Raw genomic sequence first — 144,179 nt, 5'->3', positions numbered from 1 at the left:
AGATTATTGATATGTTGATGGCACCCTCTCCTTAATTGACATGCAACCAGCAATGATGGCTATTGTTCATCTCTCTCGAGTTGGGCTCTTTGTCATTCTGCCTCTACTGTGGACAGATTTCTACTGCAGCAAGTTAATAGAGAATTACCCAAACTGATTGCCCTGACTGGATTAGGCAGCTCAGCCACCATTAAATAGGTTTTTCCCAGTATTAAGGTGAACAATAGATGGGGAATTACCTGCAAATGGTTGAATCTAAACAGTGGATCCTTCCCACAGTTGTAGAAGATTTTAATTCTATCTCCATTGTACAGCAGTTGGGTGAATGCAGTCTGTTCTATGACTAATCCAAACACAGTGTGGATGCATTTGTATTATACTGGTAGAGATTATCATGTTCCCACCCGTTAGTGTAAGTTAATGGCTATTTTATTCTGTATATTACAGCTAAATCATTACACTTTATTTAACTTACTGAAAAAATTTGATTTGAGAATAGAGTTTGTTGAAAATTTGTTAACCTGAAACATTTGAAAAAATCTGTTTATCTGTTAAGTTATTTATGATTGAGATTGAGAATACAATTTACATTTTGGAAAATATTTCTGAAGCAAAGAACCAAAATTTAAAGTAGTTCTAAAGGCTGAAGGTTTTTTACCCCAATACATTATCTTTTGCTCAATGTTGAGAGAGATTTGGCGCAATGAGTGTTGTCACCTTAGAGCAGGAAATGTGTAATTAACGGAATAGTTGAAAGTGAAAGATTTTAATTCCTTAATTCATTTCAAAAAGCGTTAAAAATGTTAATTAGTCCAGCCACCATATTCAAGGACAGATATGTTTTAATATATCACATTTTTGTTTTTGGGTTTGGACACAATTTAGCCAATACTTTTTATCTCTATATTCGCTATTGCATTTGTGAGCAATTCTACTTTTTTAGGGGTCTCCAGCTCTTAAAAAGAATCCCACATTCTAATCGGTTAGTTTAGAAAATGGTACATACCTGTATAAAAATCATGTACTTACAAGATGATCATTTGCATACTTTTATAAAAGTATAATATATTTACTTGTAGACTTTTTACATTTTGTGACAAAAGTCAGAGGAGTGTGGTAAGAGCTTTAGCATCTGATGATTGTAAAGCCCTGTACACACGGGCCGAATGTTGGCCAGCATCAGCTGGTTCAATAAAAACTGTCCGAAATTCGGCCCGTGTGTACGCCAGCCGGTCTGACAGAAGCTGGTCGGATGAGCGTGCTGGAAAACCAACAGTCGACCGTCTCCTGATCAGCGCTCTTAGCCAATGGCATCCCCCTGTCAGAACACAACAGCTCAGCAGGGGAAATCACTGTACTAACGTTGTATTATTAGTACAGTGGCTCCGACCGGAGCTGACAGGCTTTTTTTTGTTCAACCCAAGGGTTGAACAGAAAGACAATAATAGTGCTTGTAATCACACACAATATTTTTCCAACTTTTTTAAAAAGCTCAATGGAATGGTGCCAATCTTTACTCAAGCTTTTACCTTTTCCCTTTCCCATTAGAAAAACGGAAAGAAATAGCTCACTAAACTTACATTGTTTAATCCATTGCCCAGCTTGACAGATATCTGCTGCAGGTTCCTGTGTACTTGAAGCAGATGTCATACCGCCATTGTTCTTGATGAGACAACTTTCCATCTACAGCTATTCTTACATACATAGCCACTTTAATGAGACTGTTGCTAACATTTGAATCCCAGCAGGCTGCAGGATCAGTCTCTAGGTAAGCCATGTCACCCACATGAGTAATAAGGAGCCAACTGTAAGTTATCAGGAAGTGAAAGTCAGCTCCTGAAACCAAGATGACAGTGCGAAGGAACAGGAGCCTTAAAAAGCATTGGCTATACAGAGGACCAACTGCACGAACTGGTAGGTATCTATTCCTTAAACATCAACAGCTACAGTACTTGGGGCTGCTGAATTTTACTTTTATCAATACCTGGTGAAGCTCCTCTTTAAGCCAGAATAACGTTAAAGTGGAGCTTCACCCTAAAGTGTAAGTTCTGCTTTATGCCCACCCCATCCCTTTTTTTTGCATTTTTGGGGGGAAGTAGCAGGTACCTGGTTTTGACACGTACCTGCTACCACTTCCGAGCAGATTGGAGTGATGGATCCCCTGGAAGTCCCCCCCACCCCAACCTTCTGGGGGGAAAAAGTCACAAAGCACAGCACAGCTCATGCAATGGGCAGCCTGATGTAGGACCTCAACGAATCACAGCCAGCTGTCCACAGTAAACCTGGCACCAGGGACATGAAGTCCAGCGAAGAACCAGTTTGGATGAGGATGGTGATAGACCCCTTGACAGGTGAGTGTCCTTTTTTAAACATCAGCAGCTACAGTATTTGTAGCTGCTGACTCTTACAATGTTTCAAACTGAGCGAGGAGCCACTTTAACAACATTATTTGGCCAACTCATTCTCAGGAAGACCACACATGCAGCTTTGAGGGTTTTTAATTTGTAGCGCTTACAACTACACTCTGCAAGTGACACCGTGCTCTTCGACACACCAGGGTGGATATTTATTGCAACAATATTTCTAATAATACAATAACCAAAGAAATAGAAACAGCAATAATTACTTGAGCAAATATATAAAAACAGCAGCAAAATAGAGTATAGGATTAGTAATAACCAGAGAATGACCCCTAACCCTTCCCTCCTGGCCAGTGCAATGTTACAATAACAGTCTGTCAGTCTGTATCAAAACCTTTCCCTTCTGGCCAGCATGCTGGGGTCCAAATCCAGCGCTGGAGCACTAAACTTTAGTCTCGCCACTTTAGGTATAGGTGCCTGCATTGCATCCTAAATGGGCAATTCTGTTCCTTTGGCTAGGGTGTAGTGGGGTTTGGCTAGTGGTCTCTCATCGACTCCAGGGGTGACAACAGATCTCCTTCTGCTCTCTATCCTCTTCACAATTCAGGTGGTGACACCAGGCTCAGTAGTGGCATTCTCACCTGCCAGAAGATGTCTGCTACTAAACTTCTCTACATCCTCAACTCTATGGTTAAAAAACATCCTGACAGCTGATGGTTTCACTCTGTTAATCCCAACATCCTCACCATGTCTCCCCTGAGCCCAAAAGCAGACCTTTCTTTTACCCCCACCTCCCAGTGATTCTGATATTTGGAGTTCCAATGCAAATGTGAAACACAGGCTCAGTCAGCCTGGGGACTACATCCCCCAAAAGTCTCAGTTCCTTCCAACAAGCTCTTGTGAATCTCAGGATGCAAAGCTGTCCGCATCCACTTCCTCTGTGTTCCCTGGATGGTGGACAGGGCTTCCTTTTTTAGTGTTCTGTCTCTCTCCACATCCACTCTTTTAGCTCTGCACTGGTCCAAGAGAAAGAGAGAGAAAATGTGGGGTGGCAGAAGAGGCAACGTATGATGACAGCCTGGTCCATGCAGCTATTCTTCCGCTGCGGATCAGGGCAACACTTAAGGTATATGTAAGCCTAAGAATGGAAATGTAATATATTGCAGCCTAATAGTTCATAGATGTGGTGGCTACATTGGTTTTCTATTGGTAAAGGCTAAGTACATTTTCTAAGTATAGAAAAATACCTGTTGATTATGCTAGAACATTGGTATGCATGTAACTTCCTCTGTACAGAACTGAAATCTATAACAATGTTATCAGCATTAATTATCATTAATAATCTACTGTTATCTAAATGAAAATTACCCTCTAAGTAAATGATATGGGGGAGAGGGGGAGATGTTTGTAGCCCAAACTAGACTGTGGACTAGAAAAACAATTCTGCTCCTCTGTAGGTACAATACAGTGAATGAGTGCTATCACCCTAGGACAGAAAGTATATAACTGGCAAGATTTCCAGGTGAAAATTAAGGAAAACAAGTAAGAAAAAAAAGAAAGCTAATGCAGCCACCACAACTAAGGACAGGTAAGCAGCAAAATATACAGTTTTTGTTCAAGGGTTTAGATATGCTTTAAATGTTATTGCTTTATTAAGATAAGCTAGACATACGTCCTGCCCTATTATGTGTGCATGTGTATGACAGTCTGATGTTAGAAACTGTTTTTAATTAGAGTGGATATGTATGTAGGAACATACATAAATGGGCAATGTTTACATCAAGAACTATGGGTAGAAAGACATCTGCCCATCTTGGGCTTCAATAGATATTATTGTAGGTGTCTGCCATCTTGGCAAATGGACTAAAGCATAAGGTAGTAAAAGACAAAAGGGAGTAAAGTACTTCTTAATAGGAAAAAAGAAAGCTCCCCCTGCACAAAGGTTTTCCAAAAAGTTGGAAAACCTTTGTGTGTGTGTAGCCCTTCCAATAGTCAGGTGCTCAACTTTATTTTATCATTAAATCAGAAAGGTCAAAAGAAATCTTTTTGCGATTAAAAGTCAGGTGGCAGAACACAGATGAACCTTACTGGCTGTCTTTTGGGAGTACCAAATTGTTGCTAACAATAGTTATCCTTTAAAGTGTCAAACTATCCAGTACTGGTATTTTTTTGGGTAATAGGAACTTAAACTTCCTAATTAAAACAAACTTAAACACACACACTCATCGACACACACATAGGTTGGAGTGGATGGATCTGTGTCTTTTTCCGACCTTATCTACTATGTACAGTGCCTTGCGAAAGTATTCGGCCCCCTTGAACTTTGCGACCTTTTGCCACATTTCAGGCTTCAAACTTAAAGATATAAAACTGTAATTTTTTGTGAAGAATCAATAAGTGGGACACAATCAAGAAGTGGAACGAAATTTATTGGATATTTAAAACTTTGTTAACAAATAAAAAACTGAAAAATTGGGCGCGCAAAATTATTCAGCCCCTTTACTTTCAGTGCAGCAAACTCTCTCCAGAAGTTCAGTGAGGATCTCTGAATGATCCAATGTTGACCTAAATGACTAATGATGATAAATAGAATCCACCTGTGTGTAATCAAGTCTCTGTATAAATGCACCTGCACTGTGATAGTCTCAGAGGTCCGTTTAAAGCGCAGAGAGCATCATGAAGAACAAGGAACACACCAGGCAGGTCCGAGATACTGTTGTGGAGAAGTTTAAAGCTGGATTTGAATACAAAAAGATTTCCCAAGCTTTAAACATCCCAAGGAGCACTGTGCAAGCGATAATATTGAAATGGAAGGAGTATCAGACCACTGCAAATCTACGAAGACCTGGCCGTCCCTCTAAACTTTCAGCTAATACAAGGAGAAGACTGATCAGAGATGCAGCCAAGAGGCCCATGATCACTCTGGATGAACTGCAGAGATCTACAGCTGAGGTGGGAGACTCTGTCCATAGGACAACAATCAGTCGTATACTGCACAAATCTGGCCTTTGTGGAAGAGTGGCAAGAAGAAAGCCATTTCTTAAAGATATCCATAAAAAGTGTCGTTTAAAGTTTGCCACAAGCCACCTGGGAGACACACCAAACATGTGGAAGAAGGTGCTCTGGTCAGATGAAACCAAAATCGAACTTTTTGGCAACAATGCAAAACGTTATGTTTTTGGCGTAAAAGCAACACAGCTCATCACCCTGAACACACCATCCCCACTGTCAAACATGGTGGTGGCAGCATCATGGTTTGGGCCTGCTTTTCTTCAGCAGGGACAGGGAAGATGGTTAAAATTGATGGGAAGATGGATGGAGCCAAATACAGGACCATTCTGGAAGAAAACCTGATAGAGTCTGCAAAAGACCTGAGACTGGGACGGAGATTTGTCTTCCAACAAGACAATGATCCAAAAAATAAAGCAAAATCTACAATGGAATGGTTCACAAATAAACATATCCAGGTGTTAGAATGGCCAAGTCAAAGTCCAGACCTGAATCCAATCGAGAATCTGTGGAAAGAACTGAAAACTGCTGTTCACAAACGCTCTCCATCCAACCTCACTGAGCTCGAGCTGTTTTGCAAGGAGGAATGCGCAAAAATTTCAGTCTCTCGATGTGCAAAACTGATAGAGACATACCCCAAGCGACTTACAGCTGTAATCGCAGCAAAAGGTGGCGCTACAAAGTATTAACTTAAGGGGGCTGAATAATTTTACACGCCCAATTTTTCAGTTTTTTATTTGTTAAAAAAGTTTGAAATATCCAATAAATTTTGTTCCACTTCATAATTGTGTCCCACTTGTTGTTGATTCTTCACAAAAAATTACAGTTTTATATCTTTATGTTTGAAGCCTGAAATGTGGCGAAAGGTCGAAAAGTTTAAGGGGGCCGAATACTTCCGCAAGGCACTGTACCTATATATCTATGTAATTTGTTTAGTTTTCATGGACTCTGCTTGCTCGAATTCTGTGCTCAAGTTCTCATGCCTGCCACAAACATTACAAGGGGTCCTATTGTCTTTGTTGAATTTTTAGGATTTGATAGAAAATGGTGTGGGAGAAGTTTGAACACCTTTATGGTGTACAGGAACATCCAAAACTCTTATGTGTTAAGGATTAGAGGCAGAAATAATGGAAAAACAACTCACCCTCTGGCTATAACTAAAACACATGACTTTTGGGTGCACTGACCCTTTAACAGAGACATTATTGCTGGTCAGTCTAGAAGCAGAGCAGCATGTATGTGTAAGCACTGTAACATTCCCTTGACAAATTAAGCAAATGACAAAAGTACTAATCTGATGATGTCTTCTGAGTGAAGCTTCAGCACAAGTCACCAAACTAATCATTACAGCAAGAGCAGTGACATAACCAGTTCTGTCAACACGAAAACCCATTAACAATTAAACAGGATTTGAGAAAAACAGGGAATACACAACGTAGGAAGAACACAACAAGAGTTTTTATCTCAGCTCCCCAGCTCTGAGTCAGGTGGACCTCTGCTGACAAGGGCCCCTGGCATGTTGCCCTCCGGCTGTTTACAGAACTAATTGGACAATGTTCCAGAGTGTTGTCACTGACGTATCTGAAAACAAATATGTCAAGGCAGAGGGGAGCATATCACTGAGGAGCAAGCCCATTAATGACAAGAATGACAGGCATCGCTAGTGCACAAGCGCAGTTTAAATTTGAGTAGATATATTTAAAAAGGATAACCAAATTCAGTGATTGCATTTTTTAAAAGACTTCTTATGACTGCATGTCAGAATTACACACACAAGTCTTCTCGACCATCAGTACCTAACCCTACAAATACTGTTTTGGCGGAATAGGCACAAATTCCCAAAGACAAACTCTAAAATCTTTTGGCAAGCCTTTCCAGAAGCATGGATTCTGTTTTAGCCACAAAGACAGTGCAAACCCATAATAATGTCCATGGTTTTGCAATGAGATGTCTAACAAGCTCATATAACTGTCATTGTAAGGTATCCACAAAGCTTTTGGTGTAAAATGGAAATGTAAAATGCAGTGATACTGTTAGACGTTTAGTGCCATGCATATCTACAGTTATAAAATACCAGGGAATAGAAGTATGGACCAGAAGCATTGTGCTAACAGAACCTCTGCTTTTTTGTTTTAGAAAAGCTTTGTGTCCGAAAAGACAGCATGCAGGTAAGTATAATTAATAGAGTAATCAACAATAATTAACGCTGTCCTTCCCAGAGGTATCGGCCATAAAAAACAATCAGTTGGCAACCCAAGTGAAGAAAGGTGACTAATGTTAGCCACATACTGTTTGCATAGATTTCTCCATCCATGCTAAGCAGAGTATGGAGAGCCTAATGTGATATTATCCCAGATAGCAAGGATAACTTGCCACAAATTTGTGGCAGTGTTGAATTGTCTGTTAACTTGCTGCACATTTTCACTGGAAAGTTGTACACTTGCAGAGCACCTAAAGCACAAGTTCTAGTTGAGTCTTTTCCAATTTGTAGCAAAATTGCATGGCAAGTCTCTAGCAAGAGCAAAGTTGCAGTGGTGAGTCTACAGCAAGAACTCTGCAAGTCTGTAGCAAGTCTAAAGCATGACAATTCAGCCACAGTGACCCCCGTTGTGGGATGACTATTGCACAACATAACTGAACCAGAACTTGCAGCAGACTTACAGAATGTTTGCAAAGAAAGTTGATCTAGTGTCATGCAATGCGGACTTGCTGCAATTGTGTATAGCGCACCCCACGTAGGAGCCATTGGTGAACTGGAATTCCCACTCTGGCCACAGGCACATTTGAGTCAGGAAACAGTCCAGCACTTTGTTTTTGTATTTTTTTGAGGGGATAAAACTTGGATGGGGAGTAGGGGTATTGTGGGATGCCCACTTGACTTCAGAAAACTTCAGGGACAATTCTCCTACTGTATATACAGTCTATAAACACACCTTTCATTTCCTCCAGCACTTCACTTGTTTGCACAAAAAAATCTTAACTCACTAATGAATCTGACAAAACACTCAGCCAGATCAAGCAAAAGCCCTTTACAGGCCAGGACTGTGGACCCCTTTGGTTGCATAGCAAAGTCCAGTGTCCAGCTTACATCCCTGTGGCCACTGATACCGGCACCACCTCCTCAGGCACTGCAAACCTGCCCGGTCGCAGCTGCCCCCCTCACCAGCCCTCCTGGCTAATTTCTCCACAGTTCTCCCAGACCGCACGCTCACCAGCCCACCTTGATGACTTCTCCTGGAGAACTTCTGGAGATGCTGACCTGCTCCTGTTGTACTCACACTTGCTCCCGTGCCTCCAGGAATGATTTCCTCTGTGTGCTGTAGAGGGTCCCTCCAGCATCAGAGCCCCAGGCCCAGAGGTCACCCCCCCCAGACTGGGGGGGGGGGCGCCCTCAAGGGCCACTGACAGCCTCCTCCGCACTCCTTCTCCATCCTCCACCCGACTGCCCTGACCCATGCATATTTATGATGCCCTGTTAGCTCACTCTGCGGAAGATTGGCTGGGGCTCTTATTAATACTCCAAGCAGCTCCTCCAAGTCTCCAACTTCTGCATCTAGAAGATTATCCAAAGTTCCAGGAAAGTGGGGGAGTCACCAGACGTGCTGCTTGATGACTCATCCAGTCTCCCTGAGTCACTCAGCCCTGACCCAGATTCAACCCATGCTTGGCTGCTAGACAAGCCAAATTTGCCTACTCTAACAACTATATACACTAGCACACTAGGCAAAGGCTGCTACATGTGCAACAAACTTGTGAAGCCTGGCAAATCTAGCAATAGCTTAGCAAGTCATTTTTAAACTTAGTGGTACTCAACCATGAACTTAATAAAGTACATAAATAAATAGATACATAATACAAAACTCACATGAAGTAAAGTGCAATTAATAAAACAATAAATACCTGATCTAACAAGTTCATGAAAGTTCATAAGTAGTGAAAGAGCAACCAACTGTAATGCTATATAGAACAAATGCTCTAATCGTGCACCTAGCAGCAGCAGTTGCAGTAATTCTGTGCCTCCAATCCTCACCACCACGCACACCCCCAAAGAAGGATATTAAAGCCTCTTAGTGGAATCATAGACCTCTGTAACAAAAGGTCTGACAATGCTTTTAAGGAGAAATCCCTCCAGGGATGTATGGATCACCGCTCAACTCCAGTTGTGATCAACCATCTAAGGCAATCAGGGATACCACCACTCCTTATTCCTTATATCGCCACCAAGCACAATTCTGGAACAAATCACTCCATGAACACCTTTTCTCTGCTGAACTCTCTTAAATTAAACTCTAGAACATCCGTAAATCTAAGCAAAATTAAGACATCCATACTGAACTTGCCTTATTCCATAACTACGTAACTCTGATTGACTCTTTTATTAAATGGCAAAGCTATCCTGATAAAATGTCTATGGAACCAATGTAACAAGTGTTTGGCTAATGCACTGTGACAAAGAGCTAAGACATTTATCCCATCTATTGCACCCAACACAGGTTCTAGGTCTTTATTACCAAAAGAGATAGCTTTAAGGAATACTAATCCTTACTAATAATCTAACCACGCACTGGTCAGACATCCAGCAGTGCTTGCATTTTAAAAATATACATACCTATCTCCAACATTTTGAGATGCCATCAGTAGACCCCCAAACCTCAAAACTGTTAGAAGAACCAATTACAATTTTAGAGTGATGCAGGCCAATAAACAAACCAATTCTGGCAAGGCCTTGGCCTGATGTATACATGTTAACCTATTACAAGCAGTTTAAGATCAGTTGGCACCTCACTTTGTCAAAGCACTGAATACACTTCCACAAGCCTTACTGTTGCACGTAACAGCCCTGACAGCCCGCATTTCCATCATACCAAAAGAAGAGAAAGATCCACTTTACTGTGTAAATTACTGGCCAATATCGCTGCTTAATATTAATATAATAATCTTGGCTATCCCCTTGATATCTCCGGTTTAGAAAATAATCAATATTGATATGAAGCCATAAACCTGAGGTTGACATCATATCTGGTCTAAAGACTTCAAACAAATTTTGACATCAAGTGGGCATCCTCGCATATCAAATAACTTGATATCTTATTACCAAAGGCTCCTTCTAGACACTTTACTCTAAATTTACACTATTTCTTAACGCTTTTAAACATGAGCTATCAACTTGGACAGTAGCATTTTTTGGGTGGATGGGGAGATGCAACATAATAAAAAAAAACGTATTTCCCAGCATCCTTTTCTTTCTATGATGATCCATATTGCATCATCGTATTTTAAAAGTGTTTGATCTATCTGTAGGTTTTTGTGGGCCTCCAAACTTGCCCGCATTAAACATAACATATTACGTAGAACAAAATAAACTGGAGGAATGTCCCTTTAAGATGTTAAATGTTACCAGATTATGGTACACTTGACAATTGCCTTGGACTGGCATAGACATAGCAATACAAAACAGTGGGTGAATTTGGAATAGCAGTTTCCTCAACACCCTTTAACATGATACTGGGGTGCACCGTTTCACCGACCTGGAAAATCTTTTTAACATATAACATTGTACCATCTAATTCAACTTTTTTACTCATCCTGGGAAATCCACAGTTTGCACCTGGCCTATAAGGTAATGCCTTTCAATACTAACATCAGGGAAACAAAATACGGGTACCACATTACATTACCAATGTAGCATGGTTAGCAACTGATTTCATGCTACTTCACCCTAACTTCACACCATTGAAACCATAGAGAAACCTGCAACTTTCTCATTATCTCAAACCATCTTTGAATGCGCATTTTTTCCACGGCCACATGACCCAATTTGAGAAAGAATGTCAGACCAAGGGCCTAATATGTCTTGCATTTTCCTTTCCTTTTCATATAAATTACTACTATCAGAAACCTCCCAGTCCCCCCTTCATTTCCTAGATCAATGGGAAAAAGATCCCACAAACTACACTCACACCCACAGCGAGAGCTAAAATCCTTATACTTTCATACTGATTAGCAATTAGTAATAAATATCAGGAATCCAGGTATAGGATAGTGACACGATGGTATGACACCCCTGCCATTTTACTCTCTATCTACCCCCTAGTTCCTAAAGTTTTCTAGAGATGCGGTGCAGAAACAGGAGACATACTCCATATTTTTTGGTCCTGCTCTGTAGTACAGCCCTTTTGGACTCAAGTACATACATTTGTTGAAAACGTTTACAGATCACTGTACCTAAAGATCCTGCATATTTCCTCCTCCACCACGACATGATACCCCTGCAAATCTATAAAAAAAACAATCAGTGATAATACACGTATTTATTGCAACGCGCTCCTTTTTCCCAGCGCTTTGAAAGTCTCATGCTCCTCCGACAGTAGCACAATGGTTACATCATGTTGAGGACATTACACTGATGGCTGACTTGGCCAGTTGGATCAAAGACCTAAACGCCAAATTTGGAAAATTCTATATCCTAGAATTTACGCTGACAGACAAATACAAACAACTACTCTCAGGAGGACAGACTTTTCCCTAATTCCCACACATAGACAGTTTACCTAGATCCATAGACCCATTTCCCTTATTCACACTATTATATCGGTCCTTGGTATTTAACCCCTACCTGTATCAAGGGGGGAGGGGGGCTTACCTAACTGGTAGATTTTTCCCATCCCCCCTTACTTTTCCCCATATAGTTTAGTCTGTCTTGCCCCTGAACTACACATTTATACAGTTTGATAAGGTGATAATTATTTATTTTACCTTTGTCTTGGGTCTTCGTGACCTTTAGTCCCTGTCTATTTATATAAAGTTTGTAATCGGGTTTTGTTTTATGTATCTCTTTTGAAATTTCAGTATTATGGATGTTAACATATACATAACATTGAAACATACAGCATCAGAAAGGCTAAGTGTTGCATTTTTATTCCTTGTAGTAGTTTGTACTATGACAAAAATATGCTCAGATTTACTGTAAATTGCATTACCTGCTGTATTTCACCCAATTTTTGAAAAATAATGAATACATTTAAAAACAAAAAAAACTGTCAGCCTTTGATTTCTGGGTCTCTGGTGCAAATTATTTCTTATTTCCTGCCTTGTGAAACTATTCAGTGTGACAGTAGGTGAGAAAAAAAACTGTCTTATGGAGCCCCCGTTATTAGAAAAACCCTGCAGGGGTTTCTACTCTTTTCTCATGCTGATAAATGGAAAAAAAAAAAAAAGTTTTTGATTTGGCACACATCTACAAATATTCAAAAGAACATTTTAATAATATATATATTAGACACTGGGGTTGATTTACTAAAACTGGAGAGTGCAAAATCTGGTCCAGCTCTGCATAGAAACCAATCAGCTTCCAGGTTTTTTGTCAAAGCTTAACTGAACAAACTGAAGTTAGAAGCTGATTGGCTACCATGCACAGCTGCACCAGATTCTGCACTCTCCAGTTTGAGTAAATCAACCCCATTACTGGAAAACACATATCAAATTCACATATAATTTCAAATATATCATTTTAATTTTTCCCAAAATTGGATAAATAATATACTTACAGATCAATTGATGATTCATGTTTATATTATTACTTCATCTTGCTCTTCTTATAAGTAAAACTTAAAGCGGAGTTCCACCCAAAAGTGGAACTTCCGCTTTAGGTATTCTAACCCCCCTGACATGCCACATTTGGCATGTCATTTTTTTTGGGGGGGGGAGCGGGTACCTAGTTTTGATAGGTACCCGCTCCCAATTCCGCTCGGAGCGCCCTGAACGGAAGTTCTCCTCTCCCCCTCCCTCCCTGCAATCTTCTGGGACATGTCAGAGGTCCCAGAAGATTGCCGGCCAATCAAGAAGCGCAGCACGACTCGCGCATGCGCAGTGGGTACCCGGCTGTGAAGCCGCAAACTGTCACAGCCGGGTGCCCACAGCAGTGATGCCGGCGCCGAGGGAGAGGATCGAGGCTTCGGGCGGCCGCATCGCTGGACCGTTGGACAGGTGAGTGAAATGGCTGGAACTCCGCTTTAACCTCAATAATATGATCAATCAACATGGTTTGTATCCAACTAACATCCTTGCTACTCTCCAGGCTATTCATACAAAACCGACCTATACTTAAAAACTTCTAAGTGCTTAACTAAACATATTGTCACCTTCACTTACCATTTGAAATGTCAAATGTTTTACATCCACTTTGTCACCTAGAACTTATATTTTCTACTTTCTCACAATGTTAATAGGGGACAAAAAGTTGTGTACGCAGACTTTATTGATTGTTATGTACTGCACTTTGTTCTGTACTTTGGAGCATAAATAAAAAATTAAATAAAAAAAAAAATATGTAAAACGTATTTTATTTTGCAGTGAGGTTTTAAACTTGTTACCTTTTCTTGGGTAAAGGTTTACAGTAATGTGTGTAGGATTAGTAAGAGTGCAGCACCTTTCCACTAACTGTTCTACATAAATCAGGAATACAGATTGTGTTTAAAAATATTTATTAAAACATTTAAAAATTTATATTTACAAAAAGTGCCTGGACATATCATAATATTACAAACTATTTACATATTTAAAACTGTGTTAGCTAGCACAGTATACCACAACAATGTATTTAATTATCTCCTAGGCCCAAATCAGAAATCCAAGTTCTATTATTAGTAAAGTCATTAATGACAGTTAGCAAATTTGTCATTCCTTTTTTGTTTTTTGTATTGAAAGATACTGTCATTGCACAGCAAAAAGTGCCTGTTCATTGTCAGCTAAATTCCAGTTTATATAAATTAGCCATAAAAATGCTTACACTATAAAAAGTAAGCTAAAGCAAAGCCTGGCATAGATGGATCAAATCTCAGCTGGTTCAGCAGGGATTGGCTTTTATTCGATCCATCTATAGGCAGGCTGGTTTTACTGAAGTGGATTCATCGACCCACTTCAGTACATCCAGCCTGTCGGATTGTTTTCATGCGATCATTGCCAACAGCTATAGCCGCCAGCAATAATCATTGTGTTCTGTCTGCAGGAATGGCTCCCCACTGGAAGAACACAATAGCTCAGCGGGAGGGATTCCCCCACCATTGCAGTGTGTGTTGATGAGGAAATTTTCTTTCCTTTCACCCGTGGTGGAAGGAAAGAAAATTGCAAAATCTATGGGCTGCTTAAAAGAGGTTTCACTCAATGTGCCCTAGTCTGTGCTTCGGGCTTGTTGCAGCTCTCACATGTGCTTTTGGGTGGGACTATAGACTTTTGTCACTGAATTAGGCACTGTTTAACTTCACTCTCTTTCCTCGAGAGACAACAGGGAGCATAAAAATGGTCTGCACAATCAAAGTTCTGGAACTGGTATTCCTAGAACATCAGCTCACTGGCAACAATGCAGTTTTAAAAGATCAGTCCAAGTGATTATTTAGTTATCAGGGAATCTGATAGTGGAGTCCCACACATCTTTGCTTGTTTAAGCACCTCCCTTAGAATTTTCAATGTTAATAAATATATTAAAATCCAGCAGGAAACATGAGAACTCCTCATACTTGCCACAGCAGGCATGCAGACCTGGGGACAGAGATTTCACCAAAAGTCCAAGAAAACTAACAAATTGCCATGTGGTTTAATTCTTCACCATCTACCAAAAACTAAAATTCCACTATTAGGTGGCCTAACCCTTTGTGCAGTGGTTTGCCATGGTTCCCTACACCAATGCCCAAATGTATGTATTTAAAGTTTAATTTTCAATTCTGCCTGAAACGTTTCCTTAAATCAATTTGTATAAACTGTTGCTACATTATTTTGATTTTTGCACTTTTGGAGAGTTTATAATAAGAAATAAAGGCGCTAAAACTTCAGATCTAAATGGACAAGGAGCATGAAATATGATACCAATAAGGGGGAGGAGGGGATTGACAGAGGAATGGATAAAGTCCATGCACTTCACAGAAGTACTATAAAGTCCATGTGCTCAGGGCTGCCATCAACAGGTGCTGAAACCAGGTGTCCACAGCTACATAGAAGACAGAAGAGAGAGAGAGGCACCTCTGATGTAGATTTAAAATTTAATAATTGGTAAAAACAATAATAACTCACATTAGGTAAGTAAAAGCAGGCATATCAATGTGGTGGCGGATCGTGGGATCCCAGGTGAGTGTCAGTCCCTTTGACTGGAGTCCTGCAGCGTCCTATGGAGGAATGTAGGACCTGATTGGCCTCACAGTGCCCCGTCTGTGTTTCGAATGAATGGAGGGAGGATCTTCAGAATAAGGCTTGGGACATGATGGCTTCAGTGGCGTGGGATTGTGATGTCCCCGAATGCAGCGCTTTCAGAGCCACGCTCTATCTTAAAGCATAAGTGAGTATATTCATACTAGTTCCTTTCCTCCCCCCCCCCTCCCCTTCAACCTCTTTGTCCCCCTGGTTTCCCCCCCCCCCTTTGGTTCCCCCCTCCCCTTCTCCTTTCCCCCTCCCCCTTTATCATTACCTAATTTTTTTCTCCAGCTTTTCCAATTTATATCATGATAGAATAACTGCAGCGGAAGAGACTGACACTCATCTGGGATCCCACGATCCGCCACCACATTGATGTGCCTGCTTATACTTACCTAATATGAGTTACTATTGTGTTTAGAATGTATTACATTTTAAACTCAGAGGCGCCCCTCTCTCTTCTGTCTGGAAAGTTTATAATGCAGCAGATGATCAGACAACCAGATTCTAAGCACTTTGGCAGGTGGTCATCACAAGCAAGACCAGAAGTAATTAATGGCTTAATTTAATGGACAAGTCTCTGGTTGGTAACCACTGGTTCACAGTAACATGAAGTAGAAAGGTCCTTATTCCTGGATTTTCGGTGTTAAGGATTCCTTCACAATAAGGAACTGAGACTCCCGATGACACCTCTTCATTTTGGCTCGTCGGTTCTGAAACCAGATCTGTAATAAAAATAGATGTATATAAATGATATATACAGTGTATTAATCGTGCACTTTCCAATAAAACATTAGAATAAGGACTGGCATTCTCACAATGAGCATAAGGATTGGCACCAGGGCTGTTGTCAACAGGCAAACAAAGCCTTCGTCTAGGGTTGCACAGCTTGGGAGTAGGATAGAGTACAAAAAGATTTATTTATATAAACCCAGAAACTTGGGTTACCAAGATCTATTTATCCTACACTATGATTTAAAGCAGGATACAAAATACAAGAAAGAATCACTTGTTGCTCTACCAGTTTGTAAAAAGAGGTCTATTGTTCCTTTGTGTTACTTTACTAAATATCTGTTCCCGCATTCAAAATACAAGAAAGACTGAGTGCTGTAAAAATGTGTGATGGGCAGTGTAGTGTAGTCAAGGGAAGACTGACTAGATCTAAAGTCCTGATGGATCCTTTCTGACCAACACACAATACGCACATAAGAACCCCCTCACTTGGGCACCATAAGGTTTAAGTATGGGTGTGCAGATAATGAATCTTTCTGGTGCCACCTGTCCGTTAGAGGCAATGTGTTTAGTAAAAAAAAAAAAAAAAAAAACAGCATTCGGTCTGGAGTTTTGTTTTATATAATATTTTGCAGCTTACACATCCTTAGGTGGCTGCATTCATTTTCATTTTTAGGCCATTTTTCCTTATTTCACCTGGAGATCTGACCAGTAACACACTGTCTTAGGGTGTCTGCAAACTTCAAGAAGATGTAAAGCAGACACCTTTGTCAGTCTAGGGAGAGGGTAGTGTTAGATGGACTAGCAGATTTATATGGACTTCACTAACTAATTGAAGCTTAACTACAGTTAACACATCATAAGTAGTAACGTAACAGTTTTTCCCTTTGGGATAAATGTTTTACATAAATTAATAAAAGTTGACAATTTTAAGCACCCTTATCAGGGCCAGTTCACACCACATGCAGTCCAGTGTGTTTTTTTCTGCATCAAAAACGCATGGAAAGTAGGTTGAATGGTTTCCAATGGCATAGTTCACATCTGTGCTTGCAGTTCCAGTGCGTTCCAGTTCCAGAAAAATAAAGTAGAATATGCTCCGTTTTTCCTGCACCGGAACACTGTAAAATGCATTAAAAACGTCCTGGAACACACCGGAATGCACCAAAAACACACTGGAACACACATGACCATATTTAAGGTTAAGAAAAAAGAGGGGGGGGGGAATGCACTGGACTGCATCAAAAATGCATCAAAAGTGCACTGGAACGCATCAAAACCATGCATGCAGAAAAGCATCTGAAACTCATCCGAACTGCGTTTCTATGGTGTGAACTGGCCCCTCGGTCTTAAATGGTTTGTGTCAACCCTTTAACTGATACTTTGTCTGGACAGGTTGGCCGGTTGAAGTAAATCGAAAAATTACAGAGTTACTGGCAGGATCACAGGTGGAAAAAAAAGAAATATAACAAAAGGGAAAACTAATACAGCCACCAAAACCAAAAATTGGTGAGCTGAAATGTATTGCATTTTTATTTTTGGGTTTAATACCACTTGAGGTCAATCCTTCACACAGTGGGCAGCACAGTGGCTAAGTGGTTAGCATTTGGGTCACCAGTTCAAATACCAACCATGACACTACCTGCCTAGAGTTTGCATGTTTTCCCTGTGCCTGTGTGCGTTTTCTCCGGGTACTCTGGTTTCCTCCCAAACTCCAAAGACATGCTTGTAGGTTAATTGGCTCCTGTCTAAATTGGCCCTAGTATCTGTATGTACAAATGTAGATTTAGGGACATTTGATTGTAAGTTTCTGGAGTGCAGGGACTGATGTAAATGTACAATATATATGTAAAGTGCTGTGTAAATTGACGGCGTTATATAAGTACCTAAAATAAAACCCTAGCTTTCTGCTAACTGTGGAATCTTTTTAGAAATGGTTTCCATTTAGTAGAGCAGGTCAGCAATAATATCCTCTATACTTCCCCTCTACAGGCTCTCTTTAGGTTTCAGTGTTGAGAAGGTAAATCTAGGGGATAGGTACAGTTTAAAGGTTGGGGAAGGAGGGGGTAAGTTGCTATGGTCAGCTTTTTGTTTTAACTTGTTTTCAGCACTGAAAGCCAAGATACAACATGTAGATAATACAGAAACCTATATCTTACCTGAATCCTATCTTCATCTAAAGACAACTTGTTGGCAAGTTCTTCTCTCACATCTATACCAGGGTATGAGTTTACTCGAAACACATTCTCCAGAATCTCAATCTGCAAATGAAGAAAAAGATTGAATTAATAAACTAAAGGCATTAGACTGAAAAGACATAATTCACACTGGTGACAACAACCTTCAAAGCTTGGATTCTCCTTATTCTAGAAAGATTTTAACTTATTCTTGCCATGACTCTGGAAGAAGTGAAGAACAATGCCCCTACGGGGAGTACAGAACCTGCAAAACGTTCTACTCCTTCCCTACTCTAGCCATAACTTATTAAATTCAGATGGAGTTATACTAAATTTATCAACAGTGATAAGTAAAGTAAGTGTTAGCACAGTAGCTAACACTTCCACGTAGCAGCACTAGGGTTGTCTGTTTCGAATCCCAGCCACAGTACTACCTGCGTGGAGTTTGCATGTTCCACCTGTGCCTTCTGCACTCCAAAGACATCCTGGTAGGTTAATTGATTCCTATCGAAATCGGCCTTAGTATGTGTATGTATGAATGTGAGTTAGGGACTTTAGTTTGTAAGGTCCTTGAGGACAGGGACCGATGTGAATTTATAATATATATATGTGTGTAAATTAATTGACGGCACTATGTAAGAACCTGAAACAAAAAATAAATATGAAATCTATATACTAATCCATTAGTGAAAATAACTGGTGAACTGCTAAATTATTTTAACAAACTTTTAGTTTATTTACTTACAATGTGGAATTAAATTAGATAGTGAAAGGGAAGAATGGAGACATAGGGCTTTGCTAAAGGCACATAGGCTGTTTTCTTTGCAAGGGAAATTTCACCTAGCTTAGTGAACGCGATGATAGTTCACTTTGCAAAGAATGCCTAATCAAGTTCAAGGAACATTTTAAAAAAACAGTATTTTTACTTGCATATAGTTAGATGATGGGAGTCAGCAGAGCTTCGCCTCATTTACTAAGCAAAGGGACAATTCCCTTGCAAAGTGGACAGCTTATTTGCTCTTTAATCAATCTCTTACTATGAAGGCTTGTTGGACAAAGTATATTAGATCCATATAAACAAAATGATAATAATGAACTTACCTGGCTTCTAGTGAATGCAGTTCTTGGCCTCCTTCCTCTGTACCAGCTCATTTCCCTTTTATATGTCAGGCGTTCTGTTGCTGAACAGCACTTTTCATATTGTCCAACAGTTTCCTTTTCTAGCGTATGTCTGACAGTATGAACCTGAAGAGGTATTTCACAATTGAAGATAGGGAGGCGCCAGCAAGATGTATCAATTTCTGAAAAGAAAAAAACAAATTAAATTTTTATTTAGCATTGCCTGGCCTTTACTGGACTGTAATTTGAAATCGCACTTGTGCTTCCATCACTGTAATCAGACAAACACTCGCTAATGTTTAGAACACAACTGATGACACACTTGATAGCACTAACAGACAACAGATACAATCTGGTCCTAAAGGATGCAAATTGTAAGTGCAAGCCAATCTATTTCCCAAAAAAACTTGTCAACATGTCACCCACCATCCGTTGAAGAACTACAAGTTTTAGCATACCTATAAAATAATGCAATAGTATCATTTAAATTAGTTCATGTGTAAGGTTCAGAAGAAAAAAAAACAACTGCTTTCATAAATCAGTATTAAGAAGAAAAAAGTACTAATAGATCTCTGCAGTAGACGTGAATACTTGTGGTTTGAAGAGAGGGACTCTTAGAAAATGTTTGGCCAAATATGTTTTTACTAAATATTCAATGATAAATAATTTAAACATGACATATAGCAATAGAAATGATAAAGTACTAGATGCCATAGTCAGATACATATAATACTATTATGAAAATAAAATGATTCTTTATGTAGAATTTGTGCTGTTGTATAGGTTTTTTATAGGTTTTTTCCTTTCTTTTTTTTGTGTTGTCACTTTAAAAAAAATGATAAAGTAACATGAAGGTGTGTGTAATTAAATGCAAAGCAAAATAATGAAGAGCAATGGTTACATGAAAGCATTCCGAATTTGTATGTCTTCTGAGAGTCAAAGAGAGAGTATTTTTGGTATAGAGTCTTACATAAAGTTTATAATTCCTTTTGCAATAGAACATCCGTTATTGAAACAACTGCCTAAATGCAGGTAATTTACTAAAGAAATTGATAATCCCAACTCGTTAAATTACGCAAATTTTTACTGCAACTATCCAATCATGCAAAGCAAATTCTTGTTTTCTTATTTCATCTCCATATGACTGGGCATTCAAAGTGAAGAGGAATTTGCTTTAAAATGCTTGGATAATTGAAGTGAATATTCGCTCAATTTATTGAGTAAAGATTAGCAATTCCTTTAAGAAATTAGCCTTAGCATCTCTGTACCATTCAGAATAGCCATAAAGGTTGTTTTAATATTTATATTATACATCATAGATTTCATACAACGTGAACCCTCTTACTAATAATGTGTGAAACCTAAGCTACGTGTGATGACTTACCTCTACTACAGTGTTCATCCATCCAAGGCCTGTAATGCCTGCTGGTGGCAGTGGAAGTGAAGTCCCTTTTCTTATCCAGTCCGAGAATGCTTTCTATGGAAAATGAACTAGTTGTGGTCCTGTTGTTACCAAGAAAAGAACCTTTCTGAAGCTCTGCAGACATCCTTGGGCCGGCCTCACAAACAGACCCGCTTGACATGATCAAGCTTCCTGAAGATCCTTTAAAACCAGAATGCTAGAAGATAGGTCTTGCAGCCTTCCTTATAGCTGTGTTAACAAGGGGGCCGGATTTACAACCTCATTAATTAAAATCTCTCATTAGAAAGTCTTAGCATCTCAATGAAGACTCTCCCACCAAGAGGCAAGAGGAGTTAATTGTTTATTTGTTTGGCAAGTAATTAGCAGCTAATGGGGACACTAGGGGGGGTCACCTAGAGGGACAGTGTTATCTTTCCCTGCCAGAAGATCTCAACTTTCTCCGGCAGATGAGCAGGGCTCTTAACTCCTCTTTTATTGGAAACCATTAATGTATAAAATCACTTCTTTTCTTAATTTTTCAATTTCACGGACACCATCCTTGCTGCATTCAGGAAAACCACTCAAGTAATAAGTAATCTCATTTAAAAAAAAAGTTTTTTTTTTCTTCCAAGGAAATAAAATAAATAAATAAAGCCTTTAATGCTATTAGACTAATCCCGCTGAAAATGCAGCATTTATTTCATATGATTATTTAGTGGGTTAATGTGGTCGGGGAAGAGACAATAGGTTGTGGCACAAGGCACATCGTTCCATGCTGACAAATCAGTGTAATTGTTTTTTAAAGGACCCAGATTAGCAGAGTGGGGCGGTGGTACCTAGTATTTTCAATAATAATGTGCTTGTTTATTTAACAATTACCACATTTAAATCAGGTGGATTGGATGGAGGGATGTTAGCACCTAATTAGTACTCAGTTACTGGCAGTCGATTGTGACAATAGGTCAGAGTAAAGACTTACTTACGGATAAAGGGACAACAAAAATATCATGTTTAAATGTAAGAACAACTTCAAACATACACTATATTGTCAAAAGTATTGGGACGCCTGCCTTTACACGCACATGAACTTTAATGGCATCCCAGTCTTAGTCCATAGGGTTCAATATTGAGTTGGCCCGCTCTTTGGAGCTATACCAGCTTCAACACTTCTGGGAAGGCTGTCCACAAGGTTTAGGGGTGTGTTTATGGGAATGTTTGACCATTCTTCTTCCAGAGGTCAGGACTCTGTGCAGGCCAGTCAAGTTCCTCCACCCCAAATTCAATGTTTCAAGTCTTTATGGAGCTTGCTTTGTGCACAATTGGTCAGCTTGGCATAGCACTGCTCCATGTCTTTAACATTGGCATCTATGAGAAACATTGGTCAGCTTGACATGGCACTGCTCCTGAACTATAATTGACAGGGACACAAAACTTGGGGAGGACCAAGAGGGGACCCAAGACTACAACATATCTATACATTTAAAACGTGGAGTATGCCTTACACTACACTGATTGAACACACTATCCACTAACTAACTGTCTAATCTCTATTATAACACACCATACATGGCTGCCATATAAGCGGCAGCCTTATACAGAGTGGGGCGTGGACTTAGCCCCTGAGCCACGATTGGCTAAAGGCACCCTGCCTTTGGCCAATCATGGCTCTGACAGGACATTGGGCTGAGATTGGCCAAAGCATACAGGTCAGGTGCATGCTTTGGTCAATCATCGGCAATCAATGCACTACAACAGCGCAGTGCATTATGGGGTGCTCATCGGAGGGCAAACTTCCCACCGAGCGTCATATTGGTTTGTGTGTTTTGCGACTTACGTTCGACTCGAACACAGAGCCCATCCATAAATGGAAGACATAGAAAGCACTTGCTGGCTCTGTACATAGCCAGTTCAGGATGTTCAGAATTAGTTACAGCCCAGGAAACTCAGGGTACTGTTGCCTAGTCTGTCTTCATACCTCACTACAAAACCAAAAATTCAATGATGTAAATAAAACGTAAAATGTGTAAATTAAATATTTGCAGATTTATCCAGAACATTATTGGACACCAGTATACACAAAACAGCATAAAAACGTATAATATATTTTCTATAAATTTAAAAAAAGTCATAAAATATATGTCTTAATTAAGGAAACATATTTCCTTTTTTAAGTTGTTAGCTGAGGTCCTGAAATGGATATTATCCTTTACATGATCCAATAACATACATGGATGATTCCCCTATTGATAAAGGGGCTCTGATTGTATCTCCCCTCGCTTATGTATCTGAGATAAGAACATCGTCTGTCTACCCATCATCCTGGCTCTTCATTAAACGCACTCACGGACTGAGGTCCATTAGGGAACAAGGCCTGGATTCTACATGCTGTGGTACAGTGTGGCCTCCCTGAGGGAAATAGCAAAGGGTCTACTGGATCCTCCTAAAGTAGATGTCAACCCTAAAAGGAGGTACAATTAGTTTGACAAAGCCCTGTATATCATAAACCATAATCATATTTGCCTTTTTTTAATCATAGGCTACATGTATAGAGCATTATACAGTAAACTGAGTATTGACCACGTCACCATTTTTCTACGTAAATATATTTCTAAAGGTGCTCAGAAATTAAGTTATGTGTAATAAAATGGAATGACACAGGGGAAATGTATTGAACACATGAAGAAAAGGAGGTGCAAAAGGGCATGGAAAGCCAAGATACCAGCTGAAATCTATCAGTAATTGGAAAGCAATCCTGTGCAACCAGTGCAAATTAATATCAGTTGTTCAGTCTCAACTGATGGCCTATTAAAAGGTGTCTCATTACCAAGGTGTCACTCAAGAAACATCTCATGGTGGGTAAAAGCAAAGAGCTCTTTTAAGAGCCATGCACCCGTATTGTTGCAAAACATACTGATAGCATTGGTTACATAAATATTTTTTAATTTCAGAAATTTGCAGTGAGCACTGTTGGGGCCATAATCCAGAGGTGAATAGATCATCATTTCACCATAAATGACAACGACCAGGTGCTCCTCACAAGATTTCTGACAGAGGAGTAAAAAGAATTATCAGAAGAGATGTCCAAGAACCAAGGATCACTTGTGGAGAGCTTCAGAAAGACCTGGAAATTGCAGGTACAATGTAATGCACTCAACCGCCATGGTCTGTATGCATGCTCACTAAGCAAGACTCCATTGATGAAGAAAAAGCATGTTGAAGCTTGTTTAAAGTTTGCTACGCACTATTTAGACAAGCCTGTGAAATTCTAGGAGAATATACAGTAGTCTGGTGAGAAGACCAAAATTGAACTCTTTGGATGCCCTAATACACACCATGTTTGGAGGTCAAATGACACTGCACATCACCCCAAAAATGCCATACCAATAGTGAAGTTTGGAGATGGGAACATCATGGTGTGGAGCTGTTTTTCAACATAAGATACTGGCAAACTTCATATCATTTAAGGAAGGATAAATGGAAAAATGAAATAGGACATTTTGGATAAAAATAAGCTGCCATCCACCAGGATGATGAAGCTGAAACGAGGGTGGGCATTTCAGCAAGCCAAGGAAATTCTCAAATGGTTTCAAAGAAAGAAAATAAAGCTGCTAGAATGGCCCAGCCAATCAACTGACTTGAATTAAAGTATAATTTCAGTCTTTGCAGATGACACCAAGTTATGCAGTAGAAGAACATTCTTACAGGATGTCTCTAACTTACAAGCCAACCTCAATGAACTGTTTAATTGGGCAACTGTGTGGCAAATGAGGTTTAATGTTGATAAATGTAAAGTTATGCACGTGGGGGCTAAAAATATGCATGCATCATACATACTAGGAAGAGTACAGTGGGGGGAGTCAGTGAGGGAGAAGGATCTGGGTGTTCCGGTCAGGGCCGGTACAAGGGGGGGGCGGGAGGGGCGGGTGCCCTGGGCGGAGTATGGGAGGGGCGCTGGGTTGCCAGTAAGAAGACTCACACAATGGCTTTCACTCCTCTGAATGCTGCAACTGCCAGTCCAAAAACGGGGCTAAAGATGCGCCCTCACCCAGTGGCTGCCTCCTCTGTACAGGGGGACTCACATGCCTTTACAGAAGGGAGAAGGGAGCTTTCTCCCGGGCTTTAGTTCCTCAGTGTGGCCAGATCGGGGCTGTAACAGGCAGAGCTTCTCTGCAGGGGGGCGGAGCAAGAAGAGGACACTACACTGCAGCCCCGATCATTACTCCCGCCCACTCGCCCAGCACTGAAGACATCAGAGCTCAGCATAATGACAGAATGAAGATGTGACAGCCAGGATGGATGGATGTCTTCTGCACCTGTGAGTCCAGATCTATTCTGCCTTCCAAACTGTACCTGGCTGTGCTGTAAACTTGTCATTTACTTTGCCAAATGTGAAAGTGAAAGTAAAATGGATTCATATAGTGGGAATATACTGGGATGTTTCAGTATTCCACAAAGTGTAAAATAACTCCATTCCATTATGTGACTGACACTTGTAGCTGCAGGCAGCAAAGATGGATATAGTGGTGATGGAGCACAGTGAGAATTGGTGGCCATTGTAAGTTTCTTTTCTCTGTGCTCTTCATGCACATGGCAGTGACAGCTCTCCTGATCTCCCTCCTGTGTGTCCTGCTTCATTTATCCCCTGATGTCCCTCCTGTGTGTCCTGCTTCATTTATCCCCTGATGTCCCTCCTGTGTGTGTCCTGTTTAATTTATCCCCTGCCTCTACATTACAGCTCAGTGCAGGCACAGGAAATGTGCAGAATTGCTCTGATAGCCCCAGGATCTCAGCAAAGATAGAGGAGTTGTCCTGAAGCACAGAGCTCTTCATGTACAGACTGGGGCAGTGCTGGGGAGAAATCTTGGGAGTTTCTAGCTGTAGAAAAACATTTCAGCAAGCTGCAAATGCCATAGAGTCCTTGTTGGGAATCAGAGCTCCCTGTGTGACCTCCTCATTCTCTTTCCCAGATTCACTTCAAACAGGTGAGCAGAAAGCAGAGGTGTGCTGAAGTGCGGAGTGGTGGCTCCTGTTTTCCATAGGCTAGTGATGTATGTTGTGAATTGGTCTAGAAACTAGAAGGAATGTAGTAACAGATCAAACTGTCAGGATTACTAAACTCCTAGCAAACCAAATTCAAAGTATATTTTGTCTCAATTGTGATCCTGGTTATCGGTGTCAACTAGCCAGCAACAGGAGAGGACAGGAAAACTACTGACCCGATCCTACAGCATCGATCCCTTATCAGCCAGACTGACAAAGGACATTCCACAGTTTGTCAGCATGGTGGCAATGTCAGGTGATGATGTTCTCTGCTCTCACTAGCAAACCTGTCACCAGCAACAGGGTCACCAGTGTAAAGAAGACATTAAAGTGGCATTAAACCCACAAGTAAACATTATATTGCAGGTTACCAATTCTTAGTTGTGAAGGCTGAATTTGTTTTCCTTTTTTAGGCTTTCTTTCTTCCGTTTGTTTTTATCTGGTGATCCAGCCAGCAAGTCTGTTTTTCAAAAGAACAAGCTCACTTGCAGTTACAGAGATGTGACAAACCATTTACCACTGGCAGGGGTGCTTACAAAGGTCAGCATATATTTAAGTAAAACCTTTATACTAAAAGAAAAACAAATGTTACAGTAAATGATTATAAAGTGGGAGCTGGAGTTTGGCTTCAATTTGTTAGTGTATCTAAATCTGCGAGTTCATCTAACACTCCCCTCCCCCCAGACTGACAGCACTGCTGTCTGCTGTGCTGCCTGTGCTTCTTCATCCAGAGTGGGAGCGCTCTAATAAAGCAGGTGTGCTACTGGCCAGAGCACCAGACGAAAAACAGTGGAAAAAAAGCCTAAGAAAAGAAAACGAATGCAGCCACCACATTTAATGATTGGTAAGCTGCAATATATTACATTTTTGGTTTTCAGGTAATTATTTCTTTAAGTGAACCACTCCCCAGTTCATGCACCCTAAAGTATTGTAGATATTCGGAACAAACAGTAAAAAAACTTTAAAGTGGACCCTCCTCACCCTAAAAACCTTTGGACCTTCTGAATGCCCCCCTTCCACAATCATAAAAGTCTGAACTCTGCGTCATTTGCTACTGAGCCCTTGCACTGTTCCTGCCCTTACATCTCTTGCCACACCCAATAGTCAGCACAGTGAAAGCCGCATCCAATTTTTGCCACACACTGCACTTTCCTCTAGAAGCAGGTCCCAATTTATTATTTTAAAACTAACCCCGTTCCTGACTCCTGCACTCACACTTTTTTTTTTGCTTCCAACCCTTGAACTTTGTAATTTATCCAATCCTGAATTCTGCACTATATGTGTGGCTAACAGGTATAGGTAAGATGATGATTAGTCATGCGTGGCCGGGGGGGGGGGCGCAATTTGAAATGTTCGCCCTGGGCGCTGGATGACCTTGTACCGGCACTGGTTCCGGTAGATCATAAGCTTAATAATAGCATGCAATGCCAAGCTGCAGTTTCCAAAACGAGCAAAACCCTTTTTTGTAAGAAAGATAGATTTCATTTACCCCTGTACAAATCATTAGTAATACTTCATCTGCAATCTGCAGTTCAGTTTTGGGCGGCAGCTCACAAAAAGGATTTTGGGGAACTGGAGAAAGTGCAGAGAAGAGCAACTAAACTGATAGGAGGCATGGTGGAGTTGAGCTATGAGGAAAGATTAGAGGAACTGAGTTTATTCTCTCTTAGGAAAAGGAGATTAAGGGCACACTTTATGTCTGGAGGAAAAGAGATTTAATATCCAAATATGGAAAGCCTTTTTCATAGTGAGAACTTTGAAAATGTGTAATATACTCCCTCATGAGTTGGTTCTGGCCAGCTCAGTAGATTGTTTTGTCCTGGATTTATGATGTACATAATATAACTGGATACTTTTATAGGTATTAAGGATCCCCCCTTCCCACTGGAGCAAATTTAATTCATGCTTTATTGTTTTTGTTTTTTTGCCTTCCTTTGAAACTACTGTGGGTACAGGATAGTGTATTTGGAGGCTTTCTATTTGAGTGCGTTGGTTTTCTTTTTTTTTTTCTCTCTGTTGGTTGAACTTTTTTCAACCAGATGAACTATGTCACCAATATAGGGGGCGTTTTTCCCATTGAATCCTGATTGATTGGTTTTTCTGAGGGATCTCCAAGACCTGAACATTATTTTAGGGGTTTCTCTGGGGTAAAAACAAGGTTGACAAAAGGTTGGATTAACATGCTTTAGCTAGTTCACTATAAAACAGGCAGATTGTGGTTATCCACCCAACAAAGGGAGTCTTGGTAACTACTGTGCCAAACAACCAGAGGTGCAGGTTTGCAGAGAATGGTGGATCAATACAGTATTTACAAAAAAAATTTTTATCAAATAGAGCTTCCTTGGCTGATTAAATAATATGCTCACAAGTGATTTAGGTCTCAGCTAAGCCCTTTATAAAGTGCATTTATATGTATTTTTGTTAAGCATTATTCTATATGTACTTCTGTGTATTAGCCAACAAACAATACTTTTCGACTAGGGATCTACAGTTTATTGTTCAGCCATTCTCATCTCTGGGATCAGCACTGAGTTTTTGTTTTCATTACTGGTCCTGAGGGGAATTAGGTAAAATACCAGACATAAACCCCACAGCATTAGCAATAAGAGGATTGTAAGAAATCAATTAGTATTTCAACGATCCCAATTACAAGCTGGTGATTCTTACCTGAATCTCTCATCAAATCCTCAGTCATTGCCAGGTGTGTGGTCATCATGAACACTTTACTTCTTTTCTGTCGGTTTTACTTATACATTTCAATTTCTTTGTGCATTATACGGTGTAGACGACAACCTATAAAACCACCAGCTGGGCTGCCAATAAAATAAAGAAAGCATTGTCATTTAGCTTAAAGTAGAACTAAAGGCAAAATCTTTTTCCTAATTTTAGATATAACGAGATTTCCCTTGACTTTCAATCACATAGCCAAAACAAGAAGCAAAAGGAAATCCTTCCAACCTGAGGGAATCCCAGGGAGTCACCAGAACCAGTGTTCCCATTGGAATATTTTTCCTCCATTCCTGGACATTTTCACTTAGGGGTGTACTCACTTTTGTTGCCAGCGATTTAAACATTAATGGCTGTGCGTTGAGTTATTTTGAGGGGACATTTACACTGTTATACAAGCTGTCATCTCACTAATTGTAGCAAAGTGTAATTTGTTCAGTGTTATCACATGAAAAGATATAATAAATATTTACGAAAATGTGAGGGGTGTACTCACTTTTGTCAGATACTGTATATAGATGGGTTACATACAGAGCGATATATTTCAAGCATTTTTTTCTTTTATTTTTGATGATTATAGCTTACAGCTAGTGAAAACCTAAAATTCTGTATCTCAGAAAATTAGAATATTACATAAGACCAATAAAAATTTAAAAAAAAATTATGATTTTTTTATACAGAAATGTTGGCTTACTAAATAATGTGTCCATGTACAGTATAGTATGCACTTAATACTTGGTTGGGGGTCCTTTTTGCACTATTTACTGCATCAATGCGGCGTGGCATGGAGGCAATTAGCCTGTGACACTGCAGAGGTATTATGGAAGCCCAGGTTGCTTTGATAGCGGATTTCAGCTCGTCTGCATTGTTGGGTCTGGTGTCTCTCATCTCCCTCTTGACAATACTCCACATATTCTCTATGGGGTTTAGGTCAGGCGAGTTTGCTGGCCAATCAAGCACAGTGAGGCCATGATCATTAAACCAGGTATTGGTACTTTTGGCAGTGTGGGCAGGTGCCAAGTCCTCCTGGAAAATGAAAGCAGCATCTCCATAAAGCTGGTCAGCAGAGGGAAGCATGAAGTGCTCCAGAAATTCCTGGTAGAGGGCTGCGCTGATTTGGACTTGATAAAACACAGTGGACCAACACCAGCAGATGACATGGCTCCCCAAATCATCTCTGACTGTGGAAACTTCACATTGAACCTCATGCAACTTGCATTCTGTGCCTCTCCACTCTTACTCCAGACTCTGGGTCCTTGATTTCCAATTAAAATGCAAAATTTGCTTTCATCAAAAAAGAGGACTTTGGACCACTAAGCAACAGTCCAGTCCTTTTTCTCCTTAGCCCAGGTAAGATGCTTCTGACGTTGTCTCTTGTTCAGGAGTGGCTTGACATAAGGAAGCCCATGTCCTGGATACATCTGTGTGTGGTGGCTCTTGAAGCACTGACAACATCTATAAACCACTCTATGTCAATATCCCCCAAATTCTTATAAATCTCCCCCAAAACGATCCATTAATATGCTTGGATACAGTACTCTGTGAAGAGCCAGCTTCTTTAGCAATGACATTTTGTGACTTACCCTCCTTGTGGAGGGTGTCAATGACTGTCTTCTGGACAACTGTAAATACAGCGGTCTTCCCCGTGATTGTGTAACCTACTGAACCAGACTGAGACCATTTAAAGACTCAGGAAACCTTTACAGGTGTTTTGAATTATTTAGCCAATTAGAGTGTGACAACATGAGTCTACAATATTGAACTTTTTCACAGTATTCTAGATTTCTGAGATACTGAATTTTGGGTTTTCACTAGCTGTAAGCCATGATAATCAAAATTAAAAGAAAAAAATGCTTGAAATATATCACTCTGTGTGTAATGAATCTGTAGAATATACGATTTTCACTTTTTGAAGTGAATTACTGAAATAAATCAACTTTTTGATGACATTCTAATTTGTTAAGATGCACCTGTACACTTTGGGGTATATTTAAAAACAATGTTTTTACACAAGATTTAGTGCCGGTTCACACTGGGGCGACCTGTGAGGCGACCTGGTCGCCTCACAGGTCGCCGCAGGTCGCCTCCCATAGGGAAGCTGCGGACCCGTTCTAATAGGAGCGACACAAGTCGCTCCGACCTAGAAAAAGGGTCCGGAGCTTCTTTGGGGCGACCAGGAGGCGACCGCCATAGACTTCAATGTTATGAAGTCCGTGGCGGCCGCTCCGAGGTCGCGGCGCGCTGCTCGCACCGCGATCTCGGAGGTCGCCCCTGCAAGTAGCATCGCGGTAATGTGAACCGGCGCTCACACAAATTTCAGTTGGAAAAAGGTGTGAGTTTTGGGTAAAATTAGTAAGAATCTGCAGTGAAACTAAGTGAATCTTGTGTGAAATAAATAAATGAATAGACTCCTTTAAGTTTGGTCATGCATGGGGGGGGGGGGGGGCACCTTAAAATATGGAAAAGGAAATGACCTAGTAGGATTTAGAAGTATCACACACCTCAACAACAACAAAAAATCCATCCTTCAATATCCCAAAGCTACTAACCTTGTTGATAACATTACATTTCATTACACATAGTAATTTCAAATGAACACACAATAGGAAGAAAAAAATATGAATAAAAACATTTTATAAAAATGTAGGGTCCTACACCAAACAACTTAGTGTGTAGCTAACTTAGTGTGTAGCTAACTTAGTGTGTAGCTGTGCATATAAAGAGCACCAATGCTCTTGCAGCCATATCTATAATATCCAAATATCTTTCTCAGACTTAATATAAATAAGAGAGGCAGATACATTCATATGCATTATATAACATAGCTCCTTATTCCCATATAGATAGTTCTTGTAATTCACATATGGGATGTTTCCACTGTGCAAGTGAGTATCTGCTCCTTCAAAAATTACCTACTAGGGCAGCCTTTCTCAACACTTTTCAGCAAGAGGAACCATTGAAATAATTTTCAGGTCTTCGGGAACCCCAGGTAAAATAAGTAACTGGGGCCTGAGGGAAGATATTGTATATGCATTGGTGGTCAGAAGGCCACCCTAACACACTGCTAAAAAAAAAAAAAACATTGTTGGGGTCATGCCAATGGTTCCTCTATGTGGCATTGGACCCAGAATCCCGCAGACATTAGCATGAGAGAGGTCAATCAGCCTTAGCCACAGCTGAAGGAACCCCTAGCAACGTTTAGACCCCGTTCACACTGGGGCGACGCTACGTGCCGGGGCGACCTCACAGGTCGCGGTGCGCAGCTCGCACCGCGACCTCGGAGCGGCCGGCACGGACTTCATATCATTGAAGTCAATGCAGGTCGCTCCAGGTCCTTTTTCTAAGTCGGAGCGATTGTGTCGCTCCTATTAGAACGGGTCCACAGCTACTCTATGGCAGGCGACCTACGGCAACCTGTCCAGGTCGCCTGACAGGTCGCCCCAGTGTGAACGGTCTCTTAAAGGAACCTAAAAGTTCCACAGAACTTGCAACTTAGAAGCTTACATTATAGTCATTGTCCAAATGTTCACCAAACCAGATCTGGTCCAGAACAAACATCCACTTGGATCTTGGATAATCAACAAACAAAAATCCAAACCTCCAATAGATGGCAAATAATAAGTACTCAGAAAGAAGGTGTGAAAGCTACTTTGTGACTGGGACCAAGTGAGTGGAAGATGTTCTCTCCAAGATACAAACAAATAATGTTGGATTAACATACAGAGGCCATATCATAAGAAAAAACTGCTACATGTAGAGAGAGCTCAAGTGGATTGAGAGTTTGTTAAGAGAAGAGTGTACTATTATGCTCACATTAAGGACTCATGCACACAGTTAGAGAAAAGCTGAACTTTTGTGTTTATGAAGTACATCATACATGCATGGCGTGTTATAGGCTTTAAAACTGGTCTTACACTGACCATGATAAGTTCTGTGTCCCCTGTCTTTTTCTTATAGGTAGGTCAAAAATGTATTATTCCTTTACTAATACTGGGAGCTTCCCCTTAAAATGGGCTGTGACGTAGAGAAGTGCAGAGCTTGCAAGAGGGCATGCTAGGAGGTACTGTGTATGCTGTATATTTTTGTATATTATGGCAAGAGCTCTGGGGACCACACCTAAAACATTTCTGCCTTAAAGTGGTTCTTAAGGTAAAACATTTTTTTACTTTAAAGCGGTTGTAAATGCTCAAGTTTTTTACCTTCATACATTCTATGCATGAAGTTAAAAAAACCTTCTGTGTGCAGCAGCCCCCTCAGCCCCCCCCCCCCCCGAATACTTTCCTGAGCCCTATCTCAATCTAGCAATGTGCACGAGAGCAATGGCTCTCCTGGTTCTCTGCCTCCTCATTGGTGGAGACAGCAGTGGGTGCACAAGAGCAATGGCTCTCCTGCTTCTCTGCCTCCTCATTTGCTCCTGCTACTGTCAATCACAGCCAGTGAGCCAATAAGGAGAGAGATGGGGTGGAGCAGAGCTGCGGTCTGTGTCTGAATGGACAGACAGAGCAGCGGCTCGGAAGCAAGCCTGCTTGCCTGCCCCCATAGCAAACTGCTTCCTGTGGAGGCACATGGAAGGAGGATGGGTCCATGAGTGCTGGAGGGGACCTGAGAAGAGGAGGATCGGGGCTGTTCTGTGCAAAACCACTGCACAGTGCAGGTAAGTATGACATGTTTGTTATTTTTTTTTTAAATCAGCCTTTAAAGGAGTTGTAAAAGGAGGAAGGTTTTTTATCCGAATGCATTTTATGCATTAAGATAAAATGCCTTCTATGCTTAGCAGCCTCCCTAGCACCCCGTAATACTTACCTGAGCCCCATCTCTGTCAAGCGATGTTCACGAGTCCCTCGGCCGCCCTGGGACTCACCCTCCTGATCGGCTGAGATACAGCCACGGCCCCATTGGCCCCCACGGCTTTCAATTAAAGTCAGTGAGCCAATCAGGAGAGAGATAGGAGGTGGCAGCTCAGTGTCTGAATGGACACATGGAGCTGCAGCTCGGCTCGGGTGCCCTCATAGCAGGGCAGACTGAGAACCCTCAGGGCCTCCGGGCAAAATAAATCAAGGGCCCCCTTCCAGGCCCCACCCATGTTCTGCCTCCAGCCACACCCTCATTCCACCTCCAGATACACCCTACACAATCTTTAGACACAAGGAATAAAAGTGCAATAATTTATAAACAAGTTCAATATAAATAACGAATAAAAATCCAAAATGTGCAAAATAAATCACAAACCAAGACAAGTACATTACCAATGATAAACAGACAAACCAAGACCAGTACATTATAAAATCATAAATAGACAAAACCAGAGCATTACAATGGTAAATTGCCAGGTCTAGCTGGACTAGGGTTGCCACCACATTCCTTTAATCCAGGACACATATGAATTACACAGGTTCTGAGGCTGATATAATGTACATAAGGCACCACGTGAGTTTAATTACCACCTTAATCAGCCACAGAACCTGTGTAATTAATGTGTGTCCTAGTTTACCTGCTTGCCGACTGCCCGCCGCAGATGTACTGTGGCAGGCAGCAACTCCCAGGCAAATCGCCGTACATGTACGGTGCTCGCTCTGGGGAGTCTAGGGGGTGAGCGCGTGCGCTATATGATCACATATTGGTGGGGGTGTCAGCGGTGGTGTAGTGGGGGGGGGGTATGACAGCAGTGGTGACACCTCCGCTGTGTCAAAACCCCCCCTACACAACCACTGACACCCCCACCAATATGTGATCTCCCCCCAAATTCTCCGCTGTGTCACAACCCCCCCCCCTACACCACACTTCACCACTGACACCCCCACCAATATGTGATCTACCCCAAATTCACCACTGCTGTACCATGGTGAATTTGGGGAGATAACAAATTAGTGGGAGTGTCAGTGGATCTGGCATTTAGTTGGGCTTCCCTTGAACAAAACATGTACTGTACCGTTACCTACTTAGAGAAATTACCTACCTGTGGACCAGTGGCGGCTGGTGCTCAAAATTTTTGGGGGGGCGCAAACAGAAAAATGTAATAGGCAATGCTTTGCGGCAAAAAACGCTGTAAAAAATTGCGTGACTTTGAGGTCACAAAAGTGTGAAAGGGGCCTTCAGTAATTAAGGTATAGTGTGCCCCCTTCAATGCAGAGTGACCACAGCGTGCCCCCTTTCAATGCAGAGAGACCAGCGTGCCCACCTTTCAATGCACAGTGACCAGCGTGCCCCCTTTCAATGCACAGTGACCAGCGTACCCCCTTCAATGCACAGTGACCAGCGTGCCCCCTTCAATGCACAGTGACCAGCGTGCCCCCTTTCAATGCAGAGATCAGCGTGCCCCCTTTCAATGCAGAGATCAGCGTGCCCCCTTCAATGCAGACAGACCAGCGTGCCCCCTTTCAATGCAGACAGACCAGCATGCCCCCTTTCAATGCAGAGACCAGCGTGCCCCCTTTCAATGCAGAGACCAGCGTGCCCCCTTTCAATGCAGAGACCAGCGTGCCCCCTTTCAATGCAGAGAGACCAGCGTGCCCCCTTCAATGCAGAGAGACCAGCGTGCCCCCTTTCAATGCAGAGACCAGCATGCCCCCTTTCAATGCAGAAACCAGTGTGCCCCCTTTCAATGCAGAGACCAGCGTGCCCCCTTCAATGCAGAGACCAGCGTACCCCCATCAATGCAGAGTTCAGCGTGTCCCCTTTCAATGCAGAGATCATCGTACCCCCTTCAATGCAGAGACCAGCTTGCCCCCTTTCAATGCAGAGAACAGCGTGCCCCCTTTCAATACAGAGACCAGCGTGCCCCCTTTCGATGCAGAGACCAGCATGCCCCCTTTCGATGCAGAGAGACCAGCGTGCCCCCTTCAATGCAGAGAGACCAGCTTGCCCCCTTCAATGCAGAGAGACCAGCTTGCCCCCTTCAATGCAGAGAGACCAGCTTGCCCCCTTCAATGCAGAGAGACCAGCGTGCCCCCTTCAATGCAGAGAGACCAGCGTGCCCCCTTCAATGCAGAGAGACCAGCGTGCCCCCTTCAATGCAGAGAGACAAGTGTGCCCCCTTTCAATGCAGAGACCAGCATGCCCCCTTCAATGCAGAAACCAGCATGCCTCCTTTCAATGCAGAGACCAGCGTGCCCCCTTCAATGCAGAGACCAGCGTGCCCCCTTCAATGCAGAGATCATCGTGCCCCCTTCAATGCAGAGATCATCGTGCCCCCTTCAATGCAGAGAGACCAGCGTGCCCCCTTTCAATGCAGAGACCAGCATGCCCCCTTCAATGCAGAGATCAGCGTGCCCCCTTTCAATGCATTACCAATAATAATAATTATTGATGCCAGCCGCCGGGCCCCTCCTCCCACTTCCATGACACCGGCCGTCGGGCCCCTCCCCTCCTCTCACCTCCATAGCGATGGCCGCCGGGCCCCTCCTCTCCTCCCACTTCCAGAGCGCTGGCTGCCGGGCCCCGATAGCCCGATGTTGTCTCTAAGACAACATCGGGTGAATTAATGCTGTAGTGGGCGGCCGGTCCCCTTCCCGATCGGGCCCCCCTTCCCGGCCGGGTCCTCGGACCACGTCCAAAGTGCCCGACCGCTCAGTCCGCCCCTGCCTCATAGCAAGCTGCTTGCCGTGGGGGCACTCAATAGGAGGGAGGGGCCAGAAGAGCCAAGGAGGAACCCGAGAAGAGGGGGATGTGCGCTGCTCTGTGGAAAACCAACTGCACAGAGGAGGTAAGTATATTATGTTTTTTATTTTTAAAAAAACCAAGACTTTACAATCACTTTAATATCACGTTAATGCAAAAAAAAAAAAAATTACTTTAAAATCACTTTAAATTGAAAACACTTTAAGATAACCAAGTTCATACAAAATAATGACATGTGTGCTTAGTAGCCATTATACTTTGCTAGCAGAAGGTCCTGACTATTACAGAGCAGAAAGCTCTATTATAACATTCCAGGGCTTAGTAACCCAGACCGCATTCATGTCCGATATAATAGGTACCTTGGCTGCATGATCGTATTGTCTGTAGAGCCTACCATTATCAGATTATCACAGTATGACACATAAACTGAATTATCATAGCACATTAGTGATAGCAGATAACTGTCCAGGTAGCCTTGGGAAAATTACTTTACACAAATCTTTTAATACCATAATAATCCTCCTTAGATTACCCTGTTAATGATAATTGTACAAAGTGGACACCTAAAATATCTGCACAATGTAGACTTGTTTATACAGCACAGGTACCAGCGCTATCTGATAGAGACCTTAGTGCATGTCTTAATGACATAACAAACATAGCTGCCTATGCACATTTAATGGCCGCTGTGTATGCATGTATGATTTGATTGCCAAGGTAAACAGCGCTGTACACATATGCATATTTGCATTGGATGAACTCACATAATGCTAGATCCCCAAAAAGCTTTATTCACTTTTAAATAAGAAGAATTGAAAAAGGTTTAAAGACTAATAACCTGAACATGTGGACAAAACTTCTTAGTAAAGTCATGACTTGAGAAATGACGATTGCAAGCACTTTGAAATTTTGTTTTCTCTTAACAGTTGATTTTGGAATTAATGCAATTTCCCAAACAAAAACCACATTCTCTTTTAGAAAGGTGTTTGAGAAAAAATTTCCATCCCATGTCTACAGTTTTTCTCACCACTGTGGTTGAAAACAAATATCGATTTGATCCCACTAAGCATCAGAAAATCAAATTAATATTCTTAACATAAAAAAACTGTCATACAAAATCTTTATAATAGTTCCCTAATCTGACCCTATACAATTAGATCAAGGGAACATTTTTTGAAATCGGTGCCATTCTCTTGTATGGGGTACATTGTGAGGCGATATCGCCCTACTTTTTTGCCATGATACAACACACAAAGCCTCATGGCTGCAACAATGTGTATTGGGGTGTCTGTTGGTCATTGCCAGGATCTGACAGCCATCTGAGACATGCCTCAAACATGCCCTAACTGCCTAGATTTGCTCATGTGAAAGGGGTCTTAGACAGTTGTCACCTCAATAAATGTCCCCATTGGAAGCAGAGTTGCCAACCCCACATGTAAGCAAGTGCAGGCTGTTTACTCCACTGCAGCTGGTGCTCAACCGCAGCGGCATTGCAGAGGGATAGGTAGTCAGGAGGAACATGGTTCCTCTATGGTTTCCTAAGTCACTGGGGTAATGCAGTTGGATGCTGGCCACCCATGTGACTCTGGCAGCCATCTTAAGTGTGGGAGAGTCTATTTAAGACCCTGGCTCCTGGGTTTGGCGCACATTCACGTGTGGGTAGTGTGGAGACAGGTCACCCATCTGTCAGGGACAGTATTAGCAGTAGGGAAAGGTTCCAGACGAGTAAGAAAGCTTACAGCCCGCACTCTCCTTGGACACCTTCCCATTTGGGCTAGAACCGACCAGGCCCGATTTCATCCCTTCAGATTGACGCTATCAATTTGGTTGGAACCTGCTACATACTGTTGACATCCGTAAGTGTTTCCAGTTGGGCTTCCTTTCACTGGGCTTGTTGTGAACTCACCTTTATTTCAATACAAGTTTTAATAATTGCAACTGAACTGTGTGTGTGTGTGTGTGTTTGTGTATCTATGTGTGTTATTGCCACCACACCACCACCCATAAAGATTACTTTTTTACTGACAAAACAGGAAAAATTTACTGACACAACCTTTAATATGATAGAAACCCCTACCAAAAACTTAACCAAGCAATAATCAAAGTGATTCTAAAGACAATTTTTGTAGTAAAATGAAAAAAAAAAAAAAGGTTAAACTTACCTGCTCTGCACAAGGATTTTGCACAGAACGGTCCCTTACCTCCTCCTTCAGTGTCCCTTCTTGGTGCTCTTCCCTCCCTCTTCCTGGGGGTGCCCCCATAGCAAGCTGTGCTCGGCCATGCCTTTTGGCCCCCGCTGCTGCCTCGTGTCCTGTGAGACCAGGAAGTCAGTGGGGTGGTGCTGCAGATGGGGACAGCACTGAATTGTGAGAGGAGCCAGGTAGGTATCGAAAAAATGTGCATGTGTGCAGAATGGTCCATAGAACAGAATGCAAATGGACTTTGGTCCAGGACCAAATTTTTTTTATTGGATATGTTTTATAACAGAAAGTAAAAATATTGCTTTTTTTCAATATTTTTTGTGTTTTTCCGTTTATATAATAAATAATTGAAAACCCAGTGGTGATCAAATACCACCAAAAGAAAGCTCTATTTGTGTGAATTTTTTGTATAAATTTTGTTTGGGTACAGTGTTGCATGGCCACACAGTTGCCAGTTAAAATAGCGCAGTGCCGAATAGCAAAAAATGGTCTGATAATGGAGAGCTGAAGTGGCTAAAGTTCTCCAAACCCTGTTTAAACCAAACCAAGGGCAGTTTGGCTCATCCCTATACATGATCAATGCACATCTTATACAGGTAAAAAACACAAGGTGGAACATATCTGTACAGTACAACAGGGATGAACTTCTCTCCGCTCAATGAAAAAATGAAGGAGACTAATGTATGGCCGTCTGTGTCCAACAGCCAAGGCACAAGACCAATGCATACCAGTGTATTTGTGGATGGGCAGATCGGTCTCCCCTCCCGTCATTCTCATGGAGATATCTGCCTGTTAACCACTTTACCACCGGAGGATTTTGCGGTCTTACGTCCAGGCCACTTTTTTGTGATTCGGCACTGTGCGACTTTAACTGACAATTGCACGGTCATGCAACGCTGTACCCAAACGAAATTTACGTCATTTTTTCCCACAAACAGAGCTTTCTTTTTGTGGCATTTGATCACCTGTGCGATTTTTACTTTTTGCGCTATAAAAAAAAAAAAAAGAGCGAAAATTTTGAAAAAATAACAATATTTTCACATTTTTTTTATATGAAATTCCCCCCCCCCCCAAAAAAAATGTAAGAATCAAAATTTTTTATCATTTTTGGCCAATTTGTTTTCTGCTACATATTTTTGGTAAAAAAAAAAAAAAAAATCGCAATAAGCATATTTTGATTGGTTTGCGCAAAAGTTATTGCGTTTACTAACTAAGGGAAAGATTTCTGTCATTTTTGGTGTTTTTTTTTTTGTTTTTTAACGAGTAATGGCGGCGATCTGCGATTTATTTTGCGGGACATGCGACATTGCGGCGGACAGATCGGACCCTTGACTGACATTTTTGACACTTTTGGGGGTACCAGTGACATTACTACAGTAATCAGTGCTATACATATGCACTGTTACTGTAAAAATTACACTGGGAGGGAAGGGGTTCATTTTAATGGAGAGGGAGGGGTTAATGTTTGCCTGGTGCTTACTGACTTGTGTGGGGGGAGGTGACTGAGTGACACAGGGACAGATCGCATGTTCAGCTATGCTGAACCCTGCAATCTGACCCTGCCTGTCACTTAGGAGACAAGCGGGCCGATCTCCAGACTCGATTCCCCGACGCTCCTCCCTTGGCCCGACTCCCGATGTGACTGAAAACAGCGGGAGCGAGCCTCCGGCGGTGCGCACGCCGCCCACAAGGGGAGGAGTCCAGCGACGTAGGTCTACGTCGCTGGATGATAACAAGCCACATTGCCGCAGTAGCATCAATGTGAGCGGTCGTTATGTGGTTAATGACCACTGTTTTTGTGGTATTAGGCAATATCCTTTCACTTCCTGTCTTGGAGCAAAATAGAAAGGGGAAGCAATAGGGTGAAGTTACTAAAACTAAGGATAGTCAAATCTGGTGCAGCTGTGCATGGAAGCCAATCAGCTTCTAACTTCAGCTTGCTCAATTAAGCTTTGACAAAAAAAAAAAAAAACTGGAAGCTGATTGGTTTATATGCAGAGCTGCACCAGATTTTGCACTCTCCAGTTTTAGTAAATCAGCCCCAGTGTTCCAAGAGAATAGGTCTTTGCGTTACAAGATGCCCCTTACCTCCTCTTTTGGTGACAACTGTAAAACTCTGAATTTCACTTCACCTTCTGTAAGTGGAAATCCCACCAACTAGGGACATAGAATAAAATATGTTTCAGATTGAATGAATGTGAGATGCTGGATCCATCAAAGGTTTAGTTTTACAGTTAAGAATAGAAACTACACTGTAGAGTGCAAAAGCTCTACTTAGGTGACTGTTAAAGGATAACAATACCTTGGATACAGTTGTCTTTTAATTAACTGCTGGCTGCCCCTCTCAGGATAAATACCTTCAACCCCAGTCCTCTTCTTAGTGTGCATTCATGCTCATTATTTTCTATTGGAGAACTGTCTCCACGATGGCCATGAGTAGCTCTCTCTTACTCAAGAATATGCACCAAGAAAGAAGCCATCAGGATGTTTTTTGGACAAAACACTGTACAGTTCTGTACAGGGCCACACAGTCAGTATCGCTGGATCTGGGCTGAAGGCATTTATCTTAGTGGAGTGCACCTGGGGGGGGGTTGTGGGGAACTAAATGGAAAGGTAACAGTTGTCCTCTAAACATAAAGGGGCCTCATAAGGCATCCTAAGCAAGATCCAAGGGTTTTGAAGAAATAAGGGCATCAAACCAATAGATTTAGAGTCTAGAGCAGCCTTTCTCAAGGTTTTTATCCTACCCTTAAAATAATTTTCAGGTTTTAGGGAGCCCCTACTCAAACCACTTCATCAGGGTTCAATAGCAAAACGCACCTTACATTGGTGGTCAGTTGGAAGAATGCCACCCTTACAGATAGCAAAAAGATCATTGTTGTCTTGCTGCTGATTCTGCCAAGTGGCATTGGCCTGGAAGTATGCAGGCACCATCAGATGGTCAATCAGCCATGGCTTGAGGAACCCCTAGCAACCTCTGGAGGAAACCTTGTTGAGAATTGCTGGACAAGAACAATTTCATTCATTATAAAAATCCAGAGTTAAAAAAAAAAAAAAAAATCAGTATTATTATTATTATACAGGATTTATATAATGCCAACAGTTTACGCAGCGCCTTGCAATATAAAAAAGGAGACAGTACAGTTACAATAGGATTAAATACAAGACGGTTAAAGCCTGATACACACTGACAGCTCAGGTCCAGGCCGCTGTACTAACAACCCGACGTTAGTACAGCGATCTCACCCGCTGAGCTGTTGTGTTCTGACAGGGGGACGACCCCGCAAGAACACTCCGGTTAGCGCTCTCAGCAATTGTTAATAAGCGCTTACAATCTAAGAGGGTTGGGCAAGTAGTACAAAAGGTTATAACTGTGGGGGGATTAGCTGATAGAAGTGATAAACAATTAGTCGGAGGCGCGATACGCCTCCCTGAAGAGATGAGTTTTCAGGGATTGCCTAAAGGCAGCCAAAGTAGGAGATAGCTGGACAGATTGAGGTAGAGTGTTCCAGAGGATGGGAGAGGCTCTGGAGAAATTCTTGAGATGAGCATGGGAGGAGGAGACAAGGTAGCTTGAGAGCAGGAGGTCTTGAGAGGAGCAGAGAGGAAGGTTTGGGTGATATTTGAAGACAAGATTAGCGATGTAGCTGGGGGCAGAGCTATGAATGGCTTTGGATGTTGTTGTTAGTATTTTGAATTTTTTATTGGCTGGGCAATAGGAAGCCAGTGTAGGGATTAGAGATCGACCGATTATCGGCAAAGCAGATATATCGGGGGCCGATATGCACTTTCCCCGATATATCGAATCAGCCCCTGAGGTTACCGATATTGCCGATAATTCGGGAAAGTGCTTGTACCAGAGTGATGCCTGCAGCTAGAGGCATCACCCTGGTACTGGCGTCCATAGCTGATGGTCGGCTGTCTTGTAATGACAACCGATGTGGCTGAGAAGCCGCTCGGCTGTCATTACAAAGAGAGGGAGGGGACGTCCCCCCCTCCCGCGGGAGACCTGGGCAACCAGCCTGCACGGCCGCCGAAGAGAAGACCCGGTCAAAGCCACATTCGGCTCTGATCGGGTCTCCATGTAAAAACGCGGGTACTCGGCACCAAATTGAAAAAAACTACAGCATTCAAAACAGCGTTTTGAATGCTTTTAAGTGCAGAGGAGGGGTTTGGGGTCTTTTAGTCCCCCCCCAGATCCCTCCATAAGAGTACCTGTCAAAAAAAAAAAAAATTTTAATGTACGAAAATACCGGCCAAATACCGATATGCGATGACCAAAATATCGGTATCAGCAATAAAAAAAAAGATACCGGTTGATCACTAGTAGGGATTGGTATTCAGGGCTTCCAAACCCTGATAAAGAGCTTCTATAGAAATCCCTAAAACATGCTGGATTTTTATAAAGAAATAAATAGTTCTGGATTATAAAGTAATTGGTTTGGTGTTCTTATTTCTTCCCAACACCAAAAATAAATACTTGACACCGGTTCTACCCTTTGCACAAAACTAGAAAAAAGTTCCAGCTGGAGTTTCATTTTAAGAAAGGCATTAATTAATATCTATAGAAGTTCTATAGATATAAGGAAGGTTCAGATTTTTGTATTATTTTGTCTGTCTGCATCCCACAACTGGAAGCAGTCTGGCTGTTAATGAGTTCTTTGTTTTGTAACAGGTACTAAAGCTTAAGGGATCATTTAACAATCCTTATACCAACAATGTAACTGTGGGTGGTCCAGACCAGGACTTAAGGATCTGGAATTGCTGCTTTCTATAGCATTACGTATACATTTTATTACTAATAATTACTGAACAATGAGATAGGACTGATGTTTGATAAGAAAAAAAAAAAAAAGAAAATTGTTCCATATAATGATATTTTAGGACTTAATGCCCAGTTAGACGTATGTTGTTTATTTATCCTCATTCCTTAATTAGCTTTAATTTATAAAAGTGTGTAAGGCTTCTTTCACACGGCCGCTCCGTGTGAAAGGTCCGCTGCGGGACTTTTTTTTTTTTTTTTTTCCACGGAGCGGATGACATTTCTGTCATCCGCTCCGTGTGCCCGCATATCATCCCATCCGTTTGCGGATGATATGCGGACATAATGTAAGTATATGGCACTGCGGATGTCAGCGGATGACACCGCTGACATCCGATTTTCCTTCCTTTCCGTTTTTTACACGGAAGAAAAAAATGGGGTTCTGTTCCATTCGAAAAAACGGAACAGAACTGAAAGGAGGAAAATCGGATGTCAGCGGATGGTATTCCGCTGACATCCGCAGTGCCATTCACTTACATTCATACATCATGTGTCCGCAAAAAAATAGGATGATTTGCGGACACACGGAGCGGCCGTGTGAAAGGACCCTAACTGTGGAACCTTAGTTCCTTTTTAAATACTTCTGGACCGGAAGATTTTCCCCCTTAATGACCAGGCCATATTTTGCGATTCGGCACTGCGTTATTTTAACGGACAATTGCGTGGTCGTGCGACGGTGTACCCAAATAAAATTGATGTCCTTTTTTTCCCACAAATAGAGCTTTCTTTTGGTGGTATTTGATCACCTCTGCGATTTTTATTTTTTGCACTATAAACAAAAAAAGAGTGACAATTCTGAAAAATAAAAAAACAATATTTTTTTCACTTTCTGCTATAGAACATTCCCAAAAAAAAAAAAAAACTAAAAATCAAAATTTTTTAAAATTTTAGGCATATTTGTTTTCTGCTACATATTTTTGTTAAAAAAAAAATCGCAATAAGTGTATTTTGATTGGTTTGCACAAACGTCTACGGGAAAGATTTATGTTTTTTCTATTGTTTTTTTTTTTTTTACTAGTAATGGCGGCGATCTGCGATTTTTAGTGGGACTGGGACATTGCGGCGGATAGATCAGACCCCTAACTGACACTTTTGGGAGTACCAGTGACATTACTACAGTAATCAGTGCTAAAAATATGTACTGTTACTGTAATAATGACACTGGCAGGGAAGGGGTTAACACTGTGGGTGATCAAAGGGTTAAATGTGTATCTAGGTGCGTGTTTCTAACTGTATGGGGGCGTGGCTTGTGAAATGATCACAGAGACCTGTGTTCCTATATAGAAGGATCACAGGCACTCAGTGATCATTTCAGAGAGAAGAACAGTCAGCTGTGTTTACAACAGCTGCCCGTCCTTCTCTCTCAGCGGGGAACGATCGCGTGTGTCAGGCGGCAATCAGAGCCACCTGCCCCGTGCATCGGAGTCCCCACTGCCAAGTGGGGGGCAGGAGCGCACCGCCTGCGGTGCGTGCTTGCCCCCTAGCTGCAGGCGCGCAACCGATGTATACCTACGTCGGTTTGCACAGGAGGGCCTCCCAGATGCAGTATAACTGCGGCAGGCGGTTCTTAAGTGGTTAAAGTGGAATTCCATGCTAAACTTTACTAGTCTAAAAAATGTTCCCCCTTCTAACACATATGCTGACTAATCTGTGTACGAAAGATGCATATACCTACTTATTTTCAGGCCAGCCAGCTGCAGCTGCAGGGGAGAAGAGGGAGCGCTGACAATGGATGGACCATAGCAGTCTATGGGTGACGTGACCGCTCCGAGGCTTTTACTAGCATTTGTCGAAGCGCTCTCTCTTCTCTAGCCACTACTGGCTGACACATGGGACAGAACATTGTGGTTTTTATGAATGGCCCATAGAACAGAGGGGGATCCTTGAATGACCAATGACAGGTGTAGCTCATAAATTACACTAGCACTTCTGTTCATGAGACCCGTAATTCTCATATCCAGATTGGAAGTACTAACCAGCATAAAAAAAATAAAATTATTGATTTTAAAAGTACAGAGCTGTGACATAGACATTCATTAAACCTGAGCAGAGGTAACATTTGCTTACACATAAGAACTTACAAAAATCTCTGTACCTGGAGTTGTGATTTAAATAGATGGTTTTATACAGCCCAATTTTCTGAGATGAGAAAGAGAGAACACCAGTCTGTAAACTACAGAAAAGATCTCGGGAACCACAAAAGGCAAATAGGACAACACCTACTGATAAATCTTGGTACTGCAGCCTCCCTCTAATTTCAATCATTTTATTAAATTTAGCAATGATAGGGCTCAAATGCGGCAGTTTATTTTCCATGGGTCTATGCACACAGCTTCATATAAGTAATTACATGTGTGCTGTGTTCACACAAAAATACAAAATACAAAAAAAAAACAAAAAAGAAATAAAAGAAAAAAATCGGTGTCGGATTGTAGGTACTATATTGGAACCATATGTTATGCCAGTGCTGTATCTTGGCCTAGGCCAACAAGGCCCAGGCCTAGGGCAGCACTTTACTGGGGGGCAGCAAAAAAGCTGATGGGGCTGCACTGATATGCTGCCCTGATGGGCACTAATAGACTGCACTGATGGCCACTGATGAGGCAGGACTGATAAGCTGCACTGTTAGGGCTGCACTGATGGGCACTGATATGATGCACTGGTGGCCACTGATGTAGCTGTACTGATGGCCACTGATGAGGCTGCACTGATGAGACTGCACTAATGGGCAGTAATGAGACTGAATTGATGAGCACTGATAAGGCTGCACTGATGGGCACTGATGTAGCTGAATTTATGGGAACTGATGAGGCTTCACTGATGGGCACTGATAGACTGTGGTTGTGGTCTGTGGTTTACAGATGACAGGGTAGGTCATAAACAGGAAAGGGTGTGGCCTTTACAGGACGGGGTGGGTCATATTTAAATTAGGGGTGCCCAAGTTTAGTCAGGCCTAGGGCAGCACAAAACCTAAATACACCACTGTGTTATGCTGCATGCATGTAAACATTTGTGATAATATTTACTTGCATACAGTGAACAGAGCAAATGCACTTTATTGGAGCCGCCTGCGCCTTAACAAAAGAAGGATGCTATGCAGTAGAAGCCACCTGTGCCCCAGCAACATAAAGCAATTTATGCAGTAATTCTGCACACATGGAAACATGCAGAGCACTTTAGAAGTAGAATCTTGCTGCCACCTTCTGCGGGCAAGATCATGCATACTAGTTGCTGTATTTTCATATTGAGATGTGCATTTACCCTTACAGTATATTACCCATTTATATTGTGACATGCCACCCAGGTTTCTCACATGCACACATTGATGTGCTTCAGAGTTTATGGCTGATGAAGAAAAAAAAAAAAAAAACTGTTTCTTAGAACCTTAGGTCCTGTCATAGGCGTGCGCACAGGGTGTGGCTGGGCACACCTTAATCACCCTGTGTGGTGCAGATTCCCCCTGTTTAAACCCCTGATATTTCAGTAAAGCCCCCTAACGTGGCTTATACAATTTTGTAAAAAAACATAATAAAAAAGTAAAATTGTAAAAAGTAAAAAACAAAATTACCGACACCAATCACTGCCCTACTGCCATCGTCCACTGCTTTACTGACACCGTCAGTATATTCACTTCACCTCCAGAAGATTTACCCTACTTCCCGACCAGGCCATTTTTTGCGATACGGCTCTGCATTACTTCAACTGACAATTGCGCGGTCGTGCAACGCTGTACCCAAATAAAATCAATGTCATTTGTTTCCCCCACAAATATTGCTTTCTTTTGGTGGTATTTGATCACCTCTACTTTTTTATTTTTTGCGCTATAACCAAAGAACGACTGACAATTTTGAAAAAAATATTTTTTACTTTTTGCTCTAAAACATATCCAATAAAAAATGTAAAAAAATATATTTAGTCCAATATGTATTCTGTTACATATTTATGTTTAAAAAGATCCCAATATGCGTATATTGATTGGTTTGTGCAAAAGTTATAGCATCTAAAAACTATGGGACATTTTTATTTTTTTTAATTTTTTTACTAGTAATGGCGGCACTCAGCGACTTCTGTGGGACTGTGGTATTGCAGTGGAAAAATCGGACACCTAACTGACACTTTTTACACTTTTTTGGGGACCAGTGACATTATTACAGTGATCAGTGCTAAAAAATTTACTGTCACTGTACTAATGACACTGTGAGGGAAGGGGGTCAACATCAGGGGCAATCAAAGGGTTAACTGTGTGCCTAGCTAATGTTTCAGTGTAGTGGGGAAGGTGCTTTTACTAGTGGAAGGCATAGATTGGCGTTTCTGCTTTACAGGAACACAGGATCCATGCCTTCCGTACTGACAGGATGGCAATCTGCCTTGTTTAGATAGGCAGACTGCCATTCTGTCAGCATCTCGGAGGATCAGTGGGTGCCAGTGGACATCAGATCCGGGGGACCCACTGATTAGCTCCCGCTAAAAACACAGTAGGAGCTAGCCGCCATCGGTGCACACTCGTGCCCGATACCCGGAAGTGCAGGATCAGGTAAATCTGCTATGGGCGGTGGGGAAGTGGATATTCACACATGCATGTGTTTGAGCTTTAAGGTGCACACCCTAATGCAATAGGCTGTTCACACCTATGGGTACTGCCTTGAGTCCTGTAGCCTGGAGACTTTGTAGAGCTTTGGGTTGGATAAAGCCTTTATTCCTAGGTCCTCATCCTAAATGGAAAGGGAGAATGTGGCACTAGAGTGAGGTATTCTTTTTTGGAACAAAATAGTTTCTGGCTCTGCAAGACTTTATATTTTATGTATAACATGGGCCAGAGGCCCAGCATGGGCTTGACTTGTCCACTGTACGTTGGCACAATGTGCGCAGCCTCTTTCCCACTGAGGGAGAGGGTATGTAAGGGACTGGCTGGCAGGATTACGGATGTGCAGTTGTGACATCATCCTGCTTTAGCTAATGAAGATGGTTGAAAACCGACACAGGAGAAGATGCCATCGCTAGCGAGGGACTGTTGGAAAGGTGAGTATTGATCCTTAAAGTTCCGCTTTAATGCTCTACTGACCACTCCACCTGCTCCACTAACCCTATGAACTTGTTTATATATGTGCCCGCTAAATATTATATTAAAACAGCTTTGCTTTTACTGTCCCTTGCATCGTTGGTTACCATTCTTGTATTATACAAGTCTGTCAGCCAAGTTCTACTGAAAATGCCATGATTTCTGCTGTAATTATCCTTGCTGATTCCTGACTTACACTTCCCATCCATTAAATTGCTCATGCTATCTACCCTGTCTCCTGGGTTGGGACCAGGTCATCCAGAGCCCAGGGCGAAGATGGCAAATAGCGCTCCCCACCTCCGAGAGGAAGGAACTAACAGTGGGGTGTGCAATGAAATGTATGTAATATTTGTAGCATGCACCATACCCCGTAGATCACTTTTCACTGAAAGACTCATTTACATGGTTTTAAAACAATAACCCAGACTAAAAGTGTGGTCACACTGAATCAGACTGGTGCCCCCAGGGCTGGGCATAATTGTAGTTTCCGTACTTTGTTAGAACTTTATAGAAGAATCAGGAGTGCAGAGATACTCCTCATTCTGGGCTCCCAACTGCTGCACCTGGGCACCTGCCCATCCACCCACTTTCTACACATGCGTGGGATCCTCTGGATGATCCATGGGCTGAAATCTCCAAACATCACCTCCGTTTCTGCCATAGGAGAGCCCGCCTGTATCTGGGAAGGTGTATATCTGGAATGTCGGACATGTACTGCGGCTCCTGACTATGTACAACTGTGGAGTCACATGTCTTGGTGAACTAGGGGAGATACTAGGGGAGTTGGTAGAGCCTTGTCTTAGATGTCAGCCTACCATGCTTCTAGGTCCTTGTCATTCCAGGGTTGGTCCTGCTCAGGGCTCCAAGATGACTCAGGCTTCATGCTGCCCTATGACAGGTGCATGAAGGCAAACACTGCGAACACAAAAGGTTGCTCCAATCACTCCTTTGGTCTGTCTCTGTATTGCCATCTACTGGCAGGATATTGTTATGCACATCAGGGTTCCAGTGCAAGGAGTTCTTAAAGTGGTATTAAAGTTAAAATTGCTGACAGACCCTAGTGGTCTCTTGGGTCATAAATGCCTCTCCAGGCATGCTAACAACAGGTGCACACACCGCATGTCAGCAGTAATCTAATCTGAGCCACATATGCACAGTACAGACCACATGATATGATGTAGGCCCAAAAATCATCTTAAAGGGTTGAGTTCAGAGGATGTAATTGAGGCGAGAGATCTCATAGGAAAGTGATCTTAATTGCTTATTTTTGTCTAGTGGAATAATAAAATAAAATTTACTTACCTGATCTTTTGCTCTTCCCTACTAGGGGAGCGCAGGATCTAGTAAGTAAAACTGGTTCTTCCCTCACCTAGTAAAAATTAGCTATTAATCCTATCAGGGAGCCCTTCACATTTTGCCATCCCTGTGCGTTGGGGTAACAAGCGCATTCTGGTATGCATTGATGTGCATTGTGTTAAGGCAGACCATTCAATTTGAATGAACTGTCAAAGCACTGGAATGTATCAAAATGTGTTGTGGTTCTCTGCAATGCCTAAGCTTCAGATCTGCTTTGCCTTAGCAGATAAGGTTGCCATTTATTAGTTTTTGTTTCTGGAGCCTCTAAAGCATTGCACCAGTGATCAGTAGATCACTGGTGCCATGCAGGTCTCCTGCAGATCTGTCAGTGTATCTGTGTGCCCATAAATCCCATGTGGGCAAGCAGATACAAATCTGACAGGAAGAGAGAATGATCTACCCCAGTGCTCCACAGTACACAGCACTGTGGCAGTTGATTGAAAACTACAAGCTGACAGCCGCAAAGGCTACAGGACCTCGTAGTTTTCCATTCATAGAACACTATGAATGAGTGATGGGACCAGGTGGGCGGAGCCCTGCTTGGCCACATTTTTAAAATTGTAACAGTCAGTGAGGGTGGGGAGAAGATCCCTGCTAGCTGTTAGATTGGGGAATGGGTGGGGGAGGGAGATTGCGGGGGGGGGGGGGGGTTGGTATTACGGGGGCCCGTCTGTTTGCAACAGATTACATCCTGAATATCGGTGTAACATAACATGGTATGAAAGGTGAACTTATCCTTTAATATTATGACCACTGACAGGTAAAGTGAATTACATTGATTATCCTGTGACAATGGCACCTGAATGTGGGTGGGATATATTAGGCAGCAATTGAACATGTTGTCCCTGAAGTTGATGTGTTAAAAGCTGAAAAAAATGGGCAAGCAAAAGGATTTGAGCAACTTTGAGCCACAATTTAAGCGAATTTAAGGGACAATGACTGGGTCAGAGCATCTCCAAAACTGCAGTTCTTGTGGGATGTTCCCGATCTGCAGTGTCAGGACCTACCAAAAGTACAAACCCGATTCCAAAAAGGTTGGGACAATGTACAAATTGTGAATAAAAACAGAATGCAATGATGTGGAAGTTTCAAATTTCAATATTTTATTCAGCAGTTTTCAAATTTAAAGTGAGAAAATGTATAATTTTAAGGGAAAGATAAGTTCATTTTAAATTTCACGGCATCAACAGATCTCAAAAAAGTTTGGACAAGGCCATGTTTACCACTGCGTGGCATCCCCTCTTCTTTTTATAACAGTCTGCAAGCATCTGGGGACTGAGGAGACAAGTTGGTCAAGTTTAGGAATAGGAATGTTGTCCCATTCTTGTCTAATACAGGCTTCTAGTTGCTCAACTGTCTTAGGTCTTCTTTGTTGCATCTTCCTCTTTATGATGTGCCAAATGTTTTCTATGGGAGAAAGATCTGGACTGCAGGCATGCCATTTCAGTACCCGGATCCTTCTTCTACGCAGCCATGATGTTGTGATTGATGCATTGTCATGTTGGAAAATGCAAGGTCTTCCCTGAAAGAGACGATGTCTATATAGGAGCATATGTTGTTCTAGAACTTGGATATACCTTTCAGCATTGATAGTGCCTTTCCAGATGTGTAAGCTGCCCATGCCACATGAACTCATGCAACCCCATATCATCAGAGATGCAGGCTTCTGAACTGCGCGCTGATAACAACTTGGGTTGTCCTTGTCCTCTTTAGTCCGGATGACATGGCGTCCCAGTTTTCCTAAAAGAACTTCAAATTTTGATTTGTCTGACCACAAAACAGATTTCCACTTTGCCACAGTCCATTTTAAATGAGCCTTAGCCCTGAGAAAACACTTGCACTTCTGGATCATGTTTAGATATGGCTTCTTTTTTGGCCTATAGAGTTTTAGCCGGCAACGGCGAATGGCTCGGTGGGTTTTGTTCACCAACAATGTTTTCTGGAAGTATTCCTGAGCCCATGTTGTGATTTCCATTATAGAAGCATTCCTGTATGTGATGCAGTGCCGTCTAAGGGCCCGAAGATCACGGGCATCCAGTATGGTTTTCCGGCCTTGACCCTTACACACAGAGATTGTTCCAAATTCTCTGAATCTTTGAATGATATTATGCACTGTAGATGATGATAACTTCAACCTCTTTGCAATTTTTCTCTGAGAAACTCCTTTCTGATATTGCTCCACTATTTTTCGCCGCAGCATTGGGGGAATTAGTGATCCTCTGCCCATCTTGACTTCTGAGAGACGCTGGCACTCAGAGAGGCTCTTTTTATACCCAATCATGTTGCCAATTGACCTAATAAGTTGTAAATTGGTCCTCCAGCTGTTCCTTATTGCTTATCTTATTGCTACCTGTCCCAACTTTTTTGGAATGTGTAACTCTCATGAAATCCAAAATGAGTCAATATTTGGCATGACATTTAAAAACGTCTCACTTTCAACATTTGATATGTTATCTATATTATATTGTGAATAAAATATAAGTTTATGAAATTTGTAAATTAGTCCATTCCTTTTTTACTCACAATTTGTACAGTGTCCCAACTTTTATGGAATTGGGTTTGTAGTCCAAAGAAGGAAAATCCAAGGAATGAAAACCAAGGCTCACTGGTGCATGTGGGGAGAGAATGTTAAAAAGAGCAAATGTGGCTCAAATTGCTGAAAAGGTTCATGCTAGTTCCAAAAGAAATGTGTCAGAACACACAATGCATCGCAGTTTACTGTGTATGGGGCTGCGTAGTTGCAGAGCGGTCAGGGTGTCCATGCTGACACGTGTGCACAGCCAAAAGCACCTACAATGGCACCAGAACTGGACCGTGGAGCAATAGAAGAAGGTGGCCTAGACGGATGAATTCAAGCATGGTTTGGGGAACACAAAAATGAGTTTGAGATGTTGACTTGACCTCCAAATTCTCTTCAGATCTCAAACCGATCAATCATCTGTGGGATGTGCTGGAAAAATAAGTCTGATCCATGGAGGCCCCACCTAGCTACTTACATGGATGCTCAACCTGTGGCCCTCCAGCTGTTGCGGAACTACCATCATGCCTCTGCCTTTTGGAATCATGCTTTGAGAGTAATATTATATTAGAATCCCGCGCAATGGAAGATGTCTTCAATAAATGTAGAGTTGCTGCCTGTGCTGGATACTTCTCACTGATGTGGGAAGTCAGATAAATGAGGTAAGTTTATGTGGGCTATGGCGCTACTCTGGATAGAGGTAGGTGGAATCTATTAAACCCAAAATCCTAGTATATGTAGAAAGATAATGTGGTGTATACCTTCAAATAATACAATTGGTACCAAATAACCCAGTACAATAAATACAATACAATAAAATAAATTAAAATAAATAATAATATCCAGTGCTGGGTGCAAAATTAATAAGTGGGTGGATTAATATCCACAATAAATAAATGGATGATATCAAGTGCTGAGTGATAATTAATGGGTAGGTGGACTAATATCTCAGTCCACTGATGAGGTGTCTCAGTGTCTATGGTGAATTAGCGAACAATATCTATCCCACCAGTGAAGAAACTTTCCAAAATAACAATATAATAACCCTAAAAAGTACTGTATATCACAAATGTGTGAACCAAAGTGCTGCATGCAAGGGAGAAAATTCCCTATAAATAAATAATAAATAAAGTCCAATAAATAGTATGATACAATTGACTGTCAATACCAATGTGATATATTGTAACCAAAGTGCTGCGTGCAAGGGAAAATTTCCCAAAATGAAAGTCCAATAAGCTGTTTGGTGAAGGACTGTGCTTTCTGCTTGAGCCAGATAAGAATTATATTAAGGTGCTGGTGCTGATCTGGGTTCTTGCTGTGCTCGGTGCAGTGCTCCCTTCCCCTTGTGTAATTGCACTCACCGCAATTCTTTCCCCGTATAGGGCAGTGGTTCTCAAATCCGGTCCTCGGGACCCACTAACAGGCCAGATTTTAAGTATTACCTTGGGGGATGCAGACTAGAATACTGCAATCACTGAGAAGCAAATGAGATCACCTGTGATGTAATTTAGTTATCTTGCAAACCTGGCCTGTTGGTGGGTCCCGAGGACCGGATTTGAGAACCACTGGTATAGGGGTAATGATCCTTGCAAAGCAAGTAGGTGTCTGGATGGTCCTATGTTTCCTGAGGCTCTGGATGGTCCTATGTTTCCTGAGGCTCTGAGGAAGAGGCACAGCCTCGAAACGCGTCAGCCCTCCGTCTACATGAGACATTGGACTTTTCTATCGATGCTGCTCTTTGGAATTGATATGCTGGGCTATCACGCATGTCTGTGAATAGTTGATTTTAAACTTATGTTATTAAAAGCCCGCTGAGAATAATGCGCTAGACTGGTGCGCCCTTTCTTTGTGTTTGTATTCCCTCTGGGCGTTAGTAGATGGTTTACCCCTCCTGGTCCCTTGTGGATGTGTGTGTCCAACACACGGAGTCTGGCTGTAGGGGTCCCGTGGGCTTCAATCAAATGTTACCCCATATGTATAAAGTAGACATTCCATAGCATAATACTACGTATACCAGGATTTTGGGTTTAATAGATTCCACCTACCTACAGAGTAGCGCCATAGCCCACATACACTTACCTCTTTGAGAGTAATGCTGGTAACCGTCAATGCCTTATGGGATTTGTAGTTCCGCAACAGCTGGAGTGGCACCGGTTGAGCACCCATGACTTAAAGCAGGGATCTCCAAACTACAGCCCTCCAGCCTTTTCCGGAACTACACTTCTCATGAGGCATTTTAAAACTCTGGCATTCACAGACATGACTAGGCATGATGGGAATTGTAGTTCCTGAGCAACTTGGGGGCCATAGTTTGGAAACCCCTGATGTAAAGGATCTGCTACTGATGGCTTGGTGCAGATACCACAGCATACTTTCAGAGGTCTAGTGGAGTCCATGCCTGGTTTATGGTGGGTGGCCATAATGGTATGTCTGATTGGTGTATACCGGGAGGCACCAGCTGGAGGGTGGACCTGGTGACCAGTCATGGGGGGGGGGGGGTGGCTGTCAGAGCCCAGAAAAGACAGCCGGCTAACGATATTGTAAGGAAAGAAGATGGCGGCACGCAGAGGCGGTGTGATGGATCACCATAAGACAACATTGTATTCACAATATATGTGTATGTTACTGGTGCACAGCTCAGGTGACAACGGATTAAAGCAAAATTAACCTTTAGGCCCCTTTCACACAGGCGGACCGTTCAGATCTGCCTACCCGTTTTTTTTGGCGGATCTGAACAGTCCCCCCATGAATTCCTATGGGGCATTGGAGACATGTCCGCTGACACCCGATCCGATCCGTCAAATATGGACGGATGGAAACCCTATTTTCCATCCGTCCAGCGGATCGGATCGGATGAGAACGGACGGACGGTTCGTTCCCATCCGATTTCCCCCATAGAGATGCATGGGGAACTGACAGCTGTCCTCCTGCGGCGGCTCGATCCCCCGCTGAGAAAAACGGAATCCATACGACGGACGGATAGTGTGAAAGGGGCCTTAGAGGGGGTGGTCAGGGAGTAGAGTTGCCACCTCATCCCTTTAACCGCTTGCCGACCGCCGCAAGTAGATTTACTGCGGCGGTCAGCCCCTGCCAGGCAGAGTGACGTTAATTAACGTCACTAGCCTGGGAGGGTCTGGGGAGCGAGCGCGCGCCCGCGGAGGCGCGTTCCCGCTCCCGCGCGGTCACGGACCCCCCCGCGTGTGTGACCGGCGGACCCGATGTCCGCCGGTAACTCGGCGATCGGCGGGGGAGAGGGAGAAAGTCAGGCGGCTTGTGTAAACAAGCCACCTGTCATTCTCCTCGGTGTAAAGACACTGATCACACGGATCTACTATGTAGATCCGTTGATCAGTGTCCTTACAGCTCAAGCTACAGCCAATCACAGTAGAAAGCACGCCCCTAGGGACACACACAGCCCCTCCCTCCCAAATAAAGTTAACCCCTTCACTACCAGTGTATTTTTACATTAACAGTGCATATGTATAGCACTGATTACTGTAGAAATGTCACTGGTAACCCCAAAAGTGTCAAAAATGTCAGTCAAGGGTCCGATCTGTCCGCCGCAATGTCGCAGTACGCTTTTTGCAATTTTTTTTACCAAACATAGGTAGCATAAAACAAATTGGCCGAAAATGTTAAAAAAAAATTTGATTTTTACATTTTTTTTGGGGGGGAATTTCATATAAAAAAATGTGAAAAATATTGTTATTTTTGCAAAATTTACGCTCTTTTTTTGTTTATAGCGCATGATCAAAAAATTGCACAGGTGATCAAATACCACCAAAAGAAAGCTCTGTTTGTGGGAAAAAAAGGACGCCAAATTCGTTTAGGTACAGCGTCGCACGACCGCGCAATTGTCCGTTAAAGTCACGCAGTGCCGAATCGCAAAATACCCCCTGGTCAGGAAGGGGGTAAAATCTTCCGGGGCTTAAGTAGTTAAGGTGGTAATTAAACTCACTCAGTGCCTTATGTGCATTATATCAGCCTCAGAACCTGTGTAATTATTGTGTGTCCTGGTTTAAAGGGATGAGGCGACAACCATACCAGGAAGTGAAGTTCCTCTCTGAGGATTGTACAATATTGCATTGTGTCTCCTACACATCCATGCAGCTCAGTGTGCCTCTCCCTATGACTGCTCGCAGCCTCCCGTGTTGTTGTGTCGGCTCTGTCACATTGTATCAGCTGTCATTCCTCACCTAAACTCCTCCCACCTCCCTTGGCATTGGCATCCTCTCGTCATCGCGACAACTTCCTAGTATCCCCGCCCCTTAGTTACAGAAAATGATGGACACCTCTAGGAACCAACAGGATCTCACATCTGATGAGAGACAGTGGCGTCCATCCAATGAGCGGCCGGCGAAGCGGGACATCCGCTGTGTGTGCTCCTGGATGCAGATCAGCTGCTGTGACTGTCGCCCCGGTTCAGGTCTCGTCTAACACCGGTTGCCCCCCGCCATGCTCGGCATTGACAAATTACCCATCGAGGAGACGCTGGAGGACAGTCCCCAGGTCAGAGGCGTGGCTGGGCGGGCTGCTAATTGCAGTGGGGCTGTGTGTCAGTCTGTGACTCATGATGTATGGAGGTGTGAAGTCATGTGTTGGCCTGGAAGGCCACTGACTGCTATTGGAGCCTTTATATGGCTTTGTAGAAGTGGACTTCTGTTCTGCTTTCCTTTCCTGAATCAGCCAATCACAGCTGAGCTGTGGGAGTAGACAGCCAGGGGCCCAGCCTGACACCCAGGGGCCCCTCAGCTCTACTGAACACTAAATCCTCTATCCATGAACTTCTTACTGCCCACTTAACGCATATGTGTGCCACCCACATATCGCACATATGTGTCCATGGACGGCCGCGGTTACTTGGCGCGCTCGCAGCATAGCGACTGAGCTGTCATTGACAGCTGGCGGTCTCCAATCAGAATCCGGAGCCAGCGGGATCGGCTTCTGATCATGTGACCACTGTGACAGCCAATCGCAGCAGTGAGAGTCTGTCCTGCACCCGGGGCAAAAAGACCCACCTAGAGGGACTAGAAGGGGTTAAAGTGATACTACCGTCTTGTTTTTTTTTAGTTAATACTTACCTTGTCTGTGTAGTTGGTTTTGCACAGAGCAGCCTGGATCCTCCTCTTCTCAGGTCCCTCTTTGGCTCTCCTGGCCCCTCCCACCTGTTGAGTGCCCCCACAGTAAGCAACTTGCTATGGGGGCACCCGAGGCAAGCTGCAGCTCCGTGTGTCCATTCAGATATGGCGTGGCGGTTCTGCCCCACCCCTTCACTCTCCTCATTGGCTCACTAAATTTGAGAGCAGCGGGAGCCAATGGTGCTACACTGCTGTCTCAGCCAATGAGGAGGGGAGTCCCGGGCAGCCAAGACACTCCTGCTACATTACTGGATGAGAGGGGCTGCTGCACACAGAAGGATTTTTATCTTAAAAAATGATTGTAAAGTCTCTTTTTTTTTTTTTATTATTAAAATAATATATTTAATATACTTACCTCCTCTATGCAGTTGGTTTTTCACAGGGCAGTCCAGGTCCTGCTCTTCTCAGGTCCCTTGCTGGAGCTCCTGTTGAGTACCTCCACAGCAAGCAGCTTGCTATGGGAGCAGCCGAGCTGCAGCTCCATGTATCCATTCAGCCCCACCCCCTCTCTCTCCCAATTGGCTAGCTGAGTTTGATTGACAGCAGTGGGGGCCAATGGCGCTGCTGCTGTGTCTTAGCCAATCAGCAGAGAGAGTCCCGGACAGCTGAGGCACTCGTGGACGTCGCTGGATAGAGAGAGGGCTCAGGTAAGTATTAGGAGGGGTGAGGGGGGCTGCTGCACACAGAAGACTTTTTATCTTAATGCATAGAATGGATTAGGCTAAAAAACAACCTTCTGACTTTACAACCACTTTAAAGTGTATCTGAAGCCAACTTTTTTTAGTTTGGCTGGAATGGGTGATGGCTATGGATGCGTTCACACCATACAGGTACCGCCCAGCCATGCGCATTCATTTGAATGGGCTGCCCTATGCGCAAGGAACATGCAAAAGAAGTCCCTGTCCCCATTTTAAAATCTGAAATGCACGGCGCTGCGGCATCATGTGTTTTAGCGCATGCGGAAATGTGCGTAAGTAAATGCATGAGAGCACCGTAAAAATAACGGCACCGCTGCGCATCTGCTAAAGGGCTGTTTCTGTGCGTGTCGGAAAAGTGCAGATTTTGCAAATTTCTGGCATGCGCTTTTTTTTTTGGTGTCTATGATCCATCAGGGAGATTTTTCTTCACTTCCTGTCCTGTAGACCTATCAAGAAGTGAGAGAAGTCCGCCCATGGTGAGGGAAAGGACCCTGAGCTATTAGGCTAAGTTTACATTTGTGGTAGACCTTGCTGCAGTTAAAGTGTTACTAAACCCACAACAGTAAAATCAGTCTGTATATACAGTAAAGCATGCTGGTTATATTCACTGTGGAACCTAAGGGGTGCATTGTGTAAAAAGGCTGCTTGAGTCTGTCTTCTCTGGTCCTCCCCTTCTACTGTCCCCAATCCATCTGCTGATAGTACAGAGCCTTGGGGGCACTCTGCACATGCTCAGGTTGGTGTGTATTGCTAGAGAGTTTTTTTTTTTTTTTTTTTGGGAGAGTGCATATGATCAGCACAGGGCCAATCAGCACTGTCCAGACAGAGGGCCAGGGGTAATGCAGGCTTATAGGACAGGAGGAAGAGAATGGAGAATGAAAACGCCTCTTACAAGCCTTAACCAGACACTGATAGAAGTCACAGGATTGCTATATACTGCTGATGAGAAAAGGTATTTAGCAGTTTATTATTACTAAAATAATGGCATTTTCATGTTCTGTGTACTGTGGGAGATCAGATATAGTGAATGCAGGTTCTGGGTTTAGTAACACTTTAAAGTAGCACAGTGCTGAATAGAAAAAAAATGCTCAGGTCATGAAGGGGTAAAACCTTCTTGAGGTCAAGTGGTAAATCGGGGCACTTGAATTGTGCTGATCCTACTCCTTAAAGCTGGGATAAAGAGCTATCCCCTGTCTATCAGCCCCCAGTCCCCCGATTCAATCTAAAATTGCTAAAGCTGGATACACACTATCCAACTTTTGTGGTTAGATTTCCTTCAGATTTACCTTTTCTATGTAGTGCAAGGGCCTGCCAGATTGCATACAAATTAAAAGTGTTTAGGTCTGACCTCATATTATATGGTTTTGGTAAGTCTAAAGGAAAAAGCCTTCAGAAAATCTTATAGTGTGTATGGCCCATAAGTGAAGCCTAAAAAAGGAAACGTGAGTGCAGTAGCCCATTCTCTCTCTGGATTAGAGACCCTCCGCTTTCCCAGGAGACATTGGCACCTAATCCAGGAACATGCTAGTTTCCTGGCTGTTTTAACTCTTGCTCCTGACTTGGAACAAATATAGGAGTCTTGTCTGTTCTCTGACTTACCTGATCTGCATACATTCATACTTTAGGTAGGTAACCTAGACAGTACTGCAGCGTGTGGGTCACCAGCGTAGAAAAGCAGCTAGCAGTGTTGAGCAGGGATGGCCACACATTGATGGACATTCAGCTGCTCCTTGCTGAGCCACCTGGATTTTGAACTGTCTATGGCCAGCTTTAGGGCTCATTCTGACACGCAGCAGCCATCACTGTCCCTTTGAAAGACTATCTGTGGTGGATCATTTTTCAGGGGTTGATTGACCAGTCTGAACCCTAAAAATGCCAACCCACTGCTCCTGGATCTGGTTGCAGGGCAGTTGTGGCGTAGCCCTATTTACTTGAATGGGTCGCATTCTGCAGAAGTACTGCCTACCGAAAGCGATAAAGAGGTTAAAGCAAATCATGGGGGATGGCGGCACATGTAGAGAGACCTGAGTGGCTGTATATATTTGTTTGGGTGGGGGTAAAACTGCGGCTCAACTGCCTGTTTATACCATCCTCTGGCCACACATCTAAACGAGCCCTTAGGTTGAAAATCGACAAATCTATTGAGTTCAACCAAAAGAAAAAATTAGAAAACCTCCATAAGGAGAACCCTATAGCCATAGTAGATCCAGAGGAAGGCAAAGTAAACCTTTATAAAGTTTGGTCCAATTTGCTCCAATCAGAGGAAGAAAATCCTTCCTGATCCCCTTAATGGAATAAATTATCGTTGTATATCTTTCTGGAGTTAATCTTTTACTTTTAATTTAACAAATGAAACAAATGTTAATGCCTAAGCACAATTTTTCAATTATGACATGTTAGTAAAACTGTACATATCATCATAACTACTTTGTGTACCCAGGTGGATTATGCCTTGTTTTTTTCAGGACAAATTGGGCTTTCATTTGGTGGTAAATGGTAATGGATATCTCCTGATTTTTTTTTTTTTTTTCATATTTTTTTTTTTTAATTAACAAAGGAAAACTGGCCCAAAAAAAAAAAAAAAAAAATATATATATATATATATATATATATATATATATATATATATATTATTTTTTTTTTTTAATGTAGCTGTTTATTTCTTGCTATTATCATAATTTATCACCAAAGAACAACCCAAAATAAATTCTCCTGCTCATGACGATTGGCAGCGATAGCTTTTTTTTTTTTTCCTGCCTAAAATACAGTGACACTAACTGACACTGATGGTAATTTCAATTTTTTTTTTTTTAACTTCTACCACAAATATGCTGACCTTGACCGTTCACCCTAACACTAACCCTGGCAAACCTTGATTTTGTTATTTTTTTCGTTTTTTTATTATTATTATTATTATTATTATTATTATTTTTTTTTTTTACACACTTTGGTTTGTTTACATTTATCTCTCCTGCAAGATAAAGAAGATACAATGTATCTTTCTCCTCATTCAGAAGAGGAAGTAACCAGGGGAGGGCTCACAGTGACTGACCACCGTGATAGCCAATCAGAGGCTATCACACTGATCAGGTGACCCGGAACCAAGGGTCCCGTTTCTTAGTACGAAACCCGGGGCGCTTGGTGAGAGCCCGGTCTCTGTGCTGGGAACACACTGCGCGGCGAGCTCCCTGCACAAAGAGAGATACGCATATATACGACACCACAGGAATAAAAGGCCACTTCTGTGAGGCTGCATATTTGTGTGCGGTTGGTGGGAAGGGGCTAACCAGAGTAGTGAGTTTGAGGCTCCCGTTTCACACATGCCTCTCCAATATCCTAGGACTTGTGGTCGATCTATAGCTGGCCATACACAGATAGAAAATAGTTTGAAAAATCAGTCAGATTTCTAAAGATCTGTCAAATGTGCATGGGATAATGCCATCATTGTATCAATATATGTTGCCTAATTATCATTTGAAAACAACGTAAATGGTACATTTTTCATCAATCGATCGATTACCCAATCTGGGGTTACATTTTAACACACGCATGCACTGTAGAATTTTTCAAACTTTTTTAGATCGATTCCACTACTAATATTTAGAAAATCGATTGTTTAGGCTTAAAAATCCAACATGATGGTTTTGTTTTTTTTGCCATAAAACTTTGCATTTCGGTAATCGAAATTAGTCCACTAACGTTTCGAAAGTCGAATGACTGAGCGTATCGAATGCTTTTTTGAACAATTTTCTAACTGTGTATGGCCAGCATTAGGCTCCTTTCACACTGCGCACCGCCCGACGATCCTCTATGGGAAGATCGGATGAGATCTCATCCGATCCGATTCTTCAGACAGATGGAAAATAGGGTTTCCATCCGTCCAGATTTCACGGACAGGATCGGAATCGGATAGCAGCGGGTGTCAGCGGAGATGTCTCCGCTGAAATCCGCTGCCCCAAAGGGATGCATGGAGCATCCTATCAGGTCCACCTGAAAAACTGACAGGCGGATCGGATCGAATCGCCTGTGTTAAAGGGGCCTAATGGGCCTTATACACTATAAGATTTTCTGAAGACTTTTTCCTTTAGATTTACCAAAACCATATAATCTGAGGTCAGACCTAAACACTTTCAATTTGTATGCAATCTGGCAGGCCCTTGCACTACATAGAAAAGGTAAATCTGAAGGAAATCTAACCACAAAAGTTGGATAGTGTGTATCCAGCTTTAGGCTGCATTCACATGTGAGCTTATAATCGCGGGCAGAACCGCCGCGGTTCCGCCCGCGATTCGGAGATTTATTGCAAATCGCGGGACGCCTAGCGTTGCCCGTTGATTTGCAATAGCCCCCCAAACGCCGAGCGATGTTGCCACGATTTACGCCCGCCGAATCGCGGCAACATCGCGCAAACAAAATTGCGGGACGCAATACGCTCCAAAGAAGCTCTTGTACTTTTTTGGAGCGTATTGCGTCCCGCGATTTTGTTTGCGCGATGTTGCCGCGATTCGGCGGGCGTAAATCGCGGCAACATCGCTCTGCGTTTGGGGGGCTATTGCAAATCAACGGGCAACGCTAGGCGTCCCGCGATTTGCAATAAATCTCCGAATCGCGGGCGGAACCGCGGCGGTTCTGCCCGCGATTATAAGCTGACATGTGAATGCAGCCTTAGACTTCAGGGTTGATTTACTAAAACTGGAGAGTGCAATATCTGGTTCAGCTGTGCATGGTAGCCAATCAGCTTCTAACGTCAGCTTGTTCAATTAAACTTTGACAACAAAACCTGGAAGCTGATTTCTAGGTTTCTATGCATAGCTGCAGTAGATTTTGCACTCTTCAGTTTTAGTAAATCACCCGTTATAGTATGTAGGATGTATAGTGCAAGAAATGACATAGTGACAAATCAATATCTTTCTTTGGAGAACTTGTGTTGTTTTCATGAAACTCATCGTATTCTTCCATTTATAGACTAGGTCTCTTCTGGGAGTTTTCGAGGAAGATGCAGCTGCGATCTCCAGTTACTGCAGTCAGCTGTATAATGCTATGCGCAGGATTTATGACGCTCAGGTATGGAATCTAAACAGCCCTATCTTCAGGTTATTACTGTAGTTTATATAATCAAAAATGGGACTTGTAAAATTGCTTAATATACCGGTAGTTTATAAGCCAGTGAACCCAAACCTGATATTGTAGACTTGAACAGGCACCACTTGATGAAAAAATGACCAGGTTCTTGTATCTCTCTGACACCCCAGCATCAACATTTCCCAGCAGGGGTTTGTGTCGGCATCCTTCCTACAAAGCAGTAACAAAGGGGTCTCCCTCCAGGGGGTTGCTCTATAATTTGTTGTTTTTATAGGAAGTACAGCAGTGGGGTGTGATCATCATTTGGTGTTCTAATGGCTGTAGCATTTATTTTAGGGGCATCTGGTAATTGTTTTCAAGCATACACTATATTGTCAAAAGTATTGGGACGCCTGCCTTTACACACACATGAACTTTAATGTCATCCCAGTCTTAGTCCGTAGGGTTCAATATTGAGTTGGCCCACCCTTTGTAGCTATAACCGCTTCAACTCTTCTGGGAAGGCTGCCGACAAGGTTTAGGGCTCTTTCACACGGCCGCTCCGTGTGTCCGCAAATCATCCTATTTTTTTGCGGATGATTTGCGGACATAATGTAAGTCTATGGCATTGCGGATGTCAGCGGAATACCATCCTCTGACATCCGATTTTCCTCCTTTCAGTTCTGTTCCGTTTTTTGGAACGGAACAGAACCCTATTTTTTCCTCCGTTCAAAAAACGGAAAGGAAGGAAAATCAGATGTCAGCGGTGTCATCCGCTGACATCCGCAATGCCCATAGACTTACATTATGTCTGCATATCATCCGCAAACGGATGGGATGATATGCGGACTTACGGAGCGGATGACACAAATGTCATCCGCCCCGTGAAAAAAAAAAAAAAATCCCGCAGCGGAGCTTTCACACGGAGCGGCCGTGTGAAAGAGCCCTTAGGAGTGTGTCTATGGGAATGTTTGACCATTCTTCCAGAAGCGCATTTGTGAGGTCAGGCACTGATGTTGGACAACAAGGCCTGGCTTGCATTCTCCACCCTAATTCATCCCAAAGGTTTTCTATCGGGTTGAGGTCAGGACTCTGTGCAGACCAGTCAAGTTCCTTCACCCCAAAATTGCTCATCTATGTCTTTATGGACCTTGCTTTGTGCACTGGTGTGCAGTCATGTTGGAACAGGAAAAGGCCATCCCCAAAGTGCTTCCACAAAGTTGGGAGCATTAAATTGTTCAAAATGTCTTGGTATGCTGATGCCTTAACCACTTGCCGACCGCCGCACGACTATCTACGGCGGCGGTCAGCCCCTCACAGGCAAAGTGACGTAGGTCTACGTCGCTCGCCTGTGAGGGTTTAGGGAGCGAGCGCGCGCCGCCGGAGGCGCGCTCCCGCTCCCGCGTGGTCACGGACCCCCCCGCGCGTGTGACCGGCGGACCCGATCGCCGCCGGCCACTCTGCGATCGGCGGGGGAGAGGGAGAAAGTCAGGCAGCTTGTGTAAACAAGCTGCCTGTCATTCTCCTCTCTGTATGAGAGATGATCACATGGATCTACTATGTAGATCCATTGATCACTCTGCATACAGTTGAAGCCACAGCCAATCACAGTTAGAATCACGCCCCTAGGGACACACACAGCCCCTCCCTCTCAAAGTTAACCCTTTCACTACCAGTGTATTTTTACAGTAACAGTGCATATATATAGCACTGATTACTGTAGAAATGTCACTGGTAACCCCAAAAGTGTCAAAAATGTCAGTCAAGGGTCCGATCTGTCCGCCGCAATGTCGCAGTACCGCAAAAAAAATTGCAGATCGCCGCCATTACGCGTTAAAAAAAAAAACAACAAAAATGACAAAAATCTTTCCCTTTGTTAGTAAACGCAATAACTTTTGCGCAAACCAATCAAAATACGCTTTTTGCGATTTTTTTTTTACCAAACATAGGTAGCATAAAACAAATTGACCGAAAATATTAAAAAATTTTGATTTTTACATTTTTTTTGGGGGGAATTTCATATAAAAAAAAGGGAAAAATATTGCTATTTTTGCAAAATTTACGCTCTTTTTTTGTTTATAACGCGTGATCAAAAAATCGCACAGGTGATCAAATACCGCCAAAAGAAAGCTCTGTTTGTGGGAAAAAAAGGACGCCAAATTCGTTTAGGTACAGCGTCGCACGACCGCGCAATTGTCCGTTAAAGTCACGCAGTGCCGAATCGCAAAATACCCTCTGGTCGTTTAGCAGCCAAATCCTCCGGGGCTTAAGTGGTTAAGAGTTCCATTCACAGGAACTATGGAGCCAAGCCCAAGACTGAAAAACAACCCCACACCATAATCCCCCCTCTGCCAAATGATTTTGACCAGTGCACAAATCAAGGTCCATAAAGACATGGATGAGCAAGTTTGGGGTGGAGGAACTTGACTGGCCTGCACAGAGTCCTGACCTCAGCCCAATAGAACACCTTTGGTATGATTTAGAGTGGAGACTGAGCCAGGCCTTTTCGTCCACATCAGTGCCAGACCTCACAAATGTGCTTCTGAAAGAATGGTCAAACATTCCCATAGACACACTCCTAAACCTTGTGGACAGCCTTCCCAGAAGAGCTGAAGTGGTTATAGCAACAAAGGGTGGGTCAACTTAATATTGAACCCTACGGACTAAGACTGGGATGCCATTAAAGTTCATGTGCGTGTAAAGGCAGGCGTCCCAATACTTTTGACAATATAGTGCATCTCATTTCTTGGGTCCTCAGATGCTTTATGGTGTCAATACAGATTCGGCTTGCTCACAACTGTACAAAACTGGGATATAAAGCTGGCCATAGACTAATTGAAATTCAGTTCTGCAGGGGCCAGACGAATTTCAAACAGCATGTTGCCACCCCTGCTTGATCGGGTATAACTCTTCCCTACACTTTAATCACTGATGTGTGTGCGATAGCACTGAACGGCTAAAAATTAAAGTTGACTACGATGGATCTACTGTAAAGTGATTTTTTTTTTTTCCTTCAAAGAAGCAGATCCATGGATTGAAATGTAGTATAGGAGGAACCTGTTCTGGTCCTAGGCTGCTATCTCTCTGATAGCGACAAAGGAAGGGCTCACCAAGCGATAAATTCTTAGATATCTATGGAGGAGCGCCAGGTACAAAAGTTCATCTAATTTGAAAGCCTTTTTTAAACATTTAAAGATTAAGAGCATCAAATACATCCAACACGTTTTGAGGGAAAGGACCCCCCCCCCCCCTTCTTCAGGGCTTGAGTAGTTGATGAATTTATGACAGAATGCACTAGGCGACCTGCATTATAAGAGAAGTTTGGGATTTAAAAAAACTCACCTAGGTGGATGCAGCTTTGATAAGATGCTGCATCTGTTCCTTGCCATCTCATCAGTGAGAAATGAGCGAATAAACACCACTGATCACTCAGTTCTCCTCCTCCGCTCTGATCAAAGAACCAAGACTGCCAGCCAGCGGCTCTCTGCTGTCCCCTCCAGCGCTCACTGAAGCACTGGTATGTGGAGGGGGCGGCAGGGGCTGGCTCAGGCAGATCATTGAAAGGCTGAGCCAGGTGCCAGGCCAGGCATCTGGGTGGATCCAGACCATATGGTTGGGATTTTTCCAGAGCCTGGACTGAACTTTAGCCCGCTGTTGGCTAAAAATGGGTCACAGGAGTGCAGAACGGACTGAACTCTTGTGATCCATAGGAGAAGTATGGCCAAAAAGGTTTGGCCGTACTTTTCTTTAAAGTAATTGTAAAGGTATATTTTTTGTTTAAAAAAAATAACACATGTCTATACTTACCTGCTCTGTGCAATGGAATCGCACAGAGCATCCGCGAAGCACCTCTTTTCGGGTCCCCCTCCGGCGCTCCTGGCCCCTCCCCTCTGTCCAATGCTCCAATGGGAAGCCATTCTCATGGGGGCACTCGAGCGTGCTCACACCTGAGCCCTGCTGCTGCGTGCATTGACATATACAGCGGGACTCAGCCCACGCTCCCTCGTCACTGATTGACGGCACCGGGAGCCAATGGAGGCCCTGAAGTGAGGTGAGAGAAGAGCTGCAGAGGTGCACAGGACTGGATCTAATGAGGGCTCATGTAAGCAAAGTGGGGGGGGGGGTTGGATGCTGACACCTAAACATTTTTTATCTTAATGCAATGAATGCATTGAGTTAAAAAAATGTTTAGGCTTTACAACCACTTTAAGGCTTGATGAAGGCTAGCAACTCCTGACCGCACTAAAGGCAGATGACTGATGCTCTTTTCCTCCAAAATGCATTAGCTGTATTTGATGCTCTTAACCCTTAAATGTTATAAAAATCTTTCACGTGCATTAATGTAAAAAAAACTTTTATGGTCAGTTCTCACCATAACCCCCCCCAAATACTTACCTGAGTACTATCTCAATCCAGCACTGTGCCCGAGATCAACAGAGCTGCTCTCTCTGTTTCTTCACAGGACTCAGAGGCAGCAGAGGGAGCAAATGGCTCCCGCTGCTGCCAATCAAATCCAGTGAGTTGGGACTGACCCAATCTGTGTATATCTATGGACACACACAGCCCAGCTCAGGAGTGAGCCTGCATATACATTCCATAGAAAGTGGCTGGCTATGGTGGCGCACATAGAAGAGAATAAATCTAGAGTGCCCGGGAGGGGGGGGGGGGACCTCAGAAGAGGTGGTTATACTTCCCTGCACATGGAAAAAATGTGAAGTTCCCCTGAGGTGGGAATTTTTTAGGCACAAAGTAATAGAGAATTTAAATAATCGAATAATATATTTATTGAACAGAAATAATAGACAAAAAATTGGGTTAAAAACAGTTGGAAGCATAAGACATTAATACCATAACAGTAACCGACCACATTATACAAAGTCCAAAACCCGACGCGTTTCGAAGACTATGGAGCTTCTTCCTCAGGGATGGCTTTGAGTGGTGTTGCACAGAGCAGGTAAGTATAACATGTTTATTATTTTAATTAAAACAAATGAATGTCTTTACAATAACTTCTAGATACTCTCAAAACATTTTTAAGAAGCGTTTTCTGACAAGCCATGTTACGATACATTACATATAAGTCTTTCAACAAATTTCACTTATGGCTTTAGTGGTCAGTGGTGCAGTTGTCAAGTCTTTTGGTTTACGGCTCTGATTTAACTTGGATCACATGATTCTTTAGAAAACCAATTTGGTTCTAGCAACCACAAGTAAATGATGTACACAGGAAGGGGAAGTGATGGTATCATATTAGTTGCTGTATGACTGTCTTGTGGTTTATTCGATGATTGTACACTTTGTGCCTTGATCTCACTTCCCTGCTACAAGATAGATTTAGCTGTAAATGTCATTTCGAGAGGTTTTTGGGTCTCCCCCGTCCTCCCAATCAGATAAACAAGACTAGAAACTTCAAAACCGTTAAGTTACATGAACTGTGTCCCCCCCACCACTTGCCAACAGACTTTTGCATGAAAATTGTCAGTACCTTCAATGACTCTAGCTTGAATGTGTGCTTCAAATTATAATTTGCTTTTAACATTTGATTTTGGAATGAACTGACTTTCCTGGAGGAAAACCACACACACTGTTAGAAATTGATTTATTCAAGAAAAAAAAATCCTCCCTGCTCCTTCAGATTTTCCTGTTGCTGCAGTTGAAAAGGAACGCCAAATGCACCTTGCTAATAGTTAGAAAATCAAAATGTGGGTAAATGATATGACTTGGGAGACTTGATCCTATATTTTTTCAGTGTAATTTGTTGCGGTATACTTGACGTATATGTACAACTTTTATATGTTTATTGTATAATTTTTCGCATGTGACAATAAAGCCGTTTTTGATAAAAAAAAAAATCAAACAAACATTCTTAGAATTATTTTGAACAAAATTCTATTAGTGTATGACCAGCTAAAAAGTATAACTAAAAGCAAAACTTTTTTTTTATTTAGTATTGAATAAAGTGGAGAGGGATTAGGACAGCTGTCAGGTTTTATTGCTGTCTGTGCCTCCGTTGTGGAGATTCCCCTCTCCATTTGTCCTGTTTAACATTATCATTGAAATTGAAAGAAAATCCCAAGTTTTGGGCTGTCGCCAGAAAATTAATTGAGAGTAAATCTTCCAATGGATGACCTGAGGATCCCCGAGGAATTCCCCTAATTTTCATGGATTTCTTCTCACTTCCTGTTGGGCTATGGGAGAGGAAGCAAAGGGAAATCTCCGCAATGAGACACAAATGGCGAAAAAATTTGACAAGGTTTATAACTCTCCTTTACTCAATCCAAAATGGAAAAAAAAAAAGGTTTTGCCTATAGTTCTACTTTAAGGGTAAGGACCATACAAGGCCCAAAAAAAAACAGTGATGCAACAGATTGATCAAAGCTTGAGATTATGCAAAATGAAAATATCCCCTTCCTATGGAGGAAAAGGAAAGACCCAGTAATTGCTCACAGGTTAAGAAGAAGATCGAGATGTCATGACTACTCAAGTAGGTTTGGAGACCTCTCCTGATTTGTTTTTCTTGGGATTCCAGGTTATATCAATTTTTTTTTTTATTAATATAAAAGTGCAAGATCTACTCTACTCTAATGCAGTGGTCTTCAAACTGCGGCCGGGGGGCCAGATGCTGTCTTTGCATACTTTTATTCAGCCCTTGAGGCATTGACCCCACACACATACACACACGCACACACTGTCAGGAACATTGGGGCATAGTTCCTGCCACTGACGAAAATAGGGCACTTTTACCTTCCACTGACACCAATGATGGGACACTATTTCATCCAACAGACAATAATGATGGGGCACTATTCCTCCCACTGACCTCAATGATGGGGCACTATTCCTCCCACTGACCTCAATGATGGGGCACTATTACTCCCACTGACCTCAATGATGGGGCACTATTACTCCCACTGACCTCAATGTTGGGGCACTATTCCTCCCACTGACCTCAATGATGGGGCACTATTCCTCCCACTGACCTCAATGATGGGGCACTATTCCTCCCACTGACCTCAATGCTGGGGCACTATTCCTCCCACTGACCTCAATGATGGGACACTATTCCTCCCACTGACCTCAATGATGGGACACTATTCCTCCCACTGACCTCAATGATGGGGCACTATTCCTGACACCAACGATGGGACACTATTTCTCCTACTCACATCTCCGATGGCTTGTTTCTCCTGCTTCCCCACCATTTCAATGCAGCAACCTCTATAAGTCTCTTCTGGGAGTGTCATATGCCTGCGTCCCCCACCACGGGCTGTGGCTTCATCTTCCTGCCATACATTGCTGCTGAGTGTTGTAGTGACCTAGGGGTCAGAAGAAGAAACAACAACATGCAATAGGGGACACAGACAGTTGACACTCCCAGAAGTGACGAATACGGAAGGGGCGAATGGCTGGAAGGTAGTAGAGACGGCCCACTGGAGAGGTGATGCCTCTTCTATTACAGGGGACTGCCCATTTAGATTTTTTTAAAGAGGCAAAATGAAGTACTTAACAGGGATTAACAGGGATCCATTTCTTGTTGTTATCTGCAGGTCTGGAACCTGACCTTGTTTTGTCCTACACCTTCTAGCAGCATGAAATATTCTAAAGCTATAAAGTTATAACAAATAAGAATCATTATATTATTTATAACTAGCAACAACCATGAAAGACCTGAGTCTATTTGTTTTGTACAGATATGAAGGACAGTAATTCAGACTTGACTGGCTACGTGTTTCTTCCAAGTCAGAAAGTAAATCAGTGTCAGGATGACAGCTCTGGGGCATGTGGCTTTAAGTCAGCAGGTTTAGTTTCTTGTTTTCAACAAATCCACAGACACTTATAGTAGCTCTTGTGTTAAAAAAACTATGGTCAATGATATGTAGTTTCCCTTTTTAGAAATACTGAAATATGTTTGTCACCTTTCCTCTATGATATATCTTTTTTTTTTTTTTTTTTTTTGTCAATAGAATGAATTAAGTGCAGCCACACATCTGACATCCAAGTTGTTGAAGGAGTATGAAAAGCAGGTATGTGGGAAAACCAACTCTCTTCAATGTTGTTGAATTGGATGCTCCAAAAACCAATAGGGTGTGACCACCCTCCTCCTGCGCTTGGTATCCAAACCCCTCGATCACACTCCTCACGGGACTCACAACTGGCTTCTCAAATGGCTTAAGTCTTGCTGCCCATATCGGACTGGGGTAGTCCACCGGTACTAGAATCAAAGAAAACAAAAAAGGGCGCACCGACCTAGCGCATTATCCTCAGTAGAAGGCTTTATTTATGTAACAATAAAAAATGGCTACTCACAGACGTAGATGAAAATACATCATATCAAGCTAGATTGCTCCAATGTCCGGGTGTAGTCCATACAATCGTTCATAATCGATGTGATGACGGCTGACGCGTTTCGAGGCCTAGCCTCTTCCTCAGAGCCACCTGACTCTCTGAGGAAGAGGCTAGGCCTCGAAACGCGTCAGCCGTCATCACATCGATTATGAACGATTGTATGGACTACACCCGGACATTGGAGCAATCTAGCTTGATATGATGTATTTTCATCTACGTCTGTGAGTAGCCATTTTTTATTGTTACATAAATAAAGCCTTCTACTGAGGATAATGCGCTAGGTCGGTGCGCCCTTTTTTGTTTTCTTTGTTGAATTGGATGCTTGCAGCACATTAGCCCCCTGAAGATGGGCAATAGCGAATTTCAAGCAAATCACTAAACGCATTGTTACTGACAATACATACTGTATAGGCAAATTTTTTATTTTTTTTTCTGCCCAATGTTTTTTGAACTCTTTTTTCAACAAGTCCAGACATCCCTGCCAGACAGCACAGCCAGCCCCTGCCAGACAGCACAGCCAGCCCCTGCCAGACAGCACAGCCAGACAGCACAGCCAGCCCCTGCCAGACAGCACAGCCAGCCCCTGCCAGACAGCACAGCCAGCCCCTGCCAGACAGCACAGCCAGCCCCTGCCAGACAGCACAGCCAGCCCCTGCCTGCTCTATGTCCTCTGTGCGCCCTCTGAATTTGCTAAACAATACAGTCTACTCTAAGATCAGGGCCAGCCTGGGAATGAACAGTGAGTTAGAAGGCACTTGATACACTTGTCTAGTTTACACGTGTCTAATTTACAGCTGTCTGGATCAATTACATAACCTAAAGCAGAGCCGGCAGGTTAAAGTAAATAAAAAGCCTTAAGGGTTTTTACCTTAATGCAATCTACGGTTTCTCATTATATAATATATGGGTTAATGTGTACAAAGAAGTCTCTGACTCTTACATTATACTTATGTTATGTTTATACCTAAACATACTTAAGTATGGTTTAAAAAGATAAATCTCAGCATTTTGGTACAAAGTACAATGTTACGGGGATTGCTGAATTGCAGGTTTGCTGTAGCCATAAATAGTCAGCAGTGCACCTTTTACCAAGTTCACCTTTTGCATCATGTTACAATTTACACCCATATTTCACCTATATTTAGGGTGTACCATGGTACAAATTCCTCCTCTCCTCCCTCCATTGTAGTCCATTGACACTTCCTCCATCTTTCCAACTAACAGCCCATACAGAGGTACGGGCAGAGAGCCAGAGGAAGAGTTTGCAGGAGCCTGACATTGCACCCATGATCAACTGATCGCAGGTGCAATGCTTTGCAGGCACTTGTGGGGGTAAAAAAAAGGCACATTTTTTTTTTCCTTGCAAAAAATGTGTTTTTATTAATTTTATTTATTTAATAAAGGTGAACCTATCCTTTTTTTTTTTTTTTTTTGACTGTGTCCTGTTGGGGGAATTTTCCTTCATTTTCTGTCATTGAGGCACAACAAGAAGTGAGAAGTGAATTCATATTAAGGGAATTCCCAGTTAAGACCGTGTCTCCAGCCGGTATAAAGACCGCAATATCAAGTTGACAAGACTTCTACAGTTACACTAAATGAAAAAAAAAAAGTGATATTCTTTACAAAAATATAATATCAATCTTGTACTGATAATGGGATACTATTTATTTAAAATGCTTTTTTTTTTTCTTGTGGTTGCAGCGGTTTCCTCTAGGTGGCGATGATGAAGTGATGACATCAACATTACAACAGTTTTCAAAAGTCATTGATGAAGTAAGGATTTTAGTTCCTGTAAGAATATTTAATAATAAATATCTTGCGCTCGTACTTAATTATGTCAGAATATTTATACTGCTCTGAATATAGCAGTGTATTTATTTATGGTTAATAAGCAAAGATCTGTGAAAAAGGAGAGTCTTCACCCATTGCCATAAATCAATGTCGTGAATTGTTTTTAATTGATTAATTTCTTTTTAAAAGCATATACCAATCTTAGTGAGTACAGTCTACAGTGTGGAATATATATAAAAATATTTATTCGCCAGACATGTAAACACAATATATGATCAAACAAGAAATGACACATAAAAATAACTCTACATAAAAATACTAACTTCAAATAATCAATGCAATGTGATGTTTAGCTCAATTATGAAAGTGAAACTAAAACAAAGTGAAACAAAACAAAGTGAAAGTGAAACCAAAGTAAAAGCAGGATTACCATTTCTTCCCAGGTATAGTATAAGCCATAAATTAATGTTCTATATAAACAGACTACAATGGTCTGCGAATCACACGGCCCAAAGTCATTCCACTGCAGAAGGAATGAGAATAAGCCATGCAAAACGGAAGACTTAAAATTGCAAATAATGCACTTAATCTGATATTAATAATAATGTATAAAAACAAAAATCAGCTTTTTAGAGAAAAATCTACCATGGCTTATACGGCTGGGATTGTAATCTCATTACCCTTTAAATATGCAATATAAAACATATAAGGAAGGAATAAACAATTGTTGAATAAAATCAAATAACATAGCAAGGCATAATTACCACACTTAAGATAGCCGCTAGCTTCAAATAGTTACCAGAGTCCTAAGATGGATGCCTTTCTTAAGATGGTGGATTCCCTTCAAGTTTCAGATGAATGATGTGGATCAGGGAGTATGTCTGGATGAGTCTATTGAAAAATGTAATAGCGTGTGTGGTGTAAGTGTGAGGTGTGTTGTCAGTAGTGTAAAGTGATGTCTCATCTCTTATCTGGGTTGGTCTTTTATATGGTAAGAACAAAGAGCTATAAAAATTACCATAAGTAAAACCCAGAGGGATGAAACATTATCCCAATTGGTCGGGATATTCTATACCTAAACTAGTGAGGTCAGAGACACACCCCTTTTTATAATTAACCCCATACTTGGTCTAATAAAATTAAGGATGATTCCTCTATATGTAAGATTAATCATAAAACACAACATAAAACTTTGTCCAGACTACCAGTACATACATAAATGTCCACCTGTATTTCCATTATTCATCTTGACAAGTAATGCCATTTCAATAATTATATTATTTAACACAATATAATATTTTTATATTGGAATATCTCAAATTATCTCAAGACTGCACCTGGTATTTCGTCTCCAGAGGGCAGTATTGTACCGTTCATTAGATTTTGTATTTAACATAATTAAAACAATTTGTTATCTGATGACCTATTGACCTGTCGGCTAGTGAAAAGCAATTACTTATTTGACCATGCCAAAGGGCTGTCAGATATAGTCTAGGTTTGGGAATATTTACGACACCTTGAGCACTAAACCAGTCCAAAGCAATCCTTATATAAACACTCCTACCACATGCCTTAACATGAAGTAATTTGTTTTTAAGACGCACAAGTCCTTACACATCATAGAAAAGTATACTTATATATATATATATATATATATTATATATCCAATATTATATAAGTATCAAGTTCACACTTCTATATTAATAAGAATACAATGTATTATCGTTAATATACATCTTACATATGATGATGTTTTCTATAAAAACTTATATGGTTCATCTTTAAATGTCTGCTAGAATATACTGGGGTATTGTCAATTGTTATATACTTATAGACAGACTGAGATATCCCCCCTTAACATAGCGTCAGACTGACTAAGTTTTATCTGATCGAGATGTCAAAAGAAATCTTATTTATGACAAAAGAAAATAGAAATGTCTGCTGAAAGTATAGGACCCTATTGTTGAAATTCTATGGTCTCTTGTAAGCTTGTACGAGACATTTTGTTTAACAAATATATATGAACTTTGTTTGACCTTAGAAACAACATGGAAGCCATTCAGAATCTCTTATGCATTATATGAATACATGGCTTTTAAAATCCCTTTTCTTTTTACCTATTATTATTTTAATCAACCCCCAATAACCCCGACATTCCATTTGGCTTAAAGTGCTTCTGTCAACATTTTTTCATTTTGCTTTTAATGTGTGCATTATCATGCATGCTTTAAAACACATATACAGTTACGCATGACAATGCATTTTTAGCATCGAACTGTAGTCTGATTTAAGTGTCATATTTGTTTACACTGCCAGTTTGCACTAACTTTCAAAGTCTCAATGTATTAAGCTGCAGTTCTCTTTTTGATCCTGTCCGAGAACTGTTCAGTAGCCACTTCCATGGTTAGGGTGACTACACTGTGGCTATCACAATAAAATCAGAGGTGTTGTCACCTATGTACGGTAGCTGGTGGGACTACAGCTGTATAGGAAGGTGCAAGGGCGGGTGTGGCTAACAGCATTGTCTCTACAATTATTCTGACTCTGTCTTTGAAAAGCCAAATCCAGCTCTGCCCACACTCGCCCTTCTAAAAGCTTGTTACCCCACAGTGAGCCCTGCATGTCAGCTGCTCTTCAACAGTTCAACTTCAACAGTTTTTAACCACCTACCCACAGGGCACTTTCATCCGCTTCCTGCCTAGGCTAATTTTCATCTTTCAGCACTGTCACACTTTGAAAGACAATTGCAAGGTCATGCAATGCTGTACCCGAATGAACTTTTTATTATTTTTTTCACACAAACGGAGCTTTCTTTTTGTGGTATTTAATCAATGCTGGGTTATTTATTTTTTACAAAAAAAAGGACCAAAAATCTTGGGAAAAAAACTTTTTCTTTCTGTCAGTAAATTTTGTAAATAAGTAATTTTTCTCTTTCGCTGATGTGCGCTGATTAGGTGGCACTTATAGGCACTGATGGGTGGCACTGATGGGCATCACTGATGTGCACTGACTGGCATTACTAATGGGCACTGATTGGGGTTACTAATGGGCACTGATTTAAGTCCCTTATGGACCCTGATTGGGGTTACTGATGGGCATTGATTGTTGCCTCTGATGTGCATTGTTTGTTGTCACTTATGGGCACTGCTTGAGCTTTTCTGTAATCAGGGCACTGATGATAAGTGCCCTGATTACCTGTCCTGGTCACCCCTTAAAGGAGGAGCTGCTGATTGGCTCTCCTCGACACACACTTAGTGTGACAGTGTGAGGCGAGAAGCACCGATAAACAGCACTTATGCATTTATATGTGACTGGCTGTGATTTGACACAGCCGATTATATGGATAAAGAGCCACGTCATTGGCTCTTTACCAAGAACGGGGTCGCGCCATGTCCTAAGAACACGGTGCAGCCACGATTGCCGCGCTGCAAGCCTCCGCCGGCCTGCAAGAGCGGCCGTTCTGGGTTGCCATCATATGATGTTGCCCCAGAACTAGAGCTGCACCGCTCCGCCATCATTTGACGTTGGGCGGACAGGAAGTGGTTAAAGTGGTTCTAAAGGCTCAAGGTTTTTTACCCCTAATGTATTCTATGCATTACGGTAGAAGACCTTCAGGGTACAGCCCCCTTATACTTGCCTGAGTCCCATCTCGATGTGCATGAGAGCAGCAGCTCTCCCAGGTCTCTCGCTCCTCATTGGCTCACACATCATTAGGGGGGAGGAGCCGGGACCACCAGCGGGGGAACCAAAAAGAAGAAGATCAGGACTGCTCTGTGCAAAACCATTACACAGAGCAGGTAAGTATAACATGTTTGTTATTTTTTTTTCTTTAACCACTTAACGACCAGCCACGTAGACCTACGTCGGCTGACTTTAAGGGGTTATACCGGGATGATGCCTCTAGCTAGAGGCATCATCCCGGTACCGTTGTTTAGAGCCGACGGTTGGCTTTCCTTCGGTAATGACCGATGCGGCTCGGGGGGCGGGAGGGGACGTCGTCCCCCCTCCCGCCGCCTTCCGTGGCTTTGCTCTGGGCTCCCGTCCCACCAGGAGCCCCGAGCACCCAGCCGGCTGGATGGAGTCCCGATGAATGCCGGAAACGGCATCGATCGGGTCTCCGATGACGTAACCCGGAGGCGGCGTCCATGACGTCACTTCTGGGTTACTGTGCTGCAAAAGGTGGCAGATTTAAAAAACGGCTGTATGCAAAAATGCCGTTTTCGGCGTTTTGCATACAGGGAAGTGTAGTGGAGGGGTCGAGGGTCTTTTAGACCCTCGATCCCTCCATAAAGTGTACCTGTCACTACATATTGGTGTCACAAGGGATGTTTACATTGCTTGTGACAGCAATAAAAGTGATCAGATTTTTTTTTTTTTTTTTAAAAACCTGTAATAAAGTTAAAAAAAAAGAAAAAATAAATAGGAAAAAAAAAATAAAATAAAATTTAGCCGCCCCCGTCACCGTTAGCTCGCGCACAAAAAAAACGTATACGCAAGTCGAGCCGCGAATGAATTCGCTGTTCAAACCGCACATGTGAGGTATCGCCGCGATCGCCAGAGTGTGGGCAATAATTTAAAAAAAAGAGCTACACTCTAACTCTAAACTGGTAACCGTTAAATAAATTTAAAGTGTCGCAGATTGAGATCTCTATTGACCGTAGTTTGTCGCCATCCCACGGGGGGGCGCAATTTTAAACCGTAACATGTTGGGTATCTATTTACTCGGCGTGACATCATCTTTCACAATATACAAAAAAATGGGCTAACTTTACTGTTTAGTATTTTTTAAATGCAGTGAAATGTGATTTTTCAAATTTTTTCCAAAAAAATTGCGTTTTAAAGACCGCTGCGCAAATACCGCGTGACAAAAAAAATTTTGCAATGACTGACATTTTATTCTCCAGAGTCTTTGCTAAAACAATATATATAATGTTTGGGGGTTCTAAGTAGTTTTCTAGGAAAAAATACTGGTTTTAACTTGTGAACAAAAAGTGTCTAAAAAAAGTGGTTAAAAAGTGGTTAAAATCATTCTTTTCTTTAGAATCACTTTAATCCCTTGTATTTATCTAAATCCATCAATTGAATGATTTAAAAACTATTGCATGGTGGGAATGTAACTGTCATGTTTGTTTGTACTCTCAACCAAACTGTCAATCCATCAAAAAGCTGGAATCATAACTGATCACACATGCAACACCATGAGAGTGGCAGATTAAACAGACGCTACAGTGGCAGCTTCCATCCCTGAAAAGCATGGGAGGGTTTAGTTCCACTTTAAGTATTTCAAAAGACAATTTAAAATTGTATTTTTCTTTTCAGTTGCACTTGATTGCTACCCAAGTCTGTAAATTGATGTGAAGGCTATGATCTTTGTCTTTTCTTTTACAGTTGAGTTCCTGCCATGCAGTGTTGTCCACACAGTTAGCTGATGCCATGATGTTCCCTATTAACCAGTTTAAGGAGAGGGATTTAAAAGGTACTTTGCTGTTGTCTTTTATGTGTTGTTCTAGGGTTGTACCAGGACAATGAACTCTCTCATTTGCTCCCTTTTGGTCTGCTTTATATACTATTGAGAGTGTTTTGGTGTATCTTTTTAATAAGTGCAGAAAATACATGTTGATCCTGCCAGCAGTCTTGGAAACTGGTCACTCTGTGCTTTTTGCCTCTGTGCCTAACCCTAACCCGCTCGTTTTACTGGAGGAACCCCTGGGATTGTTTGCCTGCTTCATTTCAATTGCAACAAACAGGTTGTATGTAAGGTGCGACACCTAGTGGCCACATAGGTGGATGCAACCTCTCTTTCACCTATTGGAACTCTTATCACCTTTGATTATTTGTACTCAACAGCTTCTTAGGAAGAATTCTTATATTTATTCATTTATTCTCACCACAATTTTTTTTTTTTTTTTTTAAATATAAATTTTTATTGAGTTTTCAACAAGTAACAAGTAAGCGATAAGTAACAGGTATCATAAAATACAACAGGCTTATCACGCGAAGTTATGATACAAATAACACTCACCACAATTTTATATAAATTTATTTCTAGTAAGCACCACTGTCTTACCGTTATTTGCACTGTATAGTGTTTTTTCTTGGAATAAATTATAACTGCTTCTTCGTTTTTCTAAAGTCTATTTATTTGCACATAGCACTTTGCACTTTGTCACTGCACATTGCTGGATTCAGGACAATAATTGGTTATTTTCTCCCAGACCATCGGGATAATAACAACACTTGGGCACTTTATTTTATTTATATACCATTTTGATTTTGTACACTATTTTACCCAGCACTTTGTTACTCACAGGTAGCGCCCTATCAACCTCTTTGCACTTTATTTCACTTCTAACCCCTAGGGGTTCGGTTGTTGGCAGCTCACACCTTATCACCTTATATACGCTATTTATATAACTCCATAGTGCTGGTCACCTCTGTTTTTTTCACTCTGTGCTTTTTGCCTGTGCACAAGGAAGGGTTATGGAGATGATGAGAAGAGATCTGTGTCCTTTGTAACGCATCAGAAATAGGTAGGCAGGGCTGACACCATGTTAGGAATTCAGAGCTGTATTGTCATGTTTAAAAGAGGAAGAGAGAAGATAAAAATGTCACTGCAGTCAGTGTGCCTCTCTGCTTAACAGCTGTTTAATTAAGATATCAACAACTCAGTGAATGAATAGTTTTAAGGCTGGGTATACAAGGGCCGAATATTGGCTGGTATCGGTCAGTTCAGCAGGAACTGTTCGACATTCGGCCAGTGTGTACAGCTGTCTTTCTGACAGAAGCTGCTCTAATGACTGGCTTTTGTCGAAGGGACATACTAGAAAACCAGCATCTGTTCAGCGCTCACAGCCAATGGCTGATCCATTAGCTCTGGGGGTGGGCGGGGGGTGGTGTTTAAGGGGGGTTGGGACACAAAGTCACATCGGGGTAGATTGCCGCCCTAACGTGTGTTAGTACATCGATCTGTGAGTTTTATCATTCGTCCCACTGGGTTGAATGAAAAAAGTTTTTTACATGTGTACCGGGCATTAGGGTCAGTGTGTACCCTTTTCTTGCATTGAAAGAAGGTTCAGTAAAAAACAACCACTGTGTGGAGCCTCGGAAAACAAGATGATGAGTATAAAATGAGCCTATAGAGCTGCCATCATACATATGTAATTGCAAACTATACATAGAAATTCGATTTTCATACTTTATTTGCATCAAGCATACCACTTTCATTCACATGTGTATCTTAAGACATTACCAGACTGTTTATTATTATCATTGATAACATATGTATATCTGCAAACCTTTAAAAAATACAGATTTGGTTCAGTGTCCTGTTATTTAGGTGTAAAGCCAGTTATTGTGTTGCCCTTTTTTATCCCAATAAATAATCATGGCCATTATTTTCTCATTGCAGAGATCCTGACTTTAAAAGAGATTTTTCAGATTGCCAGCAGTGGTATGTATACCTCTCTGAAGGAATGCAGTCAAATTGAATGTTACTGACTGGCTTTAAAGATACTCTGTCATTATTTGAATGTTAGACCTCTTTCACACGAACGATCCGATCAGATCCGCCTTTCGGTTTTTTTAGGCGGATCTGTTCGGATCCCCCATGCATCCCTATGGGGCAGCGGGTGTCAGCGGAGACATGTCCACTGACACCCGCTGCCATCCGCATCCGATCCTGTCCGTGAAATCCGGACGGATGGAAACCCTATTTTCCATCCATCCAGGGGATCAGGTCAGATGAAAACGGACAGGCGGTCCGCTCTCATCCGATTCCCCCATAGAGAGCATCAGGGCTCTGACACCTCCCTCTCCGCACACAGAGCGGAGAGGGAGCTGTCGCCTGCCTGCTCAGCGGGGATCAGTGTATCGATCCCCCGCTGAGCAGCACGGAGCCCGCCGACCGTGTGGAGCCTTACTGACTGACTTTAAAGAGACCCTGGCATTAATTTCAAAACATTCAGATAAAAGCAGAGAAATATCAAGCATTATAAATGCTTACTTGCTGTGTTTTTTCCTTTCTATAAAAAATAATTTTTATTGACTTGTAGTGTGCTTTTGAGCATGGGGTGCTTTTGACTACCCCAGGAGAGTCAGTTCGTTAGCACAGCTTCTCCCTCCTTGCACATCCTAGGCCTCTCATCTTCTGGTAGTGTCTAATTTACTCTCTGTGCTGGCCCAGCTCCTCCTCGCCTCCTTACATGACCTTTTATATAGCTGCTGGGAGAGGAGTGATGAGACATACTATGGTGTCACCTAAATGACAGCTCTGAGTCTGCTGGGGCTGCTGACATTACATCCAAGATGGCAGTACACATTTTTTTGGTAAAACCTGTTCAAAATATGTTAAATGTTCTCCTATGGAAAGATTGTTGCTTCAATACATGATCTTGAAACAAGGGTCTCTTTAATGAATATGGTTTTATAGTTTTGTTATGGTTTTAACCATTCTCTGCTCTATCCAAATAAAAAAAAAAAACTGACTGGGATTCATGGAGAAGCTTTATCATTCGTCGCATGGAGAAGCTTTAGCTGACTGATATGAATTTTTTTTCTTGTTTAGATCATGATGTAGCAATCAATAGGTACAGTCGATTGTCCAAGAAAAGAGAGAATGAAAAGGTTAGATGCATGCCATCGTTTTTTTTCATTGTAACCTGTTTTTCCTCCAGTGACTGTTTTGTTACCTTGGTTTCAAGTCTTTAGACAAGAACCCTGGATTAGAGCCCATCTCCAGTTCATGATTTTCTACAGTTAAAGTGATACTAAACACACACTTTAATTTAATTTGTCACTTCTATTTCTTATGTGGATGATGGCACTAGAAATCATTTTAATAAAGAAACCCTTTAGTTCCTTTTTCCTAATCAATATACAGCTGTCACTTGACCCAGCTGTTTCCCAGCCTGTCTTCAGGGAAGCATAAGCAGGAGGAGCTTCTAGTCCTCTGCTGATGGTCATGTGTTCAAAAAAAAAAACTTTTTTAAAATTTTAACTGTTAAAATAAAACTGTTTTAAATTGGCATACAATTATATATTTGCAATCAAATATTTAATTTTGTGGAAATATGATGGTGTGGGTGGATTTCTGCCAGGCATAGGCCGTGTCATGCCCCTCCAGCCTGTGTCTTAGATAAGAGGGAGGTGAAGCCTCCAATAATCTACATGTAATCTCCCAACCCCATTGTGTTTAGCTGGTTAGTGGGCATGGAGGAGGAGGTAGGGAGTGGGCTGTCATTTATAGCTGCATATACACCCATGTAACTATAACCACATAGGCTGCTCAGATGTGATTAGGGGAAATGCTCAACATAGAAACTCACTGAAAACTGAGCATGTGCAGAGCTGCCAACATTGCTCTGAAAAATCCCCAGCTGAATTGGGGACATGGACAAAAGGTGGCGATAAAGAGCAGCAGGATCAACCAGGATTTCTGCAGAATACAAAAAACTAATAGCATAGTGACTGAGTGAGTATGAACAGCATGTAATACACCATTTATTGATAGTTTTTTATGATGTGGGTTTAGTGACACTTTAATAGAAAGTATCTCTGCTTTCCAATACCGGATACCTACTACCTAAATGGCCTGAAGAAATCTGCAGAGTCCAAACTTTAATTCTTTTGGTTTGTCCACCATAGACCTGTTGAATGTCTTTTCTAGGGAGATGGCCCCTTAGAAGTCGGAGTTTGGCTGCGTACAGACAAGGGTAGTAGATTTTAGCCAAAAATTCTCAAGATTCCCATGGGCTGCTTGATTTAGTTTAGTGTTTCTAAACCCAGGATCCTGCATTCACTATATCTGGTCTCCCACAGTACACACAACTAGAATTTATTTTAGTAAATATACACTGCTAAATACCTTTTCGCATCAGCAGTATATAGCAGTCTTGTGACTGTTCGGCTGAGCACTGGTTAAAGCTGGTAGGAGGAATTTTCATTCTCCTCTTACTGTCCTATGAGGCTGCATGCCCCCTGACCCTCTGTCTGGACAGTGCTGAGTGGCCCTGTGCTGATCACATGCACCCTCAATAAAAACTCTCTAGCAAAACACACCAAACTGAGCATGTGAAGAGTACCTCCTAGGGCTCTGTGCTATTGGCAGAGGGGTATTCTGAAGAGGTATGCCTTACTGTAGCGGCTCGCACCTATTTGCTAGCATACCCACCCCTTGGAAGTTCATAGAGTCAAAGGTGGGGGTGTGAGAAAAGGGCATGTATGCATGGCACTGATGGTTTTCTGTAACCAGGTGGTTACTAACAGCCATAGTCTTAGTGAAGGGGTTTGTGAAGGGGTTAAAAGATTGCACTGGTTCCCAGCTGTTTGTCATTAAAAACTAAGTTTGCTTAAAAGTTTTCTTTTGGGGGAGGGGTTAAACATGATCCACCTGTCAGGGAGTAACATGGGCTCCTTATTCATTTGTAGACCAAGTTTGAAGCCACAGAAGACGTGTACACTGCCAGGAAGAAACAGCACCAGACGATGATGCATTATTTCTGTGCACTGAATACCATCCAGTACAAGAAGAAGATTGCAATATTGGAACCACTTTTAGGTTATATGCAGGCTCAGGTATGCCTCCATAACTTCAGAAATTAACTGAAATGCACTGTATTTAAATGTCAGCCTACCTCTGAGTGATATTATTATTGACCCTTGGGTTTATGCTGCCCCCTACAGGAGTAGGGCACAAGGCAGAAAAAAGTTTGACTGCGCCTTTATGGCAGTCCCAGGGGGTAAACTCCCACTTCCTGCTATAGGTCTTCAGTTTTTTTCTGTCTAGTCAGGAGTGAGGACCTCGTTCCTTGCTGGGATCTCTGGTCCTGGCATTTTTTTCTTTTTAAACTGAATTATTTACTTCTTTTTTTATTTTCTGTTCCTGTGAGAACTACTATCAACTGCTGGACTGGGCGACGGACTGGATATCCTAGATCCTTACGGTCTTCCCAGTCTGACCAGCAAGCATGACGTGACCTTAGCTCCACGCCAGGTTGGCCTACATGTTTCGTGGTATATAGCCGCTTCTTTGGGGCTTCTTCCTTAGTATCTGACCCACCATATCTAGTCTATATAGACAAAACACAAATGAATACATGTAACATAAAACATTTTTTACATGACAATACAGAACTAAAAAGCAAAAAACACGCACCAAGAAAACCGTGCTTAACCATATCCCGTGACATGAAGGGAAAGCAAGAGGGGGGGGGGGGGAATCATGGCGATCTTGCTACCGGCAACCCTTTCTGTCTGCTTGGAATACCAATCTAGCCAATCGAGAGGATCCGCCTGGCTCTCTAGGGACCTCCCCTTCTCACTATGTAGGAGCGAATCCACATGGGGATTTTTTGCGGACCCTCGGGAGCCAATTGGATTTGGTCGGCTGTTATTTGTGACATTATCTGATGAAGTGTGATTCTTTTTTTTTTGGATCAGGGTAATTGTTTCTGGTAAGTCCTATTAGACATAGTAAACTTCTGGGTAACCTTTATCATGTTTGAACTGTTTTGATTACATAGCCCCGACTATGGTTTTATTGTTGTTATAGACCCTAATGGAGGTCGTTATAGGGTTGGGACTATGCAGATTTTTATTTGGGGGGCTGATAACCCTCTGGTCAAATCTTTCAACAAATTTACTTGATAGGGGTCAGTTATAGTTTGGGGCATGAGGTTTGTTTGGGCCTTTTTTTGTCCAATCATATGGGCTATTAATAATAGTAACGTGTGCTCCTTTATATATATTGCATCTAGAAAATATGTGCACTACTCTGGATCCCCTGATCATTCCATCTCCAGCTGGGGCTGGCAGGGAATTTTGTCATTAAAGGTCTCCCCTTAGCCCAAACACACCTGATGCACATTCACATTTATATATATTTTTAAGGTATTTATGGGTTTTTTTTTCTCTTCATGTCATGGGATAGGGTTAAGCGCGGTTTTCTTGGTGCATGTTTTTTGCTTTTTAGTTCTGTATTGTCATGTAAATATTTATTATGTTACATGTATTAATTTGTGTTTATCTATATAGACTAGATATGATGGGTCAGACACTAAGGAAGAAGCCCCAAAGAAGCGGCTATATACCGTGAAACCTGTAGGCCAACCTGATGTGGTACCCCTACTATCATATCAGATCGTCTTATGTATATATTGTGTTTCCAGGTTTTATCTATGGGGAGGATTTGCACTTGTGCCCCCTTGCATTCTTGATGTTATTTTGATAGTGTTTTCATGTACGAATAAACAGTTTTGATACTTTACTATATTGTTTTAGATTTGTGGAGATAATTAATATACCCAGGGTCCACCATTTACTCTTTTCCCCTTCCCCTTTCCCTTTTTCCTTTTGCATATTTTTTTAATTATTTTGGGTTGGTGTCCCTTGGGTATTGGGCCGTGTAGGCATTTTTAATGAATCCCTATGAGATACCATATACGTTGTCCTGAAAACTCAGACATAATTTGGGAGAACATACAAACTCCATGCAGATAGTTGTCCCTGTGGAAACTGAACCCAAAACCACAGTGCTGCATTGTCAACATTCTAACCACTAATCTGCAATGCAATTGACATTAAACATATGATCCATACATATTTGTTTTTTTCATCCTGGATCACTAACGTATTATGAAAGACATGTACACTATTTATTCAAGTTTTGTATTCCTAAAAAGTGATTAAATATATTTTTACATAGAACTAGCATAAACGCCTATCCTCTAACCTCTTGCACAGCAGTATTCACACTGAGGAAGGGGTAGCACTCTAAACCAGTCTGCAGTAAGATGATTTTCACTGCGTTGGCAGCGGGTTTGAACTCACAGGAGGAGAGAGCAGGGTGAAGACCTCATCAGTGTGCTACTTCTCCTTCCGTCCTGGTTCACACATATGCGATGTGGGAACCCTGCAAATCCACTGTGGGTTCCCGCATCGCATTAAACTCGCAGGCAGTTCACACTGCCATATGCGAATCGCTGGGGGTGTCAATACAAAGTTAACGACACCCCCAGATCAGTTTGCGTATCGCAGTGCGAACTGTCAGTTCGAGCATGAATCGGATCGCATAGGTGTGAATACCCATGCGATCTGATGCTGGTGCAGACCCAAAAAAGTGTCCTGTGCGAGTTGTGTCCGAATCCGATGCAAATTCAGCCAAACAATCTGTATGGCTAAATTCACATCGCACAGACATTGCATGTGATTTGCACAGCAGTGTCCTGCAAATCACATGCAATGTCTGTCATCGCACAAATGTGAACCGGCGCTCATTGTCCAATTACAGGCTGGTGACCAAGCTGTTTTTCTTTTTCTGCAGTAGAGAAAAGTGAGGTCACTGATCTTGCTGTGTTGCCTCAGTAGTGCTGCCTGGATCAGAAGACAGGCAACCTGCTTATACAGATACTTTGGCATATAAAACCTCAACTAAATGTATTTATTTAAAACTGTTTTTTTTAAATTCACAGTTATACGAAGTACATAAAGTCATCTGAATCCAGATATGCAGTGTAAAAAAAAAAGAGTTGTACATTTTCTATCAGAGGGGGGCCACACCGAGCTTAGAGTGAGAGTAGAGATGCACCATAGTTATCACATTTTATGGCATTTAAGGACAGTTACTATTCCCATACATTACTTTTCCTAAGGAATGATCTGGTTGATTTATGATTTCCAATAGTCTACAGTAGGAAGGCGGTTTTATTAATTTAATGACTATGGTTTTACAGGCCCTAAACACACATGTATGTATTTTATCAATCTGTTTAGATTTTTGCCTGGAGTTCAGCATAAAACACAATACTGCAAATCTCATCAGATGTTTTTATGGTGCTTTTTTATACATTTATTTTCACAGATAAGTTTTTTCAAAATGGGCTCTGAAAACCTTAATGACCAGTTAGAAGAGTTCTTGTCCAACATCTCAACTAGTGTGCAAAAGTAAGTGTTGTGTGTGAGTCTTTTTTCAGGTGGACTTCAAGGCTAGACTTAACTAAGCTTAACCACTTAAGCCCCAGAGGATTTGACTGCTAAAAGACCAGGGGGTTTTTTGCAATTTTTTTTTTTATTTTTTTTCTTTTTTTTTTTTTTTTTTTTTTTTACTGCGTGACTTTAACGGACAATTGCGCGGTCGTGCGACGCTGTACCTAAACGAATTTGACGTCCTTTTTTTCCCACAAACAGAGCTTTCTTTTGGTGGTATTTGATCACCTGTGCGATTTTTTTTTTTTTTTTTTTTTTTTTTTTTTTTTTGATCATGCGCTATAAACAAAAAAACAGCGTAAATTTTGCAAAAATAACAATATTTTTCACATTTTTTTATATGAAATTCCCCAAAAAAAATGTAAAAATCAAAATTTTTTAACATTTTCAGCCAATTTGTTTTATGCTACATGCTACATATGTTTGGTAAAAAAAAATCGCAAAAAGCGTATGGTTTGCGCAAAAGTTATCGCGTTTACTAACAAAGGGAAAGATTTTTGTCATTTTTGGTGTTTTTTTTTTTTTAACGCGTAATGGCGGCGATCTGCGATTTTTTTTTTTTTTTTTTTTTTTTTTTTTTTTTTCGGTACTGCGACATTGCGGCGGACAGATCGGACCCTTGACTGACATTTTTGACACTTTTGGGGTTACCAGTGACATTACTGCAGTAATCAGTGCTATACATATGCACTGTTACTGCAAAAATGACACTGGCAGGGAAGGGGTTAACTGTATTGGAGAGGGAGGGGTTAAGTGTGTCCTAGGGGCGTGATTCTAACTGTATAGGGACATGGCTATTGGTGTAAAAACAAAGATCAACGGTCCTACATAGTAGAACCGTCTGATCTTCATTTTTACACCAGGGAGAATGACGGGCGGCTTGTTTACATAAGCCGCTCCGCCTTTCTCCCTTCACCGGAGCGATCGTAGTGTGACCGGCGGACATCGGGTCCGCCGGTCACACGCACTGACTTGTCAGTGAACGAGCCGCGGCAGGCGCGTGCCTCGGCGGGCGCGTGCCTGCCCGCAATTGGCTCTCAAGTCAGTGACAGGCGAGTGACGTACCCATGCGTCACTCTGCCTGGCCGGGGCTGACCGCCGCAGTATATAGTCGGTCGGCAACCGGTTAAAAACCATACTACCCCCTTTTAACTCGTATACCAACTACTCTGTATAAGGAAGATGCTTATACTTACCTATTCTCAGGGCGCTCTGGTCTGGTCATGTGATCTCCCCAGCAGCCGCCTTCAAGAGAGAGGAGAGATGGACCACAATAGATGAATGCTTCGGCAGTGACGTCACCCCTAGGCTTACTATGGAACAGTCATTTTTAGCTGTCTCTACTCTCCCCTGAAGTTGGCCGCTGGAAGCCAATCATGTGTCTGGACCAGAGCGCTCTCTGAATATGTAAGTATAAGCATCTTCCTTCTACAATTAAGTTAGTATAGAAGTTAAAAAGGGATGGGAGCAGTTTTAAGCTTAGTTGGTTCGAGCCTGGAGTGCCACTTTAATTGTAATTGTGATATTTTATTTTGTTATTGCACTATCCTAATGTACATAGGATTATAAAAACCCTTTTTAGTCTGAAAGGACAGCAGTATTTGTTAAATATCTAGAACCCCAATACCAAATTAAAAGTTGGGATGCTGTGTAAAATCTAGATAAAACAGAATGCCCTGATTTGCAAATTTCATCAACCCATATTTTATTCAAAATTGAAAATACAAAATATATGAAATGTTTAAAGTGGTTCTAAAGCCTATTTTTTTTTTTTCTTGCTAAATGCATTCCTTGCATTAAGATAAATGTTGAGGCATCAACCCCCCCTTTCTTTTACTTATCTGAGCTTTTATTTGATCCAACGCTGTGCCTATCTGCAGCTCTTTTATCCCCTCACTTTCTGGTCTCGCAGGCTTTGCTGAGGCAGCAGAAACCATTGGCTCCAACTGCTGTCAATCAAAGCCAATGACGAGGGAGCAGGAGGCAGGGCTGAGTCCTGGTGTCTGTGTCTATAGACACCGCACGAGCGCCACCATAGAAAGCAGCTTTCCATGGAGGACACTCAATGGAGAGGAGGAGCCAGGAATTGCAGAGAGCAGCCCGAAACCTCCCCTGCTTGAGTCCCCCACTCGAGAAGAGAACAGTTAGGGCTGCTATATGCAATTCCATTGCACAGCGCAGGCAAGTATCAATCTGTTTTTCTCTTTCGTTCATTGAAAGACACAGCACTTCATCTTCGTGACCATATGGTTATATTGCCCCCTACAGGAGTAGGACACTAGGCAGCGAAAAAAGCTTGAGCACGCCTATGGGGCAGTGCCAGGGGGTATACTCCCACTTCCTGCTATAGGTCTTCAGTTTCTTCTGCCTTGTCAGGGGTAGGGACCTAGTTCCTTGCTGGGATGTCTGGTCCTGGCACTTTTTTCACAGCGTTTCCTCCTTGCCGACAGCAATCACATTTCGATGGAGCGTTGTCCTCTACGGAGCCGTACCCACCCTGTTCCTGGTGTGGTAAGTAGCTGTCCCCCTCTACCCCTGGAGGGTTTTGGGGTAGATGCGGGGCCCCTCCCTGGGATGGTTGGACCCCTTTGCTCCCCTCCCTCCCAGCTTGCGCCCCCCCCCCCCCAGTTTCGGTAGTGTATTGTGGCCTGTGCCCCCCATCTGCCCACCCCCTCGGGGCAGACATACCTTTTTAGGTACTGTACTGGCGATGGGGGTGGGGTGGAGCGCGTTCCTGGTCAAACAGGCTGGCATTGCCTGTTTGGAGCTTCCTTGAATGACATCGTCAAAGGCCTCACAGGGGGAAAGAGTAATCTTCTTCCTTAGGCTTCCAAGGGTAAGGAGTCCTGTCGCAGATGGAGACCTTTCTTTTTGGCTCATAAGCAGCCTTTTCGTCCCTTAGGGTCTCACGATAAGGGACCTACGCTCTTTCAGGCCTCCTATGGGGGTTGCAGGAAGTCTTGGTCAGGGCAAGTTTCTGCCAGTCCTGTGGACAGTCATTCTTCTGCATGAAGGTGCGCCCTCACCCGTATCTGGGGGGGGACATCTTCGCTGCTTTCTGGATCCGTGGAGGACCTCCCTGATCCAGGACAAGTGGGTCCACAAAATAATTTGCTCCGGCTACAAGATTGAGTTTCGATCATATCTTCAGAAAGGTTCTTCCCTTCCAAACTGCACCTGTGCCCGGATCACTTAAAGGATCTCTTACTTCAAGGGATTAACGAAGCCTACCTTCACATCACAATATGTCTCGCCCATCAGCGCTTCCTCCGCTTTGCCGTGGGCGAGGAGCCTTATCCATTTGTAATGTTACCCTTTGGTCTCGCCTCCACTCCTCGGGTCTTCACAAAAGTGTTGGCCCGGTTCTAGCATTATTGCATTAGCGGGGGATTGCAGTACTGGTGGGTCTTTGACTGCTTTGTTGGACAACTTGGATATTACTCTGCAATCGCTGAGGGAGTTTGGTTGGATTCTGAATCTTCAGAAGTCTGCTCTGGTTCTATCCACAAGCCTGGACTATCTGAGCCTGACTCTGGATTTGTCCCCATCCACCACGAGATCTCTGCAAAAGGAGATTCTGGTAAAATGGAACAATCATCTCTGGACAATCTGATCCTGTACGAGAGGGTCCCTTGTTCGGGTGGCTTCATTCTCTGGCACTTCGTCATAGAAAATAATTTCTTCCCATTCAACCCATTCTTGGGTTGTCCCCAAAAATGCCAGCCTATCCAAGTGGGGAGGCGTACTCGGCACGGAGTGTGTCCAGAGGGTCTGTTCTCTGGAAGAGTCCAGGCTACTTATCAATGTACTGGAGCTCTGAGCGATCAGACTCTGGATCATTGGACACGTTGTCTCCAGGGGTGTCCTGTATGGATTCCAGCGGACAATGCCACGGCTGGGGCCTGTGTCAATCACCAAGGGGGCACAAGACGTGTCCTGGCGGCTTGGGAAGTAGCCGGCATTCTAAGGTGGGCAGAACAATTAGTTCCAGCCCTCTCTGCTGTACAGATTCCGGTCATCCTAGTGGCCAGGTCTCGGCGTTTTTTTTTCAACGTCCTTTGGCCACACAATCACTTGGTGCATACCTTTCTACAGGGCGTGAGATGCTTGATTCCCCCCAGTGCGGTCTCCATGGCTGCAGTGGGACCTCAATTTGGTGTTGTCAGTTCTCCAGCGTACCTTGTCTCAAAGGGTGGCCTTTTTGGTGGCCATTACTTCTGTGCGCAGGGTGTCTGAACACTGCTTTGGGACATTGCTACGGTCAAGCAGATGAGGAGCTATTTATCTTTACTGCATCTGAGCACCACAAACCAAAAAAACGCTATTTCATTCATTTTTAATATTCAAAGCAAACTCTCCCATCCATGACTCCAATCTTTATTTTGGCGAGAAATCACTTTGAAAAACACGCCCTAGCATTTCAGGCTGTGCCCATTTTGAGTAAGGGCAGGTCATTTCTGTAGCTTTTACTTACTGCCCTCAGCTCAAGTTTATGCATGGAGAGTGTGCTTAGCTGAGAAAACCCCTCCTCCTCTCCTGAAGACTCCTAGGATGTACAGTATGGCATCATTTGCCTAGGCCTATAAACCAGGAAGTCATTGAAGAAATGTAAAAACAAAAAAAGTGTAAAACAAGTAAATCTGTATTATACTTCCCTATCAATTTATAAATGCTATCAGAATGAGGATACAAATATAATTTATGTAGTTTGGGAGAGTGAAGTTCCACTTGTGTTGCATACATTTCCAGAATTAATATTTCAATAAAATGTATTTGACTTCCTTTCTGTTTTTTTATTTTATTTATACATTTCATAAAATCCAGAAAACCACACTATTTAGTTTGTAGTTGAGTTGTTTACAACATTTACTGGGTGTTTGAGTGCATTTATCCTTTAGAGCAGGGGTCTTCAAACTATGACCCTCCAGCTGTTCAGGAACTACAATTCCCATCATGCCTAGCCATGTCTGTTAATGTCAGCATTGTACAATGCCTCATGGGACGTGTAGTTCTGCAACAGCTGGAGGGCCGTAGTTTGAGGATCCCTGCTTTAGAGGGTTGTGATTGATGAATAGGAATGAGAGGTAACCTGTGTAATGTTTCTTGGCAGTGTCCGCCGGGAGATGGACAATGATGTGGAGAACATGCAGCAGACCATTCAGGACATGGAGGTGGCCAGTGAGCCTTTATATTTACCAGATCCAGACCCAAAGAAACTTCCCATCAACCGGAATTTAACCCGAAAAGCCGGCTACCTCAACATACGCAAGTATGAGAAAGCTTATGGGCCATCAGAATTACTCCTAACTGGATTTATAATGTTATCGTGACATCTCTATGGGCTTGTGTACACCTTTGTGCATTCAATAGCACCCGTATAATGCAAATGCAGTGGTCCTCCCTTTTTTTTTTTTTTATTACTTGTGATGTTCTGCACTGCAAAGCATTTTAACACGCATTAAAGTGCATTTTAAATATTTTTATTTATTTTTTTGACTGCATGCTGTTAACTAGCACTGTAGTGCTTTGCGATCCATTATTGCATGTGGGGAAAATGCTGTACTGCAGGAAATTACAATTGCGTTGGGTAATGCTGCTGGTGTGAACAAGCCCACATTTCCAATTTCTCTTCAAAGGGAGAATGATATCCTTCCCGCCTGAAGCCTCCTGGGATACCTACATTATGCACCCCAAGTGGCTTTGGACCAGGTTCAAGACACTGTGCTCAGTGGGTGTCACAAGGAGATTGGCTGCTAGGACCTGGAAGAGACAGCTAGCCTTCTGTTGACATCACCAAGGAAGATGGCAGTGTAGGGCTCAGCATGCAACGGCTTGCATCTGATGACTGCAGGACAGAGCTGAAATCGCTGGGGGGGGGGGGGGTTGAGTATATTCTTTCAGATCAACCCAGCAGTCCTGGTAAGAAGGGATACCAACAAAATTAACCTCTAGGCGGTGAAGTTAATCTTTAAGCTAATGCAAGATATTGGGGGAGATTTACTAAAACTGTTGGACACAGAAGCTGGTGCAGTTGGGCATAGTAACCAATTCCCTTTTAACGTCAGTTTTTTCAGTTAACCACTTCAGCCTCGGCAGGTTTTACCCCCTTAATGACCAGGCCATTTTTTTTGCAATACGGCACTGCGTTACTTTAATTGACAATTGTGCAATCATGCGATACTGTACCCAAATAAAATTGATGTCCTTTTTTTTCCCCCCACAAATAGGGATTTCTTTTGGTGGTATTTGATCACCGCTGCGATTTTTCATTTTTGTGCTATAAAAAAAAAAAGGGCGACAATTTTGAGGAAAAAAAAAAAAAATCAAACGATACTTTCCAATAAAAATAAAAAATCAAATTTCTTTAACAGTTTAGGTCAATATATATTTTGCTACATATTTTGGGTAAAAAAATCCCAATAAGTATATATTGATTGGTTATCACATCTACAAACTGTGGGATATTTTTATAGTATGTTTATTTATCTATTTATTTATTTTTTACTAGTAATGGAGGTGATCAGAGATTTTTTTTTTTTTTGCGGGACTGCAATATTGTGGCGGACACCTAACTGACACTTTTTTGGGGATCAGTGCTACAAATATGCACTGTTACTGTACTAATGACACTGGCAGGGAAGAGGTTAACATCAGGGGCGATCAAAGGGTTGAATGTGTCCCTAGGTGCTTTCTAACTGTGTGGGAGTTGCTCTGACTGGGGGAAGACAGAGATTTGTGCTTCTGCTTAGCAGGAACATAAGATCTCTATCTTTTCCCCTGTCAGAACGGCGATCTGTCTTGTTTACATAGGCAGACCGCCGTTCTGCCTCTCTCTGAAACGATCGCGGACGGCTGGTGGACATCAGGTCCACTGGACCCGCTGATTGGCTCCCCCTCTGTCCAATCAGCACCCAATCACACCTCCAGAGGTGCGCCTGCGCTTCCTAGTGCCTATTGCACAACATGACGTACAGGTAAGTGATTTCACTCAATAGAGTCACTTTGCCACAGTAAATGTTTGTTAGGCAGTCGGCAAGTGGTCAAGCTTTGACAATAAAACCTGGAAGCAGATTGGTTGCTATGTACAGCTGCACTAGATTCTGTGTGCACCAGTTTTATAAAACCTTCCCACCACTGTATTTCAAATTTTACAACTTGTAGCCAGCAGGTTTAAGGTCTGTCATCTGTGATAGAGAGCTACTTAAGTCTGGATCTGCAGACCTGCCTCTCACCCTACCCTTCAACCGTTCACTATTGAATACATTTGTTTTCAGCACCCAGTAAATAATGCTTTGCCCACAACTGAGCCAGAAGCCTTCCTTCTGCAGATTATGACAAGAAATTGTCATATCACACTCAGGGTTGCCTGTATAGGGAGAATTTTAGACTCTGTGCTCCACGCAGAGGGACAGCTTCATACAGAGAGAGAGGACGCCAGAGACTGCTATACAGACAATGTGAAGTATGGAGGTTGCCACAGTGATTTCTTCAGCTGAAAATGCTTAACTGACTCACTCATATGCTCCTCCAATAGCTTCAGGGCTTTCGGAGCCATTGGCCTGGAACAAGTATTAAAGAGGAAGTAAACCCTCCTCTGACACTTTTACCTATAGGTAAGCCTATATTAAGGCTTACCTAAAGGTACTGTAAATATCTCCTAAACATGTACCGTTTAGGAGATATTTACCTTACATGCAGCCAGTGACGTCACTGGCGCATGCGCTCTGAAGGGAACGGCCACTGGTGCCTTTTCTTCAGAGTCCCGTGCCGTGACCGTCGGCTCCCGCGCGCGTGCCGGATGCCGCGATCCCGGAAGACGGGCGACTGGACATATCGCCCGTCATACAGGTGAGCAGGCGGCACGGCGGGGGCTCGTTCTTAGGTAAGTATTTCATAATGAGCTAGTATGCGATGCATACTAGCTCATTATGGGTTTCTCTTTCAGGTTGCAGCAAAAAAAAAAAAAAAGTTTCATGGGTTTACAACCTCTTTAAGATTAGGAGGGCTGGCTTTCTTTATCTGCTTGCTAGTTCTAGGTAAATGACTCACAAACTATGGAACACAAATACAGCCAGGGAACTAGCATTTTCAGTAGAAGGCCACCAATTACAGCCTTTCTTTCTGTTAGTACAGGTTTTTTTTTTTTTCAAGAATGTGCTTAGATTTCTGTTCATGTTTGGTGTAGCGCTTCTGCATCACACCCACCTAATGGAAGTCATCGCAGTGTTCATGTTATTGTCCGGTGAGTAAGGCAGCAGATAATGCTTTTGAAAAAATACAGATTATAATACATGATATTTTTGTATCATTTTCTTCCCACACATACTGGGCAGGATGTATGGGGAGAAGGCTGAGCAGGTAGGCTCAGACTTTCCCTTTTCTGGCTACATATTCAGTCTGGTGGTATAAGTGGCTCCCAGTGAAGTGACTGGCCTCAGAGAGGAATCAAATCCTCCTGCAGAAGTTGTAACTGTTTATCTGCAGCAATTTCTTCTCTACAGCCATTCAAAGAGCAGAATTTATACAGCTTGTCTAAACTTTCAGAAAGCAGTGGGCTGGGAGTTATAGTTACTCTGCAGATCTCAGTAAGAAGAGCTCTGAGAGCTAATTGTCAGGAAGGGACACACCCCCTTCACACAGCACACAGAAACAGAGTTCAATCACAGACTGGGTGCTGGAGATCCCTCCCCTGCAACTTTTTTCTCTTGGTGTCAGGAAAACTTGTCGGAAGTGACTTAAAGTGACACTAGTTTAAAAATAAAAAACATGTTATACTTGCTGTGTAGAGTGGTTTTGCATAGAGCAGCCTGTATCCTCTTCCCGGGTCCCACGCCAGTGCTCCTGGCCCCTGCCTCTTGCTGAGTGCCCCCACAGCAAGCAGCTAGCTATGGTGTCACCCCAGCTGAGCCACTGCTCTTTGTGTCTATTCTCAGACATGGAGCTGTCATCCGGCCCGCCCCCTCTCTCTCCTTGGTACTTGCCAATGGCACCCGCTGCTGCTTCAGCCAATGAGGAGGGAGAGTCTCGGGCAGCCAAGGCTGTCATGCACATTGTTGGATCGAGATGGGACTCAGGTAAGTATAAGGGGGGGCTGCTGCACACAGGTTTTTTTATCCCAATGCATTGAGATCAAAAACCTTCTGCCTTTACAACCACTTTAAGCTGCATCACGGCTGCAACATGTGTACACTCCCATCTGTTGCCTTTGCAGCTTAAGAGGGAGTGGTGGAGAGGCAGTAAAAACACATCTCAACCACTTTTTTTTTTTTTTTTTTACATCTGTGTCCCATTGGGGAGATTTCCTTTTACTTCCTGCCCCATAGCCAAACAGGAAGTTAGAAGAAAGTTCTCTCCAAAGCTAGGGAATACCCGGTTCTCACCATGGTTACAAGAACTGTATGACATGGTGACTATTTTCTGGAATAAATTCTGTTGAATTGTTTTCTATGCATTAAAATTAAATACAAATATTAAAAGATGATTGGAATAACAGCCATTTATTCAATTATTTTATTTTTAATTCAGTGGAAGTAGCTGAATGGTTGCCATGGACACCTAGTGATCTTTTTTTTTTTTTTTTTTTCCAGACGCTTTTGATACACAAGTTGCATTGTCTGCAGTGTTTCCATTTTATTTCTGGATTTTATCTAACTGGTGCGTTTTCTTGTTTCAGTAAGACGGGTCTGGTGTCCTCATCTTGGGAACGCCAGTATTTCTTCACTCAGGGAGGAAATCTCATGAGCCAAGCCAGAGGAGATGTAGCAGGGGGACTGGTGATGGATATTGACAACTGCTCTGTGATGGCTGTGGACTCTGAAGATCGGAGATACTGCTTCCAGATCACCTCCTTTGATGGCAAAAAGTTGGTATTTTTATTAATCTGGTGAAAACAATACACCTATACTGACAAGTTGAACAGGCAAGACTCAAAGCAAACATTTGGCATGCACACGTTAACTTGTTGGACTGTAAAAAGATTTGATATTGTATTCAGTCTTGTATTAGATTCACATAAAGACCGATTTTTCTCCATTGCTGTTAACCTAATAAATATTGGTAAAGAATAAACCTCATCTAGTGGCAGCACTATAAAAGAGCATCAGTATACTGAGGAGTTAAAGTGTTACTAAACCCAGGAGCCTGCATTCACTATATCTGGTGTCCCACAGTACACAGAACATGGAAATTCAATTATTTTAGTAAATATTAACTGCTAATTACCTTTTCTAATCAGCAGTATTTAACGGTCTTGTGACTTCTGTCAGTGTCCAACCGAGCAATGGTTAAAGCTTGTAGGAGGAGTTTTCATTCTCCTCTGACTGTCTTATGAAGGTGCATGACCCCTGACCCTCTGGCTGGGCAGTGCTGATTGGCCCTGTGCTGGTCACATTCACCTTTCCCAAAAAAAAAATCCCTAGCAATACACACCAAACTGAGCATGTGCAGAGTGCCTCCTAGGGCTCTGTGCTATCAGCAGATGGATTGGGGACAGTAAAACAGGGGAGGATCAGAGGAGACAGGATCAAACAGCCTTTTTACAGGATGCAGAAGATTAACCTCTTAGGTTCCACAGTGAGTATAACAAGCATGCTTTACTACATATACAGACTGCTTTTACTGTTGTGTGTTTCGCAACACTTTAAAGTAGTTCTAAAGCGTAAACATCTTTTACCTTAATGCATTCCTTGCATTAAGGTAAAAAATGTTTAGGCATTGAATTTGGCCTCTCATCTCCCCCCCCCCCCCCATCCCCCTCCTTAGAATTACCTGAGCCCTCATTCGATCCAGTGCTGTGCACATCTGCAGCTCTTCTCTCCCCTCCCCTTACTTCTGTGTCTCACTGGCTTTGCTGGGGCACCGGAAGCCATTGGCTCCCACTGCTGTCAATCGAAGCGAGTGACGGGGGGCGTGGCTGAGTCCCGCTGTCTGTGTCAATGGAAGTGGCTTCCCATGAGGGCACTAAGCAGAGTGGAGAAGCCAGGAGTGCCAGCGGTAGACCCGAAAAGAGGAGCTTTGAGGGCACTTTGTGCAATTCCTTTGCACGGAGCAGATAAGTATAGGGATGTTTGTTATTTGAAAAAAAAAAATCCTTTACAATTACTTTAATTCCTCTGTTCACGTTTTCTATCTGCATGGTCTAGCTGCTTACACACAGATTAAAAGTCAGGCAGTTCAGCAGGGACTGGACGAATTTCAAACTGTGTAGCCCTCCCTGTCTGGCAGAAGTAGCTCAGTAGAATAGTACTGCTGGAAAACTTTTATTTAATCAGACACTGCAGCCAGTCATCTACAGCACTCATCAGTGCATTGTGACAGCGGAGGAGTCCCGCTGTCAGAATACAGTAGCACAACGGGGAGGATTTCTGCATCTACCTTGCTTGTGGGGATGGGGAAATCATTTTTTTTTTTTTTTCATTCAGTCTTCCAGCTGAAAGAAAAAAAACTATGCGTGTATACCAAGCTTTTGATGGACAGCTCTGTACAATGCAGTAGAGGGTGATTGGTATAACAAGAGCCTAATGTATCGAGAAATTAAGATGCTATTAAAAGAAAAATTGTATTTCTTGTTCTTTTTTTTTTAAATATTAACAATGACCAGACAGGGACAATAAAAGGATTTTTATTGAATGCATACATTTATTAACTTTGGCATTTTCCTATAAGTCTGTTTTTTTTTTTTTTTACTGTATATATTCATTTTTTCTTTTCATTCAGGTCTGTAATTTTACAAGCAGAGAGCAAGAAGGACAGTGAAGAGGTATAATTAACAGCTGAATAAATGGATAGGCAGGGACTCTGTACTTGAAAACAACACGGCACTACCCCCAAATAGATAAATGAATTAAGCAGAGAGTCCCCACCTCTCTTCAGGTAGGAGAGCTAGTGGGGGAAAAGGGGGATTTTAAAGTGCCCAACAAATCACAAATTGATTGCAAATAAATACACTGTTTCATAAATTAATAAAATCATAATCCCATTTATTAGTACACAAAACGTTTAAAAAACATGTATATTTTCAATATATTGAGAGCATTATAACAAACAAGTATTATAATCATCCTGTGCAGAATAACGCGTAGATCTATACATATGAATCTGGATCAACAGGTTTCGCCCGAATCAAGGGCTTTTTCAGGATCCACGTATCTGGGTTAATAAACTCAAATATAGATCATCAAAAGTATGATCCAATATCTGCCTTATGAAGCCATGATTACAACCGGGACGAATATATTCACAATTGTGTAAAGATCTTTTATAAACAAGTGAGGATGAATGGGTGGATAACCACCATCCCTCAGATAAAAATGACCGGGGGGTTAAGCCCACACTGTGAATGAGTGAAGGCAGCCCAAGGGACTGCCATCCAAGAAAAGCTTCAAGTATATAGTAGACGGTATTACACATCCACAGAAGCAGCGTCCGGTGGACCGGGCTGTTTGTTGGAGGCTGCCATAGTGGTTCTATTTTTTTTCTCTGTTGTCACAGGAACCTGGGATGGCTTCTTTCCTCTTTTAGTTAGTTCATGTTTGACCCAGACCTGGCTGCTGTGGATTTGTAATATCGTCTACTATACTGTATATTTTAAGCTTTTCTTGGATTTCAGTCCCTTGGGCTGCCTTCACTTTTTCACGGTGTGGGCTTAACCCCTCGGTTATTTTTATCTGAGGGATGGTTGTTATCCACCGTTTCATCCTCACTTGTTTTTAAAAGACCTTTAAACAATTGTGAATATATCCATCCCGTTTGTAATTATGGCTTTATGAGGCAGATATTGGATCATGCTTTTGATGAGCTATACTGTATTTAAGTTCAATAAAAGTAGATACGTGGATCCTGAAGAAGCCCTAGATTCGGGCAAAGCGCATTGATTCAGATTCATATGTATAGATCTACGCATTCTCCTACACAGAATGATCATAATACTTGTTTGTTATAATACTCTCAATATATTGAAAATATACATGTTTTTAAACATTTTGCATACTGATAAATGGATTGTGATTATATTCATTTATGAAACAGTGTAGTCTTTGCAATCAATTTGTGATTTGTTGGGCATTTTTTCCCACTATCTCTCCTACCTGAAGAGAGGTGGGGACTCTGTATAATTAACAGTAACTATGTGTGTCATTCAGAAATCTCTTAACGCTTTTTTTTTTCCACAGCTGCACATTTAGGATTTTTCCTTACTAATTTGTTCCTAATTATTCTATGAAAAATAGGATGAAATTGATAAACAGATATTTTTCAGAAGCTTTGAATAGATGGCTACCCCTTAAAAATAGGGGCAATGCAAGTTCTATAATTCTAACTCAGCCTTTTTCAACCGGGGTGCCCAGGCACCCCGGGGTGCCTTGAGGTTTCTTCAGGGGTGCCTTGGCAAAATGCCTTAAAATTGCCCCAAAATAGTATACAAGCCGGCATATGGATGAAGCCTGCCCGTTAGTTACACAAAGCCACAGGTTATAATGTACACCATTACAACCTTCTAGCTGCCAACCTCCTAACGATCAATGTCATAATTTAATAAGCAGGATGTCAGTTGCCTGCATATCATCCTTGTTTAACCCTCCCCTGCCTCTCTCTATCAGCTTTGGGGTCTCAATTAGCTAAGTGATAGAGAAAAACTGAGGGAGGAGAGAAACATTGGAATACGAGTCAGTACCAGTTTGCAAAAGTGTATTTGCTTTGGAAGAATAAATCACCTCTAACGTTGGGTGTCCTACGTGTATTGATGTAGCTGCATTATTTAAAACTAGATTCGTTTTTACATTTTAGAATGGGGCTCCTCAGGACTGTCCATAATTTTAAAGGGTGCCTTGACTGAAAAAAGGTTGAGAAACACTGATCTAACTGACCTGGCATATTAGAAGCGGTTGTTTTCTATTGTTGATCCAACATTACTGGCTGTCACAAGGCTCACACAAAAAACTTTATCTGAATACCATAGGTGTTCCTCATGCACTCTGGGCTTTTTCAAACTCACAGCTGGGTCCCACTATGTGTCTCATTAACTAAGACAATAGCTAGTGTGTAGATGAAACCTGCTAACAGTATTGCTTCATTCATTAGGGCCTCATTCACAAGTGTGTTTAGGGGCAGACTATGAACTCCTTTGGGAAACTCTGCCGGGTTTATGTGAATAGCTATGGGCACAAAGCCCCATAGAAAGCAATAGGAGTCTGACAGCACTCGCAGTCATTCGCATGTAGTCCTGCTACATGCGACTGTGGGTACTGGGAAACATGCATGTACATGTATACGGGACTTCCCACCCTTAACTATTCACATAAACCTGGCAGAGTTTCCAACAGGAGTTCATAGTCTGCCCCTAATCGCATGTAAGTGAGGCCTAATACTTCATTAAAGGTATTACTACTGTTAAGCTGGGTACACACCATTCGTTTTTTCATTGAACCAGCAGGCTGATCGAAAAAAAAAAAAAACGTATTCCTGCATCCACACAAGTAAAGCCAGCCACACATGGTTCCAATCTCAGCGGGTTCAGCAGGATCTGGCCAAGATTCGAGCCAATTTGTATAATGTAAAAGATGATGTTGCGCCGATGCGCCGAGAATCGTAAGAGAATAGTGATCTTTATTCTATGCAAAAAAATCTTGATTCTCATTTTATCCAGAATCGTGCAGCTCTAACTTGGGTACAACTAGCCTGCCAGATTTGCTTACAATTATTGCAAGCGGCTGCTATAGCCTTCTTCTGGCAGGGACGGCTCCCCCCCCCCCCCCCTCCTGCTGGGAAAAGAAAATTGCTGATTTCCCTGTCAGCACTGTCTGTGTTGATGGGGGGAATCATGCAAATTTCTTTCCTACAACCAAAGAAATTTGCTGTGTGTATGGCCGGCCTTAGGTGGATGCGGGAATCTTCCCTGCTGTGTTATTGTATTCTGACAGCAGGGACTCCTCCACTGTCAGAATACACTGATTAGTGCTGCAGCCAATTGACTGCAGCCGCTGAATGAAGAAGGCTTTACAGCAGGATTTTTCAACAAAAAAGCCGATCTAATAATAATGATCTACTTCACAGGAAGGGCTACACATCGAAATTCAACTGCTTTCTGCTAAACCTGCCGAATTTCGATCTGTGCGCACCCGACTTTACAGTATTTTCTGATGTGCAACAATTATTTCAGTATACCCTCATACAAGAAATGTAATTTTAGTGCCAGTTCACACCAGAACATGGTGTGGGAAACCCCCATTTTGTACACATTTCCTGTATTGCGTTTAAAACGCACTACACTTACGATTTGCAGCGGGTGTCAGTGCAATGCTAACGACACCCCAAAAGCAGGTCGTTGCAATTTGTAAAATCATGCAGGTACTGCTTTTTCTGTGGTCCGACGTGATTTCAGCCCAAATTTCACTGCACCCAGATTGCATGTGAATCAAACAAGTGTCACAACACCTTTGTGATTCATGGTGTGAAGCGGCCCTTAGTGTCATAATAAATTGGAAAAATCGCAATCAAATGTACAGATTTTATGTAAAGTTACAGGCCACTACTTGTTTTAAAACTAAGTTTTGTTTTTTTTTTAAAACTAAAATTTTTTTTTTTTTATTTTGCTACATATTAATACATATGACACTATGGGTTTGATTTAGTAAAGGCAAATAGACTGTGCACTTTGCAAACTGCAGTTGCAATCTTTAAGAGCAGTTGCTCCAGAGCTTAGTAATTGAGCAGAGGTTCTGATGACTTCCATCATCCAATCATGTGCAAGCAAAAAATGCTGTTTTTTGCGGGTGATTGGGTATTCTTTGCAAAGTTAAGGTTCTTCTCATTTACTAAGCTCTGAAGCAATTGCACTTGCAGGGTGCAACTGCACTTTTCCAAGTGCAAAGTCTTTTTGCCTTTAGTAAATCAACCCCTCTATGTATGTATCTAAGTAAAAAGTTATTGTTTGATCTATAGCTGAAATGTTTAAATTGTTCTAAACCATTAGTGGTGTACAGATGCTGGAGCTGAAGTGGTTTATTTCAGATATGCAAGCAACAGAAGTGTATATGTTTAGTTTATAGTAAACCTGTGTTACTTAACAAACATGAATGCATTTATTAAAATACATGAGGTGCTGTCTCATATCTGTGATTGCATTTTTTTTCTCTCCTTGCACAGTGGATAAGTACAATAAATAACATCTCTAAACGCATATATCTAACGGAAAACCCAGAGGTGAGTTATTTTGCAATGTTTTACATAGATGTGCTTCTAATAAATGGCTGTTTAAGGCTAGGTCCACCCTAACGAAAAAACAAAAAAAAAAACAAATAAACATATTTAATATTTGCAGCAGAAAATGTGCAATTAATATTTGCTTGGAAATGAGTCTGCAAAGCATTGCAACCATGATTAGTGCATAGCATGTAAGATACACAAGCTCCTGCAGACCCTTCCTCCAGCTCCAAAGCTAGTTTAGAATGAGAAGGTAGAGGGGATAAATGGATTTTTTTTTTTTTTTCAGTTGAAATTCCGCTTTAAATTTATGTAGTATATTTAGGCCTGTTAGGAATTTATTCATGCACTCTTGCAAAGGGGGTGAAGTGATCTTATTTCTTTATACTTATTGCTCATTTCATGGTCCACTGTAGACTGACAGACCATCTAGAACATGGGTGTCCAACCTTTTGGCTTCTCTGGGCCACATTGAGTGTAGAGAAATTTTCTCGGGCCGCATATAAAATATATACTATAGTTAAGGTATATAAGTAATAAAACGCTGCTGCGCCCTTCCCGCACTGCCGTGCCCCCCAGCACTAATTTAACACAACTAGTGGATGATCCCCTCTGAGGCAGCCACTGCCTACAGTTAGTTGGAAACCTCTGTGGCCATGCCCCTAACTCGACTTCCTTCCTCCCCAGCAAAAAAAAAAAATTGTCAGGGGGCAGTGGGCCGCATTGCCTGTGGTTCTGGGCCGCATGCGGCCCCTGGGCCACAGGTTGGACATGCCTGATCTAGAATATGTTCCATTGACAGCAAAAAGAAAGGAACAGAGACCCGCTTGTTTTTCTGTGTGTTGCATCTGCTAGGAATCTGTTATTATTTTATATGCTCTGTGCTTTTGTATAAAGATAACTGCCGAATTCTAAGTCTTTACAATCTATTTTAATATCAGGAAACTGCTGCCAGAGTAAACCAAACCGCCCTGGAAGCTGTGACCCCTTCTCCATCTTTCCAGCAGAGACATGAGAGCATGAGGCCGGTGTAAGTTAATTGCGCGTGTGACATTTGATCATCCAGAACAGTGGTTATGATCCTATTAGCAGTACTGCAGAGTATATGAATGCTTCAGTCCGAACTCTGCTTAAAAGGATAAGTTAACAATAAGTGAAGGGTGCACCGACCTAGTGCATTACAACTAAAAAGGTTTATTAACATTTTAAAAAAAATGTATATTCTACTCACAAAACAATTGTAAATAGCACACATGTAAACATGATCAACACAAGATCTCCAAGGTAGCCAAGGCACTGTGCGGTGCTGGATAGCATGCAGCTGTCTGCATGGATCTGTTAAGACTATGTTGACGCGTTTCGAGGGCGAACCCTCTTCCTCCGAGCCTGAAAGGTGCTCTTTTAAACTTAAAAGGATAAGTTCACTATTTAGAGTATGTTACATGTTCAACCTGTAATTAGGGTAGAACAAGTAACATGTTGCTGCAGCCATTTCCCCTCTCCCCAGTGGCAACGGCAGGCATCTTCCCTGGGCACCCGCTGTCATTCTTTGAAACTAACGAGACTGCGCAGGGCTCATTCATTCATAGTCCTCGGCTTGTAGGTCTCAATGAACTACCATGGTACTGTTGAGCGATGTGGTAGTTCATTCATTCTTCCTGTCAGGGAGTATCTGCTTGCCCATACGAGGTATAAGCAGACAGATACACTGACAGTCTGCAGGAGTCCTGCATGGTACCAGCAATCTGCTGATCACAGGTGCAATGCTTTATAGGCTTCCAAAACACAAAATAGTGAATGCTCAATTTTTTTTTACCGGCAAAAAAATTTGCATTTTATTTATTTATTTATAAAAGGTGAACTCATTGAGTGCCGGTTCACATTTGTGCGATGCGGGAACGCTGCGAATATACAGCGTGTTCCCGCATTGCATCCGCACCCCTGGCAGTTCACACTGCAATATGCGATACTCTGGGGGTGCCAATTAAAAGTTAACGACACCCCCAGATAAGATCTGTAAGTTCGCACAGAATCAGATTGCACTAGTGTGAACCACCATGTGATCCGATTCTGCTGCGGACCAAAAAAAGGGTCCTGTGCGTCTTTTAGTGCGATTGCGATGCAAATTCAGCCATACAAACTGTATGGCTGAATTTGCACCGCACAGAGATCGCATGTGATTTTAGGAGCAGTGTGCGATCTCGGTCATCGCACTAATGTGAACCGGCACTTAAAAGCTGAATTTTAGCCTTCCCTCCATTCTTTCCCAGTTTTACAGGCTCCTCTCCTGTACTGAAATAGCTTACTCTGATTTTACTGCACACTGCAAGACTACCACAATGTGTATTAGAAGGTGCAGCAAGCCAGAAAGACCCAGCCCCATTTCCTGGCTGGAGGCCCTTCAGCATCATCTAGCCTTAAGCTCCACAACCTGGCTTTCCCTGGGAAGTCTTTTTATTCATTAGATTTCAGTTCTTTTAATGAGGGAGTCTCAGCATTAGACATGGGCATTACCGAGGGGGAGCTGCTTTCAGTTGTAGCATGCTACATACTGCCCGTCCCACCAGACATGATCTGCATTGCATACGGAAGTACATAGACCCAGTAATAACATCATTGGATTTTAAATAAGGAATGTCATGAAAATGAAAAAATTTGACTTAAAATATATATATATGTGTAGCGGGGTTAAACATGCCTAAAGACACTGTTTGATATGTGGGAAGGAACTAGGCTCCCTCTAGTGGTAGCTGCATGGAATTTCCCGGGCTGTCACTTCCTTTTCACAAGATGAAGAAACTACATCTCCCAGGCTGCTTTGCAAGATCCAGGAACTAGGCTCCCTCTAGTGGTAGCTGCATGGAATTTCCCGGGCTGTGACTTCCTTTTCACAAGATGAAGAAACTACATCTCCCAGGCTGCTTTGCAAGATCCAGGGTGCACGGCTGCACCGCACGGCACTATGGGGGAGGTTATTTAAAGGAAGAGAGAAGCGCGCGAAGGGGGGGGGGCCTTTCTGCGCTGGACTCTGAGGAACCAGCGAGCGAGAGTGAAGGACTGACACTGGATATTGGGCCAGAGCCTTTTAGCCTGGAGGGACGACGTGGAACCGTCCCATCTCAAGCACGAGGCACATTCCTGGAGGTCATACTGCTGTTTGCCGAGACCGGAAGTCAAAGGACTGAGACCGCAGTGGAAGCGCGCGAAGGAGAAACTTCTGTTGGTGAGAGGGCACATGCCCAATAACTGACTTTATCTGCTGAAGAGACAGTTTTATCTACAGATAGCGGTAGCGCAGCAGGAGGTGATAAAACCCCGGGGTTTATCACCATACTCTCTCAGGAGACTCATAGACAAACAATAAGGTCTGTAAAGGAGTCGCCAGAGGCTTATCTCTCTCGCAGAAGTTATTGCTCAGTTACGCAGACACCCTGCGGTGACAACTAACAGCTCGTTGTTTTCTCTCTCTTGATCTTTATTCCTAATCTGGATTACAAATGAGCTCTATTCAATAACCTTGCTAGCGAAGATCAACAAGAAAGAAGAGAACTCTGGGGGAGGGACTCAGATAGGCCCACCTACCTGGTACTGTGTCTAGCCTTAATGCAGGAGGAGTGTGGGGGTATTCTTTTACCTTTTTAAAGCTGTTTTAAATAACCTTTTATGGACTTGTATTGTATTGTATTGTATCTCCCCTATTCAATTTGATATATAGTAAACTAAGTTTGGTTAATTACAATCCTGTGCGTTGTTCCATTGTGTCACCCAGAAGGACTACCATTCAAGAAGGTAACAAGGTATTGTTGCATAGTGAAGTATTGTATTCCAATCTGTGTATCCATTTGATAGTCCAGTCCTATTCTGGGTCAGTTGTGCCTGAGGAGGGATCGAGCCAATTTGATTGGGTTGTTAGGCAGGGTGTAGACCCAATAATATAATCAGCAGCTCCTGCGGGGGTGGTGCTACATATATATTAGCGTGTTAACCACTTAAGCCCCGGAAGATTTTACCCCCTTCCTGACCAGGGCCTATTTTGCCATTCGGCACTGCGTGACTTTAATGGACAATTGCGCTGTTGTGCGACGCTGTACCTTAACGAATTTGGCGTCCTTTTTCCCCACAAACAGAGCTTTCTTTTGGTGGTATTTGATCACCTGTGCGATTTTTTGATCATGCGCTATAAACAATAAAAGAGCGTCAATTTTGCAAAAATAACAATATTTTTCTCAAAATTTTTTTAACATTTTAGGCCAATTTTTTGGTTCATATGTTTGGTAAAAAAAATCACAAAAAGCGTATTTTGATTGGTTTGTGCAAAAGTTATTGCGTTTACTAACAAAGGGAAAGATTTTTTTTTTTGCGGGACTGCGACATTGGGGCGAACAGATCGGACCCTTGACTGACATTTTTGACACTTTTGGGGTTACCAGTGACATTACTACAGTAATCAGTGCTATATATATATGCACTGTTACTGTAAAAATGACACTGGCAGTGAAGGAGTTAACTGTATTGGAGAGGGAGGGGTTAAGTGTGTCCAGGGGACAACGGTGTGTAAGAACAGTGATCAACGGTCCTACATAGAACCGTTTGATCATCATTCTTACACTGGGAGAATGACAGGCGGCTTTGTTTACACTAGCCGCCTGCCTTTCTCCCACTGTCACGGACGATCGCGAGTACCCGGCAGACATCTGGTCCGCCGGGCACATGCGCGGGGGGTTCCGTGACCGAGCGGGAGCGCTCCTCCGGCGGCATGCACTCGCTCCCCACACCCTTACAGGCTAGCGACGTAGATCTACGTCGCTCTGCCTGTGAGGGGCTGACTGCCGACGTAAATAGTCGTGCGGCAGTCGGCAAGTGGTTAATAAAGGGGGAGGGGGGTAAACCAGGGAAGGTAAAATAAGCAAATTAATTTCAGCTTTGTAGGAGCATGTGTACTGAGTTTTTTTGCATTGTCTGCCTTAAAGTAAACCATGATATCCTTCTTGCTATTCCATCTAGTAGTACTATAGCCTTGTACGTACTGTTATTTTTTTCGCTGGCTTGAATGAAGAAAAAAAAACTGTCGGCTCCGGTCAGAGCTGCTATACTAACTATGTGAATTTAGTACAACGATTTCCCCTGCTGAGCTATTGTGTTCTGACAGAGGGACGCCCCCCTGACAGAACACTCTGATCAGTGCTCTCTGCCATTGGCTGAGAGCACTGATTGGGAGTCGTTTGGTTGCTGATTTTTCAGCATGCACGTCCGTCAAAAGCTGGCCAAACAGTCAGCTTCTGTCAGACAGACAGACATACACACAGGCCGAATGTCAGCCGGTTGTTTATAAACCGGCAAATGTCTCTCGACATTTGGCCTATGTGTACCCGGCTTTATGCATGGAAGCTGCTGCAAGCTCATTGATCCCTTTCTCTTGTCACAGCTCCAGTTCCTAGATAGCAGCTGTAAAACTCTGTGTAAAAATCCAAAATCCAATTTGTTTACTTTCCCTACTACCATTATCCCTCCTTTCCCCATTGGCTGAATTAATTTTTTTCACTGCTGGCAAACCTCATTCTATAGATAAAAAATGGTAGTTTCAGCCAACTTGTGTGATGAAGCCATTGTATCCAGGCCAGTCTGTGTAAGAACTGATTTTATCTTCAGTTGCAGCTTTACCACCCACCTAAAATATACCATGCAGCTGGAGGGGGGCTCACACATGATGCAGTTTGGCTTCATTGCCACAGCAAATTTTCCTCAACTTGTCAAGTTTGAGAGGTGGCACGGTCTGTCTAACTTGCCAATAAAATTCTATAGGACCATGCTGCAACTGTAAGCCAAATGTTTGGCTTGTGGTTGCCGCACAATATTTTAATAACAAATCCAGCTTTAGTTGTCCTGCATTTTACATGTTTAATTACACACTATACATTGAAAGCAACGTTTAAAAAAAAAAAAAAAAGGAACGACAATGACGTAATTATGAGTATTAAGCTGATCCTTTTTACATGAATATCTATAATCTATTAAAATGACTATACATTCACTTTAAAACCATGGTTTCACCTAGCACGTCAACCTAAAAAGAAATGATGCAGCCAGCAGTCTGCTCATGTGCTTTTTGCTCATTTTCTTGTCTGTGGCCAACTGAGCCTAAGTAAAGCTTCTTTATTTCTTCATGATCTAATGAAGGAATCATTTTAAGGATTGCCATTTGTCCCTGAAAGTGGGCACAGATTCTTGTCATTGAGAGAGATAGATCAAAGGGCAGCATGTTAAACCTCTATGTCTGAATACAGTCATGAGCTTTCTGGTGTGTTTACTTGAGAAGCAGAAGACTTAGGATAGATCTTCACTAGCAGTAAGGCACGCCTGGCATTGCAGAACCATCCAGTAATCTCCGTCCTGTGGGGTCTGGTTTATTCTTGTTTCTGTGGTGTCTTTTGGCATAAATGTTACATAGTAAGACCCAAAGGGCCTTCATGACCTCAGTTTTTCCATATCTCTAAAGCTCCCTTGTAGAGCAATTGGTGTGATGTGTCAACCTTCTTGGAATTTACTATATGAAGAAAACATATATTCAAAGGAAAGTTCATTATTCCAACAAGTGAAATGTTACTTTGCATCCTTAGCTTAAAAAGACACTATATGATATCCTTTTTCTCCAAACTAATCTGTACACATCCGCTACTTAAAGAGGACCTTCATCCCCAGATCATCTAAAGCTTTGAGTATGGCCGCTACCCTCCGCAATATAAATCTGCACTTTCTTTTAATCTTAGGCCTGGCCCCGCCCACCCACCGATATTCTCGCCTAGGTGAGAATGACATGTCCCTGCTGCCTCCTTGGATTTCCCATCACTAAAATTACCATAGTCCTTGTTCATCTTCAGAGCAAGTAGGAGAGGGTGTGGGGCAATAGAGAACAAATGTAGCCACAATAGGGAGTCAAAACACAGCAGAAACAAAAAGGAATTTGGAGGAAGCTGAGAGCAATAGAAGGTATTTTTTTCTCTGTTAAGAACACATAATTAAATATAATTTTTTCTAAACCAGAGTTTAGTGTCTCTTTAATTCCTTGTTTCATTAAATTTTTACTCTTTAAAAGGGCTCTCAGCCATTATGACATGGAATGCCAATTCATTTTTAAAGGAAACTGGTGCTAGGAGAAATTTAGAGACTACCATCGCTGACTTCCTTTTTAAAATGCTAGCTGCCTGTATGTTTTCCTGCAATATAACTTTGTCACTGATTTGGAACTGACCTACAGCAGGTAATGGTGGAACTCCTAATCTACATTGTTGTCTTGGGTTGGAATGTATTTGGAGCTATTGGGTCAGCATGACAGCCAGCCACCTAACCTTTTCAGTATGGCCTCCATGCTTTCTGAGGCACTGACCCAGAACAAGTTTGAAGATCAGGAGTTCTGACTTCTTTCGTACTTCACTGGGTGTATGCTTGTTCCAGGTCAGGCTTTCAGAAAGTATTGCTGCGGAGACAGCCTGGTAGCTGGCATTTTCAGAAGGATGTCAGTAATTGTAGACCCCATGTTTTCCTGAGGTTTCTTTTAAAATTTAATTCATGTTACAATGACATTCTAAACACAGCTATATTTCTCTTTCGTTCATTGACGAACACAGCTCCTGTCATTCTTGACCATTGGGTTATGCTGCCACCTACAGGAGTAAGACAATAGGCAGAAAAAACTTCTAGCTACACCCATGGGCAGTCCCAGGGGGTATACTCCCTCTTCCTGCTATAGTCACTCAGTTTTTTTTTTCTGCCTAGTCAGGAGTAAGGACCTAGTTCCTTGCTGGGATCCTTGGTCCTGGCAAATTTTTTAGATCAGAATTTTTTTCCTCCTGGACTTTTCCGGTGAGATCGAGAATCAACTGCCGGACTGGTCAACGGACTGGATACTCTAGCTCCAGTGATCACTCCAATCTGACCAGCGAGCGCGCGCAGGCCTCAGCCCTGCGCAGGTCGGCCGCGACATAGCCCCACTGGATGGGAGTGGCCCTGCGAGTTAAACATCTTGTGAGGTCGCATACGATCTGGCCTCGGCCTGAGTCGCAGTGTTCCTCCTGGCCGACAGCCACCACATTTCGATGTAGAGGAGGATCTGTCTGGCACGGTGCCCACCCTGGTGTTCCTCGTATGGTGAGTAGCTATCTCCCCTCTACCCCTGGAGGGTTTTGGGTGGACGTGGGCCCCTTCTTGGGACGGTCGGACCCCCAGGTTCCTCTCTTTCCTGCAGGCACTCCCCCTCATCCTGCCCCCCTCCACATATGCTGGGGATGTATTTTTTTGGGGTAGTCTGGTCACTTTCCTGGGAAGGGGGCAAGGCACTAACTGGTGATTGAGCGGGAAGAGGGGGTTATACCTGGTGGGGGCTTCTGCCAGGGCCCCCCGTCCTGCCTTGATCTGTCCTGAGGCCTGGTCCCCCTATCCTGTGTCCCTGTATGCCTCGTGGTGCCGCCATTTTGTTGTAGTCTGTGTGTTTCTATACACGGCAGCCATGTTTGTGTAGTCTGGTGGCCATTTTCTTGTGGTTTACCAACTCAAATAGCGGCGGCAATGACAGTGGAACCATCTGGGTGGCGTTTTTGGCGGTGGGAGCCCCTCCTTGAGTTTGGTAGAGTCCTCTCCTTCTCTCCTGAGGATCGCTCTGTGCCTTATGCTGGCGACCGGGTGGTTGTCCCTTAGCACTGTGTTACAGTTTTTGTAGAGTCCACCTGGTGACTCATGGAGTCTTTGGAGCACATTTCCCCACCTGATCCCATCTCTAAAGCTGCGGGGCCCTCCGGGTCCCAACCATCAATCCATGCACTGACAGCGGTCCTTAAATCCCTTGTGGGGCGACGGGCTAGCGAAAAGCACCCCCCGTCTTCCCCTGCCTCATCTGTTTCATCCGCCGCAGATGTGGGTCACCCTGCTTGGTCTGTGACCACGCGCCTGGAATACTGATAGTAAGGATGATTCCCCCACGTCTGCGACCGCACACGAAAAGGCGCTGGTTGATGCACTGATTGTATCTGTACGTGAGACCCTGAAGATGGGGGACGCAGCTGAAGCTGCGATAGATGGCGCAGGTTCCCTTTGGCACTCACAAGCCATCCAGAGCGGCAAAGGTGTTTCCTTTCCATTCTGGTGGAAGAGTCCCGGGCCTTTAAGGATCCGATTGACCAGAAGGCGGAGGCTGTGGCCCGCATTATGCATACCTTAGCTGGTTTGGCAATGAGGCTGGTATTTACCATTGCCCTAGTGTTGCAAACTCTGACCAAGTAGGCTAAGCTCCTATGCCATGATCTGGAGGGAGAACAGCTCCTTCCTGCCTTTGCTGAACTGGTGGATCAGCTGGTTCAGGGGCTGCAGTTTATCTGTGATGACTCTTTGGACGCAGCTTCCCTGATGGCTCGCCTCTCTGTTTTGGCGGTGGTCCTTCAGGGTGTCTTTTGGCTCAAATTTGGTCTGCGGACCAGACTTCTATAAAGGCCTTGACTGACCTCCCCTTTCAACATAATCTGTTTCGAGCTACCCTGGAAGACATCATAAAAGGTCTCACACGGGGGAAGAGTACCTTTCTTCTGCTGGCTACTAAGGGCAAGGAACCTCGTCGCATATGTGGACCTTCCTTCTCGGCTCATAAGATGTTTTTTCGTCCCTCAGGGTCGACTGACAAGGGCTCGAAGCCTTTCTCTGGCCTCCTCTGGCAGATCCAAATGAACCTGGTCTGGCAAGCTGAGAGCCGGCTTCTCCAGACCTGGGGACAAGACTCCTTCTGCGTATCAGGGGTGGGGGGATACCTTCACTGGTTTCCAGACCTGTGGACTTCCCTGGTGCAAGACAAGTAGGTCCACGAGATAATTCGGTCTGGCTACAAGATCAAGTTTCGCTCTTGTCCCCCGGCAAGGTTTTTTCCTTCCAACCTGTGCCTGTCCCCAGACAGGTTACAGGGTCTGTATGGGGCAGTACAAGATCTGTTCCGACTTAGGCACGTTTTTGGGGTTTTTACTCAAACCTGTTCACAGTCCCAAGGAAGAAAGACAAAGTGAGTCCATTCCTGGACCTCAAGGCGCTTAACTGCTTTTTGTGGGTACAGAAGTTCAGAATGTAGTCCATTTGAACGGTGGTGGCATCTCTGAATCAGGGGGATTTCCTCGCTTCTATAGATATCAAAGATGCCTATCTTCACACTCCAATATATGCCAGTCACACCAGCGTTTTCTCAGCTTAGCTGTGGGAGAGAAGCATTATCAGTTTGTTGCATTACCCTTTGGTCTCGCCTCTGCTCCTCTGGTCTTCACAAAAGTGTTGGCTCCGGTGCTAGCCTTGCCACACCAACAGGCGATCGCGTTAGTGGGCTACTTGGACGATTTCCTTCTGCGAACGGAGTCTCCCTCTGCTCTGGTGGAGAACCTAGAGATCACAATACGAAATGCGGGAGTTCAGCTGGATTCTGAATTTTCAGAAGTCTGCCCTATTTGGGTCTTACTCTGGCTTCGGTCGTAGCCAGAGTGCTCCTTCCTCTGGGCAAACTCCAGAAATTGCAGGCTGCAATTCGCCTCCGGCTGTCCAACAAATGGTCATCCCTCTGGACTTGCATGCGGGTGCTGGGCCTAATGGTATCTACCTTTTCAAGGCGGTTCCATTTGCATAGTTCCATATGAGGTCCCTGAAAAGGGAGATTCTGACGAAATGGGATAAGACTCCGCAGTCTATGGACAATCAGATCTGGCTGAGTCGGCAAACAAAGGAGTCTCTGATATGGTGGCTTTGCTGTCTGGCGCTTTGGCTGGGAAAATCCTTCCTCCCCTTTATTGGACAGTGGTCACCACGAATGCCAGCCTGTCTGGCTGGGGAGGCATCCTTGGCAACCATTCTGCTCAGGAGATCTGGACGCTGGAATGTCTTCAATGTCTTGGAACTCCAAGTGATCAGACTGTGTCTGGATCATTGGACGGATCATCTTCAGGGTTGTCCAGTGCGCATTAAATCGGACAATGCCACAGCCATGGCTTATCAATCACCAAAGGGGCACAAGATGTCCCCTGGTGGCTCTGGAGGTAGCCAGCATTCTAAGGCGGGCATAATGGTTTGTTCCAACCCTCTCTGCTGTACACATTCCTGGGGTGTAAAATTGTCAGGCGGATTACCTCAGTCGGCAGGTGTTGGACCAAGGGGAGGTGATTCATCAGCTGTGTCTCCGGTGGGGCACCCCCGAGGTGTGGATCTGTTGGCATCTCGGCTCAACAGAAAGGGGCAGAGGTTTGTGGCTCGGTCACAGGATCCTCTAGCAGACGCCACAGACGCGCTGGTGGCCCCGGGTGTCAGTATCATCTGATCTACGCCTTCCCTCCTCTCAAGCTTCTGCCCAGACTCCTACGCAGGATCGAGGCAGAAGGGATTCCGGTCATCTTAGTGGCACCAAACTGGCCTTGCCGAACCTGGTACGCTGATCTAGTGCAGCTGGTCACCAACGTTCCTTGTAGGCTTCCTCTCAGGGAGGATCTGCTGTCCCAAGGACTGATCTTCCATCCTGCTTTATAGTCGCTGGCTTTAATGGCTTGGCTGTTGAATGCCAGGTGCTCAAGGATAGAGGTTTTCTGAGTCGGGGATTCCTACATTGTTAAAAAGCTAGGAATTTTACCTCAGGAAGATCTACCATCGTACGTGGAAGACGTACATTGCATGGTGTGAGTCTCTTGGAGTTCATCCTCGCTAGTTCTCGGTGGCTTATATCTTAACCTTCCTTCAACGGGGGGGGGGGGGTTGAACAGAAGTTTGGCCTTGAGTACCATCAAGGGCCAGGTATCAGCCTTGGCGGTCTTTTTCCAATGACCTTTGGCCACACACTCCCTGGTGCATACTTTTCTTCAGGGTGTCTAACATTTGGATCCTCCAGTGCGGGCTCCGTTGCCACCTTGGGATCTTCATTTTGGTGCTTTCAGCTTTACAGAAGCCCCCACCTTGAAAATATTCGGGAGATTCCCCTGCTTATGCTGTTCCAGAAGGTGGCCTTTTTGGTGGCTATCACCTCTGCGCGCAGAGTGTCAGAACCGGCGGCGTTATCCTGTTGTTCACCTTATCTGGTGATTCACAAGGATAAGGTGGTGTTTCGCCCCTGTCCGTCATTCCTTCCTAAGGCGGTCTCTGACTTTCATTTGAATGAAGACATTGCGTTGCCTTCTCTCTGTCCCAGGCCTAAGCATCCAAAGGAAATTGACTTGCATGCCTTCGATATGGTCTGGGCAATTAGGATATTAGGATATACCTGGCAGCTACAGAGTCTTTCAGGAAGTCAGACTCTCTATTTGTGCTCACGGATGGACCTCGCAAAGGGTTGTCCGCTTCCTCTGCTACCATTTCCAGATGGATCAGACAGAGACGGTGGTTCAGGCCTAATCCATCAGGGGTCAGGTTCCTCCTTTTCCTGTCAAGGCGCACTCTACTAGGGCGCTTAAGTGCCTCCTGGGCCTTCCGACATCAAGCATCAGTGACACAGATTTGCAAGGCGGCCACCTGGTCATCGGTGCACACTTTTACAAAGTTTTATAAAGTGGAATCCAGTACACGCAGCAGAGTTTTACCTGTACCAGTATAACGGCTTAGAGTTCATTAAACAGTTCCAAGGGTGCTCCCTGCACTCTGTTTTAGGTAAATGTCCATGGTCTCACCCACAAAGAAATCCACACAAACCCAAAAGCAGTATTATTTATTTATTTTTTACAGGTACTTGCATAGCGCTGTCAATTTATGCAGCATTTTACATATTATATATACATATACTGTACATTCATATAAGCCCCTGCCCTGGAGGAGCTTAAAATCTACGGTCCCAAACTCACATTCATACATACATGTACATACTAAGGCCAATTTAGACAGGAGCCAGTTAACCTACCAACATGTCTTTGGAGTGTGGGAGGAAACCAGAGTACCCAGAGGAAACCCACACCGGTACAGAGAGAACATGCAAACTCCAGGCAGGTAGTGTCATGGTAGGAATTCAAACCGATGATCCTAGTGCTGCCAGATGGAATTTATAACCCTTAACCACTGTGCTGCCCCAGCACTCACAGGTCTTTCAGAGGAAAATTTTGTGCAAGCAAAATGCTTTTTTTTTTTTTTCCCTGCACCTGATTGGGTATTCTTTACAAGGGGAAGCTTTACCACATTTACTAAATGAATGTGTGCAATTGCCTATTTGTCTTTATTAAACCCCCCCCCCCCCCCCAAAGAATAAAAAAAATTAAAAGTAAATGTAGCATTTTTTGTACATTGGTGGTCAGTGGAGAAATGGCCCTTCTATTGGTAGTTGTCAGTGGTATATTACTTCCCTTATGCTGGTAGTCAGTGGGAAAGTGTTCCTTTACATTGGTGGTTAGCCAAAAATTATCCCCTTGGATTCCCATTGTAAATGTAAACAAGAATTGGCCCTTTACATTGGAAATGGGGGGGTTCCATTTACATGGTAGCCAGCAACAGGAGAGGCGACAGCAGGAAAAAATAGTCATACCATTGTTCGCTGCTCAAACATACTCAATTTCTGAACGAACCCTAAAATTCAATGGATCCCTGGTTGAGAAAGGCTGGTCTAAGATGTTCCAGCCCCTTTAATCTTAAAAGCTTACAGATGTATGCAGCTGGTTTTCTCTGGACTGTATAATAAATTTATACCTTGTTTTCTGCAGGCCTCCACGCTCGAATCCTAGGACCACACGTACAAACAGCACCAGTTCAGTGGGCTCTGACTCCTCTGCTCTCACTGCTCTCTCCCTGGATTCCATTGTAGCTCCAGACACTCCAATCCAGTTTGACATCATCTCTCCAGTGAGCGAAGACCAGTCTGGACAACCCAGGACACCGGGACAGTCTGGCAGGTACATAACCTGAAAACTGAGTCAGCTGTATAAAGACTGGGTGAAGTTAAGGAGTTGATCATAAATTATAGTTATTATTAGTTTGTAGCTGTCTACGTTCAAGTATGAAGGAAAAAAATTAGTATCTGGTTGATTGCTACAGAGAGCCCCTTCACTTGTCACAAATTTCATGAATGACCTTCATTTATGTGTTGGTGCTAGAATATAATATATAGAAGCAGGGCTTTTTTTTCAGCAGGAACGTGGGGGAACACAGTTCCGGCACCTCCAGTCTGAATGTATGCAATGGCAAAGGGGTGTCAGGGTCAGTGGGGTGAGCTGAATGGCCTATTGATGCTGGCTGCTGGGGGATCTATTGTTGCTGGGGTGAATCTATTGTTGCTGGAGGGCATTTTGTTGTGGGGGGGCTACTGTTGCAGTGGAGGATTTTTTGTTGCTTGGGGGCTATTGTTGTTGGGGGGGGGGTCTATTGTTGCAGGGGAGGATTTATTGGGGGGGGGGGGAGGCGATTGTTGCAGGGGAGGATTTATTGTTGCTAGGGGGTGATTGTTGTTGGGGGTCTATTGTTGCTGATTGAAGAATATCTATTTTACTGTTTTTTCTATTGTTGCAGGGGAAGATTCATTGTTGCTGGGGGGATCTATTGTTGGGGGGGTATATTGCTGTTGATTCCAGGGGATCTATATTACTGCTTTTCTAGTTATCATTAACAAATTCTATACAAATTGCTTAGAACCACAACATGATACCTGGTTCTGTATTCTCTAAAAGGGGGGTACTGGGAGGTGGGTAGAGGGTGGAACCAAAGGAGCGTGCTCGGAGGTGGGTAGGGGGTGAAGACAAGGGGTGACTCAGAAGAGGGGAGTACCTGCACCTATTCTTGGAGAAAAAAAGCCCTGTATAGAAGTATCCACTTACACATGCATTTTCTTTATTGATCCTTTCTACAGAAGAACTAACCCTTTTGGAGAATCGGGAGAAAAACCTGTGTCTGAAGGTAATTTGTCCTCATGTATGTTTGTTTTTGTATCATTTGTCTTTTAGGAAATTCTATAGTTATCACTTCTGCACAGATTCGCTAATAACCATTCTTTAAATGCATCAGTATGGAATTTTTAGGCCTCTTTCACATGAGCCCATATGCTGGCCATAGATGGATCGAATCTCGGCTGGTTCAGCAGGCTTCCATCTATGGGCCGGCTGATTGTACCAAAGTTGATTAAGTTCAGCATGTTGTATTTTCAGCATACAATTGTTGCCAGCGGCTATAGCAATTATCAGTCTCCCGGTAGAGACAGCTCCCTGCGCCCTCAACTCCCGAGAACACAATAACACCCTGACAGGAATGAACTCATCAACACTTAGTGTATTGATAGGGGAATCGAGCGTTTTTCTTTTTTTCAGAAAATAGAATTGCATCATCTATAGCCTGCCTTACACCTGTAGTCCTGAGCATAAGCCTTGTCTTATAAGCGGCTGGAGTCATCTGGTTCTGCATGCAGGCATTCATGTCTATGGGAATGCAGCAGCTGCACAAACATGGCCACTCATCTCAATTTGACAGCTGTGCAGGTGTGAGTGAAAGGCCCCGAACGCAGACAGTGTGCTTTCAGCAGCTGATTAGCCAGTTGAAACCATCCCAAATAAGTTTAGCATACGGTGCTCATTTACACCAATTTACTAAATTTACATCCATGGAAGATTTAGATCTGATTGATTTAGTCCTGTAACCTGTCATCGATCCCTTTTAGTTTTTATGTTCAAATAATTTTTTTCACACTATAGATTCAATCCTTCACCAGTTATTCATTGTAAGGTTTCTTGGATCTATGGAAGTAAAAACAGATGAGAACCCTGAAGTTGTATATGAAACAATGCGCCAAATCCTAGCTGCACGTGCAATACACAATATCTTCCGGATGACCGAGTCCCACCTTCTCGTGACTTGCGACTGCTTGAAGTGAGTTGTTTTCACATCCTCATCCAATATCTCAGTACGAGAACAAAACCAGGTTGCTGTGCCATATTTTGGGTCATTGTTATGGAACGAGAGTTAATAGTGCTTTTAAAACTACTGTCTTACTAGTCCATAGTATAGTTAGCTTTGGTAGCACCCAGGATAGAAACCCTTTATTATATGAACAAAGACAGGCTAAATACACAGTTTAAATTACAGTTTATTGTGACAGAGAATTTTTTTTCTTTTTTTTTTACTAGTCATTCTACATAGCAAAATATTGCAGTTTGCCCAAGTGAACTTTGAGCCTGCATTCACACCTATGAAAAGCGTATTTTTGCTGATTTTGAGGCAATTTTTAGGCGTCTTACAGGCATTTTTTCAAAGGGAGTAGAGAAGTCCTAGAGTTCTTCAGGCACAAAAATGTGCTTATCGCACATTTACAGTATATGGGGGTGTTGGCGCTCAGAGGTAGTGCAGACAAAGTTGCTGCAGCGGGTACGTATTAGTGTCAGTGTATGTAAACAAGACACAATTACCCATCAAAAGTATACAAGGCACAGGGGGGATTAAAAGTCCATGTGCAAGTCCCTGGAAAAAGAAGGCATTAAAAGGACTATCTGAGAGTCCAATGGGGAAGGGGGGGGTATCCAGGATGGTTCCAGGGATGGATGGAAGGCACTCAGGGCAGGCTGTCCGGTGGAGTGAAGTCAACTCTGCATGTAGGAATAAAGGAAGAGAGGAAAGCGCCTCTGAGTGTAATAAAGGTTTTAATATGGTGATAAAAACATAGTAACTCACATGGAGGTTCGAGAATGAGCAAGTGGATGACATGCTCATTCTCGATCCTCCATGTGAGTTACTGTGTTTTTATCGCCATATTAAAACCTTTATTACACTCAGAGGCGCTTTCCTCTCTTCCTTTAATTGCACATTTACAGGTGCTCCTATTGAATTCTATGGTGCCAAAAACACCTGATTATGTATAGACTATATGGCAGCTGAGAGTGCAAGTGTGAACAGGGACAATTGGAAAGAATGGGATTCTGTATGTTGAGCATAGTCAGGTATAGGGAAACAAACTGAAAAATGCTGAGAATGTGAATTGGGCTAAAAGCAGCAAACTCCAAATATGTCTTCTATGGCCTCCATGAATTTGGTTGCAGTATTTCATAATCAATCACCGGAGAAACAGTACTACGTGAACCCTGGTGGTATAAAAACCATTTCCGAGTATGGAAGACTATTCCTTTTAGCAGTTTATAGTTTTTCTATTGCGTTGTGATTTTCATAATCTTTCTGTTATATGTTGTGTTCATTTTTAGATTGATTGATCCTCAAACACAAGTTACGCGACTAAGGGTGAGTGTTTATACCATGGTCTTCTCCTTAATGTGATGCTTCCTATATTAGAAGAAAATTAGAATCCTTTCAATAGGGATAAAAATAAGTGTATGCAAGCAATCAAATATACTGTATACCTCTGTCTCTTTGATATTATTGTACAGTGAGGGAAAAGGGGATTTGATCCCCTGCTGATTTTGTACATTTGCCCACTGACCAAGAACTTATCAGTCTATAATTTTAAAGATAGGTTTATTTTAACAGTGAGACACAGAATAACAACAAAAAAATCCCGAACAAACGTATTTCAAAAAAGTTATATAATTTGAGTGAAATAAGTATTTGATCCCTTCGCAAAACATGACTTAGTACTTGGTGGCAAAACCTTTGTTGGCAATCAGAGGTCAGTCGTTTCTTGCAGTTGGCCACCAGGTTTGCACACGTCTCGAGAGGTATTTTGTCCCACTTTTCTTTACATAATCTCTCCAAGTCTTTAAGGTTTTGAGGCTGATGTTTGGTACCTTGTACCTTCAGCTCTCTCCTCATATTTTCTATGGGATTAAGGTCAGAAGTTCTATGGGATTAAGGTCAGGAGACTGGCTAGAACACACCAGGACCTTAATGTGCTTCTTCTTGAGCAACTCTTTTGTTGCCTTGGCCATGTGTATTGCCATGCTGGAATACCCATCCATGACCCATTTCAATGCCCTGGCTGAGAAAAGGAGGTTTTCACCCAAGATTTGATGGTACTTGGCCCTGTCCATCGTCCTTTTGATGCAGTGAATTTCTCCTGTCCCCTTAGCAGAAAAACACCCCCAAAGCATAATGTTTCCGCCTACATATTTGATGGTGGGGATGGTGTTCTTGGGGTCATACGCACCATTCCTCCTCTTCCTCCAAACACAGGGAGTTGAGTTGATGCCAAAGAGCTTGATTTTGGTCTCCTCTGTCCACAACACTTTCACCCAGTTTTCCTCTGAACCATTCAGATGTTTATTAGCAAACTTCAGACGGGCCTGTACATGTGCTTTCTTGAGCAGAGGAACCTTGCGGATGCTGCAGGACTTCTGTGCTTCACGGCGCAATGTGTTACCAATTGTTTTCTTGGTGACTATGGTCCCAGTTGCCTTGAGATTGCCAAGATTCTCCCGTGTAGTTCTGGGCTGAATCCTCACTGTTCTCATGATTATTGAAACTCCACAAGGTGAGATCTTGCATGGAGCCTCAGACCGAGGGAGATTGAGAGTTATTTTGGGTTCCTTCCATTTGCGAATAGTGGCAACAACTGTTTGGCGATAGTCTTTTAGCCCATTCCAGCCTTGTGTAGATCTACAATCTTGTCCCTGACATCCTTGGCCAGCTCATTGGTCTTGGCCATGGTGGAGAGATTGGAATCTGATTGATTGCTTCTGTGGACAGGTGTCTTTTTTATACAGGTAACACGCTGAGACTAGGAGCACTCCCTTTAAGAGATTAAAATGCAAATCAATTTATAACTTTTTTGAAATGTGTTTTTCAGGATTTTTTTGTTGTTATTCTGTCGCTCACTGTTAAAATAAACCTACCATTAAAATTATAGACTGATCATTTCTTGGTCAGTGGGCAAACGTACAAAATCAGCAGGGGTTCAAATACTTTTTTCCCCTCACTGTATTAGTAGCAAATAATTTAACGAAGTTTAATATTGTTTCCTCTACAGTTCCCATTGCCAAATGTGGTTTTGTACTCCACGCATCAGGAAAACAAGCGGTTATTTGGGTTTGTTCTGCGTACAGCGGGAGGGCGCTCAGAAGGTCGCCCTGTTTCCGTGTGCTATATTTTTGAGTCAAACAACGAGGGAGAAAAGGTACACATAACCTGCTTTGTAGTATAATTATGTTATTTCTGAACATCGTCCAGATCACATCAATTTCAAAATAGTATCAGATGTAGATTGTCAGTCAGGGCCACAATGTGGGACCTGTATTTGTTCATAGCACCTGCCAGTGTCGGAATTTAATATCTGTTTATCATGTGTTCACAGATTTGTGATTCTGTTGGTCTAGCGAAGCAGATTGCACTCCATGCTGAATTGGTATGTACATCCCTGACTTATAAATGATCATGTGGTAATGGTTTCTATATAGCCTGCATTATCTTACCTTTTTTTCCCAAAGGACCGAAGAGCCTCTGAGAAACAGAAAGAGATTGAGAAAGTCAAAGAAAAGCAAGAAAAGGAAATCAGCAAACAGAAACAGATAGAAAAGGTAATATGATGATACCCTGGAGCACTGGCTGCTTTAAAGGCGCAGGGGCTAACCAGAGTTAGCCATTGGTCAAAGCACAGATTCAAGCAGTATTAAACGCAAAAGCAAACCGTTCTTATATTGCAGCTTACCGATTCTTAAATGTGATGGCTGCATACATTTTATTTTTTAAGCTTTCTTTTCCTTATTTTTACCTTGTGATCTGGCCAGCAAGTCTGCTGTTTTTCAACAGAACCAGCTCTCTTGCAAATGTAGCAGTTACAGTATTGAGACAAACCATTTACCACTGACAGGGGTGTTTACAATGATCCTTTTTATTTATTGATTAATGACCCTAAAGCAAGAGTCCACTCTGCGCTTCGGCAAAAAAAAATGTGTATGTTCACAAGAAACTTATACTGCCGCTGCTGTTCATCACTTAGTGCAAATCATATATAAACAACTAAACACAGTGCTATAGGCAGTGCATAACCTTATAGTTAATGTGACTAAACCATATATATGATATATATAATAAATTAACAATCCAAAAATACGTGTCTTCTTTTAGTGGATAAGTGAATTAATAAAGACCCAGTGCCAAAACACTATAAAAGATCAAACGCATCAAAAAAAGTTTTTCAATGATGAATAATCAAGTAACCAGTGAAAGAATGCGATAAGTGCTCAATGTTGGAACATCCAGGTGATTCCTGTGAACTGTGCCTTCTGTGTTCACGCCCCCCCCCCCCAAAGTAGATCCACTTACCAGATGGTGTGGACCCCTAGGTAGTATTGCATAAGGGTCTAGCAGGCTTAACACTGGTAAGTAGGTGTAGATGGGGCCCTTTTGGTAATCTTTGATCTCCAATGCAATATAAGGAAGAAAGATCCCAGATAGTGTAATACATTCCAATGACTTTATTAATTAAAGGTAAACATATGGATATACACTTACAATATAGTAGAAATTCATAAGCTCATCAAGCGTTTCGCTCCAGCCAATCCGAGCATTATCCTCAGCCACATATATATAACGATTTCAACTGCAATTGAAGTGTGCAATAACCTCCACCATCTTTAAAGGCTATGAAAGGCTCTTCCCCCCTCCCATATCTGGTGAGTGGGGAACTGAGAGGGGAGCACTGAGTGGAAGGACCTGAGCACAAAGCACTTTATAAGAAGTCACTGAAGAATATAAGAAGCACTTTTCTTGCACTGAGCACTTTCTTCTATAACAGACTGCTGTTTAATATAGACTTTATATAAAAATTTTTTACATATTTAATTGTGCTGGAAATTTATTTGAATTGTATTTGTGTAATGATATATGGTTTATGAGTATCACTGTTTACATATCACTTATGCACTTTAATTATAATCACATGGTACACTAAAAATATTTTTATAATTTTAAGAGCAGTGCAGACACATATTGTATGTAATTCCCTTAAAGGCACCCCCTTTTTGTCTAGCAGCAGCTCTAGACATATTAGAGCACTATATATTAATAATTAATATTAAATAATTAAATAATTTATTACATTTTTAAGCACTGTTTATTTATATAATTTATTTTCACCATAAGCGCAGGTACCTTTACCACACATGATAGCAATTTACAAATACCTCAATGGTGATCCCAGGATAGGAAAAAGCAATTCAGTCTCGGAGAGTGTAAGAGGACATGTGGCCATACAATGAGATTGGAGAAGAAGCGGTTTAACTTTAAGCTGAGTAAGGGGTTCTTCACTGTCTGGGCGGTAACAATGTAGAACTCTCTTCCACAATTGGTGGTATCAGCAGGGAGTATGTATACTTTTAAAAGACTCTGCATCTCAAAGAACACAATATACAGGGATATGGGAAATGATTATCGTCACTGACACACACACACACCTACACAGGTTGAACTGGATGGACGCTTGTCTTTATTCAACCTTAACTACGATGTTACTAAGAGGCCTAAGGGAGACCGCAGTTTGATTTATGAAAGGATGGCCATTAGTAGAAATCAAATAGCTCTTTAGGTTCTATTACCATACTATTACTATACTACCTGATTATGCCTAGCAGAACTCTAGCCAAAAATAACAAGAAAAGGTTGTTAAAAAATTAAAGCGAGTTTTGCTGCAATGTTCAGTTTAAATTCTGAGATTTTCTCTGCAGTAGGAAAGTTCTACCTTGCACAGCAGGATGGGAGGAGTGGCAGGTCTGGATGGAGGACAGAAGCTTCCCAATCTGTCACGCGCTTGTTTACTTGAAAGTTGGGCTGCCTCCGGCCTCCATCCTGACCTGCTGCAAGGATGACCGCGCAGTGGGGGAGAAGGCCCAGGCTAAGTGTCTCACCTGCAGTCCAAAAAGGGCTGTCACTTGGTTAAGTTTGTCATTTACTGATGCCTGATATATTATTATTATTCAGGATTTCTATAGCGCCATAGTGCCAGCAGTTTACGTAGCGCTTTACAATGTTAGAGGGAGACAATACAGTTACAATACAATAAAATACAAGAGGATTAAGAGGGCCCTGCTCAGAAAAGCTTACAATCTAATAGGGTGGGGCAGGTGGTACAAGAGGTTGTAACAGTACGGAATGAGCTGATGGCAGATCAGTTGGCGGTGTGATAGGCTTCCCTGAAGAGATGAGTTTTCAGGGATTGCCTGAAAAGCAGCTAGAATAGGAGATAGCCGTACAGGTTGAGGTAGAGCGTTCCAGAGGATGGGAGAGGCCCTGGAGAAATCCTGGAGACTAGCATGAGAGGAGGAGACAAGGGAGCTTGAGAGTAGGAGTTCTTGAGAGGAGCGGAGAGGACGGTTTGGGTGATATTTGGAGACATATATAGACTGTAGACAAAAAAAAGTACCGCTCTATTGCACCTATCACTGATATCGGCAAACATGACATGTCATGAACTGGTGCAGATCATATAAAACAACTTACAATATACTATAGAACAATGGTTTGCAGTCCAGTTGTCACCTGCTTTTCTGCAGCCAAAGCTCTGTGCGCACAACCCAGATCCCCTGCAAACCTAGCCAACAGCAGGGCTTGCTCTCCCATGAGAATCCAATATTCAGTGGACTTTTGGGGGCCTGGGACTCGTGACAGAGGTGGGTGAGTGAACGAGGCTTGATTTGTATTTGCAGGCACTTGTGTAGCCACCTGGGCTTCCCCTCTTGTCAGATCGGCAGCAGTGTTCACCATAACACCATGGAAATGTTATTTAGTCGAAACTTGGATGCAAAGATTTGTTCATCCCATGATTCTTTGAATGATGAAAAGCTTTGTTTTTGTCACTTAAATGGGGTTTCTGGTGTGTAGAGAGGTATTCTGGTGCTGTATGGAGTTGGAACTGCAGGATAAGGTGGGTCCTCCTTCATTTCCATCTCTGGAGCATTCATTTTAAACACAGCCAGCATGCCCTGGAATGGGGAGGTGTGAGCAGACACTGGTGGGCGCCTGGATAAAGCAGTTTCCTCCTGTTGCAGCTGCAGGACTTATACGCTACTTGGCAGATTGACTGGAGTCACGTCTCTTTCCAGTGGCAGATCTGTCAGACAAGGGCTCTGCAGAGAGCCAGCAATGCAAGCGGCCACAAATATAAATCTTGGCATCCCCTGTAACAAGATTGTCATTTTTGGGGAGATACTCCCAATAGGAAATCGCATCTAAAGGGATGCAGACCCTGCCACTGTTCCTCATTAGAGCCCTGCAGGTGCACAGATGAATGATAATTATAAAGACACTCCCACTACATTCACTTTCCACATGGACACAGACAAACAGCTATTTCTTCAGAATAACAAAAGGTAGGACTCTGCAACAATTTGTTAAAATCCCTGCAATTTACATAGATCTTTTTTTCTCAACAAAAGTGGAGCTTCAGGAAAATAAATACTTATTGCTAACAGCACAATTTAAATATGTTGCTGTAAAAATTACCGTTTCATTAATGTCAGATACTACAGGCAGTGCTCTTCTTCCTGTTCCGCAACTAATAGCTCTAGCTATCGTATTGTGCAAGCCTTTTTACACAATACAAGGTGTTCTGTGAATGGACAAGGGAAGATCCTGTTGTTTGCCCTCCCCTTTGCTCTTGTCCATTCAAAGAATGCCTTGCACTGTGTATGAGTGTCGGGACATATAGCCCTAGTCCTAGTAGAGGAAATTGGCACTGTTAAACTCAAAAAGCTGAAAACCTAAGCATTTTGTAGCAGAGCCTCTAAAAAACTAAACTAAAAAAAAAAAAATCTGCTTCAGCTGCAACCCCCACCTTAACTGTCCCCTGTAAATGTACCTCGACAGTTTAGCACTGCTCTTCTTCCAGATTGAATGAGGCTCATCATCACTTAAAGGGGTGTAAAGTCAGAAGGTTTTTTATCTTAACGCATTCTATGTATCAAAACCTTCAGTGTGCAGCAGCCTTCTAATGCGTACCTGAGCCCCCTCTCGATCCAGCGATATCTGCGACTGTCTCAGTCATCTGGGACTCCCCTCCTCATTGGCTAAGACACAGCAGATACGCCATTGGCTCCCACTGCTGTCAAACTCAGTCAGCCAATGAGGAGACATGGCCGAACCACAGCTCCGTGTCTGAATGTTCATAAAAAACGGTGCAGCGCTACAATAATCAATAAGGATAAAGGATAAAAACAGTAAGAACCTCTATAAAAACACATAAAAAGTCCATATGGTCAGAGCCTATAATAATAAATAGGATAAAATCTTCTGTGTAAGTCCTAAATCCGATAAGGGAAAGTTCATCCAGGCGATGAAAGTACCAGTAAAGTGCACAGTGCTGTAAACTTAAATGAAGGTGCTCTCACTCAGTGCAAAAAAATCCTTCACCAGCCACTCCAGCCTCTCACCTGAGAGCTGTTTGAAAACAGCATATAGAACCACCAAAGTAGCCTTGCAATACAAATCTCAGATATCAGCAACATATCAGCTCCCTTTCTTGATAAGATAACTCCTCACTCAGAAGATGAATCCCCATGCAATCTAAAAAAACGGCATAACATAGCGTGATACTGCAACATTATAACCTTTTATTTGTATAATAAAAAGCCTCTTACATTGTTATCCATGGGAATGTCAGCATAACAGTCAGCACTGTATAGAACCACAGGCGTCCTAACCGCCGATAGACTGGCTTCCGACCGGGACTGCAGGTGACGTCACGTAGCTCCTCCTCCCTCCGCACGTGTTACGTCCGGGGTTGGGACTTCTTCGGCGTCCTGAATGTCTGAATGGACACACGGAGCTGTGCCTCGGCTCGGGTGCCTCCATAGCAAGCTGCTTACTGTGACTCTCACTCAACAGGAGAGAGGGGCCAGGTGAGAAGAAGAGGGACAAGAGAAGTGGAGGATCTGGGCTGCTTTGTGCAAAACCAACTGCACAGAGGAGGGAAGTATAACATGTTTGTCATTTGTATTGAAGAAAAAAAAAAAAGACTACAAACCACTTCCTATGGGCCCAGGAGGTCATGGCTCCACCCCTTCCCTTCCAGACTCACAGGAGAATGCTGCAGATGCGGTGCCATTCCGTTCAGCATTTAGGATAACTAAAGAGCATAGAAAGTGATAAAAAATAATCTTTTGCTCCAAGCAGCACTGACCAGTGCAGATGGTTTCACATGAGTGCCATGTGTCTCTAAAATATATTTTTAATGTGTTCTTTCTCCTAGGACTTGGAAGAGCAGAGTCGCTTAATCGCTGCTTCCAGTAGACCCAACCAGGCCAGCACAGAAGGACAGTTTGTAGTCCTCAACTCCAGCCAATTGGAAGACAGCGAGCCCAATGAAGACGAAAAAAAGAAACAGGAGTCAGAGGCATGAGAACAGAAACAAGCAAAGACTTACTGGCAGTTGATGCTACGGCACAATTAGCATGTGAGGCAGAGAGATATACCAGAGCTCTTTTCTATTATTATTTGAATATTCTGAAAGCCTTTTTAATGAATATATGCAGCCATGCGTTATTTGCCCTTGAAATTCAAATTTTTGCCATGATTTTGTAAAATGTACAAGAACACTTGATCGCACTACAGAGCAATTTCAGTTTTTTGTTTTTCTTTCTGCTCTGAAATGCTCCAACAGACTGAAGATTTGGTGTTTTTATGTCTTTTTTCTGGTTTCCTTAGTCTCTTAGGCTTGTAACTGGGAGCTGGAGTTGTTATATTTTCCGTTTATACTCTATCACTGTTGGTTTCTGAACAATGCAGATTTTCTGTATAAATTATTATGTTTTAAATAATTTAAGAATATGGATTTAAGAGGTTCTCCAGGAAACCGCTGCTTTCAGATAAGGGTCCAGATTTTACATCAGCCTTACATTGAAGTTATGTGCTGAGTACCTTAAACCACTGAACTGCCTTTGTCCACTAATGACCGATTTCCCAGATAACCTCTTTAATTACAAGCAAATCTTTTTCCTGTTGGCTATAGAACCGTTAGATTTATCTTATTTACAAGGCTGTGAGGAACTCCTGGAGGGATATATCTTAATTTTAGGCCACCACCTCAAACCTGTTTTTGAGCAGTGTTAGAAGGTTCCTTCAACACGAGGCATTGATGGGGGTGGTACAACTTTTATGCCCTTCAGGATAGCTAAAATCACAAGAAAGAGTCGGCAGTTCCTGATTACATGGAAAGTTGATACAGCCGATTGTGAAAGGCAACTTTTGTCATCTTCATGAAGTCCCCGAATTATCGTATGTTTCTACTTTTGCTAGTGTGCATTAGGTCAAGAGCAGACAGGCCAAGGAATCTTGAAGAATGGTATTGAGTTTCAGCCAAAGGGAATTTTGCACACTTCTGAAATTTAGGGGCTATGCTTAAAAATTATTATTGTTGGGATTTAATTAGGGGCTATGTTCTTAAAACTATTATTGTTGGGATTTAATTAGGGGCTATGTTCTAAAAACTATTATTGTTGGGATTTAATAAAAAAAAATGCATTTATGTTTCCAGAGTTGCAGTTTTTAGCTTTTTACTGTTGATACATCCTTTTTAGTTCCTAAATCCTTACTAAATTTTAATGTTAGGTATAAGCATTAGCAGCTAAGCTTTATAGAAGCCGATGGACTCACTAGACAGGCCATGGCTGGTTAATTTGCAGGAAAAAAAAATGCAAACAATGAGCAGAGTGTACTGCATGTTTTTACAGTGCTTTTCCAGAGAAGAATGAAACTCTTTCTGCTTACAGAAAAGCTAATGCCAACCCACCTAATAACTTGGGTAATTGTAGAAAAACTGAGGGCTTTGTGACAGCTGAGCCCATATCTCAGATTCCTGGAGTCTTTTTTCCCAGTTCATGTGGCTTGGTTGTTGGGAAACGGCACATCACAGGTAACCATACACCTGAGAACCTTTACCGATAACCAATCATCTCCTCCTGGTTTGACTCAAGGAGTCAGGTCTTATGCCGTTGCAGTTCTCTAGTGGTGGAAGGAATATTGCCGATTGTTGGTATCAGTGGGAGGAATAGTGCCCCATCATCGGTATTGGTGGGAGGAATTTTGCCATTCGTTGGTATACGTGGGAGGAATAGTTCCCCATCATTGGTGTCAGTGGGATTAATAGTGCCTCGTTGTTGTCAGTGGAAGAAATGGTGCCCCATCATTGGTATTGGTGGGAGGAATTTTGCCAATCATTGGAATTAGTGGGAGCAATAGTTCCCTGTCATTGGTGTCAGTGGGAGTAATAGTGCCTCGTTGTCAGGGGAAGAAATGGTGCCCTATCATTGGTATTGGTGGGAGGAATTTTGCCAATCATTGGAATTAGTGGGAGCAATAGTTCCCTGTCATTGGTGTCAGTGGGAGTAATAGTGCCTCGTTGTCAGGGGAAGAAATGGTGCCCTATCATTGGTGTCAGTAGGAGAAATAGTGCCCCATCGTTGGTGTCAGTGGAAGGAATGATGCCCCATTCTTATCCCAACCCCAAGGGCTGGAAAAAAGCAAACAATGGGCCAAATCTGGCCCATGGACAGCAATTTGCAGATCACTGCTTCAGAGGAAAGCAGTGTTGAATGAATTACAGGACTGCAGATATCCTTCTGAAAATGCTAGTGGTTTGGCCTCATTATCTTCATAGTCACCGACCAGAGGAGTCCGAACAGCTGATCTGCTTACTTGTTCCAGGTCACTGATGCAAAGTACTGAGGTTGGAAGATTGGCATGACAGCCAGAAAACTAACGTTTTCGAAACTGTCCTTGGAGTGTAGAATTTTCTTGGATAACCTCCCTTACTACCACAAAAGGCATTTTGCTCTTAGTGAGTTTTTTAAATGTTTTGTGTATGTGCTTTTTATGGCAATAGCCTTTTACAGTGTTTTGTTGAGGTTCTGTGTTTGTATTGTACATGATGAACATATGTAAAGAAGGTGGCTGTGATTTGCGATATCCTCATGATTAGAAGCTGGTTCAGTACCTAACCATTGAATAGGGTAAATAGGTGCTTTGCAGATAAACTTTGTAGGATGGTGGTCATGTGATTTTTTAAAGATGAGCTCCATGCAAGCAGCCAAATACACATTTACTTAAAATACCTAGAAGTGAGCAGTTTTACCATCCAAGTTTTTGTTATTTTGTTTAGCCAGGTTTGTGATCTAGGTATCCTTGCCAGACTGTACAAGCAGAAAGGTGAAAACAAGGACCTTAATACAATTCTTCAATGTGTTAGATTATCATTATGCACAATAGCTCTAGTCGGGCAACTCTCCACAAAATAAGAGCATTCGAGGATTGGGGTACTTTAGGATTAAAAGTTCGCATGTGTACAGTTTAATGGGAGTGCCATACAAACAACCAAGAGTATAAAATCTGTTAATGATAAAAACTGGTATTCCATTGACTAAATATGTTCAGCAAAGGTGCATGTGTTTGTTAGCATTGATGTTGTTACTTTATTTCCATTTCAATACTAATAAAAGGAAATGTTTCACAGCAGGAAAACGCAAAACTACCAATGCATTTCGGGGGTCAAACTCTCCCTTACTTAGGACTCGAGTTAAAAAACAAAATGGTGGGAATGTCTCATAATATGTCGGAATCTACAAAAACTTTAATAAGAACTAGGGTTGGACCGATGCCAGTTTTTTAAGACCAAGTACAAATACTGATACATTTCCTCAGGTACTCGCCATTACCAATTACCGATACTTTTTTTTACATTTTTTTTAACATTGTACCTTTAACTTAACTTTTTTTTTTTTGATCAATGTTATTGCTTTTACAAGGGAGGAACAACATACCTTGTAATAGGTGTGGAGATATCTGGGGTCTATTAGAACCCAAATCTCTCCTCTACTACACCAGTGTTTCTCAACTCCAGTCCTCAGGGCACACTAACAGGCCAGATTTTAAGTATTGCCTTGGGGAGATGCGGATTAGAATACTGCAATCACTGAGCAGCAAATTATATCACCTGTGATGTATTTCAGTTTTCTTGCAAACCTGACCTGAGGACCGGAGTTGAGAAACACTGCACTACACTAACCTACCAGATTCCTACTTCCTGCACTATTCCCCCCCCCCCCAATGTACAATATAGATCAGTGGATTTTTCTTACCTCTTCATGGCCTCCATGATTGTCCATCTGAATAGGACTCTCACCAGCACTGGGTACTATTCTGGAGTCCTGCCACCCAGCTGCTCCTCAATATCCCCCGGCCTGCCGAGAGCTCCACCAACCCTGCTGTACGCTTTGCACCGAGTGCTGCCCCTCCGCTCCCCCTCCGCTCCCCCTCCGCAATTCTCACACACACAGGCCGGCCACACCAGGGGGAACATGGGGGACAGGCTGGACCACAGGAGTCCATGGGTGGGGTAGAGTGCTGCAGGGCCCGGAATATGCCTCATCAGAAGGGGTAGGGGGCCGGGGGTGGCACTCGGCTTCAACACACAGCACACATGTGATGTCACTGTCAGCAGATACAGCACAGTAATAATTTTGCACCCCCCATGCTACTCCACTGCCAGCAGGCCCCCTTTTACGGCCGGGCCTTCAGACAACAGCCGAACTGACCAACCAGTCGGTCCGCCCCTGCCTCTAGGAGAACACTCTACAACTGGAGGGAGAGAAAGGAGGTGGGGAAGGTACCCGGTAGAGCTGGTGGGAGGGAAAGGAGAAGGCGGGGAAGGCACCCGGAAGAACTGGTAGGAGGGAAATGAGGAGGCAGGGAAGGGAAATCCCACTGACAGCTGAAACGTTATCGGTTGTTAAGGACCCGGCAGCCCCGCTCCTTAACAACCGATAATTTCAAGTATTCTTTTGTATACAATTTAGCGGTCAGCGGTGGAATCCCGCTGACCAAACCGGAAGGTATCGGTTTCTAGTATCGGCGCATTTGCACAAGTACCAATACTTGTGCAAATGCTTAGTATCGGCGCCGATACCGATACCAGTATCGGTGCAACCCTAATAAGAACTAAAAAATGATGTGACTTTTAAGATAACCTAATCAGCAGGAATTATTTTTTTTTAAGATGTAAAAGTCACAGAACATCTTGATCTTTAATCGCATAAAAAAATTTTTTCTACCGCTTAGGATCAAGGTGCCCTGTGACTTTCACACCATCAAATAATCATCCCTGGTGATTATGCCACCTCAAGAGTCCCACCATCTTTTTAACACGAGCCCTAAGGAAGAGAGAGTTTGTTTGACCCCCAAAACACATTGGAAGTTGTGTGTTTTCCTGTTGTGAACCAGTTCTTTTCATTAAATCAATTAAATGTTGGACTCTTGGTCCCTTGGCACTCTCGTCAGTCTGTGCAAGCAGGTCCTTGACCTCCACTGTAGCATCCTCATAGCTTGGTCAAACAAAACTTTAATCCTTCTGAACGGACAGAAATGTAGTATTGAGGCCATCCCTCTGCTTAGACTGCTCTCTCCCCACTGTAAGCACACTGGCTTCTAGTGCTGCCCCTTCCTCTCCCAGTACTCCTGCCCCAGAGATTTAAGCCTCGTACACACGATCAGATAATTGGATGAATTTTCATCCGTTTTTTGTTACATGCTAGTCTCATGTCGAAAGTGAAGAGGTTATTTTCATAGGAAAAACTCTCGTACGACAGAATTCAGCTTCAGAAGTGATGTAATGTGTTGAACTGTTTTGTATGTATTCTTTCATTTCCGAGCATGCGTATTCTTGTTCTTACGATTTTGTTCCAAACGAAAACTGTACTAATAAACGAAAAACGGACGTTGTGTTCACGCACGATAAACATTTTATAGCCTGCACATCCAGATTTTGTCATACCAAAATTTGTAATCTGCTGTCGAAAGCACCATACTAACAATCCAAAAATCGGTGGATCGTTTGTCAGATTTTCTGATCGTGTGTGTACGGGCCTTTAAAGGATGTGGATATCTAGGCAGATTTAGGTATTAATACAACTTGCATTTAAAATACATTCTATGATTTGTAACTGCTTTTGTTTTTTTTTATATGTGACTGGAATTCAGTTTTAATTGCCTGTCCTTAAATTGTGGTTGGTCAGATCCATATGATTGTAAGAAAGACACATTGGGGGAGATTTACTAAAACTGGTGCATGCACAATTTAGTGCAGCTATGCATAGTAGCCAATCAGCGTCTAGGTTTTATTATCAAAGCTTAATTGAACAAGCTGAAGTTAGCAGCTAATTGTTTACTATGCACAGTTGCACCACATTCTGTGTGTACCAATTTTAATAAATCTACCCCTTTCTCTACTTCAGAAAAGTCTATTCAGAGTGGATTATGATGTTCTAGCTGGCTGCAGTGTACATCACTGTATTTCACATTGAAGTCGTAGTAATAGCCTCGTGTTAAAGATTTACGGATGCAGAGAATCAACTAAATTCCTTTTTATCTTCTATTTCTGTTTAATTTCTAATGATGGCCAATTGCTGATAGATCTACAAACTAACATTAAATCAGCAGCAACTGTGGGTATTTCCTTTAGGAACCCCCTTTCCTATCCCAAGACCTAAAAGTATGTATTATCCCAGTGGCTCCAGAAACTCAAGTGCTTAACAACGCACTTGTGTCATTTTCTGCTCTACTGCGTTGTAGGTACATCCACTTTCATTGCTCCCATTGGTCGAGCTTTGAGGATATTTGAAAACTCAAAATAGACTAATGCCTTGTACACATGCATCGATTATTGGCCGGGAATTTTCGGCCAACGTCCGATCGGCCGATTTTCGGCTTGTTAGTATGATGCTTTCGACAACCAATTCCGACTTTTCGGCCGAAAAAAATCTGGTGTGCAGGCTATAAAATTTTTGTTGTCCGTCAACACAACGGCCGATTTTCCGTCAGTCAGTACAGATTTCGGCAGACAAAAATCTGATGAGCAAGACTGGGCATGCTCAGAGAAGAAAAAACACACGGAAAGTAAACCAGCACATGACCTCACTTCTGAAGTAGATTTTTGTTGGCCGAGAAAATTTGTGCGCAGTCTAGGCACATTCCAACCAACAAAACACCACTCTGGACAAAAGTCGGACGATCGGTCAGCCGATAATCGTTGCGTGTGTACGAGGCATTAGCCTCATTTTCTACTCAAACACATTGCTGACACTTGTCATAGATTTCCAGAGACTTTCCCAGATTTATAGGATTAGTCCATAGAATTGTTGGTTTCTGCTTTTTGGCGTATACCACTTTTATGGAAAAATCACAGTTTTTGTCTTCTTTGCATCTTGTATCAACTTTATCTGGTAATCATTATTCGTGTTTTCATTATGAAATTGTATTTTTTATAAAGAGACAATAATGTAAGGGGTCTTTTGATGGGTAAGGGACACATCCTTAATGATAAAATGTCCCTAAAAAAAAATGTTGAAAATGTTGACTGATTTTTTAGGAATATTTTTTTTTTCAGTCTAGATTGCACACGGAAAAAAAAAAAAAAAATCTAAAAGGGTCCGTTTCAGTTAAGCAGGTACTATTAGTACTAGGTTTTATCTATAGTTCACGTGGGTCCTATCCACAACAGTCACAGCTGCCTCACCAGCCAATCAGAAGCTACCATTCCTCCAGTACTACATGAGAGAAAAAGAGTGAATCTGATTGGTGGTTTTTGGGCAAAACAGACTATTGTGTTTTAAATGAGAAGCGGCCTGATATGTTTATTATACAACCAAATCCTTTTAGATTTACATTCTGTGACCTCAGAACCAACACTATAATTTGTGAATGTAACCTTTTGCACTAATCATTGTAAATAATACTGTTTAACTATCTATTATATAATTTGATAAGGGAACCTAATAAATAAATGATTTATTAATGTTTAAAGTGATAATGAATTATCTATAGTTAGCAGATTGACTGGCTCATATTGGTGGCAGATTTGCTTGGTATGCCAAGTTATATTTTTTGGAAGAAAGTTATTTACTTCCTTTTCTCTGTTTAAACTGGTTATAGGAAAGATCTACTGGACCTAAATACTGTAGATGAACTATCACACTAGTATATAGAATTATACACAGGATAATGATCACCATGAAACTCCCGGCAAGTGCTTAACACAATATTGTGATAAATACATTTGCATGGTCTTGTGATTTGTACACTGCATAGACAGGTGACACCTTATTTCATGGTTCAGCTTTGTGTCTTCCAGTGTCACCTTGCCCCCACTAACCTGCTGGGGAGACTGTATGATCCCATTGCTGATTCCTGTTTGAGTGATCTGGATGTAATGCTGAACCAAGAGTTAGAGGTGGCATCATCTTGGTTGAACAGTGTACCAGAGCTGTGGAATCACAAGACAGGATGAACAGAATTATAGTCCAGTGGTAGGGAAAATTTGTCTTTTTTTTTTTTTTATTTATTTTTTTTACTGTGCATATACAGTAGCTGTTTAGCTGGAGTCCTGCATTAAAAAGCATCTTCCTGGGCGTGTGGTCAGGAATGCCTAGTTCACACTTTATCTCACTTGAAAGTCCTTAAAAATATTTATTTGTATCTATGTTAGATCCAGCCAGCCATAGTGACACAATGGCTTCAATCCAGCTTCAGCTCAGGATCCTTATTTTATTTCGTCCTCAACTTGTCACAAAATTGTTGCTGAAGCCTTGAAAAAAGGGAGCATGATTTCCCCAGAAATGTGTTGGCTGTATGTGATGGTCTTGGCAAATAAAGGACATGAGTGAATTTCAAGCAAGATGGAAATTTTGTACTAAGTGATTACAAGTTCTTCATCTGTTGAGTGATTTAACTTTCATGATTAGAGAGGCAGCAGCATAGGCCCAGAATTGGTCTTCACCGACAAGCCTATGTCCAGTGAGGATAACTCACTAAAATCAATCTCTACCCTTGTCCAGCGTTACCGCACACCTATAAACCTGCTTCAACAAGCAAGGACGGAGCGGCTAATGTACATACAGCACAGGCCTCCTCAAAAATGTTGATCTGTATAGCAATGCATTTTATTTAGAGGAGACAAATAGAATATCCCATAATATAATGTATACTGAGTCAAACCAATGGGTTTTTTTTTTTATGCAGAAAAGAATGCATTTTCCAAATTTATTATGGCTATATGGTCATGTTGTGTTAGATAAAAACATCCTTTTTTTTAAATAATATCAGGAGACATTCCAACATAATACATTTCTTTTATTCGAGAGATATGCTAAAGCTTAGAAACCCCACTTTGGCTAAATTTATCTCTTTAGCACTTAAAAAAAAAAACATACATGTGCCATCAGGATATTACGAAATTTGAAAATACATTACTGGCTTTAGAGGGGATTTTTCTATACATGTGTTATTTGTTTTGGTGCACTATGATTAGGACTATTTTCTTTGTCCCCCTTCTCCCTTGGGATGTTCTCCTCTTGCACTTTTGGACCCTCAGGAAGCCCATAAAATATGAAGGCTGGCCCATTAGCTTTACTGGGCTTGTATTCCAATATATGGACGGTCACAAGAGTCACATGGATGGTAAGAGATTTGCTGGGGCTAAGTTGCTTCACTCTTCCGTTTTTTGTTTAGGTATAAGGTAACGGTTGTATTTGGTGGTTTCCCTCCTTCTCATTGGTTCCTTGCATGGTTGGAGGAACCTGTTGGTTGCTATGCTGCTTCACTATTCAATATTGTGCATTGGGTAGCTGAATGTCTCTTTTCCATTTAACAGGAGGAAATAGGCCTGAATAAGCCCTCTGCTTAATTGGTGTACCATGTTCGATAAACCACCTTGATTGGTGTAAAGCATTTTTTTTCTTTTTCTTTTTTAACAGCCTTTTTCTGCCATTTTTTGTATTAGTATTACTTTACTTGGACTCATCTCCCCAGATGTGGCTTTATATGAGATAATGTATTAAGAATAAGATTTTTATAATATTTTCTTGTGTTTTTCCTAGTCATGCCAAATCAATTTTTTTCTTTCTTTTTGCAATCTTTTGTCTGTTTAAAATTAGTAATGTTAGTTTTTGAGATACTGTTTTATGTGATTAATTGTAAATGTGTAATTTTGAAGTACGTTGGATCCAAAGTGAGTCAGCACAGGAAACACGTGTGACAGGGACAATACACTAAAATTGTGCTGTGATTTGGGTGTACTATGCAGTGCTTTGAAAGCACCTAATGCTTATCGGGCCAGCCCACCCCAAATTGTACGCTTTTAATAAATTCTGGAGATTTAAACCACCAAACAGATGAGTTCCCAGGTTTAAACACCTGCTGTGTCAAACATGAGAGGCTCCCATTTTTCATTTATCTCATTATATGGAGAATGCATTAGGGTGGGTCTGAAACACAAAAGTGGTCAGGAACACCTAAAACTCTCACCACCAGGCTCCACCTTTCATCAAAATCTAATTTTTGGGGAAGCGATTTCTTGAGCAAACCTGAACCAAAGCTTTTTCTTAAACAATTTTATTAAAAGTAGCATTCAATGTATTTTTAAAAGTTTTCAAAGTAGCTTGGGGCCCCTGCTGTCGTTCCTTTGCCTACCAAGCTGATAAACAATCTGTAGGCACTGCCATATTGATTTTGACTTGAGGCTGTGTGGTATAGAGCCGGCTGCCTAATAGCATGATGGTATATAACCAGCTCCCAAGCCAGCCATTGTAGTAACCTGGCAGTGTAGGGGAATAGTTATTCTAAGTGGACACTTAAAATAACGCCCCCCCCCCAAAAATAAAGGTTAGGTGCTCAATGTTGTGATTGCCCAGGAGGAGAAAGGGATTGAGATGCAACCTTAGTGCTGGGGGCTATTAGCTCTGCAGCATTCACATTTTTAGCTGTCCAGAACCACAGCAGGAGCTGTACTATTTAGTCAAAATACTAATTTTTAAAAGAAAAGTGTGGCATTTAAAAAAAAAAAAAAAAAACATACATACCTAGGTGGATGCTGCATCTGTCCCCCGCCACCTCTAAGACCAAGAACTGAGCGATCAAAGACTGCTGATTCCTCAATTCTCAGTCTTAAGTGAGCAGTGAGCCAATGATTACCAGTCACAGGCTCTCTGCTCCTCCAGCGCTCATTGGAGCTCCAGGCTGTGGAGCTAGGGGGAGAGGCTGGCTCAGGCTTTAGAGGCTGAGCCAGCTGCTGGTCAGGCATCTGGGTGGATCCTGCTTCTAAATTTGGGATTCCCCCAGAGGCTGGACCGGCCCGGAGTTTCGTTTTAATGGGAACCTCTCAATAAAGTAATATGAGAGCTCCTATAGTCGACCATTTAATGCTGGTTTCAGAGATCTAATCTTATCCTCATGTCAGTACCTGGACACTGAATAAATATTCGGAAACCCAACATACAGATGTTTATCCCAAGTCAGCAACTCAGTAAGTAGTGAAAAAAACAGTCCAGAAACCTCCACCTTTTTAAAAACAAGTCAGCAATGGCTCTTCCAAGTTTCTATCCTAATAAGTTGCTTTACCATTTATTGTCCCTGGTCCATAACCCTCACACTTCCTATTCATTGCCCCTTTGTTTCCAGCTTCATAGCGTTCCTAACAAGGTTTATTTGTGAGCATAAAGTAAGCGGTTATAATAAAAAAGTGCTTAGACAGCATTCTGAATGAATACCTTTTGAGGCACACTGCTACAAAGAGAAATTATATAGGATACTTTTGGGCTTATTTAAAAAAGTAGTTCAAAGAGTAAAAAGCAGTAGCTCCAAGCAACCAATGAGAATCCATCTGTCATTGGAGCTGTCAAAACAATGCAATATGATTGTTAATTGGTTGCCATGGGTTACTATGCTCCTGGCCTTTTTGTGTTAGTGAAATGATTACCATGCCTTGTGATTTAAGTGGCTGTGATCTGTAAATAACACTCTATTGTTTATAATTTCTATGACTCGCTCATAACTTTTTGAAGTCCTGTGTATGTAAATGTTATATGAGTTATTGGAAAAATTTAAAAAAAGTTTTACTAAACAGACGTTGTGTATTTATTTTCCAGCAGACCTTGTTTGTCGAAGTATCAGATGAGCCGGTCAGCTCTACCATTTCTCAGTATAGAGCTTTCAGTGGGAGAAAATGGAATGTAAACATTGCCTGGTGCAGCAGGGAGGCAAGCAGTGTAAGGATCTGTGTCAATGGACTTGTGTGGATGGCATCAGTTTGATATCGGTGTAAGATTCTTCTGAGGTCATTCAGAATCTATTGATGGCTGCATATGACCTGCTTGAAGCAGGTTTTGCATTCCTTTTGATTGGTATGGGAAAGCAAAACTTGCTTGATGTTGCCAAAAGCCCCTCAACACAGACCCTACAGCAGAACTACCTTGCATCTGAGGTCTAATTTTGTAATGAAACCCTCTGTGGGTCCTCCCCCCCCCCCCCCCCCCAGCCCCTTATCTATTATACCCAAAGGACGGATGATACAAGAGTTCATTACTAGTTTGTTATACCTTAAATAATGCAACTTGCCAATAGTGATCATTAAAGCGTAACTCCACTTTTGTTAAGATAAAAACATTTCCCTCTAGGTGATCTATGTACATTAAAAAAGAATAGCGCGCAAATGCAAAAGAAATAACTACCAAATCTGAAGACAATCCATAAATAAAAATGGGGGTTTGGTCCCACCATATGGCCATATCGTGCTCAAGCCCACTACTGCGTCAAAGTACCCCATTATCAGTGGGTCCTACACTATCCATGAAAAAGAGATGAATCCAGCCTAACCCTTGGAGATAATACTCCTTGCTGGGAAGGATGTGCAAATGCACTACAGGGGACTCCTCCTATATCCACTTGATGGTGGACACTGATTGAGTACAGGTGTGTGTGGGGGGGGGTGGGGAGGGTTGCTCAACCTCGATAGTCTGGTCAGACCGAATACATAATAAACAGGCAAAAAATTTGGGGGAGCATACCCATGTATTTCTAAAGCTGCTGCAGCTATGAACCAAAAGACATGTATATTAAAAAAGAATAGCGCGCAAATGCAAAAGAAATAACTACCAAATCTGAAGACAATCCATAAATAAAAATGGGGGTTTGGTCCCACCATATGGCCATATCGTATTATCTCCAAGGGTTAGGCTGGATTCATCTCTTTTTCATGGATAGTGTAGGACCCACTGATAATGGGGTACTTTGACGCAGTAGTGGGCTTGAGCACGATATGGCCATATGGTGGGACCAAACCCCCATTTTTATTTATGGATTGTCTTCAGATTTGGTAGTTATTTCTTTTGCATTTGCGCGCTATTCTTTTTTAAGATCTATGTACATTGCAAGGATTTTAACAAACTTTGTTGCAGATTCCTACCTTTTGTTATTCTGAAGAAATCCCTGTATGTTTATATGTCCATGTGGGAAAATGAGTCCTAATTATCAATTAGTTGTGCACCGGCAGGGCTCTAATGAGGAATACTGCTGGGTCTGCATCCCTTTAGCCGTGATTTCCTATTGGATGTATCTCACCAAAAATTGCATTTTTGTTCAAGGAGATATGCCTGAAATCGGACTTGTATTTTAGTGCAGACTTCTGGGAAAATCAGTAAGCCAATCACACAAGCAGGAAATTATGTTTCCGGGGGGCATTCTGTGTACAGAACACCTCCAGATAGCCACATTGTATTGCATTTTACAGAAAATTACACAGCTGTATTTTCAATAACATCCAATTACAATATGACTTTTATCACAATTGGTTACGCTATATTTTTATTTGCCATCTTTTTCCTCACAGAAGTGGAGTTACCCTTTAATTGTACCTCTATCCTCGCTTTAATAGCAAGTGCAATATACAGAAGACTCGAGTACCCTGTACATGAAAAACATGCTGTTGCTCTAAATGCCCACAGCAGGACCCCACACTGCTAAAATTAGGCTCCCTTGCCAATATAAACTTGTACAAAGATATATCTTTCTCCAAAACGTGCATCTTTATTTCACAACCTCCTAAATTTATCAGAATAAACATATTGTTAACACCTGTATTATATACACATTACCGTATATACCAGGAGGTACTCCCTTTTTCCTTCCTCAGTAGACATAATAAACTACTAGAGCATAAAATTAGCTTCTCCATCTTCAAAACCTTCCCTTAAAGTGAAGGATGCTGCATCTTTCCACCACCGGCTGTAAGGCTGAGAACCGATCAGTTAAACGCCACTGATCCTTCGCTTCTCAGTGCTCTGTGAGCAGAGAGCTGGTGACTGTCAGCCACTGGCTTTCTGCTCTGCTCACTGGAGCGCTGGGCTTGGGAGGGGGGGGGGGGGGGTGAGTGGCTGGTTTAGGCCCGGGTGGCAGGCATATCTTGACCATGTTGTTGCAATCTTGTCCCAGTCTGGGCTGGCTCTGTGACTTCAGCCGACAGGGGGCTTCAGCCTGCTGTTGGCTGAAAATGGGTCACAGGAGTGCAGAACAAACTGCACTCCTGTGATCCACAGGAGAAATACAGCCAAATGAGCTTTGGCTGTACTTCTCCTTTTAACCTTGAAATTAGTACCGTATTTTCCGGCGTATAAGACGACTGGGCGTATAAGACGACCCCCCTAATTTTCAAGTTAAAACATAGGTTTTGGGCTATACTCGCTGTATAAGACTACCCCCCTTCCGAAGCAAGGCAACACCATTGAAAAACATCAGATTTCTCATAGATCTCCAAGGTACCCCAAGTACTGTAATACATGTAATCTCTCATAATATCTCCAAGGTACCCTAAGTATAAGTATTACCAGTTGATGTAATTTTTAAGACGCTGGCTGTGTGGGTATCCTGTACCGGTATACCGTATGTATGTATTTGAGAGATTACATCTACTTATACTTGGCTTACCTTGGAGATATTATACTCGGCGTATAAGACGACCCCCCATTTATGTGGGATTTTTTTGAGGTTCAAAAGTAGTCTTATACGCCAGAAAATACCGTAATTCTGTGGAAGAACACGACAACACACCACCCCTATGAAGAGTCTGCATACATCCTACATTCCAAAATTCACCTATTTGATAAGAGCAACCCTTTTCCCCTAAGCCCCCAGTGTGGGTGCATAGCAGTCATTCTGCCATGGTATGTATTAAGTTGGCCATTGGAGCATTTTCCATCTTCACTCAGGACTTTTCTTCATAAAAGCAACTCTTTTAATAAATTGTCATTACAGAAAATTTAGCTCTTTTTAAAGCTAGAGACAATTATATGCTTTTGGCTTAAAAATAAAACACAGAGCAGCTCCAAACATCACTAATGTGAAGCTCCTTTTCCTCTACTCCCAGTTTTATAGTTATATTAAACCCTCTGTTATTTTTATATTCAGCAGCTGATTTCATCACTTACGAAGTATGTCGCTTCTTTATCTGTTCCAGTGTAAGCTGGTGTTAGGACTGCTGCCCCAGGTTTCCTGTTTGGGGGTGACTCCTTTTTCTTGCAGTATTCTGTGGAGTCACCCTTGAACCAGGGTCTAGAGTTGTGTCTCCCTACACCGTGTGCATTAATAGGAACACACAGCCCCATAGCCCAGGGTGGCAAGGCACTCCCCTTCAGGAAACTGCCATTTTTAAGGAAATATTCCGCAATCAGACTGAATCACCCTGCCGTGGGGAAAAAAGTGCCAGAACTCTGGGTTCTTTCAGAGTTTGACTCAAACCCTCCTTTATAAGGACCTATCTGATGCTACATCCCCAGCAGCCACAAAAGAGGCCTTTGGAGGGCGAATTCTCAACTCCGCTGCCTTTATAGTGCTAGAAAGCGAGCTGGAAATATAATAATTAAAATGGAAAAAATAAGTGTGTCTATGAATCTGGAGATTCAGAAAATATTTAACATGTCATCATTACCTGGTAACATGGAGAGG

The 144,179-nt window shown here is 42.5% G+C and overlaps 2 protein-coding genes across 2 annotated transcripts; one reads left to right on the top strand and one right to left on the bottom strand.

The window, feature by feature from the left end:
• Positions 1-16,023: 16,023 nt before the first annotated feature.
• HESX1 (HESX homeobox 1) lies at positions 16,024-21,159 on the bottom strand (the record flags this gene model as incomplete). The annotated part of the gene is made up of 4 exons (XM_082266509.1): positions 16,024-16,276; positions 18,440-18,541; positions 19,559-19,758; positions 20,961-21,159. 4 exons carry the CDS (start codon positions 21,157-21,159, stop codon positions 16,178-16,180), a joined length of 600 nt encoding a protein of 199 aa, XP_082122635.1. The 3' UTR covers positions 16,024-16,177.
• A 35,530-nt stretch (positions 21,160-56,689) lies between these two features.
• On the top strand, positions 56,690-129,827 carry APPL1 (adaptor protein, phosphotyrosine interacting with PH domain and leucine zipper 1). The gene is made up of 22 exons (XM_082266500.1): positions 56,690-56,827; positions 63,120-63,218; positions 71,180-71,239; positions 73,263-73,334; positions 78,741-78,828; positions 80,761-80,802; positions 81,916-81,974; positions 83,778-83,924; positions 87,208-87,290; positions 92,443-92,601; positions 97,006-97,194; positions 99,048-99,090; positions 103,473-103,529; positions 104,471-104,559; positions 117,209-117,397; positions 118,348-118,394; positions 119,183-119,357; positions 120,680-120,716; positions 122,398-122,544; positions 122,722-122,772; positions 122,855-122,944; positions 128,611-129,827. Exons 1-22 carry the CDS (start codon positions 56,774-56,776, stop codon positions 128,758-128,760), a joined length of 2,127 nt encoding a protein of 708 aa, XP_082122626.1. The 5' UTR covers positions 56,690-56,773; the 3' UTR covers positions 128,761-129,827.
• Positions 129,828-144,179: the final 14,352 nt, after the last annotated feature.

The sequence above is a fragment of the Pelophylax lessonae genome (genome assembly GCF_965119305.1).
Source record: "Pelophylax lessonae genome assembly, chromosome: 8".
Lineage (NCBI taxonomy): Eukaryota > Metazoa > Chordata > Amphibia > Anura > Ranidae > Pelophylax > Pelophylax lessonae.
The sequence above is the reverse complement of the archived record's forward strand: the minus strand, read 5'-3'. Positions and strand labels throughout refer to the sequence as shown.

Excerpts from the sequence above, each read along its gene's own strand:
- APPL1 (XM_082266500.1), top strand. The coding sequence starts at position 56,774 with ATGCTCGGCATTGACAAATTACCCATCGAGGAGACGCTGGAGGACAGT. Across the intron at positions 56,828-63,119 it reads CGCTGGAGGACAGTCCCCAG|ACTAGGTCTCTTCTGGGAGT; the intron begins GTCAGAGGCGTG and ends TTCCATTTATAG. Across the intron at positions 120,717-122,397 it reads CACAAGTTACGCGACTAAGG|TTCCCATTGCCAAATGTGGT; the intron begins GTGAGTGTTTAT and ends TTTCCTCTACAG.